At 33.8% G+C, this 107222-nt stretch overlaps 9 protein-coding genes across 19 annotated transcripts in view; 5 read left to right on the plus strand and 4 right to left on the minus strand.

The window, feature by feature from the left end:
• Positions 1–4338, plus strand: part of LOC108205284 (vacuolar protein sorting 38) — a 10170-nt gene extending 5832 nt beyond the window's left edge. Inside the window, exons 3-6 of one of the 3 annotated variants that reach the window (XM_017375179.2) lie at positions 919–1099; positions 2822–2970; positions 3457–3684; positions 4012–4338. In XM_017375179.2, coding sequence (XP_017230668.1) covers positions 919–1099; positions 2822–2970; positions 3457–3684; positions 4012–4128 — 675 coding nt within the window. In that variant the 3' untranslated portion in view covers positions 4129–4338. The remainder of the gene's footprint in view (positions 1–918; positions 1100–2821; positions 2971–3456; positions 3685–4011) is intronic. The other 2 variants (XM_017375180.2, XM_017375181.2) reach the window with 2 other exon arrangements.
• A 5011-nt stretch (positions 4339–9349) lies between these two features.
• LOC108204247 (PWWP domain-containing protein 1) lies at positions 9350–17811 on the plus strand. Of its 2 annotated transcripts, none has more exons than XM_017373595.2 (2): positions 9350–10364; positions 15129–17811. In XM_017373595.2, exons 1-2 carry the CDS (start codon positions 9509–9511, stop codon positions 17519–17521), a joined length of 3249 nt encoding a protein of 1082 aa, XP_017229084.1. In that variant the 5' UTR covers positions 9350–9508; the 3' UTR covers positions 17522–17811. The 2 variants fall into 2 exon arrangements, with proteins under 2 accessions (XP_017229084.1, XP_017229083.1); XM_017373594.2 differs by having other exon boundaries at positions 9351–10364; positions 15099–17811.
• Positions 17812–17846: 35 nt separating this feature from the next.
• On the minus strand, positions 17847–20790 carry LOC108204248 (formin-like protein 11). Of its 2 annotated transcripts, XM_017373597.2 has the most exons (5): positions 20675–20790; positions 19373–20577; positions 19097–19281; positions 18766–19001; positions 17847–18633 (listed from the first exon to the last, which is right to left on the minus strand). In XM_017373597.2, the coding sequence occupies exons 2-5, from the start codon at positions 20566–20568 to the stop codon at positions 17905–17907; spliced, it is 2346 nt and encodes a 781-aa protein (XP_017229086.1). In that variant the 5' UTR covers positions 20569–20577; positions 20675–20790; the 3' UTR covers positions 17847–17904. The 2 variants fall into 2 exon arrangements, with proteins under 2 accessions (XP_017229086.1, XP_017229085.1); XM_017373596.2 differs by lacking the exon at positions 20675–20790 and having other exon boundaries at positions 19373–20653.
• Positions 20791–25102: 4312 nt separating this feature from the next.
• Positions 25103–47928, plus strand: LOC108208475 (respiratory burst oxidase homolog protein B). 5 transcript variants are annotated; one of them, XM_064078965.1, is made up of 17 exons: positions 28500–28615; positions 29063–29162; positions 29323–29520; positions 36376–36497; positions 39862–39899; positions 43170–43661; positions 43812–43971; positions 44055–44103; positions 44198–44311; positions 44411–44839; positions 45100–45486; positions 45610–45705; positions 46200–46315; positions 46434–46536; positions 46736–46827; positions 46912–47420; positions 47693–47928. In XM_064078965.1, exons 4-17 carry the CDS (start codon positions 36457–36459, stop codon positions 47800–47802), a joined length of 2736 nt encoding a protein of 911 aa, XP_063935035.1. In that variant the 5' UTR covers positions 28500–28615; positions 29063–29162; positions 29323–29520; positions 36376–36456; the 3' UTR covers positions 47803–47928. The 5 variants fall into 5 exon arrangements, 2 of the variants coding, with proteins under 2 accessions (XP_063935035.1, XP_017234500.1); XM_017379011.2 differs by lacking the exons at positions 28500–28615; positions 29063–29162; positions 29323–29520 and adding an exon at positions 38501–38629 and having other exon boundaries at positions 36374–36497; XR_010284122.1 differs by lacking the exons at positions 39862–39899; positions 43170–43661; positions 43812–43971; ... (8 more) ...; positions 46912–47420; positions 47693–47928 and having other exon boundaries at positions 25103–28615; positions 36376–36502.
• A 1385-nt stretch (positions 47929–49313) lies between these two features.
• On the plus strand, positions 49314–62519 carry LOC108212192 (carbon catabolite repressor protein 4 homolog 1). 3 transcript variants are annotated; one of them, XM_064078971.1, is made up of 11 exons: positions 49314–49686; positions 53543–54164; positions 54274–54360; positions 57616–57699; positions 57895–57978; positions 58069–58149; positions 58239–58292; positions 58372–58460; positions 61142–61250; positions 61459–61600; positions 62045–62519. In XM_064078971.1, exons 1-11 carry the CDS (start codon positions 49529–49531, stop codon positions 62302–62304), a joined length of 1770 nt encoding a protein of 589 aa, XP_063935041.1. In that variant the 5' UTR covers positions 49314–49528; the 3' UTR covers positions 62305–62519. The 3 variants fall into 3 exon arrangements, with proteins under 3 accessions (XP_063935041.1, XP_063935042.1, XP_017239438.1); XM_064078972.1 differs by having other exon boundaries at positions 49315–49686; positions 58417–58460; positions 62042–62519; XM_017383949.2 differs by having other exon boundaries at positions 49317–49686; positions 62042–62519.
• A 2714-nt stretch (positions 62520–65233) lies between these two features.
• On the plus strand, positions 65234–67195 carry LOC108213277 (pentatricopeptide repeat-containing protein At1g09190). Its single transcript, XM_017385059.2, has one exon. The coding sequence runs from the start codon at positions 65315–65317 to the stop codon at positions 66749–66751; it is 1437 nt and encodes a 478-aa protein (XP_017240548.1). The 5' UTR covers positions 65234–65314; the 3' UTR covers positions 66752–67195.
• Positions 67196–68222: 1027 nt separating this feature from the next.
• LOC108196155 (amino acid permease 6) lies at positions 68223–70342 on the minus strand. The gene is made up of 6 exons (XM_017363310.2): positions 70167–70342; positions 69857–70084; positions 69680–69773; positions 69241–69437; positions 68989–69134; positions 68223–68888 (listed from the first exon to the last, which is right to left on the minus strand). The coding sequence occupies exons 1-6, from the start codon at positions 70240–70242 to the stop codon at positions 68244–68246; spliced, it is 1386 nt and encodes a 461-aa protein (XP_017218799.1). The 5' UTR covers positions 70243–70342; the 3' UTR covers positions 68223–68243.
• Positions 70343–75838: 5496 nt separating this feature from the next.
• On the minus strand, positions 75839–78938 carry LOC108195607 (amino acid permease 6). Its single transcript, XM_017362591.2, has 7 exons — positions 78714–78938; positions 78167–78394; positions 77444–77537; positions 77161–77357; positions 76790–76935; positions 76481–76708; positions 75839–76376 (listed from the first exon to the last, which is right to left on the minus strand). The coding sequence occupies exons 1-7, from the start codon at positions 78790–78792 to the stop codon at positions 75951–75953; spliced, it is 1398 nt and encodes a 465-aa protein (XP_017218080.1). The 5' UTR covers positions 78793–78938; the 3' UTR covers positions 75839–75950.
• A 12075-nt stretch (positions 78939–91013) lies between these two features.
• Positions 91014–101184, minus strand: LOC108220328 (ATP-dependent helicase rhp16). Its single transcript, XM_064085744.1, has 16 exons — positions 101142–101184; positions 100475–100678; positions 95946–96772; positions 95221–95343; positions 95055–95128; positions 94311–94371; positions 94057–94203; positions 93883–93968; positions 93207–93273; positions 92661–92780; positions 92189–92356; positions 91824–91928; positions 91582–91734; positions 91333–91421; positions 91168–91248; positions 91014–91086 (listed from the first exon to the last, which is right to left on the minus strand). Exons 1-16 carry the CDS (start codon positions 101182–101184, stop codon positions 91014–91016), a joined length of 2421 nt encoding a protein of 806 aa, XP_063941814.1.
• Between the last annotated feature and the right edge of the window lie 6038 nt (positions 101185–107222).

Genomic DNA, 107222 nt, shown 5'->3' on the forward strand with positions numbered 1-107222 from the left:
TGGGTAAAGTAGTGGGATCCAGTAATATATAATTGATAGATTGGGAAATGTGGATGAAATTAGTGGGTGAGATTGATATATATTATAAAAGTTTACTACTTTTAGAAAGTTCTAAAATTTTACGAGATGAGAGGGACATCCAAAAAAGGAAAATGTAAATAAATGGATGGAATGGAGGGAGTAGTTAACATACAAAAACACTCACTTACCTTCTAAATATTTAATATTAATGCAAGAAACCAAACACACCATCTTAATATTCTCCAAAACTTTTTATTCATGTCCAATGTTAAAATTAACAAAAGAAACCTTATAATAATTTATAACACGTTTGTAAAGTTAATTTTTTAGAAATCTACATAATTAATATAATGATAAATATTAAAAATAACCTGTGTGAGGGATGTTAGCTAGTTTATATATTTACATGTTTATGTAGAATAATTATATTTACTCTGATATCAAATGAGGTATTCTATGTAACTTTAATGAGTACTGTGATTTGAAATTTAACTGAATTTAAAAGCATCAAACTAAATTTCATGAAGACTTTCAGTTTCGTTTAGAAGTTTAATATCAAAATGAAATTAGAGGGCAGTGGGGTTAAGGTCAATGACTCAATTCTGTTAAATTAAATAAGTAAGATCAGCAAAAAGGGTGACCTATTATCAAGCCAACTGAAAGAGTAGATGCCGCCAGCTACTGAAGCACCTAACAAAAATCTAGCTGCATTAGCACTAGCAAGTAATCTTTGATAGAAGTTAAATATATTACAAAAATGTTTTTCGAGAATCTGATTATGTTCATCTGGTATGTTGAGAAACATGTTGCAATACATGATTTGGCACATCTTATCTTTGTCCAGTTGTCCATTAGTCTGCATATAATGATGGTAAAGCCTAATTATAGTTATTACAGGAGGCAAATGTGTCATTGGCTGGAGAAAGAGGTTGCATACGTCTCAAGAACTTGAAAAAGTTGCTAAGACTGAGGCAACAGTACATGGTATCACAAGTATCATTAATCTATCCCGTCAAAGTTATGGTGGGACATACACGTGATCAAGAACTTGAATCATTCACCTCCGGTAGTAAGTCTGGTAATACCGTCTTATAATGAATCATATTATTGTTGTGTGGAACCTTTTTTTTTCTTATTACATTTTATTTTTGTGGTTGATAATTCATGGAGGCGAGCCGATATTAAATGAAAAATAATAAATCAAACCAGCTTCGCAGTATGTCTCACTCGGAAACAGAAGTATGGTTCAGGAAGGGTGAGATGTAAGCAGACATCATGGTTACGTACGAAAAAAACTTGGAAAGTCTCGCAAGATGTAAATTATTTAGAACTTTAGAAAATTTGTGGAGTTTCGTGAGGCTGCAAATTTCATCGGAAGGCCAAAATTAAATGATAATGTGAATAGTAGGATATAATTCTGTGTGGCCATCAAGGTATGCAGTTAATGAACATGAAAGAGTGCAAGTGAGTACAAAAGAAGGTATGGATCTTTTAAGTAAATGCAGGGCCATGGAAAATAGCGATCATGATAAATCATTACCAGATGCGAATCATAAAAATTGGACCAAGTCCATCTAACCTTCAGAATTTACGAATTATTGCTGTGCATTTTCAGTTTAACATGCAAAACTATGAGTATCTTGTAACTTGCTCATGAGTAATTGTAAATTATGCATTGTCAACTACCACATGGATATTCCCACTTGCATTGTTGTTCCATTATGCAAGATAGGTACCAATTATTCATCTTGTAAAAGGAAGTTTCAACAGAATTTCTCTTTGCAGTGTGTTGTAGCTGCTTTTTCTGACTTCACTTGATTTACTTTAGTCATATATATTAATGTTCAAAATGTTGAAAAAGTAAAGATGGTCTAGCTGTTAGACACTCATTTATTTGGAGAGGAAAAATAGGATATAATATCGTGAATATATTAGGTTGAACTCTTCTTGTTCGCAACTTCTTTGTTGTTAAGTTCTTCTTGATTGCAAGTTCTTGCTGTTTTCTTGTTGTATCTGGCTATTTTCTAGTAAATTATTACATGTTTATAGGCACAGGCTCTTTTTTTCTTTCTGGCAATAGTTATTTTGTATCTAAATTTAAAGATAGACTGTTCAAAGTGACCCATTAGATGTTTAAGACTTGGACTTCCGAGAAAAAGATTGGACAACAAGTGTTTTCGACATTTTGCTTGCTTCAAAATTTGCGTTCCTTCATTTAATATTACGCAATGTGCACAGGCTAAATAGTTTGTTGTTGCAAAACCTCATTTCAAATTATTCATCTCAAGATGACATGTGCAATCAGTGGCGCCAGCATGTGCAAGTGGTGGTTCTTATTTATAATTTACTTATGTATGAATTGGTCTCGTGGTCTAGATATTCAATCTGTTTAGTACTTGAGTACTTTCAAAAGAGAAGCGTTTCATACTGATAAATCGAATTCGGAAATTTAATTTGTTATATATTTCTGAATGTAATGTTTTCTTGATCTAACCATCCCAAATAACGCATATTTGCACATTTACTTTTGTTCTTAGATACTTATAATTACTCTTGGTAGAGTCATTGTATTGCACTGTTGCTTAATGTTTTTTTAGCTGTTTTCATTGCTGCTAGGCTTTTTATGTGTTTTAATAACTGGTGCCACTTTCTTTTATAGTTGCCTTGTGGTACCGGTCAGCCTTGTTGGCCGATCTTATTTTTGCTTTAATACAGTTGACCCCCCCCCACCCCCACCCCCAAAGAAATAAAAAGAAGAAGAAAACGGCATTCTTTCTCTCATTTCCTTACTTTGAATCAGGGGATCCTTCTGGACTAAAGCCTCTCGACCAAGGATCATTAACTATTTCAGGTCTTCATCTCTCCTTGCTCCCTTTTACGAAGATGAGCTTTTTCACTAATAAGAAGGAGGTTCAAAGATCTGCAACAGCCCTGGGATATGTTGCACATGTATATTCTTTATCTCCTCTTGATAAGCATGAGATGTTTCATGATGTAAATTTGTTGAAGCGGATCTAGCAATACTCGGCTGGCATTTGTCTTTGTCCATGTTTGCATATCTGTTGAAACATTAACAGTTTATAAAATCCTTTAAATTCACAGAGAATTTCGTATTGGTTATTTCTCTAATATATGTTATCCCAACTCTCCATTTTTGTGCGTATACCCGTGTCCACCGGACATGATATGGGTGTGGGTATGGATCTGAGTCAAAATAACCCGCATATTTTTGAAACACATGCGCCCAGCCGCCAACTGTTGGTTTGTTTTGGTATCTTCTGAGTCTATAGTTAGTTTTTTTTTTGGTATCTTCTGGGAAAATAGTATGTAACCTTTTTCTTAGTTAGGCCACATGTTCTATTATGTGAGTATATTAACTTGTGTGTTTTTTGCTTAACAATTTGTTTTTTTACTTGGTTACTATTCCCGTTACAGGCTGTGTCGCTTTTAGCTTCCTATTTAGAAGTTCCCTTGCGCTACTCTTTACGTTTGGGAGGTTCTCGATCATATATACGTGACTATGCACCTTTCGTAGAGCCAACAACAGCTGAATTGGCATCAAGTTTACCATCTCCTATAAATGCGAAGCCTATTGAATTTCCTCTTTTTTTAGAAGGGCAAGACACAACCAGAGCAGCTTATGCTGTATTCCTTTTAAATAAGGTAATATTTGCTGCCCAAGTATTATAAACACACTTGTGGAGCTTGAGGGGAAGGAGGGGAAGGGTGTTTTTTTAAGGTGAAAAGGGTCTTATAAGAACTGTGATGCAATGAAGCAACTGGGTTGAATTTTTGGCTTATCGGTAATAATATGATTCATTTTTTGTTAAGAGTTTCTGCATGCCTAAGAGAAAACACCAATAGTTTTATATGTTACTAATTTTTTGTTTGTACTCTCCTTGTCTTAAAATCTAATTGAATTATACTTTTTTTTATACTATTGCCATAACTTTTGTAACCTGGAGACACTTTTCCTCTCATTCTTTACAGGATCTAGAGCAGCTGTTAAATTTTATTGGTGTTCAGAGTTTAGGGCCGCGCCATGTTCTCGCTAATTTGAGGGAACTCCTGAAGACCATCTTATCTCCAGAATATATTGACACATAACTAAAGGTTCAAACAATTTATTGTAAGTTTTTGTAAATTTACCTTTCTGTATTCTTACAAACAATGACAAGGGTGCTAAATTTTTTTAAGCACCTAGGCATAGTCTCTAGAGTTATGAACACCAGTTGATAAATACTTTGTGTACTCCAACCTTTGTAACTTGATCGACTACCTAATTAAAGCAAGTCATGTTGAGTCATGAATTGTTGATGTGCGATCAACCAGTTTTTATGTGAATATTTTCATGAGGATGTATTTATTTTGTTTATCTGTTACTACAAAACTAGCTTAAACAGCCCATGGGTCTCTGGTTTAAATCACATTCTATTTTTTTATTTTATTTAGACACTTTTAAATAGTTTTATTTTTATTTTTGAAATATACTTATCAATTCATCCATTTTTTTGACATTTTTAATTGGAAAAAGTAAATAAGAAATTGTTGACAAAATTTATAAATCGGTTGGAGATGATGTGCAATTTCAGAGACTGAAACTCTATTTAAGGTGACACACACACACTCTTTTGCTCTTTTTAGTGAAGTGTTGGACCATTTATTAATTATAACTTGAAATTGGATATTTGATTTTGATACGTTAATAGTCAAAAGAATAATCTCGCCTCTTTTAAGTAGGAGTGGGGATTTTAAAATTAAGTGAAAGGTTGTGTTTAGTGTTAATCACGAATGTTCATCTTTCATATTCATACATCTTTCTATATGATGTGATGCCCATGCAGTTTTCGAAGTTTGATATTTTTTGGATCAATGAACAACCCTCTCTATCAATACGGTGACCACGTCTTCTTTAGCCATTCGAAATGTATCTGTGATAGATCTTTCTGTCACTTAGATGATGGCATGTACTCGTCCCCGATTTTCAACTAATATCGAATGATTTATTTCAATCTCTTATGTTTGAAAGTTACATAAATTTTTTGTTAAATATGTTTAAAAAAAGAAAGAAAGATAATATTAGATTTCTATAAATTAACGTAGTTGTTCGTCAAAGAACTGGGTTTGACTCAGTTCATTATCAATTTTTAAACAATAAAAATTGTTCGATAAGGAACTCCAGTCGAGCAAAAAATTTACTATTTTAATGCGAACTCGACTCGTAATCAAATCAAGTTTGAGTCACTAAACTCGCACTCCAGTTTTTGATGTACTACGAAAGCATGGAAAAACAAGTGTTAGAGCATCCCAACGCAGCCGCTTTGTTGCGTGGGGACGCGCGAAATGAGAAGTGGTTGACTGAACAAAGAAGAAACTAGTCAGGCCTGCTGTCCTGGGCTCAACTTGATAAAAAAAAAGAATCTATCTGTTATTTTTTCAGCTTTTTCAGATTATATATTATAACGTTAGTATTACCGTTTGAATTAGAACTATTATATTAAATCTGAACTTTAAAATTATAACAGCTACTTTTATAATTATCTACAAATACTAACTCTTCATAATATGTCTCTCCCACTTCTATCAATATCTTTGAAATTATTTTGTTAAAAGCAAAAAAATAAGGAATTTTCTGGGATCTATAAGGAAAAAAAAACTTTTGGATTTTTAAATCAATTAAAGATTCTCATATGTTAAATCGTAATGTTTTTTATATAGGGATATGAAATCATAAAACATAATAAAAAAATTCTAATTAAAATAAAATATTTAAAAATAAATGCGTGATCATGTAGTTTTAAGCATGCTTAAGTAGTGTATCTAGTCTTCAATCTTTAACTAGTGTGATATTCTCTTATTTTGGCATGATCAATGGTTCTCATCGACATGCTCATGCAGTCACGAGAAAGCTTTTATTGCCCACTTCAAGACATTGAAAATTTCCTATAAAAAGAAGGAACGAGCCATGTTGGATTTATTCTAATCTCCTTTTCATAGTGGTATGCTAGCCAACCTGAATTTATGAGTTTATGCTTGGATGTAGGCATATAAGTGTGGGTATTGTTGAAGGATTTGATTTGGTATAAGTATGTAGTGATTTTGTGAAAGGCTTCATGGTTTTTTATAGCCATTCTGAAATTTGCAGCTGTCTTAAACAACATTCATAGCTCAGAAACAGGTCTTTTCAAGTCAACATCCTCATTGAAAACTAGAAGCTTTTTTCATCCTCACAGTTGACTTAGATACCATCCTTTCTTCATTAAAACCATCATATACATTAGATTTATCACTACTTTCATTCTTATTTTCATCCAAATAACCATTTTTATTGGCATTATGATCTTCTTCATTCACTGTTTTTGTCATCATTTTTTTGAAATACGAGGTCATCATCACTACTATCTTTATTTGATGCATCACTATGAGAATTTTCATCAATATTCATATTAATATAACTAATCATCTTTACTATCATAAGGATCAGAAAAGTCCTCTTATAAGCCCTCAAGATTCTTGAAATCTATTTTCAAATCAATCTTGTGTTGTGTTAAATCTAGAAATGATGAATTCTGCATATAAAATTCTTCTTGATAAGTAGCCCTTTCAACAGATGGTCGGAGGGATATGCACTTCTACAAGCTCAATCTTCAGGCTAATTAAATCACACATCAACAAACACTCATCATATGTATATAAATAAAAATAACCCTACATACATAATTGTACCCTATAGCATAACTTATAATATCCCCCTGTTGACCCATATGCAATCAATATTGTATTATTTTTTAATAGAGACATTTCATCAGAATCACAATAATTTACATATGTGAACTATCTATATAATTCCTGAAATTCTCTTCTACATTCCCATCATAAAACAACTTAATAGTAAATTGCGACTCTCTGGAACTGAAATTATGATATTAAAACACAAAAGAAACATATAAATAGATATATTAATAATACAATATAATGCTTAGAAAAAGTATAATAATCAACTAATTTAGCATAGTAATATAGCAACCAACAACTATCATAACATATATAATAGCTAACCTAGACTATTACACATAAATAAGTCATACTATAACTATATACACACGTAAAAGGTAGCAAATTTGGTATCTTTACACAAAATCTAGATATACACACCATAACATACGATTAAGTGAAAAGTCCCGAAATTCGAGAACTTTTTATTCACAAATACATAAAGACATCGAGCTGGGAAAAAGGCATAAAATACTTACATTGATATCCAGGAAACTCGTAGAATAATAAATGCTTGCATCTTTCTCTCATCTCAATCGTCATGCCATTTTCTCCGATTCACTCACAGTGCTTCAACAATGATCGGGGTTGAGGACAGAATTAGAGTTAGATTATGGAAAGAATTTGTTTGAGATCGACTACTTTCTAATTTAATATCTGTTTACATAGTTATCCTTTGATATTATATTAGCATTTCCAAAAAGTTAACGCCGCTAGCTTCAAATTAACGGAGTGCATTTAATTGCTAAAAAAATTTGTTCAGTCTTTCTTTTATCAAGACCTTCCAAATCCAAATGGGCAGCATTGTGTTAATTTTTATAATTAGGTCATCTTTCGATTAAAAGAATAGTTTAGGCCACCAAACTGCAATGAAGTCTATGATAGATCATGACGACAAAGTCAACACATAGCTCATAAATATAATTGTGATATAATCTCATCGTCATAAAATATATAAAAAACCTATGATAAAAACCATAGGCGGAAAATACTTTTTTGATGATGATATTAGAAGCTCTTTATGAAGTCTTCCATGTTGTTTAGATCCTGTAAATACCTTTGAAGCATGTATGTTAATTTTAAACTTTTTTTTGGGACAAAACCCTACAGCAAAGGTTTTTGTACAAGAAAAGACTTTGCTCCATGAAACTCTGAGATAGATAACATCATAAATAATTTGTGATGTGATCATAGTCATTAACATGACAGGCTCTGTAGCTAACATTCTAATTTGTATTATTAATTAAAACCGTTATTGATTATACTATTAATTAAATTAGGATACTTAACCATCAATTCATCAAGCAATACGCAAGTCATATATTTTACATATACCAATCAAATAATACGACTATCATCCAAATTTAAACACCAAAATTTATCATACATGTTATATCAATATTACTATTCTTAAATGATAATTAACACACATAAAATTAATTCATAGCTCATATTTATCTTAAATCCTTCGAGGCCCACGCTATTGTTTAATCCAATAATCCTCTCTTTTTTCCACAACCTCTTTAGTGATCACCACCAACACATTAACGCTCGTCAATGTATCCCTTTAAATAAGAATCTCTGAGTATTATTCTTAAAAATCTCTTAATGTTGTTCGTTCATATTTAGTTTGATCCTAAGTTTTGTTAGTTATGACAGATCATCGTTCTTCATCATAAGAGTATATTTCAATTTAAAATTACATGGACCAATTAATCTCGAGTGCCCTTCTACATAATGAGTCACCGTAACACCTATATCGTTAATCTTTCGATCTTTTCAAGAGAACAACGATATCACCTACATTATTCATTTGGTTGATCATGTTAGTGAAACAATTTTAGCGGCATCTTTAATTCTCTTTCATCCTGAGAAATAATCCTCATAAATATGAAGAATATCATGATTGATCTCCCATATAAGAGTCAAATCATAATTGATTTTCAATACAATACGAACTGCTAGTAACTGTTGCCGCGCTCTTTTTTAAGTTTTTTGCTAGCAAATTCTTCTTTATACCCTATGAAAATAATTAAATCTTAAATTTTCTTCACACAACATCCATCAAGAATTGTGACTTTCGTATCATTTAAAATATCTAAAATAAAACACGTGTAAAAAAATATAATAAAAATAACAACAATGCTTGTATGATAAATCAAAATATGAAGATATCGTCTAGTGATCATCTTTTCTAGGAATTCGAGATGAGAATGGATATCCTCCTATTTATTTTCTGATTACTCCCTCATTTTCTGATTACTCCCTCAGTTCATTTTTATTAGTCGCTTTTTGCACGTTTTTTGAGGTGTAAGAAAAATGTATTTCTATTCATTATTTTTCAAATTTTCTTTTTCTGAATAAAAATATAGATGCTAAATTTTTATTCAGAAAAAGAAAATTTGAAAAATAATACGTAAAAGTATGTTTTTTTTACACCTTAAATTATGTGCACAAAATCAAAGCGACTAACAAAAAAGAACGGAGGGAGTATTAAAAAAAGATAATTATAAGCCATTAATGAATAAAATACTTAAAAATCAGTGCAGCTGGTCTGCTGGATTGAAGTAAAATATATGTCGGTCTGAAAAGCCCGTGGGCCTGTGCAATCCCAAACGCAAAACTCAGAAATCTAGAGAGAGAGAAGGTGGTGTTGCAGCTTTTGAAATTCAAGTAGTGTAAGTGCTACTATGAGTGAACAGTGAAGTGAGTGATGAAGAATACACCGGATAATCATCACTTCAACAACAGCGCTGAAGAACAAGACGAAGATGTCAAATTATCATCTCTGCGCTCTAGGGTTCGGAAAGCTCAAGTCCAAGCGCTCAACTCTTCTCCGTCGTGGCCGGATAAACAACAACAATTAGTGCTTGATGGTGATGATGTTGACGAGGATGGTGATGAGTCAGCAGCATCCGATTCGGTTCGGTTTGAAATTGGGGATTTGGTTTGGGGGAAAATTAAGTCGCATCCGTGGTGGCCTGGTCAAATTTATAATCAGGCCTTTGCGAGCGTCGAGGTTCGGAACGGTGGAATTGAGGGACAGGTGTTAGTTGCGTTCTTCGGTGATGGTAGTTACGGCTGGTTTTATCCTGCGCAGCTTGTGCCTTTCGAATATCGTTTTTCGGAGAATTGTAGGCAGAGTGGTTCTAGGAATTTTGGTAGGGCTGTGGAGGAGGCTGTGGAGGAGGTCACTAGGAGGTCTGCGTTGCCTTTCGTGTGTCGGTGTAGGAATTGGGATGGATTTCGGCCTTCGGATGTTGAGGGATACTTTTGTGTTGGTGAGATTGGGAGTTTGTACTCTGGTGACCAGATTAGGAAGGGGAGGGATGGTTTTCAGCCGAGAGAGATGGTTGCCTTTTTGAATAAAATAGCGGCGGCACCTACTGGGGATGAGGATCGAGGGATAGGGTTTATGAAGACTAAGGCTGCGGTTATGGCTTATAGGAAGGCGGTTTATCAAGAGGTTGATGACACCTATGCGCGGGAATTTGGTCACATCCCGGATGTGCGTTCTTCTCTGAAAAAAGCCCTAGGCACGGGCCGCTCCCCAAAAGTGCCAATTAGAGGTATTAGATCTCTTTTCCGTATCTTATTTTTAAGGTTTAGTCTCTTTCTTACTAGTAATGTCATGTTTTTATCGATCCAAGTAGAATTGATTGAAAGTGATTAATTTAAGGATGGTTAAAGATCAAATGTGCAGCTATGTTTAATGAATGTTTACCTATGCATATACTTAAATCTTTCATTTAACTGTCAGATGTCGTTGTCTCCGGGAATGGTGTATGGTTGTGTTGATTAAACTACTGCTATAATTAATGCTGCTACCATCATCAGTGTTTAATGTTCAATATCTTATACATGGTTATTACGGCGCCAACTCGAGCCTCAATGCCGAGTACCTTTGAGAAGACTAGTTGAAAAGTCGCCCGACTAGTCGGCAGTAGTCGAGAAGTCTTTCATTTACATATATTTACTAGATTATATACGTAATTCAACTAAATGCACCGATTTCATAATGTAAACCTAAGCTGTAGAATAATAAGCTCAAATTAAGCATAGTTACCATGTTATAACATCCAAATCCCAAATATCACACATGGCAAAGCAAATAGAAATATTAGTGGTGATGAAAACCAAGCAAATTTATCCATCTCAATATCATGTTCATCTCCATTTCCTTCTTGGAGCGGGCAACGGGACACCATAAACATGGTTTTCACAGTGCCAAGTTGAGCTTCAAAGGCCTTGGCCCTGAGTAACTTCGAGACGACTAATCTTCTTCGTGATAACAATGAGTTTGATATTGAGAGGGGGCACTTCTGCATTGCTGTATGTTGTCTTCGCCTTTGACTGCAAGCTGATTAGTAGAATATACTGTCTAGGAACCGGTTAACGGTAAAACTGTTAAATTAGTGTTGTTTATATAGAAGTTGTAATCAATCAACCTGTCACTGCTATGCTTCTAATACATTCCCTACTCTGTTCTATTATTCTCAAATTCAATCAACACAATAAAGAGTGATTGATTATGGATGTGCATTACTTTTTCTCTCTGATGGATTTATTTTCTTCTTTGAAGTTGTTTGGTATTTAGCCCTCATGTTTATTAATCACCTATTTTGATGTCATATATCTTACTTGTAAAAGCAAGAAAAAACATAATTGTCAGTATATTTCTGTAAGTGATGTCTTTTACCTCTACTGCCTCTATTAAGTGTCCAATTAACATAATGCATCAATATTATGATCTCTTAGCTTACATAATAATAGCCTTTTAAGAAATATACCTATGAGAGTTTAACTTGCTAACAAATTTTTTATGGTTCTTTTGTACTTATTACTTAGGTTTCAATAGTCTTGTAAACTAATAAATTTATTAGAGAGATGTAAAAAGGAGAGTATGAGAGTGATGTAGGAGTGTAGAAAGGTAAAATGAAGGGTAAATCATTGATCTCCACACAGATTGAAAAATACAAAATCCGCATATGTTTTATTAACTATTCATCAATTAATGAAAGTCAACTCTGATTGATATGAAGATGAGAACCATTTCAATAGATGCCCTATAACTTGGTGTACAAGCAAGGAAACTAATCCTAATTGGTGACTATTACTAATATGTATCATATATTTTAATTAATAAAGGAAAGTTTTATCTAGTATATATAAAATACGCTACCTACAATCAATGTCTCTTATACATAAATTTAATATAATCAAAAGTTAATTCCTTCATTCCGAGCTCCGGGAGGCAAATGGAAGTCTGGTTTTTTTGGTGCTGCCTAGTTTTACTTGTGTCATGTTACTTAATGATAATGTAGTTGTATAAGTTTGAATTATAGTAAAGACACAACATTGTATAATTAGCGAACATATGAACATAAGCATAGTTGTTGCAAAGGCACGGTGGCAGCTAGCAGACAGAATGACAGGGTTGTAGTGTGGCTTTATTAGTATCCATTTGACAGAATGTGCATCTTATGCGTAGTTTTTTAAATGTTAAAGTTCAGTATGCAGTAGTTGAATCAGATTTTAGATCCTGTACTAATTTTGGTTGTAAGAATGAACATATGTCTAGATATTGGCTAAACATAGAGTTTAATGCTTAATGCTACTGGAGTAATTGCAGAAACATTAGTTAATAGTAATAACTATAAACTACTACTACGAGTAAAAATTATCTAATAGTGCTAAAAGTAATTAAATGCATTCACAGAGAACGTGTCCAAAATAAACACCATAAGCATAACATGGAATCAATATTGATTCTCCACCCACCTCTTTAAGTGAATGAGCAATATTGCCTTAATTCATCTGATGCGGAGTTCTATTTAGTGAGTTCTGTAATAAGCCAACTTCAACTTGATGGTCATATGAAAGATAGTTGAAAAGGTTTAACAATTAATAGATCATATCGTGATCTAGGCCTATATATATGTGTGTGTGTGACCTTTCACAATGATAAATACAATTATTGTTACTGAGGCTTTATAGTAATGTTGCCATATGGATAATATGGCCCTAGAAGAAATGGCTTCGACTTCAAATTTTGTTGCCAATATATATGATAAGATGTACTATTTTCTCATTGGATATATATTATTTGTTTCTTTGTATAATTATGTATTGTTTGAGCAATATATATATATATATATATAGGCTCATGATCAAATAGAAACCACTCTTAAAATAAAAACTAAAAACCAGTTTCCCTACCACTATTTATAACTACGGGTATCACTAATTTATACTGCACTAATCACTATTTTTATACAGTATGTAAACAGCGATTTTTATTATCAAAATTGAGAAAATCTACTTATCTAAACTATTGATAATCGATTATAGATGATCAATTTCATCCGTAGGAAGGTTCTTGACAGTAGGAAGCCGCAAGAGAAGTTGTATGATGATGGTAAGTAGTCGTTAGTTTTGTAAGTTATGATGGAAAGTGTATGTGACTATTGGTGATGATAGACAATGGTGGCAAGTCATGGAAACGTCTGGTAATGGTGGTAAGAGGTCCATTACGATTTGGGTGAAGATGATGGTCATATACGTTGCATATATGTGTGTATATATATTTATATCTGCGAGATATGCTATATATAAATTAGTGATATGTTATGTACAAATTAGTGATTTCTGTAGTTAAAAATAGTGATAAAAAACTGTCCAGAAACTGGTTTTTAGTTTTTAGGCTAATTTGGTTTCTATTGGAGTAGGACTCTATATATATATTTATATATATATATATATATATATATATATATTTTACGTAATTAGCTCTTATATTCGGTAATATTCCCTTGTTCCATCTTCTTTCTCGCTTTTACTTTAGTTACATTTACTATAATTCTTTTATTGTAATTTATTGTTTAATTCAATAATTTCATATAGTTTAAATATAAATATTTTTAACAAATATAACTACTTAAAATTTACACCTCAACATATGTCGAAAAGGTCAAAGTGAACATTAAAGTGGAACGAAGGGAACATATGTTTCATTAAAGTGGAATGAGCAATATTGCTTTCAGTTCACCTGATGCAGATTTATATTTAGTGAGTTCACTAAATAAGCTGATTTCATCTTGATGGCCATATGAAAGATAGTTGAAAAGGTTTAACTATAACAGAGCATATCATGATCTAGGTCTTTAGTCTCCGGATGTCTTTTAACTATATCTAATTGTCATGAATCCTCACGGTCACCTCATGTCTTCCTTATCCTATTTCCTGCCAAATAAGATATTATAATATGGTTACTGAGGCTTCATAGTAATGTTGCCATATGGATAATATGGCCTCAATGAGTGCACTAGAAGAAATGGTTTCGACTTTGTGATGTGTGGCCAATAAATACGATGAGATGTACTATTATCTGATCGGATATATATATTATACATTTTAGCAATATCTAAGTTTTTACTTAATTAGCTCTTATATTCGGTAATACTCCCTTTGTTCTCTTGTTTGTCGACTTTTGACGATATGTTTCGGGGTAAAAAAATTATAGTTACATCTACTATAATTCTTTAATTTAATTCAATATTCTCATTTCATTCAAATATAAATATTTGTAATTAAATATAACCACTTATATTTTACACCATAACATATGTCGAAAAAGTCTAAGTGAACATTATAGTGGAACAAAGAGTGTGTGTAATTATTGATTATCTACCACTATGAATGATATCTACACTTCACAATGAGTCATTGTCGCCGAAGAGATGACATGTTCAACATATTTTCAAGCCCAATATGTTCCTAGCTTTTAGATTATAAGCGGATCTCTAGGTGTTTCATGCCTTTTCCTGATTTCTTAATCACTAGGTGGTTTCTCCCATTTTTGGGTCCATTTTAATTAATGAGAATATTGAGGGGTAGTAGCCTAGGAGGTCCCAACTAGAATTTCCACTTTCCATGTAGTTGATTTGTTTATTTCAAATGAACTCTTATCTAAAAGTAGAAGCACGTTTATGGTGACTATAGAAAGCAACTAATTCTGATTCCCCTTGATGCAAGATCAAATGTCTCGGTATTAATGGCATAATGATCAATGATAAGTTGGCAGTAAATAAGATATACTGCACAAAGATTCCACCTAATTAAATCAAGCTGAATATTAGCTTTTATAACGAGAGTATAAAGTGAAGCCTGTTTTTGCAGCAGTAGTACTGGTTTCTACTATGACCGGTGGTTATTATTATATATTATTTACTTATTTTGCAAACTAAGTAGTTCTTTTTTTTTTTGCGCTTTTCTCAGTCATATTTTTTATTTTTATTTTTTAGCTCCACTGAGTGGCCCCCTGGTAATCGCAGAACCACTGGGTAAAGAAAAGGGTCTTGCTAAACTTAATAAGGGCAAGGTTCAAGCAAGGAAGGATCAATTCCTTTTCAAGCGGAGAGATGAAGCCAATGAAGTTAAATCTAGTGTCCTAACCAACCCAAGCCATATCACTTCCTCAGAACAGCCTGTTTACATAGATGGTTCATCTGCAAAAGTAAAAGATGATTATGTTTTACAAAAGAGATCTCCTTCAGTATCTACAGAGAACATGGTTCAAGAAAAACAGGAGTCGACTGAGATGAGGTCTGAGAATTATGTCTCTGATTTGAGTGAAGTACCAGTTGGTGAGGGTATCATCATGGAGGACAATTTTGCAGCTGTAAAAGCCGGGACCATTGATGTTCGAGTGGAATCAAGTAAAGCTGAGTCACCTTTTAAACCTGTGGTTGATCAAGATGCAGGTAAATTTAGTCATCCACTTGAAGCAAGGCCATCCTTCAATGAGGTGAAATATGGGGAGATGAAGAACATAGCAGGTTTAGTGTCAAATGTAGATGACAGCCTTGCTTCCCAGAGCTCTTCAAACATGCTTGGTGGGATGCCTCGAACTTTTGAGAGCAGTGGGGTAAATATTGATGTCAAATATGACCATCCAAGTTCAAGTGCCTCATCTTCTAGTCAATTAGCTACAAGTGAACTACGTGATGGTTTTAGTGTTGCACATGTGTCAGGGACAACTACTGCAGTGCTCCATGGTAAAGACAAAAATATTCATAAGCGCGCTGTTGGGGAACTGAACAGTATGAGTTCGACCGCATTGGAGAACCAAAAAAAGAAGCCGAAGAAAGAATCGATGAGCTCTCAAAACATGCAGATGCATCCATCTGATGCAAAGAATGGCTCATCAGTGACCAACATGGCTGGAAAATATGTCTGCACTCAAGTAGCTTCCAGAGATTCTCAGGTCGATCCAAAGAAAGAAGAGGATAATGTCCGCAATTCTTTCCCCCCTAATTCAGTTGCCACACTGAAGAACTCGAAAACAGAAAATAAAAAGTTAAAGCTTCCACAATTGCTTTATAATCTGAAATCTCTTGCCCTTGATCCTTTTCATCATTCAGACAGCAGTCTATCTGTTATCCAGCAGATAGTTCTTAGATTTAGATCTCTTGTTTTTCAAAAGAGCTTGGCTCCTTTGCCACCTGCCAGCTGGGAGTCAAAGGAAACCCGTCGTAGTAAACCTGCTGCCATTGCAACCAATAATATTCCTGCCGAGAATGTCAGGGAATTGAAACCCGTAAAAACGCAGAAAGTTGTGGTCAGGCCTGATGATCCTGCAAAAGGTGGGAGGAAGCACGTGCCATCTGACCGCCAAGAAGAAATAGCTGCAAAGAGGAGAAAAATCCTCGATGCCAAGCCTTTAATAGATCAGAGGACTGCTGAAAAATCTTCTCTGATGCAGCGTGGAGAGGTGAAAGAAACAAGTGCTTTAAAAATGAAGTCGGTTAAGCCAGAACTTGTTAAGAAAGTGCAGCCTCCTTCAAGGGAATCAGATCCAGCAATGCTGGTATTGAAGTTTCCGCTCCGTGGAACACTTCCGTCTATTAATGCGCTGAAGGCTCGTTTCATTCGTTTTGGGCAGCTAGATCACTCTGCTTGTCGTGTATTCTGGAAGTCCTCGACTTGCCTTGTTGTGTTCCGGCATAAAGTTGATGCACAGGCTGCATATAATTATGCTGCATCATCTACCAACATGTTTGGAGCTACAGGCATAAAATGCTACCTGCAGGAGATGGAAGTGGCAGCAAGTGAGCAGAAATCTGGAAAAGTCCTACAAGATGAAGTGTTAATGAGCACATCACAACTGAGAGATTCTACAGTTGAACGAAGATATGCGGCCCCTCCTGCATTCAACAGTGTGAAACAGTCAGGAGCTCAGGTCAAGCCCATCCTGAAAAGAGCAACTGGTGATGAGACCAGCAGTAGTGGAGGTATTACGGGACCTCCTAGGGTTAAGTTCATGTTGAATGGGGAAGAAAATAGTGAAGGGGCGGGACAATTGATGATTGGTAATAAGAACAGCACCAATACTATTTTTGCTGATGGTGGTACATCTACTTCTCATGCAATGCATTCTAAAAGTAAGAATTTTCAAAATATTACTTCGTTTCCGTTGCCACCTCTTCCTCCAACTCCGACTACTGGTACACATCAACTTCCTCAACCAAAAGAAAGTAATTTGCAATATACTAAAGAAGCACCAAAAACCAGTCATAACTCTAACATCCCCACAGCGGATCCAATGACCCCGAGTACCCCGAATGTAGATATTTCCGAACAGATGATAAACCTGCTGACAGAATGCAGTCAAGTTGTAAACAATGTGATTGCATTTCTAGGCTATGTCCCTTATCATCCACTTTGAAACATTGAAAGAGACAATTGATGAAGAACCAACGTATAGTAAAGTTGTGCCCAAACTCGTGAAGAAATGTAGAATAAAATTGTTACCCTAATAGAGAAAAGGATAGATGTGCATTTATCAAGTGGTGTTGTAAGTCAGATGTTAGATGTACCCTTTCTTTAAGACTCTGTATAATGCAGCTGACGCTTATGTTATGTTGTAATCCGGGATCTGTGGCACATTGTTAGACTAGTCAAGTGCTACGGTCTCGCACATAAGATTTAGACTCTGTTGTTTCTCATTTTACTTTCCTTTGTGTTGAAGGTGGGATTCACAAGTAAATACATTGAGAAAATTTTGAATTGCCTTTCTTAATTACAAGCAACCTAGTGCAGAAGTTCTATCTACTGGAATGGAGCTAGACGATTAGATGCAGGTGGAGCTTTCGAGTTCCTGATTTCCTTGCACACATGATCTAGCATACCCAGAAAATCTCGAACAACAACAAATATACGAAGAGGGTTTGATTCATCTGTGCTCACATTCCCATGAAAATACTCGGTCATCTCTCTCACAAGTACTAGAACTCGAACTTTATCTTCTTTCATTTCTTTTAACTTTTTCTCTGCGTAGCTTATAAAAGTTCTCATTGACAACACAAAACTTCCATTCATTTCTTCCTTCGACAAATCTGTCTGTACTAGATGCTGTAACTGAGCCAGACCATGAAATAAATTTGATAGTGAGCTTGCAATGGCATCAAAATCTATATTGGCTGTTTTCCTCACGTTGAAGAGCTCTGATGTCAAACCCGAAACAAGGTCTAGCCCCATCTCTCTGTAGGCTTCTTCTCTGTCTTCAAAAGTTTGGCTTCTGTTTTTTTGATTGATCTTCCCTATTATGCTATCAGATGCTTTGATTCCTTCTGTACGAATAATTTCTTTGACAACAAAGTGAAGCAGTGTGGTTTTGCCATCGGCTCCTTTTACATCAGCGAGTTTAAGGAGTGCATCAAGTTTGAATGCTCTGGCTCCTCCTCTTACTGTCCCTATATTCATCCTGTTTCCTGTTTTAAGCACTGCCTCGAGTAATTTTAGGAAGAGCCGACTTGATCGTAGTTCCTTGCAACCGTCCTAATGCCATTTAACATATATGCAGTCATTTTCATTCCGAATATAAAGTTGTTTAGGAAAGGTGTGCGTGGGCAATGGGGTCTAATACACCATAGAAATTGTCATGAGATGGTATGGTTTAAGATGTTTTACCTCTAACATTGAGAAGGAGTTCCTGAGAAGAGCTATCTCATCTTCAAAGGTTTCTCTGTAAATCATGGCTTCTATTCTCGGAAATGCAAAGGGTATATGCAGTATTGTCTTGAGAATCTTCTCCGCTGAACCTAAACCATCGATGTCTCCTTGGTAGCTTGTGAGCATGCCTTCCTCTTCCTTAGTGAGTTCCATCTTGATTAATGCCTCCAGTTGTTGTAAACCCAGCCCAGCTCCTTCTTGGCAAATAATCACAATGTATATAACACTGTGTAATTTAATGTGTCTTCTGTATCTTTATATTCGTAGTAAACAGATAGAGAAAGGTTACCTTGCCTCAGTGCCTCGCAGATGTGATCAGCACTCACGTTCAGAGCTTTCGAGAGTATGGTAATGTTTTGAAGTCTCTTTGGCTCAAGAATATGTTTTTTGGGGGAAGGGCTCTTAGCTTCATCGTACCTCGAAGAATATTTTATATCATACCCAAATAGTGATTCGATCATTTCCTCATCAAATCTGAGCCATTGTCATTGAAAACATACTTAGAAGACAATGAAGGAAAAGTAGGAGTGCCAAGTATGAGCAAGAATGAAGAAGGATTACTTACTCGAATGAGCTCGACCTGATTTTGTCCCATACCATTGAATGATCAGGTGCAGTTCTAACTTTGTCCCAGTGAAGCGGCTTCAGCTTTGGTAACTGGTTACCATCTTTGTCTAGTGAACTATATTTTTCGAGTGGAGATGGTGGCGGAGGTGGGCCTTGTGTAAATGTAGGAGGGAAGCGCTGTGGAATCTTGGACGGATCCTTCAAGTTGTTTTCAGACTTTTGGCTTGATTCAGAAAACTGATCTCCTTTGCTAGTTAACATTAAATTGGAAAATGCAGAGCTTAGAGCTGCGGATGTCAATGTTGTTGGACCTGGACGAGACGTGGAAGGAAACATGTGAATTCTATTGAGGGGAGGGGGAGGGGGTGGAGGAGGTGGCGGTGGCTGGAGAGATGATAACAATGATGAGGCCATTGGTGAACTAGGCTTAAATTGGAGTACAGTTTCTGAAGTGTCACTAAGAGGTTCTGCTGAAGCATTGGAAAATCGAGCATTTGCTGAATGTATATCATCCGGTGATTGGAAAGATTCATCATCTGCTAAACAAGCATCCCTCAGAGTTTTCTCATCACTGGTCTGAGAGCCACAACCGACAGACGATTTTTCAACACTATTACCAGTACCAATGTCTCCAACAGCAGGACAACCAACATTCTGAGCCTCCGATCTTGCCATCTCTTTATTCACCTTTTCTATAATACCAACACCCTTGGATCTTCTATAATTTTCAATATCACTGCTGTGTAATATTGCCATCTTACTTGTTTCTTTCCTTGTTTTTCTAAATTTCTTGCATCCCCAGATGAACACAATCCCCAGAAGCACAAACACGAGACTAGCAGACACAATAAACAACACTACAATGTTTCTGGTAACTATACCTTGATCACTCCTCTCCTTGTTGATCCTGCGACGCCTAGGTGCAGTAATACGCGCCCTGTGTGAATGACGATGATGAGAATGTGCATGATGATAGATAGGAGCTGGAGCCGGAGCCAGAGCCGGAGCCTCAACTGGGGAAGATTGTTGTTTCCTCCTGTAAAACCTCCCTAGTCCAAGTAAAGCACTAATTTTTTCGAAAACCAGGCCTTTATTTTCTTCCTCACCTGATACTCTGAGAACATGAAGGTCCCCATTGAACAGCATTGCAGCATTCATGAGTGGAGTAAGCATGAAAAAAATGAAGACAATCATGTGCAGAATCTGAGAAGCATGAACCATGATTCAAAGATCAAAAGGATGAAAAACTAGAAGTATAAATTAGTGTATAAAATAATTTACATTAACTATTTGTGCATACAATCTAGGTAGTCTATTCTCCGGATCCACATATTGAAGAAGAGAATCTTTAATGCTACTTCACATTACCCTTTATGCTTGCAAGTTGTAGCTACACAACACATACACTCCTTAAATTTGCACATGTTCATGTCCTTGCTATATCTACCGTCAAAACTACTGCTTCATTAGTGGCAGTACTTCAATGTTATTTAGCTTTGCACAAGTACATTTTTCTCGTATTTTACGTGTTGGGGGAACTTAAATCCGAGACCCTGTTCTAGCGAGCGGAGAGCCCATGTATTAAAAATTGGATTTTTTAATTTGAAAAAAATAAAAAAAAATCGGATTTTATGTTATTCAGCATTATGGAGTGATAATTACGTCATAGTAGTAGAAATCCTAGCAAAAATAAATTATTAAATACTTTGTGTTATGAGAAAGCAATGATAAAGACTTGTCCTGGATCTATGTTTGATCAGCCTGTACTCACAATAGACGAGTTATAAGAAATAGTAGAAATATGAAATTATCGATTTCTTTTTAGGTGAAAATAAAGTTGTATCGATTGCTGATTTACGATGTGAGCAGAATACTCCCTCCGTCCCAGTCATTTGTATACAAATGGTTGGGACATGGAGACCAAAAAATTTTGTAAGAAATAAGTAAAGTAGTGGGTGTAATAGTGTTTATATTATTATAGAATGGAGTTGGTGGAAGAATGTAGTTGATGTAATGATGTTTTATATTATAAAAGTTTACTATTTTTGAAATGTATACAATTGATGGGACGTCCCAAAAAGGAAATTGTATACAATTCATTGGGACGAAGGGAGTAACAGTCTAGGTAGATGTCTTCACGTTCAGGACTACTGTAAGGAGGTAGGTCCCAATGATTGGTTAGACTATATTATATAGGAGGATAGTGATGGTGTAAACTTTTTGCTGCCCCACACTACATGCCGGGGATTTGGAGAAATTGTTGCGCTTATAATGTGCATGACTGTCTTTTCAGAAAGAAAGTGGAATTTATTTGTTATGAAATTTATATGTATAAATCTTTTGAAAAAAAAAAGAGTTAATTAAATAATGAAGAATCATTAACATTCATAAAAAGGTCGAGTTGACCAAATATGAAAAAGTTCAAACTGCCCCGTCAAACAATCAAAAATATATTAAAAATGATATACCCCCTACGTGCCCTGAGTTATATACATCGGGAGACGGAAACGCGGCACGAACTTTAATGCTTGCGTAAAGTATAATTCTGTAACTTATTTTTAAGATTTTTTTTTCCGTATAAAAATTTGAATGTTATATTTTTATTCAGAAAAAGAAAATTTTAAAAATAAGTTATAGAACTATATTTTATAAGAGCATTGAAGTGTGTGTCGAGCAGTGAAAAAAAAACGTATAGAATTAAATGGGATAGAGGGAGTATCTTTTAAGATCCTACTCTAGTATAAATAATTAATGATTAGATGATTTTATTTTGGTATCTCGCATAAGTTTTTGTACTTGATTGCTTCTTTTTTTTTTTTCGCCCTCTTTATTTTACTTCTTTCCGCTGATCTTATATATTTTAGCTGACTGAATTTCTGCGGTTATTTTTGCATGACCTGTGATTAGTCGATCAACTTTTTTAAATGAAATTTCTTTTTTACTTTTCTTTCGAATGTTTTTTTCCGACACCAAGATTTTGTTATCTAAATTTTCATGGGATGTCCACTGGTTAGATGAAAGATTTTCATGTATAAAAAAAGCTTTCTCTTTCAGTATTATTTGTGTACAATTCATTGACGTGAAAGACTTATCACACAAAAAATAAATTATCAAATGACACTTATAAAGATGGTGTAAATTTTTTACAACTCCAACCTACTATCTCCTCAGCAGGCTATTGCGTGAGCTTGTGGGTTTACCCAGTGCGCACCCGAAGGGTAGCAGCTGCGGGTTCCTACGTTAAAAAAAAATAATAAATAAAAAATTATCAAATGACACTTATAAAGATGGTGTAAATTTTTTACAATTCCAACCTACTATCTCCTCAGCAAAAATATAAGGTGTTTGCCCCGTTATCACAATATCAATTATCAATGCCTAAAACGATCCGAACAAATGTCCCTAACTAACATTTATTAACGGTGCCTAGTGTAGTATTTTGGATATTTAGCGTTTGCTCGGGGTTAAAAGAACAGAACGTATTACATGCAACGTTGAGGTTAAAATAAAAACGGTACATGATAATTTATTCAGGTTATAAGATTACTACGATCTAGCGTTTTTTTTCCAAAATTAAAAACGCTAAATTATTCAGAGTTAATAACAAGTATTTGGGATCATGTGCGCACCCGAAGGGTAGCAGCTGCGGGTTCCTACGTTAAAAAAAAAAATAATAAATAAAAAATTATCAAATGACACTTATAAAGATGGTGTAAATTTTTTACAATTCCAACCTACTATCTCCTCAGCAAAAATATAAGGTGTTTGCCCCGTTATCACAATATCAATTATCAATGCCTAAAACGATCCGAACAAATGTCCCTAACTAACATTTATTAACGGTGCCTAGTGTAGTATTTTGGATATTTAGCGTTTGCTCGGGGTTAAAAGAACAGAACGTATTACATGCAACGTTGAGGTTAAAATAAAAACGGTACATGATAATTTATTCAGGTTATAAGATTACTACGATCTAGCGTTTTTTTTCCAAAATTAAAAACGCTAAATTATTCAGAGTTAATAACAAGTATTTGGGATCATGTGCGCACCCGAAGGGTAGCAGCTGCGGGTTCCTACGTTAAAAAAAAAAATAATAAATAAAAAATTATCAAATGACACTTATAAAGATGGTGTAAATTTTTTACAATTCCAACCTACTATCTCCTCAGCAAAAATATAAGGTGTTTGCCCCGTTATCACAATATCAATTATCAATGCCTAAAACGATCCGAACAAATGTCCCTAACTAACATTTATTAACGGTGCCTAGTGTAGTATTTTGGATATTTAGCGTTTGCTCGGGGTTAAAAGAACAGAACGTATTACATGCAACGTTGAGGTTAAAATAAAAACGGTACATGATAATTTATTCAGGTTATAAGATTACTACGATCTAGCGTTTTTTTTCCAAAATTAAAAACGCTAAATTATTCAGAGTTAATAACAAGTATTTGGGATCATGTGCGCACCCGAAGGGTAGCAGCTGCGGGTTCCTACGTTAAAAAAAAAAATAATAAATAAAAAATTATCAAATGACACTTATAAAGATGGTGTAAATTTTTTACAATTCCAACCTACTATCTCCTCAGCAAAAATATAAGGTGTTTGCCCCGTTATCACAATATCAATTATCAATGCCTAAAACGATCCGAACAAATGTCCCTAACTAACATTTATTAACGGTGCCTAGTGTAGTATTTTGGATATTTAGCGTTTGCTCGGGGTTAAAAGAACAGAACGTATTACATGCAACGTTGAGGTTAAAATAAAAACGGTACATGATAATTTATTCAGGTTATAAGATTACTACGATCTAGCGTTTTTTTTCCAAAATTAAAAACGCTAAATTATTCAGAGTTAATAACAAGTATTTGGGATCATGTGCCCCCGATTATGTTGTTTTGGGCATGACTTGCGTTTTTCGTGATATCTGTGTCCTTTTGTTAAAAGATATAGTTAATTATTGTAGACTATATTTATCGAACGAAGAATTTTATTGAAGAATTATATAATTAATTTAAACGATTAATATAGTCAACCATTATACATGTTATGCTCAAAGATCTCATAAATATCATTTTATTTTGATGGTTCATTTATATGCAAGAAACATTAAATTTAAAGTAATTAAGCCATCAAAAATGTCACCTAACTAAATTGAGTAATGTATACTATCTTGATAAGCAAATGTAAAGAAGTTGTGGGGTGGAGAAAGTAGAATTATTGAGCGGCAAAGACAAACAATAAATTGTCACCATGCATGCTGGCTATAAGCTTCTGTTTGTCTCTTAAGTCTTATCTCACTAGCTAACGCCAATAACACATCAAAGGCAGAGAAGGCCATCCACCGACTCCAGGATATAATGGAGGACCTGCTATGGGGGAACAGAGTATTAAAGTTTTTCCTGAATTTACAGAATAAATAATTTATTTTTATTTGTTACTACTGTATATGAAAAGTAGTACTAGCTAGTCCTCGTGCATTATTTAGCTTTACAAAAATTTATAGTCTAAATTTTAGTATGGCCTTACGAATTGATTGTTTTATTTTGTAAATATAATGTTTCATTATACCTTGTTCTCATTTCCTGTCGAGGCAGTTCTGACGGTCCGTGTTGAATTTAAGTGTAGATTTTAATTTTAAATATATTTCTGATTTTCCTAAATATAAGTTTTGAATTTATTATACAACAAATATTTTCAATCTTAAGATAAAAACTGGCTGAGAGAAGTGAAGTTAAAAAAGCCAACTATTTCTAAAAATGCATAGAGTTTAATCATCGCCCATCAGCCTCAGAGACGCTGCCATTAAATATTGATTTTATTTTTTCGTACCGATAAAATTCGGAATCTTGCCGGTGCATTTAAATAGTTAAGTTGGCGCTCAAACGGAGAAGACATGTAAAATGAAAGCAGGGGAGTGTCACAAACATGTATACACAAGCTTTACGCCATGCTCATAAAAAACTCTGCAGCAAGGCGTTAATTTCTGTACAACACGGCGATTATGAAAATGCCCTTGCCGCATTGTTTCAAACACCTGGTGTGCTACAAGAACACACTTACTTCAAGTATTCCTTTGCGACATATTATCAAACAGCAGGCGTGCAATCCACATTCATCTTCTTCTCTGCTCTATCACTCCTTGTCGTCCAGCAAAAGAGCCAAAAGATTGTACCCTTATCTGTTTTGCACTCTTATTCACCTCTTTCTCTCTTGTCGCCGCCTTTCGAGAGCTATTCAAGCCTTCGCAGCCATGAGAAGCCAGAATGTGGTTCCGGAACTAGCCTCCTGGAATCGGATTCTGCGTGAATTCAATCACGCTGGATTGGTGTCTCAGGTTTGGTATGTTTACTCTGAGATGATATCTTGTGGGGTTTTTCCGAATGTTGCGACTCGTAATATTGTTATTCATTCTTTATGTAAAATTGGTAGTATTAGTCTAGCCCTTGATATGGTCAGAGATGATTATAGTGAAAGTGATACTGTTAGTTATAATACAGTCATATGGGGTTTTTGTAAAATTGGAAATGGCAAGTTGGGTTTAGGATTGTGTTCCGAAATGGTTAAAAAGGGGATTCCTTTCGATTCTTTTACTTGTAATATACTTGTTAAGGGTTTTTGTGAGTTGGGTTTGCTGAGAGATGCAGAGTGGGTTGTGGATAGAATGAGAAGGGAAGGGGATGTTGTGTTTGATGTTGTTGGTTTTAATACGTTGATTTGTGGGTATTGTAGAGCTGGGGAGGTAAATTATGCTCTTGCTCTGATGAAGAGTGCGAGGAATGATGTATGTCCTGATATTGTTACATATAATACTTTGATAAATGGGCTGTGCAACATGGGCGACTTCGATGGTGCCAAGAGACTTATTATTGAGATGTTTAAGGATGAAGAAGAATTAAACACTAATGTTGATAATAAAGTAGAAGATTTTGTTGTTCGAAGGCTGGGCTTTGAACCCAATGTTGTAACATATACCACACTTATTGGTAGGTATATCGAACAAGAACGGCTTGATGAAGCACTTTCTGTACATGAAGACATGATATCGAGTGAAACTTTACCTGATGTTGTTACTTATAGTTCTGTAATGGATGGCCTTTATAAGAGCGGGAGAGTTGAGGACGCTGCTTTGCTTTTTGAGGAGATGAAAAGGATGGGTGTGGAGCCTAATTATGTAACTTACACTGTCCTTTTGGATTCATTGTTTAAGAAGGGGAACACACTGGCAGCTCTTAAACTTCAAAGTCAAATGTTAGTCCGTGGAATCCCCTTTGACGTTGTTTCACTGACCACTTTGATGGATGGGCTGTTTAAGGTTGAAAGGCCCAGTGACGCTGAAAACATGTTTAAGACTCTCCTAATGTTCAATTTAGCTCCAAGCTGTGCCACATATACAGCATTGATTGACGCACGGTGCAAGGTTGGAGACGTACAGGGTGCTGAGTCTGTGTTACAAGAAATGGAGCATAACAATATTTTTCCAAATGTCATTACATATACTTCTATGATCTGTGTCTATCTAAAGAAGGGAGCAGTTGATGTAGCACTTTATTACACAAGAAAAATGGACGACCAAAATATAAAGCCTAATGTTTTTACCTATGGTGCGCTGGTTGATTCCTGTTTAAAGCTTGGTAAACATGATATAGCTATTGAGATGTATGAAGAAATGAAACTAAAGGGCGTGAAGGAAAATAATCATATACTCAATGCTTTCATAAACAATCTGAAAAGAAATGGGCAAATGGACGAGGCTGATGCATTCTTTAGAAATACGACATCTGTGGGATTGATTCCAGATTGTGTAAGTTACACATCTCTAATTGATGGATATTTCAAGGCAGGAAAAGAGTCAGCTGCACTCGACATTGCTCAAGAGATGATGGAGAGAAATATAGAGTTTGATGTTGTTGCATACAATGTCCTGATTAATGGACTGCTTGGACTTGGAAAGTATGAAGTTCAGGTTGTGTATGCTGAAATGAGACAGCGTGGTCTCATACCAGATTGCGCTACATTTAACACCATGATTACTGCTTACTGCAGACAGGGTAAACTGGAAAGTGCTCTGAATCTTTTGAGCGAGATGAATGAATTTGGTGTGCCGTTTAATTATATTACCTGTAATACTCTTGTAAAAGGGCTTTGTGAAGCCTCTCAGGTTGATGAGGCAATGGAGGTGCTAAGCAAAATGCAAGGTATGGGTCTAAAGCCTTCTACCACTGCTCATAAGATCATGTTGGATGCTGCTTCAAAGAGTAAACGGGCCGAGAGAATCTTTTCAGTTCATGAGCAGCTTGTAGGTATGGGTCTAAAACTCAACCAGACTGTCTATAATACCCTTATATCCGTCTTTTGTAGGCTAGGGATGACAAGAATAGCAACTACAGTGTTAAATGACATGAGAGCAAAAGGCTTTGAAGCTGACATTATCACCTATAATGCCCTGATACGTGGGTATTGTGAAAGCACACAATTAAAATTGGCATTCACTATGTACTACCAGATTTTAGATGCAGGAGTTTTCCCGAATATCGCAACATACAATAATCTATTAGCGGGTCTTGCAGCTGCTGGTTTGATGAATAAGACTACTGAGTTACTAAATGATATGCAGGGAAAGGGTTTTTTACCTAATGCTAATACATATAATATTTTGGTTTGTGGCCATGGAAAGATTGGAAATAAGAAGGAATCCATTAAGCTTTACTGTGAAATGATAACAAAAGGTTTCACTCCTCAAACTAGTACATATAATGTGCTAATTAGTGATTTTGCTAAGACTGGGAAGATGAAACAAGCTGGGGAGCTTATAAATGAAATGCAATTAAGAGGTGTGCGACCTAGTTCTTCAACTTATGATATACTAATAAGCGGTTACTGCGAGCTATCTAATCGAGTGGATGTGGGCTGGGTGTCGAAGATATCATACAGGACTGAGGCCAAACGTTTGCTCGAGGAGATGATTGGAAAAGGTTTCACTCCATGCAAGACAACTCTTTCTCTAATTAGCCATGTTTTTGCCCAGGAAGGGAAGATGGTTGATGCCCAGGTGGTGTTGGATAACTTATACAAGAGACGTCTGGTAAATGAGCAAACGAAAAACTTTAAGGATAGGCGGAGATGAATGCTGGAGAGAAGCTAGCAGTGTCAAAAAGAATCAAAAGGTTATAGAGCAGATAATTCAAGATCTTATGGGACTCGGTGAACTCGTTGTTGAAGAAATCTTCATCTGATGGTAACTTCTTTTACTGCTGAAATTGTGGCATGTTTTAGATTGTTTTTTCTTATAATGTGTTGATTTATAATGTGTTGATTGCCTTTTAAAATGTCAATAACCTGTTTCATTTTATATGGAAGACGGATTTTCCTATTTATCCACTTGAAGATTGAAAATAAATATAAATTGATATTTAGACACAATCTTTCTGTGCTGCATAGCTCATTTTCTCAGACACAAAATTCTTGTATTTTAGACTAAGTGTGCAAGTTGTTAACAAACTATTATTTCCTTTGAGGTAAAAGTCAAGTCCAATAGAACCATTATTTTTGTGGCTGTAACCATTACCTCAATAACTTTTTTACTTGCAGGCATTTTTTAATTTAACTTTTGTTCCTTGAATAACTTATGTTGCCGCTCGATGATGTAACATCTATTTTTATAGTAACTGCATTCAAATATCAGGTCATTGACTTGTTTTCTCAAAGTGTTCTGACCCAAATTCCCTCTTGATGTGTCAACTTCAGAAGCATAGAATAGAGAAGAAGTCACTAACTGTATGCAGGTGCAAACAGTATGCCAGAACATATCTGTCAAGCTTTTTAGTTCATCCTTTAAAATCTTGCACTTGTGACCAAAATCAAATTTATTATTAAGAGTTTTGGTTCAAGGAATTCCACTTGTTTGAGTAGTCATACGTTGTCTACTTTATGTGCCATCCCCAGGTTTTGAAAGAATACATAACATGACAGCTGAAGCTTTTGCCTTCACTACGGAGTCAAGTGAAGAACTGCATAAACCATTTGAGTTTTGTTCGTTCAAGATTATAAAGTCCTGGGTTACTTATGTGATCAAATTGCATTATCCTGGCAAAAAGTCTTGTTCTGTGACAGCTGATGCCTCGTTCAAGCTTCTCGTGGAAGGTCAGATTTTCTTAAATAAGAGATTTTTCTGCTTGCTTCCTAATGATATTTCTTATAATTGCATGTTTTTTTCCCCATAAAATTACCTTGATGTGTTCAAGTAAAACCTTGGCCAATGTAGAGTTGCTTAAGAGCTAACAAAACAAATAGTGCTCAAATCAATACCTGCACTAGGAAATTAGGAATAGTGGAGAACTGTGCTACAGCAAAAAATGCCAAAAGATTATAATGTTTCAGATTTCTGCTTGCTCTTTGAAAGATCATATTCATGTATCTACCAGCTTAGATGAGGAACTTTATAACTACTTCTTATCTTCATAAATTAAATTCTCTTTTTAAACTAAATCAAAAGGTAAATTATTAATTACTATTGATTAATGGAAGACGGTGGAAAAAGGATAAATACCTACTCCTCCTGTCCCCCTAGGTAGTTTACCTTGGGGGACGAGAGTTTGGCACGCATTCTAATACTTCTTGAAAACATAGTTTCATAAAATATTTTTTAATCTTTTTTCTTTTGAATAAAAATTTGATGTTTGAATTTTATACACAAGAAGAAAATTTCAAAAATAAATTACGGAACAATGTTTTATAAGAGTCTTAAAATGCGTGCCGAGCAGTGAAAAAAACCCGTAAAGAAATGAGAGGGACGGAGGGAGTATCTCCGTATTGGCGGAGTCACATATTAACCCTCGGATCTATCAAACAAATATCAATACATATTACTTATTTATGTTTAATCATCAAAGATTATAAGAGTTTATATTGACGAGTCATTATTTGGAAGCCAAGTAATTTCCCAATTAAAAGAAACCTACATCCTTGTAAATATCTAGAATCATAATTAATTAATGGAAATTAATTATTGTATTATTCACATGCTATAATCTAGGATCTTCCTAATACGTATACTGACTTAGTATTACATAATACCTAATCAATTTTAATTAATTTCATATCTAAATAATAACAATATAAAAAAATTTACGAATTTATTTAATTAGTCCTTCTGCATCATTCTCCCTTCCTTTAGAAAAAACTTGACCGTGAGTTTTATAGTGAAGAAGAATCTACATTCCTTGAACAGGAAACCACACAGGTTAAACATGAACTTGGAAGCCATTGAGATATAACATTTACTTCTTTAACTTCGTAAAAAACCATTAAGGAATAATAAAATCAATGGTAGTTGTTTGAAAATTCTCTTTGACATCTTTAAGAAGTGACTGTGAATCATTAATATCCTCATATATGATCTTCGCATTACTAACTTTTACCCCAAGTACTTGAAGATTGCTATCAGAAGATATGGTTCTTAGATCTTAACAAACTACTGGACTGATTTGGAATTTTCTAAAAATTCAGAGGATGACACAAAGAAATGCAACACAGGTGTTTGACAGAGGTTTGAGTGAAGAGATGTAGACTACAGATGGTGAAGATGTTTGCTGCTGTGGCCGACTATGGCTGGGCAGAATGGATTTTAAGGCTGATTATGGGTGCTGGTGGCTGTTGAAGGCTGATTCAGCAGTGTTAAGTCGGAAATAATGACTCTTGAGAGCATACCCTATTTTGGTTCCCTAAAATATTGTAAAATAATGGTTACCTTATATATAGGTAACCAAAAAGTTGTTATACTCCTGTGGTATACCAATACCACTGTAATCATCGCTTATATTTGAAAAATAATAATTAATTAGTACTTTTACATAGGAGGAAGAGATTAAAAAAGGAGGTAGAGATAAAAAAAAAGGAAAATGAGAGGAGATGATGTGGAACATACGGGGATTGCTTTTATATCCCCTAAATAAGGGGTTCTTTTTTCTGTCACGTAAAACTTTCAGGCAAGGAGGGAATGGCTGGAATGGCTTTTTTGAGCTGAACCTGATTTTTGTTCACACGGGGAGGGAGATGCTCCTTGAAGTTGCTCTAAAATCAGTTGATGCACGACATAAGTGGGAAAAGGGTAGAACAAAGGTCAAATATCTATCTCCTCAGAGAATTGTTGGAATCACTAATAAATCCTTAGGGCTTAGATTAATCAAACAAATATCAATTATATTATTCATCTCCGTTTAATAATGAAAGATTACAAACAAATCATTACTTGGAAGATGATATGGGCCGAACATTACCATGGACATGTAATCATTACTTGAGAAATTTCGTAGTCCCCTGATGAGCTTAAGATAGTTATTCAACTGCCAGAGAGTTGTCAGAGATGATAACGTCCATCAATTCTCCCATCCCATTTGTCATGTGAGGAGTGGATATCTGAGGATCTTTCCCAATGGCGTCGGGACAGAGAAAGTACTTAATAGTAATTATAGACTACTTTAGCAAGTGTAGTAAAGCTAAAACTCTAGCCAAGATAACCACCATGGAAGTAACTTAGTTTGTGGGAGAACGTAATCTGCAGGTATAAAATCCCGATGATTTTTGTGACTGACAATGGAACTCAGTCTAACAATGAGGAGTTAGGTTCACTTCCGTTGCTCACCCCAAGTAAATGTGCAGGCTAAAGTGGTGAATCGAATCATCTTGGATGGACCTAAGAAGAGAGTTGAGTGCTTGAAAACGAATTGAGTTGACAACCCACCTTTCTCTGAGTAGAGACATTTGAGCCCAAGAGCAATGAGAAGGCATGAGGCTAGTACTGGAATTGATTGACGAAGTACGTTATGAGGCACACGTCATGATTGTTGAATATCAAAAACTAACTTCTTTCTGCTATAACCTAATGTGAAAGGAAGGATGTTCAAAGAAAGGGACTAGTTCTTAGGAAGATTGAGGCTTCCAGAGTAGGCAAAAGAGGAAAGTTAGTGCTAAATTTGAAAGGTCTGTACAAGGTCAAGGAACTAACAGGCCCGTGAGCTTATAAGTGAGGGCCAGGATTTGGCATGCTATATCCTTACTACTAGTAGAATACTATATCCTTAGTAGCTTGAATAAGGCTCTAGGAAGCGAGTTTTAAGGGTTATATAAGGAATGACTTTCCCCTCTTTATAAATGATGTTTTGATTCTTTTTTGATGAAATAGCTCCTTGGGATATGTTTAATGATATGCAAGACTTTCTTTCTCAACTGAACGTTTTTGTGTTTGAATGACATGATTATTTAACCGCAGTAAGTATTCGTACTAAATGTAAAAATAGTATTAGCGGACGAAAACACAAGGGCAAAATGACAGTCTAACATGTATAGTAGGAAAATATGAAATGCATACAAAGTAGGAAAATTCAAATGCATAGTCAGAAACACCTCACAGAGGACAACAAATAAAGTCATAATTGATGAAGTAAGATAAGTAATATAAAAGCCACAAGTGCCGATCAAAGCCTCCCTTTTCTCTATCCTGGACCACACATCACATCATTCTCCTTTGTTCCGAAGTGGGTAAAGATATTAACCTTGTCAATAACGGTGATAGTGTTGGGACCATCAGTAACCGATGATATAGTGTCGAGACTAGTCTATAGCAAGGAGCGAGCTCTCAGAAATGGATTTTTCCCGCTCAACGATTCCCCATTCAGGCATGAATGTTGTCTTCATGCGACCCCCCACAACTCGAAATCTTTTTCCCGGATTTTGACAGTGCTTCAGAAAGTTAGGGACCCTTGGCTCTATAGGGAGTTGGCCTCTTTAACCTGCTGTTTTAGCATCCTTCGAGTCACATTCTCCCCTTGCCTTGATCAATGTCGACTGTCTTCGTAGCTAAAATAAATAAAAGGTATATAGGTCAAAATAAGAACAAACATAGTTCTAGATTATAAAAAATATGGGAAACAATTATCTTCAATCCCGAGCCAAGGCCAACAACAGTAAGATCACGCTCGTTCATAATGCTTCTCTTGTGAGTAGTGTTGTCACTAAAGTTCAGCAACTTTTTCTGCTTCTCAGTACCAAGATAGCGATTAAAGTGTTTGGGATCAACAATCTTAGAGAAGTGATTCGAAAGTACTCACACTCTCCCTTCTTTCATCGGAGTTTAAAAAACTCGGTCTCCAATCATGAATTGAGTCAGGAAGGGACATATGATTGAAGATCTTACGAATATTAGGATGGTGGTGAATGATCAGCCGGCCTGGCCTAGTATCAGGATTGTTCTAATAATGAAGATAGTCCAAAATTCAAAAAACACTAATGGGAAAAATGTGGATTTTGGGAACAAGCTGACGAGGACTAACTTGAGCATGGACTAACAGTTGAATAATGAAATTATGAATGGGGATTTTAGCCAAGTTGAAGGCTCCCAAGAGCTCTTTAAGAGCCTACAAGAGCCAAACTAGGTTGCTGCTCATGCTTCTTACATCTAGAATTGAGAATCTAAACCTAGACTTTAGAAAATCAAATTTGGATTGAAATTCCACTCTTGGAGTAGGCTTAGGGTAACTTTAGCGCCTAAGAGTGCCTAGGGGAGCTCAAGGTAAACCTTGGGGCGTAAGAGAGCCAATGCCAACGATCAACCTTGTGCGAAGGGGCGCTCAGAGAAACCTTAGTGTCCGAAAACACCCAGGCCAAACCAATGATCAAGGATAAATTTTGAATTTATGAATTCAAACTTCAGCTACTTGCTTTAAAATCCACCTTGAACTTGTGAATACAAACTCTAGCTACTTGGTTCAAAAACCATCTCGGAGGAGTCTTAAGGACCAGTCCAAGGTCCGTTTTTCTCCCTCATATGAGCTGGTGATGCCGACTAGGCCACCTGGAAGGGTTCATTCGACCAACAAGTGCCTGGGGCCTCCAGTCAACCAGGGCCGGTTCCTGGGACGAAGAACCGAACCAGAAAAATCGCGGGATTTTTTTTAAAGGACGAAGTTAATTTTGCAAAAGACCAAGTATTTTAGGTTTAATTAATTGAAAAGAACGAGAAATACCTAAAGGTAATGGGAAACGTCAAAAATTCGTGAAGAAGCGGTTTGAAAAGCCCGAGAAATAGCGGATTATGAATATGAATTACGAACTTACGAATGATCAACATGACAATTAATGACTTCCACGTACCTCTATGAAGTTTTTTTGAAGATGGGGAGTAAATGATATGGGCTAGAAATTACCCTAGAAATGTATTTAATGAAATATCAAATACATGCTTGGTGGGCCTAGACAAAAGTTCCATTCATTGGGAGTTAAGGCCCTAACTACTTAGGAAATTTTTTAAGTCCACTAATGGGATCATTGAAAGGACCAACAACCTATACCCAGAAACTAGTAAGAGTGGTCTTCATGTCACCAAATCAATATAGGAAACTGACTACTGCAAGGAGAGTTATAGGACGAGGATTTAACATTAGTTTCAAAAACCTAATCCTAATCCAAGTCTTCAATTTTGACATCTCCTATGTATACATCTCGAATTCACAACCGAAAACTATGTTTTTAATTTTTAACACCCTTGAGACATGTAGGCAATCTGTGAGAGTAGATTTAGTTTAGGCATGCAGAGTAACAATATCTATGAAACGCATTTCGTTTCTTGTTTAACGATCAGCGATTAAGGTTTTCTTTTTCATTTTAATGAAAAAAAATTATTTTTTGGTCAAAATCTACCACCATAGTTAAATGTAAGGAAACAGATTCTTGTATTTTTCTGATACTATAATCTAGAATTTCCCTATAAAAATCCTTTATATAATATATAATATAATTAAGTTCTTGTATTATTCTAATACTATAATTTAGAATTTTCCTAATAAATATCCTTTATATAATATATAATACATCAATTATGATTTATTTTAAATCTGAATAATAATTTAAATTATGCTCGCCCTCGCGCACACACACACATATATGCATTTGCTCAAATAAGAACCATTCTTAAACTAGAAATTAGAATTGTATCACACCCCCTTGCAAAAAAAAAGAAAAGAATTGTATCACACCCATTAATTTTTGAAGTTTAGTTAAATACAGATGTCACCCGCCTCTTTACCCCCCAAGCAATACATATAAACTTGTATGTGTATATCTCCTCCCATGCAATGACTTTTTGATCATTGTTATCAAGTCGACGACGACTAGTCGACAAGTCGTTTTATAGAAAAATTCAAGCAACTACTTATTTAGTCTGGCCTGGCGACCTATTTTCAACATATCAATGTCTCCCTAATCTTTGTATCATTTCAACTTCACATTATTTTTTCCTTCATGCTATGTAATAATTGTATCATTTTCAACATATAAGTATATCCCTAATCTTTGTATCATTTCAACTTCACATTATTATTTATTTCCTATCACCACTTTCTGGCTTCTTTATATGTGAACTACAATCTGCTACGTCATATACATCTCACCGTTGCTTATTATCTTTTACTTTTGATTCAAACTATAAACCGATGTGTGTTCAACTATATTTTATATATTAAATCTAGTAAAAATATGTATAAGAATGACTTGTCGACTTTTTACGACTAGTCGGGCGACTTTTCGACTAGTCGATTCCAAGGTATCCGGGCGTCAAGGCTCGACTTGACGCCGTAATAAGCTTGTTTTTGATATCTTAGTCCCATCGATCTATTGCTTTTAGGTCATCAACTTGGCAATTTCGGGTTTTAGGTGAGTTAATAGACTCATGTTAGAAATTTGACCCAACCCAAGCCCGATCTGAAATTTTAGCATGTCAGAATACACAACATGAAATGTTAATGTATTTCTTACACAAAAATACAGCAGCGATAATATTTTAGCTTTTCGGCTTAACATAATGACATGAATATGTTCTCTTATATAGAGCAAACTTTTAATTATAAGGTCTCTGCGAAATAGTCCGTCAAAGATAAGCAATTAAGCTAGGCTTATAAATAGGCAATATTTAATTTTATTGTTAATTGTAATTTCGGATTTCAGGTCAACCATACATGGAGATTTGGAAAGGGATGGACATGGAATCCAGTGGGATGGTGAAAATAAACCAAAGAGAGAAGCAATATGCAAAAAGTCGGTGGATATGAGGAAGCTGTTGTATATAGGTAAATTGAAGCTAATTTAGAGCTGTTACATTCACCTTATTAAGCTACAAAAGCAACTTGTCAGCATACAAACCCCTAGTTACAGACATTATATCAGCCTAAAAGATATGACCACATATGTTAATATTACATATATATAAAACAAATACCATGCATTGATACTGTAACAACCTGCATAGTCTCATCCTCAATCTAACGGTCTTGACCATTAGTTTTCCAAAATTGAGGATCATGTCCTTCCTATATATGTAATTTTGAGAAACAATTAGCAAGTTGCTCCTTATAGGAGACAAGTAAAACGAAGCTCAACTATTTTAAGATTAAAGCTACAAATCGATGCAACTATGTTTGGCATGTTCATAAATGTTAGGTATTTTAGTTAACAGACATATCTCTACATCTTTTAATTGGTCAGTATTATTACTATGAATCTGTATAGTCATTGTAAGGAGCATGTAGCATAGTTTAGAATTGGCTCACAATGAAGACCTTAAATCTGCTCCCAAACACAATAGGAATACTTGGAAGCACTCCACTTTTGTGATACTGCGTCAAAGAAATATAAATCAAGAACTAGAACGCGAGACCTGGCTTTAGCATAGTGCTTCAATGACTACTGCTTGTAGCATTCTACTTGAATCTGTTGCATTTTAGTCAGGACAATGTCGCTTAGATTAATTTAAGATTTAATTATTTTAGTGAAGTAGATAACTGTGATTTGTGATACCGTATTTTTGGCAATGGATTAAACTGTGTTGGGTCTCATTGTCTGCCCTTGAGTTTAGTCGTAAAGATATTCTTTGCAAAGTTAATCATATAAAAGTATATAAAAAACACACTCCATCAGCTGGAGCTCTATTTGTTGATTAGCCCATATGTGTGTGTGTGTGTGTGTGTGTGTAATACGTTCATGTTTTTAATTTTGTTCGATGATTTCCATTTGACTGCTGCTATAAATGTAACACTTGCAAAAATTGATTCCATTATCTGCATTTTATTATCTGTCCTGATGCTTCTTTAACAGTTCTATTTTTTAAATTATCTTTAATGTATGCACAGCTGTCACAAAATCTGTTACGTTATAATTCTTAGTTCTCACTAGTCCAATTTTCAGAACTTCCTCCAAGGATGCTTATGCTCAAGCGCCTTAGAATGACCAAAATGATTTTAGTTCCTAAGAGCATCTCCAAGAGCCTCCTAGTTGGCTCTTATATATAATATAATATATATGGCTCTTAGGAAGTTAATACATATATAAGAGTGTCAACGCTAACAATATTCTTTGTACTTCTTTATTTTATATTTTATTAGTATAAACTTAAAAAGAGAGAAAAGTGATGGATGAATGGGAGAAAATGAATTTTTTGTTACCAAAAATAAATTAATAGCCATGTGGAGGCTCCTAAAAGAGAGGAGAGAGAATAAGCTCTTAACTTTACAAAGAGTATGTAAGAGTCTCTTGGAGCTCTATTTGGATCTATTAGAATCAAGGCTCTTTACTTTTCTACTTGGGAGCTCTCCAATAGAGAGTCTCTTGGAGATTCTCTAATTTCTAGTTTCCTATAAAGGTATACTTGATTTCCTTAAAAAAAATTTGATGTGAACTTTGTAGGCCTGATCTTGTTTTCTGTAATTTTTAGCAGATAAGTAGGTAAAAGCTAGCTATACATATAATGAAAACTTTCTGCAATTTATGATTTACCCTATCAATGTTGTTTGACATGACAAATTGACACATTATGTCTTCCGGTGGACCGCAGCTCTTCATTGTAGACACTTTTTACAATAAAATTTTGTTTCTTGCTTTACTGATCAGTAACACGATTAGAGTAATAATTAAGCTTGATGGCCTAATGTGAATAAAATTCTTTTGTATATCAATTTAATGATCTAATGGGTAGCAACCGGGATAGATCTTTTGCAACTTATTTCTGTTTCCGCAGCCTGTGCTGTTTAGTGATTCTTTCTGTGTGTTTATGACTGTTATCGCGTTTGACTTGTAGCGAAACACCTTCTTGTGCTAGTGAATCTTGAAGTTGGCTCTATGTTCCTGGTTTCAATAGATTTGATACGCTCTTTGGTCCTGTTTTTAGTCAGACAGGTGTGTGATTTTCAAGCTAGTGTGAAACCAGGTATTCCCCATCTATAACTAAACTCCCGCAAAAGAGCTCTAGACCACCTTTGCATTTAAAAAAGAAGAAGAATGAAAATGGTTAATAGGGATTAGGGAGGAACTTGAAGTTACTTCATTTTTGTGATAAGAGCTTGTCCATAGATATATTCCCTGAGAATATTTGTTAGTTGGTTAGGGTTTGGAGTAAGATTAAGTCGATTAATCTTAAATGCGGTTTGAGCTATGAAAGCCAACCAAAATTTATTCTTATATATGCACTACGATGAGAGAAAATTTTCTCCCACTTTTCAGGTATGAAGTACTTTTAGTATTTTACTGTAATTCATTGGATTCCATGAAATACCGACATGGTAAGAAGCAAATCAGCAGATTCTCAATAAGAAAATTAAATAATCTTCGTTGTTCTTGGATTTCTTTGGATATTTTCGACCTCTTAAATTCTTAGATACAATTAAATAAGTGATTCTTAAATAAAAATTATAGAGAACATACAATCATTCAGTCCTCTTGTCTTGTTTTAGAAATTTAGTCAAAATCTTCTATGTTTATTATATTTGTCAAACTTAATTAGAGGATCTCCAAACATGTTAGAACCTTTAATTAAAAATAATTAATACATATTATAAATAAAAATAAGTAAAAACAAATGATACAGTTAGAAAAAGAAAATATGTAAAACACGATTTCATGTATATACATCGATCTGTCTAATGTGTTCCAACCTATTTAAATTTCATAGATAATTACTCCTCAGTCCTAGTTGGTTGTTAACAAAGTATAATTTCATAACGTTTTTTTGATTTACTTAATTTTTGAATAAAAAATTAAATGTCAAATGTTTATTTACAAATATCTTTCAAAAATATTATTGAGATATATTTTATACGAATCTCAAAATTCATATTAAAATGTAAGCAAAGAACCTACTATGATAGAGAGAGTATATTTTATCGGTTAACTAGTGTCAAGCATCAGGCTGTTTTGAGTTTATTCCACATGTTCTCTGCGGATGATTGTATTTTATCGGTGAAAGGTGAAAAACTGAAAAATAGTTTAAATTTTATTTTCGACTTTTCAACGCATGTTCTAAGGAGGTTTACAATGTAACTAGAATTGTTCCCCTTTTTCGTTATAATTCTTATATTTATTAAATATTCCTGTCGAGAAAAAAAACTTAAAAATATATTTCTTAGAATCCTAGATGCTAACTTAAACTTTGTCACATTGCAGGTCAAAAAAAGTCGAAAACGAAGTCACGGAAACTCAGGGTGAAAATCTCAAGACATTTTTTACGACTAAATATATATATATATATCACCATTTCCCCCCGATAAATAACTACACACCAGTCTGTTTAGTCTGTCCAATCAACTTTTACGAGCACCGAATAATATGCAATTTGGAGTACTAGAATAGGGTGAAAATATTTAGGGACGGGGGAGTTTTAACTAGGGGGGAAATTTAGTCTGAGAGAGTAAAAATATTTGAGTCAAAAGTAAAGCTATTCGTAGGCGATGTCTGTTTCCTGACATGCATATTCTCTTCAACGCTACTCGAAGTCGATGAATGTATCTATAGGCTATGGCCATCAGCTTTTGAGAAATTAGTTCTTTAATTTTGATATTAAGCTACACATTATGAAAAACATGAAACATGTTAGTGTCTAACAAATCAATTTAGTGATGTTTACGAACGCGTGGCTGCAGATATGTTTCAGCATAACATATTCTTTGTATTATTAACTATTAATTGCTTGAAAATTAAAAGCAGATCTTTTAACCTAAAATATGTGTGTACAAATTTAGCCGGGGAAGATAATGTACATGAATTAATTGAAGCACTGACGTGAAGTAATTATTTAATATTAATTTAGCAATAATCTGTGTTGTAAATATCATTTAATTTATTATATTATAATTGTTATCGGAAATGATGTTAATTTCTTAAATATAGTGATATAATCAAAGGAAAATGCTTGGTGCGCATAATTGTGTACAAAAACATGTACATAATGATATGTGGCGGATTTTAATTGGATGGCCCCCCCTGCATTTACACCAACCACCCCAATTAAAACTCATCACATCACTTGCCACATTATTATGTACAAATTTTCTGTACACAATTATGTGCACTTAGCACTACTCTCATAATCAAATGTAACAATCATATATTATACATTATACATATTTATATTATGTTTGCTCATTACCAACATCGATGACGAGGAAATTTTGTTTAATTTATTATTTTATAATTATTAAATGATATACTTGATGCAGACATTGGCGGAGCCAAGACTAAATATATAAAAGGACATCATAACCCTAATCACATAATTCAGCTGGGGGCACATGTTAATAATACATGCGGGACTCACAAAAATGTAATTGTTTTTTTAAAAGTTGCAGGGGCACGTGCCCCAAGTGTCCTCATGTGGCACCGCCACTGGATGCGGATTATCAGATAGGTAGTCAACTCCAATTCTCGAAAACTTGATTAGTCAAGTTGACGTAGGTGAGGATAGAAACTAATATTATTGATTAATAACAAACAGACAATGACAAGAGTATGAAGATTGGAATACGAAACCAGTCAGTACTATTTCACAACGCGAGGAGCTATTCACTTAATTAACATTCTAATTCCACATCATCTCGAGAAGTGTGAAGATTTTAATTTTTTTTTATAAATATATGGCTCTTAACTGTATCAACAAATCATGATCTTTTGAGAGTCTAAATTTTTGAATTATCTAAATTCTTGTATGTGAAATAATATATTTCATTTAGATTCAAAATTCAGGAATTTATCTCCTTTGGAAATGAATCAAATTGACCCGAGTTGTAACATGAATTTAGTTGCACTAACACAGCCTACACGCAGATCACAAGTCAAAGATGTATGAGTTAGGAAGATCCATCTGTAGCTTGGAGGGGTTAAGCGAGCAGGAGATTTTGAGGAGAAGACATATAAATGCAATTTAGGGTGTACGCGGGCCGGGTTGGCCCGGTTTAGGTTTTTTATCGACCCAACCAATTAAATTCGGTTTGCTAATTTTCGAACCCAACCCATTAAAATTAATTTATAACCCAACCCAATTTGTCATACTTCGGGTTGGGTTGGTTTGGATCGGTTTGACGGGTAATTAAGTACTAAATTGTAGTTCTAAAATTGCTACACAACCTATAAATTATAGAGCATTAAAACAAGCTCGGACTTTTAAAGAATAGTAACTTCACTATAGAACTCTCAAAGGCAAGTAGACGAATGACAAATGTGCAGGGAAGATATTTTAAAGGAAACTCGCGGAAAGATACCAATGTTATAATTCAATTTTATCACACTAATGTTATAATTTCAATTGGATAACTATATTTTATATATATACAATTTTGTTAGATATATATATTATATATAATGTATTTAAAATACCCTCGGGTTGGGTTGGGTTGACCAAATAAAATCTAAAACCATGCCCAATCCATTAAAATCGGGTTGGAGCCGATTCAACCCAATTAAAAAACGGTTTAAAATTTTCGGTTTGGTTCGACCGAAAATAGGACCGATTTGGGTCGGTTTAAACGGTTTGAGTAACCCATATACACCCCTGAATGCAATCCGTGTGGAAACCTCTCGTTACAAAAGATTTCACTTAAGTTATTTATGGAGAAATGAGAAGGTTAGCAAGGAGTGTCGCTTAAAATCAAGAAAAGTTATCAAAATGGTTCAAAGAAGAGCATTGAGGTGAGAGACAAGAAGTTGATTACAAATATTAAACAAATGAAATGAAATAATTGACAAAATAAAAGAAAATACTTAACACTATCTTTTTGTTATTTTGTCTAACTATGTTATCATATTAAATTGTAATCATGTGTCAAATTTTTTACTTTTTTAAATGTATATGTAAAATTGATCATATTGATGGAACACATTAAATGAAATTCCATCTAATCTAATTTATTGATCATCATATATGAAAATTAATATGTTGACGAGATGGTTTCTGTCGTGAAAATGAAATGAATTCCGAAAATAAATATATGATGATGAGATGGTTTCTGTCGTGAAAATGAAATGAATTCCGAAAACAAAAAAAATACAAAGCTAAGAAGAAAAAAAGGGAATGATTATTTACACGTTTGGTTTACTAGTACTTACTAGTATAGCTGGGAGAGTTATGGGCGTCATATAATATAAAAAGAGTAGTGCTAGGTGCACATAATTGTGTACATAAAACTTGTATATAATGATGTGGCAATTGAGATGGAGGGTTTTAATTGGGGTGGTTGATGTGAATACAGGGGGGCCATTCCAATTAAAATCTTCCACATGTCATTATGTACACAATTCTGTATACAATTATGTGCACCAAACATTTTTCATATAAAAAATGTATGGGTGCGTGAAAAGAAGTGTACGTACGTAGCATGCGTAAATGGAAAATGTTGCATGCATGGGACAAAGAAAATAAACCAAAAGATCTTCATCACTTCATCCTTTTAAATACTTATATTGATTATTTTAAAGTGCAGTGCAAAACCGAGAAGCTCAAGAAATGAAGAATCAAGGCTCTCAACTGCAGGCTGATGAAGGCCTTGGGAGTTCTAGGCCAATAGCCTTCAAAAGTGCAAGATTCAAAGAAGAACCAAAGGGAAATGATCCCTACATAGAAATAACTGTAGATGTTGCAGATGATTCTGCCCTGGTGCAGAGCATAAAGGGCACTCCTGATCAAGAAGCAGCATTGTTAGCGAAACGCCCTTCGTTTTCTTCTCAGCTCTCCTCCAGGCTGAGAAGAGTTTCAAGGGAGTTGAAGAGTAGCTTTTCTAGTTCTCCGAGGAAAAGTACCTCTGATAACAAGGGGGTTAAGCACTGCCCCTCGGGGACTGCCCAAGCCCTTGTTGGGTTGAGATTTATGCACAATAATGTTGGAAACAATGATGGATGGTCCGGGGTGGAAGCACGATTTGATCAGCTCTCTGTTGATGGCACGTTGCCACGGTCTTGCTTCTGCAAGTGTATAGGTAACAAGTTTTTGCTTTGTAATTTAGTAAAAAAAAAAAGAGTTTTTGCTTTGTAAGATTATTTGTTGTTTCATTATTTTCCGTGATTGCAAATCCTGGATCCGCCACTGGTGATAATGATGTGTGGTGATCTATGTATATATTGATCAGGAATGACGGATTCAATTGAGTTTATGGGGGAGCTTTATGATGCTTTAGCGCGAAGAAGGGGGATAACTTCTTCAACAATTACTAAAGATGAGCTGCATGAATTCTGGAAACAGATCACAGACACAAGTTTTGATGCTAGGCTCCAAACTTTCTTCGACATGTGAGTAGTAGGAGTTCATTTTTACCCTGATTTTGAAAATTGATGGATTTAGTGAGGATCAATTCATAGCAAATGCTCTGCAGGGTTGACAAGGATGCTGATGGAAGACTTACTCAAGATGAAATTAAAGAGGTACTAGTATTTAGTATTTTGTTATATATTTTTTATTTCGTTGCTAGAGCAGGCTGGTGCATAGATTAAAAAAAGGCCTAAATTATTAATGCAGATCATCACATTAAGTGCTTCTGCAAATAAGCTAACAAAGATAGTGGAGAGTGCAGATGAGTATGCTGCCCTTATTATGGAGGAACTTGATCCTAGTAATCTTGGGTACGCCGAGGTTCGTTTGTTATAATTATGATCCACATGTATTTGTTTTTTGCACTAAATTGAGACTGGTTACATGAATCTGAAAGATATTCTTCATTATCTTGCACAGATGTATAATGTTGAAATGCTACTAGTGAGACTTCCAAATGATTCGGCCTTCTCTGCTACAGAAAGCAAGGACTTGAGAAGCCTGATAAGCGATAGGCTCCTCCTAACCAAAGATGGAAACTTAATGAGAAGAGGATACTCGAGGATCGGCTACTTCATACATGACAATTGGAGGAGGCTCTGGGTGCTTTGCCTGTGGCTTCTGATATGTGCAGGACTATTTTTATGGAAGTTCTTCGAGTACAAACATAAGGCCGTGTTTGATGTGATGGGCTATTGTGTTTGTATTGCCAAGGGTAGCGCAGAGACGTTGAAATACAACATGGCTCTCATCCTTCTTCCTGTTTGTAGAAACACTATTACTTGGCTCAGAAGCAGGACTCACTTGGGCCTTATTATTCCATTTGATGATAATGTCAATTTTCACAAGGTATATCTTTATTTTTATTTAATCTGCATTTTTTCCGTTTAATTGTTTGATATAGTCATTACTTAATTAGATATTTATGTATTTGATCATATAAATTAGCACCTTTGTTTGAGTACAATGTGGGGTTTGGCCAAGTAAGACATGGCCCTGTTTCATATATAATATACAAGCTTACCAGAAGAGGACGTCTCATTTTTCCTTGCAAGCAACTAGTAGAATATTATACATTTATTATGTATAATTGAGATGGGTTTTCTCAGGTAGTTGCTACTGGGATAGCAATTGGAGCAGGCCTACATGTCGGGGCACACTTATCATGTGATTTCCCTAGGCTACTCCATTCGACTGATAAGGAATACGATAGAATGGAGCATTATTACGGTCATCACAGGCCGAATGACTACTGGTGGTTTGTAAGTAGCACTGAGGGTTGGACTGGCATGACAATGTTGGTGCTTATGACAGTAGCCTTCATATTAGCCAATCCATGGTTCCGACAAAACAGATTTAACCTCCCCAGAATGATCAAGCGCCTCACGGGTTACAATGCATTCTGGTTTTCTCATCATCTGTTTGTTATAGTTTATGTCCTCCTCATCATTCATGGAACTTTCATTTACCTTTCCAAAGAATGGTATGCCAAAACAGTAAGTTCATTTAGCGACATTTGCATGCAAGTGCTTTGTTCAAGTAGCTGAGAAATTTCAGATAGACAGACTATTGTTGTCATAGTACTTGCAAATTGTTTTAACATGCATCTTCTGTTGCAGACATGGATGTATCTTGCTATTCCGATGGTCTTATATGGCATTGAACGCTTGATTAGAGCGTTTAGGTCCGGGTACAGAACTGTGAAAAGTTTGAAGGTATCTCAACTCAACTGTGGAGTAAAAATAAGTCTTCAAAAGACTTCTCCCTCATTTTTATAGAGTGTTTCCCCCTCTAAATTCCTTATTAATTAAGAATATCTTGACTTATCTTGAGCTTTTCCACTACTGGAGTTTGTCAAAAAAAGGTTAATGACACCTTTCCCCCTAACTTTTTCCCCTTTAAGAAATATTTTCTTTGCTTCAACCCCTTAAGTATTTATATGTGTACACATATACCCTTTCTCCAAATTTTCTTCTAAATAAAAATCAAAATTTACAGATTTTTATCTAGTGCTTCACATACATAGTTCTTATTCAATTTTTAACAGACTTGGAGATCTGAAGCTATGTTCTTCTTTTTAGTTTAATTGTATTCATTGGTAATATCTTAATTTCAACTGATTAACTAGCAGGCTAACATTGAACTTGTGAGTATTATGTTAGAAAACTATTGAGTGTCACGCCTGATTGGTCTGATGGATTCTCATCAGGTTGCTGTATACCCAGGAAACGTGATATCCTTGCAGTTCACTAAGCCTTGTCGGTTTAAGTACACTAGTGGGCAATATATTTTCGTGAATTGTTCCAAAGTATCACCATTTGAATGGTAAGCGTGTCTGTCAAATAGCTTGCAAAAACTATAATCATATAACTACTTTTAAACCAGTGATGAAATATCAGTACTTATAACCAGGGATGACATGACGATATATTATTATGTGTAGGCATCCATTTTCACTTACTTCGGCTCCTGGAGATGATCATTTAAGCCTCCATATCCGAGCAGCAGGGGACTGGACATCACAGCTGAAAGCACTCTTCTGTCGGGTACTTATTTCAGTACTTAATCACATCTCAACTACATTTTGTAGATTAATCTGCATGAGGGAGTTTTAAAATGCTACGAAGTTAATAACAAGATAGGGATCTGTAAGCACCTAGTTAAAATGTTTAATTACATGCTAAGCCACACACAAAGGGTTTACACAATTGTGAATTCTCAGTCGCGGTTCACATGTATACCTAGTTTGATCAGCCTGCAGCAGAAATTAATCATAGCGGCCTTCCAAGAGAAGATCTGTCACAGGATCTGTCACAGCAAAGCCATAACGTACATAGGTACAGATTCATTCACTCTTTCTCGACTCAACACTTATAATCCAAGGCAATTTCTGTCCATACATGACATGTACTTCTTATCAGGATGCCAAAGCTCTTAATTGACGGTCCCTATGGAGCTCCGGCTCAAGACTACACACAATATGACATCGTCCTACTCGTTGGTCTGGGAATTGGAGCAACCCCTTTAATCAGCATTATCAAAGACGTGCTTTACCACATCAAACAAAAAAAAGAAAATAATGCAGAAGGCACTGAAAGCCGCAAGAAACCTCACAATCTGTTCAACACTACAAGGGTATATTTCTATTGGGTGACTCGCGAAGAAGGCTCGTTTGAGTGGTTCAAAAACATGATGAATGAAGTCGCGGAAAATGATGCAGAGCAGGTGATTGAGGTGCACAATTACTGCACAAGTGTGTATGAAGAAGGAGATGCGAGGTCTGCTTTAATAACCATGCTGCAGACCTTCCAGCATGCTAAAAATGGCGTCGATGTTGTGTCTGGGACGCGGATCAGGACTCATTTCGCCAGGCCTAACTGGCGCAATGTTTTTGAGCATGTTGCAGTTAATCATCCTAGCAAGCGAGTTGGTAAGTACAGTAAAACTCTTAAAAATAATATACGTGATAACCTCTCTTTATCTCGGTCCCGTGATAGATATTGATATATAAATTTCTTTAACGTGATAACCTCTTTAAAATGATAATTTCATGCTGGTCTCTGTATCTCGGTCCCATAAATCTTTTTAATGTGATAACTGGTAACCTCTTTAAAATGATAATATATTTTGATGTCACGAGGTTTCTACTGTATACGTTTAATTTTAGTGTCTATAGGCCTAATTGATGTGTTTTGTTTACAGGAGTGTTCTATTCTGGTGCCCGCAGTTTGTTTCCGGAGCTGAGGCAGTTATCTCATGAATTCTCCCGGGAAACAGCCACAAAGTTTGATTTTCACAAGGAGAACTTTTGATTGTTATACATGATAAGTCTAGATCTACCTCTGTTTTGTTAGTACTTTAAGCAAGTATTCCTGTAATCCTCTTTCATGAAAATTTGAACTTATTCAACTAAAAATTAAAGAAAATTAATTTACATAGTCGACCAAGAAGATCTCGATGAAAAGAGTAATCTTTGCGGATAAAATTAGAAAATGCTAGATCCACAAAATTGGGTACAAAAACTTTCACATAATGGGTACCAATTAAAATTTCCCACCTCACTTGCCACCTCATTTTGTGCAAAATTCTGTAGCCAATTTTGTGCATGTAGCACTACTCGATAAAATTACTGATTCTTTTCGTACAAAATTGCTGTTGTACCCCTACAACCGTTAATTTAAACAGTCAACTTTACGGATATGGTCAAAAAGTGTGGATTGAAACTTTTTTTATAACTTGATAATTTAATTAATTATATGTTATAAAAAAATAGTATACTTGAAATTTTTTAGAAAAAGCAGTATATTGACAAATAAGATCTAAAAGTTAGTATACTTGTTTCACATATGTTAGGTAAGAGTTTTATGAGGTTTTATATCTACGTAGAGGAAAAATGGAAGCATCTCTCTCAAATAGTTATTCTATCTTTCTAACAGGGTGTTTGGTTCATAATTAATGAGCCCGGTTAACCGAAATATGAACCTTAATATAATGATAAGTGTTTGGATTAGTTATTTGGTGCTATAGAATGAGAACCCCAATCCTTTTAGATGGTTAAATCATTACCTTCCCACCCCTTAGGTTACCATATCATTCCGATTCCCATTAACTCCCATTCCCATTCCCAATCTTAATTCAAACGCCCCCCAATTTTTTAAAAATTTTGATTATAAATATCAAAAATAAAAAAAATACTAATTAACAAAAAATTTACTTTTTTAGTATCGAATACGAATATGTTGAAAAAAAATTACAAAACATTGTGATGGAAAGTTTCTAAATGATAAGAAAATTTTGAATATGTAAGAAATTGTTAAAAGAAAGTTTTGAATTGTGATTTTAATCTTATTAGAAGTAAGTTTCAAATCATAAAAATAAAATAAAAATGATGGCAAGTTTCTAAATGGTAAGAAAGATTATTGAAAGTAAAGTTTCAATTCGTAATAAAATAATATTAAAATATATTTTATTATGAAAAGTTTTCAAATGAGAGGAAAGACAATATGAAATTACTTTTATTTACTTTTGAATCTCTTATAAATTATTTTTGACTTAATGTCTTTTTAACCCTAATGTTTTGGGGTGTGTACTGATGCGGTCTTAATATTTTAATTCGGTCGATTTAACCGGTATCTGATATGTTCCAATTAATCCTCAAATTCAATACATTTTAATTTTTCACATAAAAAAGTATAACAACATTAAAAATTAAATATAATTTAAAAAATTAAATTATAATTATAATAAATTTTAAATTATATATTTGTCCGTATTTATCGGTAGCAAAAGTTGGGAAGTTAGGGTCAATCACCAAATAGCAGCATCCTACTATATAATATTAGCATTAGTATATTACTATGAAATTCTTCAAAGAAAATCCCGGAGAAGTAGAGGCTGTTGATGATAATGATTACAATGCTACGAGTCAACATATATTCCTATATATAATTCTCCACTATAATTTATCTGTTTAAAACCCGACCCATTATAAATAACTTCCCACAACTCTCCATCCCACTAGCTGAGGCCAAAATCGAGATGGGTGCAGGAGATTTTGTGGGCCCGGAAGTTGAAATTGAAGTTGTGATGAGTCTGAGATCAAAAACTCCGGTGGTCGGTTGTGAAATTAACCCTTCTGTTCGGGTTAGTGGACATGGGTCGGGTCAGCCTCCTCCACACACCCTCAACTTCACTTGGTTTGTACTTTTTTTTCCATCTTAACATCACCACTTGTTTGCTTTGGATTGCAGTTTTAACTATTTTTTCATGTACATATATATTATGTTTATGATGATTCTTGTTATATGCCACGTATTTATTGATCAAGAAAGCTCAGTCAACTAGTACAACCATGATTCTTGTTATATGCCTCGTATTTTTATTGATCAAGAAAGCTGAGTCAACTAGTACAACCTTAGGTTGCTTGTACCTTGTAGATTACAAAATCATTTAAATGTTAAAGTGAGATGTCGAGAATTATTGTCATCAGGTATAAATTAAGTTTTTTTCCGGGCGTGAAAACCTTGTAAGAACTTGAAGAATGAATTAGAGAAAGTCCAACAACTCATCTTTGGTTCAATGAAACCAGGGATGGTTCCATCCTTCATTGACACATCATCGACAACTATAAATGAAGGTTAAAAGTTACTCTCTCCGTCCTACCAGATTCTTTACATCGTAGAACGTAATCTCGACACGCATTTTAAGGCTCTCGTTAAGTATACTTACATAATTTATTTTTAAAATATTTTTTTTCTAAATTAAAATTTAAACATTGAATTTTTATTCAGAATTTTTTTTAGAAATAAATTATGCAACTATACTTGACGGAAGCTTTAAAATGCGTGTCGAGCCCTCCGTCCCCCAGCGTAAAGAACCTGGTGGAACGGAGGGAGCACACAATTATTGTATAGTACATCGCCAAATATCAAAAGCATATTAAATTTAGTGAAGTTAAAAAAGATCGCTAAATTTGAACTAGTGTGTGCAACAATTATTTTAACATCAATGCACAATTTTTGATGTTATATTATAACAATAACTATAGATATTTAGCATCTAGTTTTAGGATGCAATTTCCTTGTCTTACAAGCCTGAACCACTGTTATCACGGGTTGACTAGTTACAACTAGTGGGGTTCAAATGGTCGATCGGAGATGACGGACTTGCAAATTGTCAACTAGCCAGTCGACTTGGGCAAATAGGCGGTGGACTTGTCAACCAGTAGGTCGATTTGTCAACTAGTTAGTCAATTGGTTCACAATTTAGTTTTAAGTGGATAAAAAGAACAAAATGAATAAACATAATACTTCTACTATCTAAGAGCAAGTCCAAGAATTTTCCTATATGAGCTCTTAAGCTCAAATGTTGGGAATGTAACATAAAATATGGCTCCAACAGTGTCCTAGTGATTCCCTCAATCACTAGGACATTCTCAAAATTATTAGCCATGCCCTAGTTTTAGGTAACCACTAGCCATCCCTTATTTCTTTATTTTGGAATAAAGGGAAAATCAATTGACACTTTCATGAACTATTCCGGTTTTATTAGCTAGGTCTCTGAACAAAATATTCCGCATTCCAAGTCCTTTATCTTTTAAAATTGTTTTCATTAGAACCTTCCATTAAAAATGATTCTGACAGACGTCAGAATCTTGTTGGCATGGCAATTTTTTTCAAAACCTTATTAGCTGACTTGTAAATTGAAGAAGAAATGAAATTAAAAACAAAAATGAGACATACTAGATGATAGGCGTTAATAGAACCCATTACACATATACATACACATAACTATTTCTATTTGTTGGATTAAGCTTTATCACTGAATTTGGGGGGAAATATTTGACATATCAATGGCTTATTGTTGCCCCAATTGTTGGTATACGATATATATACTATCTTACTCTTTGATGTAAATTGTGGGGAGCTCAACTCGTCGGTGTTATTTAGTGTTTACAAAAAAGATAGTATGACTTTGCATATGTATTTATAGTAGTGTATATGCACATATGGGGTGGGTTTATACAGAGAGCAAGAAGATGAGAGAGCGCTGGTGACCACCACTGCGACGGTGGCTATGGCTGGTACTGGTGGGTTGTTGATGGATGAAAGTGAGGTGAGGGTGAGTATGTATGTCTGGGTCGAGAGGGATCGAGAGGGAGAGAGAGAGCGTCTTGTTAACCACCACTGCGACGGTGGCTATGGGTGGTGATGGTGGATTGTTGATGGATGAAAGTGAGGTGAAGGTGAGTATGTATGTCTAGGTGGGTGGGAGAATATGACATGTTCCACTATTTTTCAAGTCATTTATGTTCTTGTTTTCAATTCGTCCAAGTAATGCTTGACATGTAAAAAAAGCTAACACGTCTTCTAGATTCTAAAATCCGTTAGAATCTAACTAACGGAAGGACTTAAAATTAGATTTTTCAAAAGTTTAATTACCTAAAATACTTTTATTCAGGGACCTAGCCAATAAAACCGAAATAGTCCAGGGACGCGTCCATTGATTTTCCCTGGAACAAACAACTAAATTCCCTCCCTTTCTACACTATTGGTACCCATTATTTTATACTTCCTACATTTTTTGTCCCCACTATTTTTCCTTTACTAGTTGAAATATATTATTATAATAAAAATGAGGAGTGAATATAGGGATTGTTGTTGGAGTTGACATACAAATTGGTGATCCTAACTCACTAGGATCCTTTAGTTTTTTATATGCACTAGGACACTGTTGGATTTGCGCTAAAATGTACATGTTAATTTCAGTTTTTCTTTTACTTTCATTTTCAACCTGTTCTGTGTGAATGTATCGCTAGTTGTGTGTGTGTGTGTATGTATGTATATATATATATGTGTGTGTGTGTGTGTGTGGTAACACTAGAGAGAGTACCCTTTTACATGGAGTCACAAATGATGTAGACTCCACCACTTGGGTGAATCTTAGGCACTAAACTAGTAGTAACCTAGGCCATGGACCATCTTGATCGTCCATTGACCCCATCCACGTAAATACTCTCTTACATAGAGTCCTGTAGCATATCATTATAAATTGCACATATTATACATACATATATATAATTTATTTGTACTATTCTACATTAGAATTAAATTTAATGTGTTGTGAAAGATTAATTACCGATATTCTGTAATACAATCATAATTATGGGACAGAGCACAGAGGGATTAATTTAATAAGCTTTATAATCCTTTTACATAGAATGACTCTATACTTGGATCATACTTTTAGAAATTTAATAATTGCTCAGAAATATGAAATAAAATGAATTATAAATTTTAAGAGATTTGGAGTAAAGTAGTTTATAATCATATGTGGCTGATGAAATCAGAACCCTAAAAAATTTGTTTGTATACTTAAAAATAATAATATAGATATATGAGTCAATATATTTTGGACGAGATTCGAATCGTAGACCTCTGGAATTAGTTTAAATATTAAAGTGTGGATTTTTTTTTTTTTTTTTATGTTCTTTGGTTTTTAAATCTAACGATTCCCGTCTATTTATATTTTATTCTAAGATCCAACAATCATATTTATTTTGGTTAGCATGTAGGAATTACTAACCAACCAAATACACTTTATTCCAATTATAATAGTATAGCAGTGATATGTAATGAATAAAAAAAATTGCTTGTAATTGATATATCTATTTTATAATCAAATTAATCTGAGAATATTGCACTTCAGTTGTGAGAAACCAAATATTTAATATATATCATTTAATTTATTATTAGTTTTTTATTGATCAGTCAACAACTTATCGCCTAGTTGACAAGCTAGACATCCCTCAACTTACTCACGTGACAACTGACAATCACGGGTAGTACAATTTCATAGTTTATTCATAGTTAATTGGAGGATTTCGCAATGTCCTTTCTATGCATTGTTTTATGAGCTGGAAAGCAAGGAGGATTTGACCCTATTTTATGTCTATTCATGATTTTCCATTATTAAGTGCTGATGTTTCTTTATATCCTTGTGTTTGCGTCACCCATGGGGTCAAATCATCATTTCTAAGAACTCGTTTTACAGGTACCGTGAGAGGAGTACTGCTGCAACAGACGCCCAGGAAGTCTGCTCCTTGGAATCACATTTATCTGTTACTGATGCATCAGATATCAACCCCCTTCGTCCTATTGATGAGATGGCACAGAAAAACAATCCTGCAACCAATCCTTTGCATGCTGCTGGTAATGTATTGCCACTTGACTTAAGCTATCACAATGTGATTGATGTTAAAAGAGAAGGAATAACATGGATTAAGTTAGGATCTTCAAGATCTTATGTACCATCTTCAGATGATGTGGGTTTTGCTTTGAAATTAGAATGTGTCCCTATTGACCATTCAACTGGCGTGCATTTGTCCCAGGTGTTTGTCGTTTTAACTAATCCTGTCATAATATTTCCTGCTCCTAGCCCTCGTTCTATGATTTCAGTAGGATCTGCAAAGAAGTCTGAGTGTTCAAGTATTGAACCACAGTCTATTAGTGGTATAAACTTTTCTGTACTCTCGTATAATATCCTTGCCGATCTATATGCTAGTAGGAATGCCCACCAGAATACACCTGCTTGGGCGCTTACGTGGGAATACCGGAGTCAAAATTTACTTAACGAGCTTATTGGTTATCATGCAGATATCGTTTGCCTTCAGGAGGTGGACCTTTCAGCTTTCTTTATATATATAGTACCTATGTATGAATTTCTCGTGATTTATGGTATAGTGAGTTTCACTTGTTTTAATCGCTCTGGCATGGTTTATGCAGGTACAAAGTGATCATTTTGATACATTGTTTCAACCTGAGATGGAAAGACATGGCTATTCATCAGTTTATAAGAAAAAAACCAAAGAGGTATATTCTAAATATCTCTTTATGTTTGGTACTTATGCATGGATCATTACATTACAATTATTTTCCGTGGAGCAGTTATTTACTCATATAATGTGTTTTAACTGTTAGGTTTCACAATTTATGTTGTACAACCGTCCTTTTATAAATTTTACCAAGTTATTCACAAATCACACTATTCTGTGGGGTAGTATTTTTGAAGTCTTTGTTTTATTTTAATAGTATTAATTAAAGTAGGTTTCGGCACATATGTTGTAAGATTTAGCACTTTTTTAAAAATGTTATCCAAGAATAATATATCTATAACACTATCAACGACAGCCAGAAGCGCGTGACAATAGTTTAGCTTATTTTAAAGTACTGAAAGCAAAAATTAGAGACGCAGCTCACTAATTTTATAAAATAAGGTCTTGGGAACCAAAACTAAAGCTACTCTGCTCACACACCCCTTAAAATCACTCTTACATGAAACCTGGAAATATTAAAAGGATCAGCTGTGAAGTTGTTAACAATCTAACCCGAGCATCCTAGCTGGGCAAGTACTATTTAGACATGTATAAAACAATTAAGCCTTCGATACAATACGGTAACGATATGCATACAATCCACATAAGTTTTTAGCCCACAGATTAAACTTAGGTCACTACAGCCTGGTGATAACAGTCCAAAAGTTCTAAGTGTTTATAATGAACCCCTTGAAGCACAAAAACATTCAAAACCTTAGTTCCTCAGAGATTTGGTATCAGAGCTCAAATTTCTGATCAACTACCCCCTCAATCTTTTAATCTTACAGTGCAAGTCAGAACGAGTTAAGCAACGTTGGAAGTGAAGAAATTGTAGTTACATTCTGAGAGTTGTTGATTCCGCATGTATCTATTATTATTTGAAAGGGTTATAGCTGTGTTGTTGTATCTAGTCTCTACTTTCTGTTATCATTGAAGACGTGAAGTTCAAATTTGAGCTGGTTATTGCTTTTGTCAGTTGATTACAGTACTTGTCCTGTATTGCGTGAATTGGCGGTGGAACTGTTGTTATTGAGTTTGAATTGTTGAGGATTTGTTGTTTTGGGAAATAATTTTTGTCGTTTGAAAGTAAAACTTAGATAGGTCTGAAGTACTGGTATACAATGAGGATTCTTACAATGAACTGTTACAGGAAATGAAACAACAATTTTAGTCTTACAAGACAGTATTAGTGTTGAGTTGCAACTAATTAAACAACTGTTGGAAGTATTTGTGTGTAATAAGGCATATGAATCATAAAACTTAGTAGGAAAGTTTGTTAATCCCTTTGGATGGAGAAGATCTGAGAAACAAACTAAACCTATTACTCAGAAGAAGAATTCTGCTGGGATAATTGCTCACCTCAGATTGAGGTAAGGCAAGTAAATAGAAGGAGCCAGAGTTAGTAATTGGTTAGAAGACAGTACTACAAAATCTTTGGCTTAGGACTACAAGAAAGCTGCTATTGGCCAGGAGTGGTTCCAAGTTTATGCTGCAGGCAAAACTTGATTGGGACGGATTGAACTGTTGTTGTTCCAAGTTTATTGAGAAGTTTTGGTAGATGCCATTGAGGGTGCTACTTAAAACTAACAATCGATTCTGATTGGAAGTACTCCTAGCTTTATTTATTAAAAACTACAACTAGGTTTAAATGATTGAGAAATCTTCTGAGCAGTATAAACGAATGTCTAGAATATCAAGGGGAGATAGGGGATCAAGACTTTTGAACCAGAGTGTGGATTTTGCCTGCGGGTATGATTTAGTTTTGGGGGTGAACTGGCTAGGTTTACTATGGCAATTTCTTTTGACTTTAAGAATCAAGAGAATCAAGATGAAAGTTGTTACAACCGAATCTTCAGCAACTAATGGAAGAACATGATGACATAGGATAACCTCTGATGGTCTTACGTATTTTAATTTTCATATCTGGGTTAATATATATATATATATATATATATATATATATATATATATATATATAGGCTCATGATCAAATAGAAACCAATCTTAAAATAAAAACTAGAAACCAATACAAGTTAGTGATATTCTCAGTACAATTTAGTGATATTCTCTTTAGGATTTAGTGATCTGTGTTGCAGGAATTAGTGAAAACTTAATCTCCAGATATATTCTAGCTTTGAATCTCCAGATCTGTTCACGTTTTCGACTCAGATGGTGGTGGAGATGGTGGAGGTGAGGGTGGAGATTGAGGAAAGATGATTATAGCGGAGGTTTGGGTGGCTTGAAGTAGGAGGTTGGAGCGTTGTCGGAATAGTGGCGGCTCCGCGTTTGAAGTTGAGTCAAGGTGGAGAAAGAAGTATAAACGGGGTGAAGGAGGTTGAAACAACGATTAAGATGGGGCTGGTGAAGATGGAGGTGGAGGTTGTGTTGTTAGAGAAATAATGGAGGTGGAAGTGGAGATGGAGGTGGCGGGCGGCATAGAGGTGGTAGTGGTTATGAAGGAGGCAACGACGGAGGTGGTGCCAGTGGAGGTGGGATTGGTGAAGATGGAGGTGGGTTTGGTGAAGATGGAGGTGGAGATGGGGTTTTTTAAAAATTTAGTGGTATTTGTTTTAGGATTTAGTGATATTTCAGCTTGGTTTTTAGTTTCTAGGATAAGGAGGTTTCTATTGGAGTAAGACTCTATATATATATATAATCCCCAAATATTGTGTAATGATCATCTATTATCGAATTAAAAACCTTTAATAGTTTTTTCTTATTTTTTGTGGATTCAAGAATTCTTCCTTTTGAATTAATTTCAGGATTACCTTTTCTTCATTGTGGATTGATTCAAGGATTAGCTATTGGATTTAGTGTCTTAAATGATTTCTCGTCTAAGAGCCCTTTTAAGGATTAAAGTTATAAATTAATTCCAGAATATTAAAATTTAAAAGCTTACTGTACACTGGTTAAGATGTTGAAAACTGTTTTGAACTGAATCTCCCAATGCCTATAATAACTATGTTCTTATTAATCTACCAGAATTCTTGTTTAGCAAGAATTTTTATTCTGCTTTTAAGTTAATAAAGTAGGCAGAGGACGGGATTATCTTGAAAATAAATGGAAATACTCTCACTGTGATCGTTGTAAGGCTTATAAACTGCATTGTGTGCCTTTTGTCCTGCGTCTTCTTTTGCATGTATATTTAAGAGATATCCCTCTCTTACAGATTATCCTATTAACATTTTTAAAGAAGCAAATCCTTGCCATACTCTCATTAATGTCAGAGTAAGAATTTTTTGTTCTTGTCCAGGTGTATACTGCTAACCAGTATATAACCGATGGATGTGCGATATTTTTCCGCGATGACAAATTCAAGCTAATCATTAAATATGAGGTGAGAAAAGTTCTAATATGAGTTTCATACTAATGTCTTCAAATTCATAATATGCTGCAGAGAATCTCTTGCAGTTTGAGTATCCTTAATATGCTGCAGTGTATGTGTTGTAGCTTGATTTTAATAATCATCTTTTTCCTGTTTATGTTTGCAGCTTGAGTTTGATAACCACATTATCCTGTGTATGTCTTGCAGCTTGAATTTGATAATCACCTTTTTCCTGTAGTTGACATGTTGCCACCAAATCAGAGAAATGAAGTTTGCTTTCGCCTGATGAAGGTAATGCATGCTGTCAATACACTGACGTGGTTGCAATATCTTTAACTGGGCAGTGCATCATACTGATGTTTATTCTACTATATGTTGTAGGGTAACATTGCAGTTGTCTTAATATTAGAAGCAGTAGGAAATGACAGTATGCAGAATGGCCTGAAGCCCAGGATTGGTGTGGTAAATATATGTCTATGTGCTCTACTGATTTACTTAATTTGATGTCATGATGAGTAATTGAGTACTGATATGCATCAATTGGGACCTAGGCAAACACTCACATACATGCCGATACAAATTTCCAAGATGCTAAAATGTTTCAGGTGAGGTAGAATGTGAGTTATGGTTATTTATTTAAGTAGATTTCAGTAGTCCGACTTTCTTTCCGATTCTGGATATAAGGTGGTCAACTTCATTAAAGGACTAGAAGAAATTTCAAATTCACAGATTCCTCTTTTGATATGCGGGGACATGAACTCGCTTCCAAAAAGGTATGTTTTTTCTATACTTACTTTTACTAGAGAGTAAGGTTTGTTTTTTATTATTACTAGCAAAAAATGTTAGCAGAATTGTGGTTTTAATGCATTCTTATCATCTTATGATAACGCAAATATGCTTATTATACTGCAACTTTACATAATTCCTCTCCGTAATGTTACAGTGAGACAATTTATATACGACTACCAGTAAATTCACACAGTTTAGCTAAATCTGACACATTTGTCATTATTCACTCCTACTTCCATTTTTGCTATATTCTCTTCATACCACTCTTGACTCTCCCCACCCATGATTCTTTGAAAGCTGTTAGTTTTTTATCCCAAACAAGTATTAAAGGTTATGTTAGTATTAGTCTGCACCACATATATTTGTCAGGAGTGGAACAATAATTTGTTGTTGTAATTGTACTATAATCTGATTTTATAGAGTACAAGAGTAGTGACCTCATCACTGTAATGGAAATGAAGGAAGAGTGCTATTATTATTCATTCATATTAGAAAAATGTGATTCTTGCTGGAGGTTTTGAGGTGTGAATGATGTAACAAGTAGCTCCAGAGAACTTGATATATACATTCTACCAGTTATGAAATACACTTACTATGTGAATAAAGGTGGAGTGTGTTATGATGGTTAGGGTATAATTTTACATGGAAAATCAATTGAGACGTCCCTTAATTATTCGTACAGTCTGGTTCTTGAACTAAAGATTCCGTATTTTGGGTAATTAAACTTTTTAAAGAAATTTCTAGTTTAGGTCCTTCAGTCAAAAAGATTTTAACAGATTTCAGAATCTTGCTAATGTGGCAGATTTTTTAACAGGTCAAATCTGATTTGGCAAATAGTTATATAATTTAATCTTGTTTAGTTTGTTGCTGCATTACTATATGTATACATTTTTGTATCTCACACACACATACCCACATACACACCCAATCTTCTCCTTCTTCATCTATTTACTTGCCACCACCATGGCCGCCAACTGTCAGCCGAAATCGGGTGATGTTGTCAGCCACACTCTTTCCTTCATTTTCCGATCACAAACTTACCAAATTCCTTTAGTTTTCTCCCCAAAACAAATGCAAGCTCAAAATTTCTGAAAATGGAAAACAATACAACACATACACACACAATCGTTATCATCATTTATCGCCAGCTTGGAATTAGGATTCTTATCAATCTCTCTTCTCTCTCGTTGTCCCTCACTCTCGTCTGTCACATGACTTGGTTACTTTGACAGTAATATCTTCATCATACTATTTGGATTTTGAGAGGTCCAAATTGCGCATTCAAAACCACATGTGCAAATATATATTTACTCTTTCAAAGCCAGGGAGTTCATTGTGCTACCACTTTCAGTTGTATCATCACAAATTCACAATCGATCTGTCAAAATATTCCCCCAGTATGTATTATGAACCCTAACACAATATAGATATAGTTATGTGTGTGTGTGTGTTATTGGATATATTAAATCACATGTATAGCTTTTGCTGCTTATTTTCCGTCTAATCTATGTTTTTTCTTATTCTTCGTCCAAGTCATTGCTGACATGTAATAAAGACTGCCACATCAGCGAGATTTTGACATGAGTTTAAATTTATGGATGGAAGGACCTGAACTAAAAAATTCACAACTTTAATTACCCAAAATACGGAATCCGTTATTCAGGGACCTAAATAATAAAACCGGAGTTCAGGGACGTATCAATTGATTTTTTCGATTGTTACTACTTACATATACCTAGGCTTTTAAATTGTGGTAATAATAATTATATGTTTTAGGAATAGTGGAATACAGTAAAAACTTTATAAATTAATAATGTCGGGACCGGGGAAATTTATTAATTTAGAGAGTTATTAATTTATCGATAAATGAATAATTATTAATTTAAAGAGTTTTTAACCATCATACTGTACATACCAAATAAAAAGGCAAACTAGTCTATGTCTCTTATAATTACATTGCAGCGAAGCTTGGGACTCAACATAAATTAGTAACTACTGTGTTTTGAGTTTTGAAGCACTGTACGATAAATGTAAACGAGATGAATAAATGTATTCAATGTATTCTTAAACAAGTTTGGCATATACAAATTACAAGAATATGTTAGAGTATTCAAACCATATCTCACAAGATGGCTTCTCATCTAAAAAAGATCTTGCTAAATCTAAAAGAAAAAAAAGATAACTATTGAATCATATTTCAATAGAGTGTAATATATTTTTTTCAGTTTCTATTAATTATTAATTTATGATTATCCTAGGACCGAAAATTATAAAGGGATCTCCAAAAAAATTATTATCTTATTATTTTATCGAGTTTTTCAACTTTTTTACATTGGCCCAAGTTGGGACCGGACAAAATTATTATTTTAGAGAGTTTATTAATTTACCGAGTATTAATTTAAAGAGTTTCTACTGTACTAGGCAGCTGGGTAGGAATTTCATGATTTAAGAGTATTCTGTTGATATATATTTACTCTGACACTATTACTTTGATTATTAATTCGCATATTGGGCATTTACAAAACAATACTATCTAAAATTTCCCATATATGATTTGTTTGTGCTAGTTTCTAGCAGATACCCTCTAGCTTATTGTCCAATCTTTTTCATGTATGTGGTTTATGCAAGTATGCATATTGGAATGTTCCTGTTTATTATTTTGCAGTGATCCCTATAAATTTGTACGTGAGGGAAAAGTTAGACATGTTAGCAACAAACTCAGAGATCCATTGGGAATACAGAAACATATGGTGTTTAGTCACTCCATGCGCTTGGTAAATATATAATTTCATCACTTCACATGTTGCACCATTAATTCTGAATATCATACATACAAATCATGGACAAACTATGCATCTCAATCGGTCTCTCTTGACAGCTTTTGTGAATTATATACCTTCGTGCACAAAAGCAGTCCCTAATCTCTGTAATCTTATCATAGTTTAGTAATGAATATTTGATTGATCAGTTGTACATGTCCAGGCTAGTGCTTATACGTCACTGGGTCAATCTGTAAGTGTGGACGGAAAGCAGAAAGCAAAAATGAACAGTAAAACTGGAGAGCCGAAGTTTACAAACTTTGGTTCAGGACATCCACGGACTCTAGACTATATTTTCTACACAGGTATTGTATACAATACATAAAGAATGATAACAGTATGTAATGCGATGGTGCAGCTTTTAACTCAACAAAACTAATTCCTACGGTTTTAAGATGCCAGACTATCTGACTATGTCTACATCCTTCCGTTCATGCTCGTTTAATGTGTGCTACATTGTTTGAGGATATTGTTTTATTTTTATATCTGTATCTTTCTTCTGCTCTCAATATAATACCTTGTAATCTAAACACTTACAAAGTCACACTTATTCCTGTTGCTCGTTATTTTCAATCTTTAAAGAATTGTTTAATCGGGCAGCAAAATGCAATATCTTAAAACCAATTTACTGAGATGATATTGTCTAATGCTAAACTCTTCTTAAAATTTGTTAAATTCTTTTTTGGGAATGCCTTGATAACATCCCTGAATTCTCATTGTTGAACCATTTGACATCATTTAAACAGAAGATGATCTAAAGGTCGAAGAGCTATTGGAGCTTCTTGATAAGAGGAACATTGGAGGCCATGCTCTTCCATCACCTCTATGGTCTTCAGATCACATTGCACTCATGGCAAGTTTTAGCTATAAGCAAGGTTATATAAGCCAACAACTTTCAGTACCTCGGAACCCATGGGAAGGTAAAACCCCTGGATTAAAATTACTTCTTATGGAAGAATTTGGTGAAGGTAATGAGTACACTAGCAGGCACTGTAAACTTCTCTCTTAAAAGACCCTGACAACTTCTTGTTTTATACACCCTTACAGATGTAAATAGCAACAGTAATAAACTATATAGGGGTAGAATAACTATATAGAAGAATGACAATTTCATAGTGTCTATGAAATGTATTTAGTCTACTTTTACTTGTCCTTGTAAACACTAACCAATCTCGTATATAGATGGCCTTCAGAATCTTACTTTGCTATTGATGCAAGACTTGACACATTGCATGTTTACTTCGACATACATGGCTTTTATTAGTTAAAGAGTCTTCATTTAAGCTCAAATCTGGGTCTTTGTTCGGTGTCCCATTGATTCAATGTTTATATTATGTATGTATGTGTGATATTACTGGTTATGTTTCGGATGTATACCAGGAGTTTTAATTTGTGTAACCAGGAGTTTTATTTGTAATTTGAGTTGAGCTACTAGAGCAGCTATAGCTGAAACTCGTCTAGCATTGCCTCGACTTCAGATCGTGTTTGAGCCTAGCTCGAACAAAAATTTAAACTCTTTCAGTTGCATGAGCCTAGTATGTACCGAGCCCTATAGTTTGGCTAGAACTCCCTCGACTCGAGCTGTATACAAGTACAAACATATATTGCCAAATTTTATTTATTTATGAAAATATTTTATTTTGTTGTTAAACTCGTTGAAACTAATTCGTAAGAGCATCTCCAACCATGAAGACCCCTTAGCTAAAATCCTAGTTGTCATACCAAAATTAAAAATTATAGCTAATGGCTTCAAAAATTCATGCTCCAATCATCCCCACCTGTTATCCATAATTATAGCCAACCTCTTATGAATGACTATGGATGATTATATTTGTCGATCCGCTACAGGTGTGTAAGAAAATTTGTAGAAAGATTACACATCATTTATTACCATATTAAAGTGATATATTCTATTTATAACAATTCAAAATATTAATAACATACTATTTTTAAATTATAATCAACCAATATAATCGAAGCAAAATGTCTTGCAAGTTCAGCAAATTTTACATAATTTCTAATTTAGCCAACCATTATAGTTGATGCGTTGGAAATGCTACAAGAGGACTTTGCTAATCTCATTCAATTATGGTTGTTAATGAACTAATGTAGTTTATATAGTGCATTAAATACACTATGGGCTTGGCTAAGCTTCTCTTTTTCAGGGTTACGTTCCTCCGACGGCTGTAGGGGAGAGCACGGCGCGGATCGGTGCGATTTTAGGGTAAAATCGCAACCGGAACCGCAAGTGTTCGGTTTTTAAAATTGAAAACCGCAACCGCAACCGAACCGCCGAATCGGTTTCGGTTTCAGAAAACCTCAATTCGGTTTCAAACGGTTCAGTTTCGGTTTTAAAACCGCAATAAATAAAAATAAGAAACATACTTCCAAATTAAAATAGTCGATTACTTATGTTGATTTGATATATACTTCAAATTTAATAATGAACCACATTATTATATTATCGGATTTAAACACCATTAGATTACAAATGAAAGTTATATATTAAGTGGGGATTATGATGGAAGTAGATTAGCGACTCAATTGTAGTGATACTAAAAGAAAGTACTCGGGGGAAGAACTCGTTCGGATAAAACAAGTTTAACAAAACAACCTCACCACATTTTAATCCCAGTTCTTAGTAACTTCCCTCGTCTCCATTTTACTTTGTTCATTACATTTACATATTATATATAAATATTTATATAAATCATGTGTAATATACATATATATAAATATAAATAATATTTATTTTAATAATCGGTTTGGTTCGGATTTTTGCGGTTCGGTTTTGGCCTAAAACCGGAACCGCAACCGTTATAATCGGTTCGGTTTTTAAATTTTCGGTTTCAGATCAGTTCGGTTTTTATCGGTTTTCACCGGTTTCGGTTTCAATTCGGTTTCTTGCTCACCCCTAGACGGCTGTGTAAAGAATTAATAAATTAGCTTCTAATTTATAAGTTGAAATTTGAGATATTAAATGTCTTAGATTCTTTTAGAAATTTATTTTTATTTTTGAAATCTGATTTTACACAAATACATATACCCATTAAGAAATAATTTATAATATTTTATTATTATATGAATAACTTTTTTACTTATACGATAAGTAGGACATGCCAAAAAATTTATCCGCACACATAAATTGAAATTTGTTTTTTCATTTATAAATTATTTGTAACTTATAAATAATAAACATTTATTTTAAATTAATCCAAAGACTAATAGACCAAATATTAATAAAAATTATTATTCCGTATAGTGTAATTACTAATTTTATTCTAAATCAAATCATTTGAAATATGTTTATCAAAATCATTCTAATTACTAGTATAGAGCATTTCCAACCATGAGAAACCCTTAGCTAAAAGTCTAGTTGGCTTTCTAAAATTAAAAAATTTAGCCAATGTCCACAAAAAACACCACTCCAACCATAGCAATCCAGTATCTATAATTATAGCCATCCCCCTATGGATGGTTATATTTGTCGAACCACTACAGATCTGTAGTGAATTCCACGTCATCTCCCGCAATTTATTTTCCTCCTTCCCGCTGATTATATATAAATTATTACCATATTAAGCTGATATATACTATTTATAACAATCTGAATATTAATAACATATATAAATTATTACCATATTAAGCTGATATATACTATTTATAACAATCTGAATATTAATAACATACTATTTTTAAATTATAGCCAATCAATATAGCCACTACTATTGAAGCACAATGTTTTACAGGTTCAGTAAATTTTATATAATGTCTTACTGGTTCAATTTAGCCAACAATTATAATCAACGCCATTGGAGATGTTCTTAGTATATCATTATCATTCTTAAAATTATTAAAATTATTTATTTTTATTACCGACACATATTACATTTTACTTTCTAAAAATTGTTAAGACCAATCAGGAAGGTTATTTTATATACTGTACACATTTCTCATCTTTCCCGCCGTAGTGGTTTGAAAAATTAGTTACAAGCACTACTACAACCGGTAAATTTATAATGTCAATGGAGATTGAGCGTCGGATCCTCCGGCTGCTCCACGGCCACAAAACCCGATTCCGACTCCGTGAAATCCACGGCCACTTCCTCCGTCACCACCTCCACCGATCCAACCAATTACTCTCCCATTTCATCTCTGTTTGCGCCGCCTCTAACAAACTCTCTTACGCCTACACTCTCTTCCGCCACTCACCAAACCCCAATATTCTCCTCTTCAATTCAATCATCAAGGCCTTTTCTTGCCCCCAGTCTTTCCATTTCTTCTCTGTCATGAGAAACCGCGGAATTTGGCCCAACGAGTTCACGTTCTCGCCTTTGTTTAAGGCGTGTTCGAATATGTTGGATGTCAGGATGGGTCAAGGACTTCACGGTGAGGTCGTCGTTATGGGGTTTGAGTGTTTTAGTCAGATTAGGATTGCCCTTGTTGAGTTGTATTGTAAGTGTGGGAGAATGGAGGATGCACGCCAAGTGTTTGATGAAATGTTTCAGAGAGATGTGATTGTTTGGAACTTGATGGTTTCTGGGTTTTGTAGAACAGGGGATGTTGAGTCAGGTTTGCTGTTTTTTAGGGGGATGACGGAACGGACTGTTGTTTCTTGGAATTCGATGATATCTGGTTTGGCTCAATGTGGTCGGGATAGTGAAGCTATGAAGCTGTTCGAGGAAATGAGGAATTGTGGTTTTGTTCCGGATGAGACGACGGTGGTTATCATTTTACCAATTTGTGCGCGTTTAGGTGAGGATGGTGGTGTGGGGAAATGGATTCATTCTTATGCTAAATCAAGTGGACTTATTCTGGATTTTATCTCAGTAGGTAATTCACTAATTGATTATTATTGTAAACGAGGGGCTCTAGAAAGAGCGTTTAGTGTATTCAGGGATATGCCCCAGAAAAATGTTGTCACATGGAATGCAATGATCTCCGGCCAGGCTTTTAATGGAAATGGTGAACGCGGGCTTACTTTGTTTGAGGAAATGATAGACGAACATGGTGTGACCCCCAATGATGCAACTTTTGTAGGGGCTTTAACATGTTGCTCGCATGCCGGGTGGGTTAAAAGAGGTGGTGAATTGTTGACTTCTATGGTTTCAAATTATGGTATTCATCCAAAACTTGAGCATTATGGATGTATGGTTGATCTTCTTGGGCGGGGTGGATGTGTAAAAGAGGCTTATGACTTAATAAATGCTATGCCGATGAAACCAAATGCTGCAATATGGGGTTCCCTGCTGAATGCTTGTCGTCAGTTCGATGATATCGAGCTTGCTGTGCTTGCAGTAAAGGAACTTATTAAAGTCGAACCATGTAATTCTGGTAATTATGTATTGTTATCAAATCTTTATGCAGAAAAAGGACTTTGGGATGAAGTTGAGAATATTAGGTTGCTAATGAAGAAGAATAGCCTTCAGAAAGAACCAGGACAAAGCATTGTGTAACAGCCGTCATAAAGATGTTAGATTGATTAACAATGCTCCTTGGTACAGACCATTACTTGGAAATTTAATGGAATGCTCTACCGTCAAAACCAGTGACAGTGCAAGGCCAGTTGTGCAACTGGCGCCGAGCAAATTTTTTCAGCAGATCAGGAAAGACTTCTCTTACAGCAGGGTTCAAATTTTACAAGATTGACTGATTATTAGAGGTGATTATGCCCGGCTGTTTGCTCGAGAAAGATCTATGTTCCACTCGATTGTAAGTTAAAAAGAGCTCGAGCTCAGGAGTGGTGTATGAGGAAAAGGTTTTGGACTTGAAAAAGGTCTGACTTCTTCAACTTGATTAATATATATAAGCAATGCAACTGAGGAGCATAATCATGGAGTTCGAATTAGCGGCTGTACATGTATTATATGCGGTGACAAGAATACAAAATTATTAAATTAGATTTGAGTATTGAGATAACTCTTTTTATTTGATTTACCCTGAATATATTAGATTAAACATTTACATGTTTTATCTTATGGGTCCGGGTCATTGATATACGAATATCAGCTTATTCACGGAAAAAAATTGTCGGATGTTTAATCCTAAACTTTTTAAGCATATGCTGGGGAGATACACTGTAATCCAGCAGCAAAATGACTTCCAGTATTTCTCTTATCTGGTGCTTTATTTACACCGGATCTATGTTACTAAAATTCAATTATTATGGACTAGTTGCCTTTATCTTATATTGCTCGACTGATGTAAATTGCTATAGTCTGTAGATTACGGAAGGATATAAATGCCACTTTCTTCGGTTCTGAACATTCTAGAGTAGGTTCTCACCCTTTTAGACTAGCGACTCTTGGAGAGGATTCTTATCATCCTTTTTTTAATAATCCAAAATATAAGGTTCCAATTTTCGTAAGACTTTGCTTTTAATTTGTTTCTTCTTGGTAGGATTCTTGACTTTACTTATTGTTCCTTATTTCGATTCTTTTTGCTTTATAAGTAATCATATACAAATAAATTTATATTATATAGCACTTATATATAAATATTTTGAGGTTCCTTGACGAGATGGTGCCCTAGACACTTATCTTGATTCTCTTGCTTTGTACATGATCATATATAAATAAATCTATAAAAGATATAACTTTTTTGGTGTTTGTTAACGAAGTGGTGCTCTGTGAACTCCTCAAAGATGCCGAGAACAATAATTCTACTTTCGGTTGTTCTTAATGTTAAATAGTCAACCCAACTCATAACAAACTCACAAGTAAATTTTTTGATGTTGCTTGACAAAATGGTGCCTTTAAGAGAGTATCAAACTCATTTTTTGGTGTTCCTCGATGAAATGGTGCCCTAGATCTCTTACTCTGAGTATTGAACTCCACAAAGATGTTTGGGAGCGATTTTTTGTTTCGAGGAGTTTAATAACTAACAAGGTCGAGACACTTAAAAACAATAAGAAAACAATGGCAAGAATTCCGTTACAACCAATTTCATCTAAGACGTTGTATGAAAAGGCTCGAATTTCTTAACAGAGATGATAAGACCGTGAATGGATCCAGCAGCAGCTAACAGAGACACTATCAAGCAAAACAAACTTAACATCTGCAGTCTGTTCCAGGCTCCGGAAAATCTCGGAATTTTCTTCTGTGCAATATACATCTCTACCGGAAAATAAACCGTCATTGGCCAGAATATTATGGAGCCAAGAAGACCAACAAAGTCGTTAAAGAATGGGAAGATCATCGCCAATACAGTTGTCAGTATCACAAATGACGTCCTCCAAATTAAGCGGAATAAATTGAAGCATATTTTGCCATTCATGATCGAGTATTCTCTTGTAATGAAGTCACTTTTGGGCCATTTTCTGCTGCTCCAACTTTCGACGAACGCATAGATTGGCTGGGAGAATACCTGATACGCTCCAACAAGATGCACGATAATGCAGATATTAGCAAAATCCACAATCCAGAAAGGTTTGAACGAACTGAATCCGGTTAACAAGTTTCCTGGCGCGTCGTTTCCAAATGCAGCATAACCAATCAGGCCGCACATCATGTAGAAGAAAGTTGTTACAAAGATTGCAAGTGAGGTAGCTTTCTTCATGACTTTGTTCTCGGGTGGACTCGACTTTAGAGTGTCCTGAAGTTGAATTAGTCAGAACTCAGAAGAACAGATTCTTGAACTTTATACTGATAAAGTAAAAATTGGGCTAAACATTTGGGAGGACTTGATCACTCACTTGGATATTAGTGAGAAGCGGAGAGAAAGCAAATGCAAAAGCAATGTCCCCCATGCCTGATAGAATTCGCCATACTTTGTCTTCACTTCGCAGGCCTCTCCACCCGACAGGGATGCCTGTTAGACTTCTTACAATGTGTCCATCTCCTGCAGATATATTCAATTTTGTCGACATGGATGAATCAAAGCATGATCATAATAATGTTTATTGCGCGCACACATAGTTGTACAGAAACATAAAACACTTGATTACCCTGATTTATTTTGGTCAGGGAAAGGGCAATGCCGATAAAAGAGTATGCAAAAGACATGGCAGCAGCAATTAGGGAGAGAGATGTTAGGTTGTGAAAGTTTGGTATTTGACTGAGAACAATCTGAATGATCCCATATATAACCATGAACCAATTTTCCGATGTATGGCAGACCTCCTTAGAGCCGCACTTAATCGCCCTGTCATGTGTAAAAAAATAAAAATCACTTACAGTTAACAAATCATTTGAAATTTAAAATTGAATGTAGTCGGTGGACCTTGATGAGTTGATAAAACCAGAGAAATTTTCAAAAATACCCATTTTTTAAAAAATACGGTGAAGTTGCATATGAGGTTGCAGCGCTGGTTAAAAACAGTTGTTTTTCAAGTTGCAACAGTTGCAATTGAGGCACTGGAAGCGGATTTTATAAAGCAAGCTTACGCGATGCTGGTAGCCGTTATGATAGTATAACCAATGGTTATGCCAAACAGAAGGCCGTACTGAGCTATCCCACTAAGCTGGATTTGAAGCCCACCTGCAATACCCATACCGGACTATAAAAATTGGCACGAGTCATAAGCTAGTATTCAGTTAATGCACGGAAACTAACTAACTTACCGAGATTAGAGTTGACAACATCCATGTAAGAATAATTTCTCTTGCCAGTGACCGGATTTCGGTAGCAGTCCGAAAGAAGATGGGAAGTGAACAGAGTAACGAGGGAGAATATGACGAGACAGACGGTGGCAGCAAGCCAGCCAAGCTGTGCCACTGCCCATGCCAGTGAGAGAACTCCTGATCCTATGACTGATGTAATTATATGTGCTGCTGCTGTCACCATTGTCCCTGCGCATGCATAAACATGATTAAGTTCGTATTCTCGGAAAATTTTCTTTTTCTGAATAAAGGGAAGTCCGAGCAAACTTACCACTTCTTTTTTGGCGTCCATCATCATCGAATTTTGGATTAGCACCTCCTGCACTTTCTACACAAAAACTACTCATCTTAATTTCTTTGCTTGCCAAAATGTTGGAAACAAGTGCTACAAGTGACAAGACACAAGTGATGTAAGTGCATCATATATAGACAGGGGGAAGTTGCAAACAAACTGCTACCCTATTCACGTACGTATTCCATAAATTTTTGTAATGTTCCTCTTTATTTGTAGTTTTTTTAATGTATCAAATTTGATTCAATTAAATATAGAAAATATATTTAAGAATCAAATACCTATGAATTAAAATATAAAGACTCGACTTATCAAAACCAGCTATGACACATGACTGAGAGGAGAATATATCAGTATTATTGTTAGAATATAATATGGTTGTGATAAACCCTCCTCCCAACATCAAAATCTTAATGTTTCGGGAGAATTCGTCACTTAACAATTTAAACCATGGACTTCAAAATTATCTCGAATATCAAAATTATCGCTGAGTATCGTCGAATCGAATTCATATACTTCATGGTTGAATCAGAATATTTCAGTTTAACTCGTTTACTCAGTAACTGATTAGGATTAATAAGTTCTTTCATGTATTGATCTTTAAAAATATTTAATATCTTTTATTAAACTGATTAAAATATTTTTATAGCATCTTTAGAGCTTGAAAAACTCTTAGTAATAATATGTAGAAAATGGACACTCTTTTACTTGGTAAATAATATAGCCAATATTTTCATATTATCTATATTTGGTCAACCTCTACATATCTCTATCAAGATTTCACATAATCTATCACCATAAAATATTATATTTTATTATAACAATTTTAAATAATAACCTATCATCTTAAAATATAGTCAATCTCATTAAAGTATGAGAAGGGTAAATAAATCATTTAAACATCTTCTAATTTTTATTTGGATCTTTTCAATTTCGGAAACAAATAGGGACAATGTTGCTACGCAGGGTGAGCGACAACATAAAGTCTCGAAAATATGAGACTTCTAAATTTATAAATTCATGTGTATATATATACACACATTTATGAAGATGCTCAAATACAAATTAATATTAGTCTAAAAATCTAAAAACTAGTTTTAAAATGATCAAAAATCTTCTTATATATACATTTTAAAACTTACAATATGCACCTCTTAGTTGACATATCAATATTCTAAAGTTTACACTTTCTACCCCAATGTCACGTCAACAATGGGGCTCACTCAGTCGTCACGCCACCCCGTCACATCAACTGCCACGTTAGCATGGCGGGGCCAACCAGACCGCCACGTCAGCAGTGCGGAGCATCCAGACTGCCACGTCATCATTGGGCCGCCCAGACTGCAACGTTAGTAAGTGATGACGTGGCACCTGCCATATCAGCAGCCTGCCACGTCAACACTAGGCGTACTACCACATCAGCAGTTAGTAATTATGGAGTGGGTATAGTAAAATTGGGATTGTATTTAATGGCTTTTAGTTTGTAGGGTAATTTTGTTTGTATTGGAGTAAAACCCCACACACACACACATATATTGAAAATTTATAAAATAGTTAATTATGCCTTTTTAGAAATATTGTTGATGATTATTTTACAAAATAATAAAATTTTGAGTATGCACCTCGTTAATAATATGTTCATAATATTCATTTAATTTGGAAGATTTCATTTAAATTTATATCAAAATAAACACAAAAACCCTCCTGCACAAGATCTCAATAATATTGCCCGCTCCTAGAAACAAATATCTGTTTTAAAAATTGGAACTAAGTTCTCTTCCGTTTTTCTCTTTTTCTTCACCTTCAAAGAACTCTTCGAAGAAAATGTTAATTTTTTTTTATAAGAATCTCTTTTTCGCTCTCCCATTTTACACTCAGCAACATATATCAGTGTACTAATTACGTTACTCATGTATCAGTTATTAAATATATAGACGGTAACAAATAGGGTTGATTGTGGTGTCGTTTTTCATTATAACTGCAAACCAACCGCACGGGCAGTTTGGTTGAATATTTAAACCACAATGGCACTGTGTTAGCATAAAAATCATGTAATCCACATCAAAAAATGCGGTGCGGTACGAACGGTTTGTGCGACTTATACGTTTGAGAATAAATATTTTTAGTTTAAGTTAGAATAAAATTTAGATATGTTATTTTTAAAATATTTTATGATAAATTTATACGATATTTATCATTTTACAGCTACAACTACAAAATAAATATAAGCAAAAGTGTATATATATTAATGAGTATTAAGAGACGTATTATAATAATATAATCTTATTATAAAAAGTTGGTATAATTATAACGCTAGATTTATAAAATAAGAATTAACTATTATTTGAAAAGGTTTAACAAGTATATACATAACATAAATTATAAATAATATACATATAATATATTTTTATGTAACAGTTACTAATATATCTATATATATATATTATATTACGGTGCGGTGTGGTTTGAACTGCACTAGTGATATGTCAAATTGCAATCCGCATCCGCACTGCATGGTTTGGTAAATTCAACCCGGAATTACACTGAAAAAAATTTTAAAAACGGTGTTTTGTGGTTTGGTTTTGTGAGGGCGGTTAATGCGGTTTGAATAATTTCGCGATCACCCCTGGTAAAAAAAATATTAGATATTTTAGATTGGTACGTGGTTTACAAAACTCTATTATTTTTCCTCAGAAAAAAAACTCTATTATTTGAATTTAATTATCACATAATCTGATTTCGGTTATTTTCACCGGACTACCTTGATGTTAATTTTTCTTTTCTTATTGTTAATAAATTTATATTTAAAGTAAAAGTTAGAATGCAAATCATAGTAAAGTATTCGATGATGATATTAATAGTATCAAATTATGCGGTGTGCATTGCAAATAAATTATTTTTAGTGTTAGAAGCACTAAAACGTCAAACGTGTGCGGTATCCGCAAGAGCGGCTCTTTACTCTGTCCAAAACGCAACACAAAGCAGAGGACAAAAGGAACTTTCTTTTCTCGATATTCCATGCATAGACCTTCTTTCTAGTCTTTACTTTTCCAATTCCTTCTCTTTTCTCTCTATTCTATCATCCTCCTTCCGTGCCTAAATACTTCTCTCTTTTGATATATGAAAAGATATATGGTGACTATTCATAACATAAAATAAATTATTAATTTATGTCTAATCTATAAAACTAAATATAGTCATGAGTGATCATATTGAATTCGTATTTATGAGTACTTTAATATGGTGAAGGTTTTATATTTGATATTAATACGAAATTAACAATATTAACGATCAAAAGTGTGCGTTGTGATAAAGATAAACATGAAAAGTATTATGAGACAGAGGGAGTATATATTATAAAAAGTAGAGTAAATTACATAATTGTGGTTGAATTTAATCCGCTTTTACATTTTGGTGGCCAAAATTTCAATTTGTAAAATAGTGGCCGGACATTACTTTTATATTTCAAAAAGGTGGCCCTTAGCTACTTTTTTGAAGAGTTAAACCAATATTTGGCCACCATATTGCAAATTTGAAATTTCGGCCTGTAAATACAAGTAAAGTTCAACCATCACTTTGTAATTTACTCTATAAAGTATAATTTATGATTTATTTTTAATAACATTCATCTTTTATATAAAAATTTTGAATAATAAATATTTATTTAGAACAAAAAATTAAAATAATTTATAAACTATATTTTATATGAGTTTTAAAATACGTGATCTATTTTCAGTATAAAGAATGAAGGAAAATAGAGGGAGTATAACTTTATTCTTCTTTATTGGTTTTAAAGTCAACAAAAGTCTTACTCCCTTGATACAGCACGGCCAAAACCTCTTAGGACTGCACACACAAAAAATCAGGTGCAACTTTGATAGGAACAAAACCTATTGGAGATTTGACTTCCCTTTCTAGTCTTGATCTTTCAAAAAATCATTTAAATCATTCAATTCCAACTGAGATGGGCAATCTCACAAAACTTAAATTTAATCACCTCATTATAAGCTCAAATGAATTAAAAGGCTGTTTGCCAGAAGCATTTTGCCAATTGTCAAAGTCAGAAACGTTGTACGCTGATAAGAACCAGCTGAGTGAAAGAATTCCTAGATGCATGGAAGAATTATCAAATCTGAAAGAGTTGGATCTTTTTTCTAATTCATGGGAAGGTTCTGTATCTGAGCATCAATTTGTTAACCTCACGATGCTGACTTATGTTTATATTTCTTCGAAGTCATACTTGGCGTTTAATTTTAGTTTTGAATGGGTTCTACCCTTTCAGCTCCAATATTTGTACATGAAATCCTTAAAAGTTGGTCCCAGATTTCCCAACTGACTCCTGACAGAGCGAGAGATTAGGTATTTTAGGATGTCAAATACGAGCATTCTGATTGGTTTGTTGGTCTCCTATCTCGGACATTCATTGTTGATTTATCTGACAATGAAATTAAAGGAACACAACTATCATATATTTCATCAGCTCCAGATGGTCTGGCTATATTAGCCCTCTTAAACAGCCATTTGTCAGGTGAGTCTTCTGCATTTTTATGCAATGTTACGTCCTAAAAGTCTGTCATATATCGTAATATGTTATTCATTTCCAATTTTATTAACCTTTTTGTGCAGAGTATGGAATGTGTGGGGAGATATCTGCAGAGGGAGACGTGTATAGCTATGGAATTCTTCTACTAGAATTATTTGGAAGCGGCCTACAGACAGCAGCATATTAATGGACAATGACAATAATCTTCATGACTTTGTGAGGAAGGCAATCTCGCAAAGATTGATGGACATTGCTGATCCACGGATCATACTAGATCAAGAACATGGCATGACTGGAAATTTATCATACAACAGGGCTTCCATGGAGTTATGTCGAGCATCTATATTTGAAGTGAGGATATTATGTTCAGAAGAGACGCTTAAAAAACGCATTGACATCAGTGTTGCTATTAAGCAATTACATGCGGCAAGAGTGACACTTTTACAGAGGAGACACTAAAAAAAACATCGTCTCTTTTGCCGCATGTAATTGCTTAATAGCAACACTAATGTCAAGCCTATGAATTAAATAGGAATGTTCTATTTTTATTTTTCTTAAACTATAGTCTATCATCTTCTGAAAATCAGTAATCAGAACTAATCGGTTGACATATCAGTTCAGAATTTATCGAGATTTATGAAATATGTTTTGGATAAATCAGGGATTATTAATATTGGAATATAATTGATAAAGCGGTGAATCTTTTTTAAAAAATTAATCAAAATTTTTTAGTAAATCGAGTATTTTTTTAGAATACTAACAATGATTGATATCAAAATAAAATTTTAAGATTCTATAATTGTTGTGAATATTATCACATCACAAACAAAAACGGTACGAGAAAAATTATTCAAAATCAATGAATATTTTTACTTGTTTTGAATCTATATATAAATAATAGGACATAAATTTGTGTATAATTTTAATTTTGGTTGCAATTTAACTATTCAAAAAGAAAATTATAGATTTATAAAATTTATAGTTCTGGTAGAACTCGTCGATATTAAAAAAATTAAACTGATAAATACATTAGTAATATAAAAATAAACATCTACAAACTAATTTTTAAAGTGATTCAAATAAATTTTGAAAATCAAAACAAGAATAAGTCAAAAGATAATTTATAACTTTCTTACACACTTACACAAACAAGTTAATTCTACTTCACTAAATCATGCAGAAAGAAAGATGGAAGAAGACCAAGAAATCACCATATTACATTAGGATACATTTTGGAAGGGCCTATATTTCTGAACGGACATGACAAGGCCATGAACAGAACTAACAGCAGCTAGAAGAGATACTATCAAACAAAAGAAACTCAATATTTGCAGGCCATTCCATGCTCCGGAAAATCTTTTGATTTTTCTCTGTGCAACATACATCTCAATTGGAAAATAAACCGTCATAGGCCAGAAGGTTATGGCACCAAGAAGGCCAACAAATTGGTTGAAAAATGGTAATACCATCGCCACAACAGTTGCAACTATCACAAACACTGTCCTCCAGACTAACCGGAAGGAATTGATGCTTAAGTTTCCCATTCCTAAGAAGTTGATAGAGTATTCCCTTGTAATAAATTCATTTTGAGGCCACTTGTTAATGCACCAACCTTCCACAAATGCGTATATCGGCTGACATATTACCTGCTTAATATTTAATCATGCGATGGATAGAAGAGTTTAATGAGAAATTAGCTAAAGGTTGCACAAGTTGACGAATCTTTTCAGAGTGGAAATAATAATATTACCTGATAAGCTCCAACAAGGTGGATAATAATGGAGATATTAGCAATATCCACGATCCAAAAAGGCTTGAAGGAACTAAAGCCGGTTAACAAATTTCCTGGTGCTCCACTTCCAAATGCAGCATATCCAATCAAGCCGCATGACAAGTAGAATACAGTAGTTACTAGAATTGCAAGTGAAGTAGCTTTTTTCATTACTTTTTTCTCAGGTGGACTCGATTTGAGTGTGTCCTGAATTTTGTGAAGAAAACAGATCCATTAATTTAAGATTGGCTGACTAGGTAAATTGAAAAAAGGGAGATTGTAGCTTGCCTGAATATTAGTAAGAATTGAGGAGAAAGCATAAGCAAAAGCAATGTCTCCCAAGGCCGAAAAAACATTCCATAATTTATCTTCTTTGGTTTGACCCTTCCATCCAACAGGTACTCCTACTAGACTTTTCTCGAAATGTCCATTTCCTTCATATGTACCCCAAAAATCAAAAGCAAAAAGAAAATCGACTCAGATTTAGAGATACATGTATGAGTACAATTTTAAATATAACTTTGTAAGTCTTAGCAAAAGTTTATGATGCTCTGAGACCCCCCCACCCCCCACCCCCCACCCCACACGAAAGAGAGAGAGAGAGAGAGAGAGAGGGAGGGAGAGAGAAGAAAAAAGTGTATCGTATTGGACTGAATTACCTTGAATTATTTTCGTCAGGGAAAGGGCAATGCCTATAAAAGAGTATGCAAAAGACATAGTAGCAGCAACTATGGAGAGATATGCAAGCTTGTGGAAGTTCGGTATTTGGCTTAAAACAATTTGCACCACCCCATAGATCAAAATGAACAGATTGTTTGATGCACGGCACTCCTTATCATTTCCACACTTAATCAACCTAATAAAAATCAATGCATATCAAAAATACTCTGTAATGAACTATGATAACAGACACATTTATACGAACTTTTGTATAATGCTTACTGGATGCTAGTAGATGTTACAATAGTATAGCCAATTGTTAGTCCAAAGAGAAGACTATACTGAGCAATTCCACAAAGCTGGATTTGAAGTCCGCCTGCGTCCGTACAGATCCACAAAAAAAATGACTTGATTAACTCCTCAAATGAAGCTACTACCCCTTTGATTTCAACATTATCAATGAGAATTTTGATTAAAAAAGAACTTGTAAAGGATCCCCTAACAAGATTGGTTAAGTATCTAATATATGACAATCTTCAGGATCATTTCAGTTTAGCATGTTGATAAATTAATATATAAAACAAATGTTGATCTAGAATACTCCTATTACATTTGCGAAACATATAATATTGTTCCTAAAATTAAAAGATTTGTGCTTTAGATTAATTTAGACCTCTGACCACACAGTGCCTGCCCTAAGAGCAAGCAATACAAGCCCACGAGGCATCCATCAATCAAGGCAAATTGCAGCTAAACTGGGGACTAATCCTAATTTTTTGTGAAAAACGCACCAAAAAGTGATCAACAGTTTGATGAATGCATCAATTGCTTTTAGAATAATGTTAACCAGACTTCTGCAGAAAGGAGTTCTGAAATTGAAATTGATCAAATCGTACCTCCGTTCTAGTATGTCACAAATAGGTTTTATGTTATCAATCAAGAAGAAAATGCTAGCAAATTCTAATTTTGAAGGCTTGTCTAACCTGAAGTAGAGAAATGAGTTACCTAGATTAGAGTTGACAACATCCATGTAAGAGTAGTTTCGCTTGCCAGTTTGCGAAGAACGATAACAATCAGCAAGAAGATGAGAAGTAAACAAAGTGATGATCGAGAAGAGAATGAGAGAAACAGAGCCAGCAATCCAGCCCAGCTGAGCTACGGCCCACGCCAATGACAAAACTCCTGATCCTATCACCGAGGTTATTATATGAGCTGCTGCCGTCACCATTGTCCCTGTCCATGTAACACATTGCTAATTAAACAATTTGTGTCCGAGTAATATCCTAGATACTCGATACTCGACACTCTGATTATAGTTATGGACACTTCGACACTTATTTTAAGTCAAAAATATATAAAATATATAAAATTTTCAAATTATCGTTGAGTCCGACACTCCGACACATATTCATTCGTTAACCCATATTGATGTCAGACATTTTTGACCGAGTCCGAGTAATATAGGCTGTGACAAAGGCCGGATTCTATAAGACAGTGTTAATTTGTAGAATATATAAATTAAATATATATAGATGTGTGTGTTGAGTTGTACCAGTTCTTCTTGGAAGGCCGTCATCATCCAACGGCGGATGATCATCTGCTGCAGCTGCTGCTTCGTCGACCAAACTCATTTGTTTTTAATCTCTGCAAGTGTGATATTTTCAACAGAAGTACTGTAATTTACGAAATGTGGGAACTGTGAAGCATATCGCTACCAGTATTTAGGGGTGATGATGAAGAGACGTGAGGGGTTAATTCTTCTCAAATTATCACTTTCCCTACCTATATTGTTACTACTACTTACTTTTAACACTTGCCGTTAATGCCATATACCTCCCGTATATATTTAGGACTTATGACCGAATTTGCACAAGGAAAAAAATACTTAGATATTTTAAAATAATATTAGTTGAGAAACCGCGCGTTGCGGCGACCTATAAAAAATTATATTAATGATTCAAAATTAATGTTTATAAGATAAAATAAATGTGTGGCAGTCTATAAAAATTATATTAATGATTCAAAATTAATATTGATAGAATAAAATAATTAATATTATTAACATCTTGATGCAATACCAATATTAATATATAAAATTACAAAATTGGACTATAAATCATGAGTAAAAATATGAAAATAAATTTCTACATATAATTATTGATTTAAAACATGATGAATCTTAATTTTAGTTGTGGTTTTTTAAAGTAATCATGTTTTTCACTAACATTGTCATTAATTTCCAAACACTACTTCTTAGACATATGCATTATGTCCTGCATGTAAAAAGCATACAACTCTTTTACAAAACTGATTGATTATATATAGCCATATACATTGGGGGTGTTGTTTGGAGGAAGTAGAAGCCGCTTCTGGTTTTTGCTTTTCTTGACCCATTTGTGTAAAGAAGTAGAAACACTTTTAAAAAACTGAAAATGCTAACTTCTCTCTCAGAGCTTCTACTTCTTTTCCAAACACTTTATTAACTTCTTTACTTTTCACTTCTAATCCACTTCTTTACTTTAAGCAAAGAATCACTTTTTTGAGGATTGCCCAAACGGCCCCATTGATTGACCAATAAAACAGACACTAAACTTGCAAGAACATAAGTGCGTAAAAAGTCAAAAAGATATTGAGATGCAACTCCGAAATCTTCCCCAATTTTAATAGGAATAAATATTATGTTCTACTTATACGAACATTAATCATGTCGAGACGTATGAATTCCAATCCATGCATGTGTATATTAGTGACTCCAGTTGTCCGCAAAAACATCAATTTAAATTCATAAGATAGCAGTCTACTCTCACATCCGACAAACTCTTACTTTTTGTAATCAATCATCTCTATCGACATTCAAAACATCTATCATAGTGTAACTCATTATTGTATTAGATGTAGATGGTGAAAATAGTGGCGCCTCGTAGGTTTGTGGTATTGTGAGAGAGAATGTTGTGTTTAAATGATCCAAAACCCTACAACCTATAAGGGTATTTATAGGTGCAGAGAGAATTGTGTGCTACTCTTTTCCATAATTAAATAATCTGAAATAGAATCAGATTAAAAAATTTTGCAAACTACTATATTCCATAAATAATCTGAAACAAAATCAGATTAATTTATGCCAAGATATACACCATATCAATTAATCTAAAAAAAGGTAGTTTTTATCAAATTTGAAACAGAATCAGATTAAAAAAACTTGCAAACTATTATATTCCATAAATAATCTGAAACAAAATTAGATTAATCTTATGCCAAAATATATACCATATCAATTAATATAAAAAAGGTAGTTTTTATTTTTGATATATTTCATTCAAAAATTTCAGAAAATTAGAAAAATAGAACGGAGCTATCTGAGAGGCGCCACCTACACGCCTCTCAAAATCTGAGAAGCCGCGCGTTGCGGCGGCCTATAAAAATTATATTAATAATTCAATATTAATATTTGTAGAATAACATAATTTTGTGGTTGTCTATAACAAGTATATTAATATTTCAAAATTAATATTTGTTTGATACAATAAATTTTATATTATAAAAATCTTGATATAATACCAATACTAATATATAGACTATAATTTATGATGAAAAAATGAAAATAAATTTATACACGTAATTAGTAATTTAAAGCATGGCGAATTTTAATCTTATTTGTGTTTTTCTTTTGAAAAGTAATCATGTTCTTACATTGTCACCTTCCTCCAATTTTTTTGGATTGGTTGTGCAGAAAAACATTTAACTTAAATCTGTGAGATAGCGGTATATAACTACCCTTGCTTAACAACCTTTAGTTTTTAATTAATACTGTATAAACAGCCTTCACTTAAAAGTTGGTTGAACGGAAAAGCAGATAATGCATGAATAATTTTTTCCTATATACAAAGTAAATCATATAAAACTTAACAACAACAAACATGTCCGGTGAACAAAATAAATATTATAAAAGAATAACCAACAAACATAAATCAGTAATAGTTAATTTATTGATATCATCCATCAATATCATGTCAAGACTATATTTTTCTCCCGTGTTTGGATTTGTGGACTAAACAAAGCGGTTTATAATTACATTTGCTTGCAACAACAATTATTTTTTTAATAGTGTATAAAGAGCCTTCACTTATCGTTCTATCGTTGCAGAAGAATGGCACCACCGAGTTAGAAATCGAGCAAGAGAACTATAACCAAAGAGAGGTAGGATTGTAGTATTGAGAGAGAGGAGCTTGTGTTTAGATGATCCAAAACTCTACAATCTATTGGAGTATTCATAGGTGCAGTGTGCTACTCTTTCCCATAATTAAATAATCTGAAACAAAATCAGATTAAAACTTTCAGTTTACTATATTCCATAAATAATTTGAAACAATTAAAACTTTCAAGCTACTATATTCCATTAAAAATTTGATACAAAATCAGATTTTGAAACTTGCTTCTAATATACCCGAAACTAAAAAAGGTAGTTCTAATTTTTGATATTTTTCATCCAAAAATTCCAAAAAATTAGAAAAATAGAGCGGAGCGATGTGAGAGGTGCCACAGACACGCCTCCCGCTTCCCCTTTATATAAGTATATTGATTGATTTTCGTATAATTTCTAAAATCTAATTAGTAATATATAAATATAAATATATATAAATAATTCAACTCATACAATAATGTAATTCCGGTATGCCTATTAATCAACAAATTAAAATTAATCATATATCTGACATGTTATTTCGAAAAAAAAATTGAGATATGTAACAGTATTCATTCCAGCTAGCCTCAATGAATTATATGAGAACAGATTTGAGTAAACTCAGATTATTGGCTTATAATTCAAAATAGTTTAAAGTGATAATTAAGTGTTAAATATATGATTTATTAAATATATATATAATAATAAGAATGAATGTGATAATTTATTAATTTAAGGGTGATGTAGATGTTTACCATATAAAATTAAACAAATAACATTAAATGTTTTGAAAGTATATGTTACTAATTTCTGATTTTAGATCGTTTTCAAGATTAAGATGGTTTGCTAAAATGATGTAAAATATTGATTATGTGAATTTGCTCACCCTTCAAGATTTTCTACTCCGACATTAAAGTATTGATAATTTACATGAAAATGTAGCTATTGACAATAAAGTGTTAAAGTGTATATGTTGGCAAAAGAATACAAGAGTGTAATTAATAATATACGTATTTGTAGGCATATATAATGTTCAAAAGTGTAACTAAAAAATAGTGTTTCATATATAACTAACTCAATGTAACAATAGTAATAAATAGGTGTAGGCATAGATTTACAACAACACTGTAACTGGTGTGACTATATAGAAACTGGTGTTGGCATATGTCTATAACAAAATAAAAAACTGTGTAGCCACATATTTCACGGTGTTAGTATAGAGGGTTTTCACCTACACTTTTTGGGGTGTGGATATAAACAATTAAAGATGTTACCTCAGACCCTTACGGTAGTGGTGATTTTTGAAATTTGACAGACATAACATGTTTTTTTTGCTTTTAGCAACAGTTTTTGGGCTTTTAAACACATTTTTTCAGATTTTGCTGAAAACTATATATGGTGTAGCGTCCTCTGTCCTGATGTAACGACTATTTTAATTTAGTGGAGTAATGTGCGGAATTCAGCAATTGACGTTGACGGTAAGATTATTAATTTTTGTTAAAAAAAAGCTGAGTATATTGCCGGCCGCATGATTAAAATTTGATTAAATGATGATTAAGTTGGTCTTTAAAAACTTAAACAAAATTGTACTTTAAAGAATTTGACAATGTTTTACCACTACAATTATAATTATAATATATAGAATACATAATGTAGAATATAATAAACTTTTGACTTTTTATATTAAAACGTGCCATATGATAGTTCTAAAAATTTCACAACAATAAATTTAAGTCACAACAATCAATGTGATTCCAAGGACTATAATCGACATTCAAGATTCTTGAATAGATGGAGAAAAGATCATAGATTACCCTGGATACATGAAAGTCATGTTTATTTGAATAATTTATCATTTTCGGATAATTATATTATTATCTATAAACTTTTTCAATTATAATTTTATGATATTCCGTTACAATCACTTTTTTATTTATAAATGTCTTAATAATTCTTTTTATAGATATTAAAAAGAAGGTAATAAAGAAGAAAAATAACTTTAATAATAGAGTTTTGTGAAAATGGTATAATGAAGTTGGATTCAGTTAATGTATTTTTATTTAAATCCTTATTATATTGAAATTTCATTATTAACATATTTTGCTTGTTTGGCAAATAAATTAAGGATTTATTATAGACTTGTTTTCTTTTAAAAATGTATATTTTTATAATTTTTTAGATATAGATGTTGAGAACGTGTTTCATATTATAATGTGACAAAAATAAGGACTTATTTGAGGGGAAAAAGTAGAAAAATAGAGTTTTATGTATTTTTCTCCGAATATAAACACTTATCTATGAAAAATAAGTTTAGTGAGACGGGTACATTATAATCAAGTTCATCATTATATTAAAATTTCATTATTAATATATATCAAGTCATGTGCTAATATGTATTTTATTTGAATTTTTATTAAAATGCAATCTTACTATTAAGATATAACTAAGGATTTGCTGTTATGATTTAGATAGCAATAAGAGCTTATTAACGAAAATTATGTTAAGGACGGGTTGATAAATTCAACGGCAACTTTTAAGAACAAACTCTTTTTAAAAAAAGCTGATTTCCTGCTTTTTTTTGTGTCAGCTTTTGCCGACATATTTCATCATCAACCTCGTACATATATTATACTTTTAAATCATATCACAATATATGCAAATATAAAAAAAAACACCAAACATTTATTACTCCCTCTGTTTCAAATTAGATGTACACTTTAAAAAAATCACACAGCTTAAGTAAAGTAGATGTTCACCAATTAATTGCATTAAATGATCAAAATATGTGGAGTGAGATTGATCTGGCAAATATAAATAAGAGATACGTGGAGTAGAATTAACTTTGGAAATATGATTTTGCATTGAAAGTTGAAGTGGACAAATAATTTAAAACAATTTTTTTTTTCTGAAAATGGGCATGTAAATTGAAACGGAAGCGGTAATTTCTAAAAAAACACTTTTAAGGAGAGCACTTCAAAACGACGGCCTCAAACAGACTGTCGGTTTGCCATAATATGTCATTACTCAACATGCCCTACTCAATACGAGGCCATAGAATATTGCAAAAATCAACATACACAGACCATGTGAATCCCACATACACAGAGCATATGAATCACACGAATCAGCATTTCATATCTCAAGTTACATATATATATATATATATATGCCAATGATCAAATAGAAACCTTTTTTAAAATAAAAACTAGAAACCAATCTTGTCCATCTATTTAATATAAGATAGTTTCAATCACAGCCGTTAAAACAATAAAATTAAAAAATATATAAAAAAGCAAAGATAATGTTTTATTAGTTACCATAATTGCTTTTGGTTTCTCTCTCCTCCCTTCATAATTTCAGCACCTCTATGGAGGACTTTCTCTCTCTAAAACATCACTTACGCCATGCTCTGTGTTTATACTCGATTTCTCTCTGAATATACTCGATTTCCCTTTATTCCTCTGTATCTTTCTCTCGATTTCTCTTCGCCGTAATCCGTGTTTAGTTCGACGCTGTGCTTTCTTCGAACAATTTAGATTAAAAGTTAATTCAGCTCGAGGAAGTGTTATTGAAGCTCAAGGACGCTATGTTGAAGATGATAATATCCGATTTAACGAAGATTAGTAATAATCAAGGTAAAAATTTAGATTTTCCTAGGTTCGTTTTTGTTGTTGATATAATTTGATGATTATATCAGATTACAATTATGTTATGCTCATATTATTTTTGTAGATTAGGTATTTTTGTTGTTAATTGTATAATGTTGATGATTTGTGTGATTTATGTTATTTTTTTGATATTTATTGTTCTTATAGTTGTATATTATTGTATTGGTGCTGTAATTAGTAGTTCATAAATCATAAGTTTGTTATGATTCAATTTATGATTTAATGTATGATTGATTTTATGCATAAATGAGTAGAGTTTTTGTTTTTGTTAGAGTTTAGATCCACGCCTTGTGCGATACTTGTAAAGATCTGGAGGAGCTGCGATGATGTTAATAGTACATCTTGAAACAAGGAGAAAACTTGTGGATATGTTTGGAGTTTAGCAGTAGCTGACAGGCTAATAATATTAGCTGTTGGGTGATGATGTTGTTTGTTTAGGCTAATTGTAAGTGTCATCAAAGCCATTTACCAATATAAACTCAGTTTATATTAGTGATACTTTCAATATATATTAGTGATGTCTACAGTATATTATAGTAGCATATGTTAGTTATTATGGTTTTTAATCTGTTTTATGTTTGTTCAGGTATAATATGATTTTTACACCTTTCACTGGTGTTGAAAAACATCTATGATAGATGTGTTACATTTGTTACTTGTTTGTTATCGAAAGAAAATGTTGCTCATTATAACTAGGCTTTTAAACATTTTGTCAAGGACATGAGACGCGATCCAGTTGTCTTTATAACTGATCAGTGCCCTGCAATGAAGGTATCTGTGCCAGCTTCATTTTGTGGTGAGAATGATTTGGTTGCTAGCAAGCATCGCCTTTGTATGTGGCATATCATGCAGAAATTCCAGATGCTGTTGATTTTACTAAAAAGGTTCATATGGCAGCTATGGTAGGTGAACAGCCGGTTGAAGAGGTCACCATTCTTGCACCAAATGTTTCCAGGAACAAGGGAAATTATTTCAAGCGGCTTGTCAGTGATAGACATAAATCAATGGCAAAAACAAATAAAAGAGTTCGAAGATGTAAATAATGCTCGGCAACCACTCATGACTCGAGAACTTGTCCAAAGAAAAAGAAGGAAGGAGAAACTATAGTTTCGAATATCTTGTATATATGATTTTAATTTTCATTTTCAAAAGACCATGTGTAGTTGTCTTTATAAAATGTTTAGTACATTTCAATTTTATATTTTCTGAGGTGTAGATCAAAGCATATTAGAACTGATACATTGTGAGTGACTGCTATTTGTGTTTTTATATTGAATATGTAAACAGGATTTTTTAAATTTAGCACAAAAAATTAGTTGATTTTTAGTGATATAGCTAGTATAACTTAGTGGTGTTAGAAGTGTAATTTAGTAGTATACATTGCAGCTTTTAGTGATATGTGTGGTTTTAGTGATATTCTACTTTACTGTGTTATGAAAACAATGAAAAATGATAAAAGTTAAATGAATCAATTATAAAACATAAGTAACCAAGCCAAATATTAATATTGCATTTGGAATATCATCATTTTTAATTGCTCAAAATACTTGTCCAAAATAAGCATATCCATACTAAAATAATGCAGTAAATCACTTTCTAGTGTATCATAACAATGCTGCCATCTAATATACTTTGTAGGCTATTAAATCACTTTCTAGTGTAATACAATCCATACTCTATGTAGCATAGTAAAGTAGTTCATGACAAATAGTTCATTGCTCATTTGGTTGATTATTTTTTGATGGTCCTTCTTGAGAATTGGCTCTTAATACTTCAAGGAATGAACTTATGAGGTTCACTGCAAATCTCACCTACTTTCCAGATTTTTTTTTGTCACGTTTCAAAAACTTCTCTGCAGCTTTTCCAGATAGGACGATGTTGATTATATTGTGATTTTCAGCTGTATTGTACAAAGCTGTAGCTTCTGCGATGATAGCTCTCTGAATTCGTTTAGTTGTGAAGAGAGAATTGTTGTGTTGTATTTGAACCTGAGCCTACTAATTTGTTTATCCTGTGTTGCCTGCATAATATGTTAAATTAGTTGGATAGAAAATATAAGTATACATAATAGATGGGGAAGTATTATAATATAGTAATAACAAGAATGTATCTAAATGCTTAATATGTATCAGTGAGATGGTAATATAAGTATGCATGATATGATTAGTGAAACTAGTCTCACCCCTTCTCCTACTAACTCAGTATTCCAATTTTTGGTATCTCCTTTGAAAGTTTTCATATGGCGCATGAGGAAAATACCACAATCAGTAGAATATTTAGTAGTTTGCCATGGCATACTCAAATAACTAGGCTTCAATCTCCGCACTCTCTTTGCCAAACCTGGATTTCCTTTGTCACTTATATAATGGCAAAAGTGAGAATGCTGTAAAAAAAATGCAATTTATTAGTATAGTGGAATGAAAATAGTGCTTGATTAATTATATTTAAAATGAATGACAAAATTACATATTACCAAGACATCCGGTACCCTGCCATAGTATAAAAATTTTATAATGGCAAAATTTTTATATTTCTTCCAACAGTAGATTTGGTTTTGTTATTTGGACGTAGATAGACTTTTACAAGTGGACTTTTCTCTGGTATGCTATTGGTAGTCATGTTTTCTTCAGCATTGAACTATGTAACCTGCAAAATCATGAAACTAGCAAATCCATGTAAAATATACTATTTAACAAGAAGTATAGTCACAATTCTATACCATAGCAGTTGTATTTATAAAACTTTAATAGGTGATATAGCTAATATACTTTAGTGATACACCTTGTATATTCTAGTGATAGGGGAAACATATTTTAGTGATATTGAAGAACAGGACTACTATCTTGACTACTTCTAGAGATATATTAATATAGTACATTCATATTAAGAAACATATTAAGTTTTATCTCAACAATCACTAATTAAGAAACATATTAAATTAAACAATATCACTAATTAGCTATATATCTTGGAAAAGATGTTGTTATGATCAACTAATAGTTTGATGCATAAATTACACTATTCATGTGAAATTTTTCCTAGTGCCTCCTTTTTGGGAAGCTACTCTGTTTTCACTCTCACTACAACGTTTTGTACGGACAATTCACTAGCAACATTACTAGTTATTTTATATAGTACATGAAGGTTGCAGATTATCCTATTTCTAGCTTTAACTTGTTTAGGTATGAACAGTTCACTCATTCAATTAGTTCACTACGTCACTCATTTAAACCAAGAGAAATCACCTATCCTATCAACTAGAGAGTATCTATAGAGCACATCTATTCATCTGTAGGCGTATCAACATTTGGCTCATAAACCTTAAATTGCATCTCAAATTCAACTATGCTATCAACATTTATATCATACACTAGATATTTATCGTCAATATGCATATTAAACAATATCACTAACTAAACAGCAATATGACTACTCTCAACATACATCCAGAACATCTCAAAAACTTAAAAATAACCAAACTATATTCATAGAACTACTGATATCAACAATCAAACAAATCATCAACATTTTATTCCACAAAATCAACATATGAACACAACTAAAAACTATAAATCAAAAATCATTAAAAAAATAATGATAAAACCCTTATTTAACATACCTCCTCTAATTCTAGCCAGATTTAGGTAATTTTGACAGTGAATAAAGGTAATTAATAGCTGCTACGGAAGAACATTAGTAGTTCAATGTCAGTTTTCACAATATTATATATACAATCAAACCCTTGAAATTCAAAAAAATGAACATACACTACAAAAACGAGATGATTAACATGATTCACTAACTAGAAATACTACTAAACTACATTAAAGTACCTATTAAACGAATTTCCGAGTGACTTAGCTCTATGCTTGAAGTTGCGCTTACGAGATGCGATTTTCGCCTCTAACTTCTTCCGAAAAGCTGTAAAATCGTTGATTAGTGCCGTAATGTTAGTTAAAATCTGAAGAAACTGCCATTGAAGACGTACCTGGAGCTCGGCAAAGTGGTGGAGAGGAACAGTAAAATGGTGGGGAGAGACGTTACTGGCTTCGTGTGTATCGTGTGTATATTTTTAATTTTTGAAAACCCGTGTTATTGTTGTATTATTCTGGGCTGGGCTTCTAAATTACTGTACCGGATGGGCTGGGCTCTTAGTTTCTAGTTTTTATTTTAATTTGGTTTCTATTAGAGTACTACTCTATATATATGTTGGGCTCAATGGAGACCAAAAACTTTGGATTCCTTAGAGACTACAAAATCTACCGTTAAAATAATCTGACAATTAATGGACATGATTAAATATTCTTTGTCCTGCATTTCTTGTCCTGCATTTCTAGTAATGTGATATTAATAATTTACACTATTCTGGTCCTGCATTTCTAGTAATGTATTATTAATATTCTTGTCCTGCATTTCTTGTTTTAGTTTTAATTCAAAATTATCTTTATAATTTACACTATTCTTGTCTTGCATTTCTAGTGATGTAATATTAATAATTTGTCTCGCATATTTGTGATATATCTAAGTGTTATTTTGTCTTGCAACAAATTCAATTCGTTGCGGAACAATGATATTGAGTTCAGTGCCAATCATAGCAATGTCCAACTACATCTTTGTTTTGTATGCAATTATTATTTTTATTTGTTAAGATTTCGGTGATTGAACACCAATATTATGGAATTATTATTTTATGTTATGCGGGATTTAGAAGTACTGCTTGTTGTTCACCGATTTAGAAGTGCAGGACATGATAAGGAGAGAAAACGAATGTGCAGGACAAATAACATGAGCCCTTGGATGTGTAAGAAATGAATGGCTGTGATTAAGTCTCTCCATCCTCCACAAAATTCAGTCTCCATAGAACTTTTCTCTATATATGTATATCTATATATCTATATATATATATATATATATATATATATATATTGGCATTTGAAATTAGATTCGTGCAGACAGCGCTAATAGTATCTAAGCAGGATGATTATGAAGGGTATGAGTTTTAATTTCCATCGTAAATAGGCCAGTTTGTTGTAGTGTGATTCAATCGAACCGCTCGGGGTATCTTGAACATGCAGCAGATGCATTGTACATTATGATCACTAAAGATTATTTGAAATGCATATGATAGCTGAGATAAAAAAGATAATTGGGAGAGATAAAGTGCTTGCAATAACCAACTGAATAAAACAGCAACACATACAGCCGTTTGCCAAGTTTAAAATTGTGACTTATGACCTAACATGTCTAGGTAAAGTCAAAAACAGTTTTAAGCCACTAGCTTTCACCGTTGCCAAACAAGCGCATAATCCGAGGACCACAGCCAACCCTCTTTGTCCATCTGCTACAACCAGAACAATGAGCAGGATACCCTATGATTCTAGACTCTTCTATACACTGAACATGTGCAATACCAATGCAGGACTCTAGCTACCAAGTTTGCTAACAACATGCATGATGCATGACCGGAGTTAATTCATAACAATAAAGATAGCAGTGACATTAGTTTTCTTCATCAAGCACAAACACGACAGATTTGACGAGGAGAGCCTGATGGAAAGCCATTACAAGTAGCTTTTCGGGGGTGTTATAAAGAGAAGTAACCAAATCACAGCCATTTCGGGAAACAACTACATGATCCGATGTCGTGCTGGGAATTCATTACTAACATGTGCATAAATACACAATCAGAAGGACACGATCGAGGCACCTGTAATAATAATTTGAGACTAAAATGTAAATCTTAATATGTTGTAGATATGATCACAGAAAATTTGGAAATAATAAGGGATAGAATATATATGTTTTAAGAAAAATCCAAAAACAAAGTAACAAATTTCTCTCTCTTATATTCTGAGAACCTAGCTCCCACATTTCTAGTGTGCCTGGGTATCAACCGAAAAGAAAAAGTTAACTCTTAGAAAACTGGAATTCTCATATAGATATCTATTCCTGCGGCCACACCCGGGCGATGTGCAAGAAGCCTTCTATGTAATTGCAGACAGCATTATGTTGAAAACAGGAATTTCAAGTCTCTCTCTGATAACTTTCCCAGTGCATCGGCCGACCCACTAACAGTCCTGTAAAATGGCAGGATATAGATCAGACGATTTAGATTGAGCAATGAATATTTAACATTGGAGCATTAGATGAATAGATACCCTTCAAATACTAATTTCTTCTTCTCTTGCAACTTTAAGATTCTTTCTTCAACTGAACCTTCTATTACGAACCTCACAACCCTACAAATTTCACAAGAGATTTAGAAGAAGGGTTGCACAATAGTACTCGAAGACTGCAAGTAACTATATAGCCAAGGCACTTGCCTCACAGGTTTACACTGCCCAATTCTATGTACTCTATCTTGAGCCTGTTGCTCAACTGCAGGATTCCACCACACGTCCATCAAGAATACCTGCATGGGTCAAACAGCAAAAATACACTAAGTCTTTTTTTTAAAACATCAAAATAAATGTCGGCCTTCCTTTCAAATAGGAAGAAAGCAATAAAGAAAACAAACAAAGCCTATTGATATATGGTTACGCTTCAGATATAGCAAAAGAGTATTCGCTTACATGTGATGCCACTGTGAGATTAAGTGCAGTCCCTCCCGCTTTCAAGCTCATCAGAAATAATTTACAATCTGGGTCCTCGTTAAACCTTTTGATGGCAGTATTTCTTGCCTTCATATTAGTAGATCCATCCAACTGAACACACTGAACTCCTGACTGCAAAACATTTCAACGTCAATGAAATATTAGTCTACTTGATGAAGAAGCAGATATTAAAAACAAGATCTTGTAAAATTATCACCCACCTTCTGCAGCGAATAGTGAATCAAATCCAAGAATGATGGGAATTGGCTAAAAACGATTCCTTTTGCAGTACCATCCCTCTGAACCATAAATCTAATTTCTTCCCTCTGTATAATTAAATCAATTTCATTTTAGTCAAAGCACTAACAATTTGAGAAACAGGCTCTAAGTTGGAAATCTGGACTTCAAACTGATATCAAGGGTGTGTTAAAGAATCGGTTTAGGAAATATCAATTTAGTAAATATGACTAGTTTAGCAGCTTCCTATCATATCGTCAAGAAGGCCATTGAGAACCAAAAACTATCAATAAAGAAAAACATTACAGACAGCAATGGAAAAGTTCTAAAATGATAATCAACAATTTACCAAAGCCTCTAGTTTTGTACTAGTCTTGAAGTCATGAAGCCGAATTCTGTTGAGAATACTTGAGCTCTTAAAACCTGTAATGAAGCATGTAGGGCATGAGCCTTGTCCCGCACTAGCTGAGAAGTTGATCATACAAAATTGACAGAAGGTATGTCCACATGCATTAACCTGGAATAATTAGTAGTAAGTTTTAAAATAAGCGGAAGAGTATTATTAAGAAAAACAAAAAAGGAGAAATCATAGTTATATTTATATCAAAATATTCCAGAGATAATTCATTTTACTAAACCTGTTTACTAAAAAAGGAGGCAAATTATGAGAAATGTTCTTATATTCTTTTTACTAAAAAGACACACATTATAGCATTTCACTTCAGATATAATCTCTTATTAAGTTATTATGTGGCTTGGGAGAAATGAGAATTAACACATTATTAAAGAGAATAATACTCGAAAATAAATCATGCACTCACCACAGGATCTTCTACAGATTCATGACACAGCCCGCATTTTACTTCACCATCATCATTCGCCACACTTGATTGGCTCAGGGCATTTTTAGAGTATACCACTAGGTACGGATGATTCAAAGCCTTTTATACAATCAGAAATTATGGTTAGAGTTGAAAGAAGGTAACAATATCTCATAATCAATTGAGCAGAGCATTGTAAAAGATATTCACAAAATGTCACAGTTAAAAGTGACTAGCACCCCCTGAAAGGAATAATAGCAGGCAATATCATTCAACCCCCACCCACCCGGAAAAAAACAAATAAAAACAGGTGTTCATACATACTACATCTCGACAATGGTAATCATCAATTGAGTATTTCAAGTAACCCAATACATAATTAATATTTATAAGCTAAATTAAATACTTTCCTTCCTCTTGATATTTGATACATATACTGATAAAATGCTATTTTAGAAAGTACCCAAAACACAGAAAAGGTAATTGCAATATATTAAGAAGATTGTATAATTAAAGACGCTTATCAATAGAAAGTAAATCATCCACCTGCCGAACACGCATGAGGCGATCATAGATGTTGGCGTAGTTATTCACAACAGTTCCTTCTGCATATCTGCACGTGAGAAAATATTCAGACATACTGGAGAAGAACTTTAAGACCCAGCTTAAAAACATGTTAGATGGAAAATACCTCACAGAACATAAAGGTTGTCGTTTCTATATGTTTATATTTTGTCAGTGAGACAATTCTTTCCCACTCCTTTTGAGTTATTTCATAATATTTATTCCAGAAAGTGAGCTACTGGAACTAAAACGTACAAAAGTAATTTTCGGCCCTATCTGACTTCAGTTATTCTACTTTCAAAGTATTTTACAAAAGAAAACTTAAGTAAGTGACCAGCTTAAATGATACAAAATATCAAAGTTTGAGCAATCTTATCATTCCAAATGTACCATTCCAGATGTGTAATCACTAATGTTTAAATGGTAAAAACCTAAAAAATGATCACAATGCATTGTCCAAAGGTCATCTATAAATCAGGCATATAAAAACCAATAAAACTAGCTAGAACCATCAACAAAATAAAATTAAAATCACAGAGGAGCTAGATCTAGGAATAATGTACAACGAATATTTACATTGAATTTGGAAGAAGGTCCACCAATTAATGATCCCTGAATAAATATTTTAAACAAAATTGATAATAATTAGTTGACTCACGTGTTAAATTGGGCCTGAGTATCGTTGTACAATGATCTGAGGTAATCCTCTTCCTTGATATCCAGCGAGTCCCGTCGTAAAAAGATCTGGAAAAGAATGATATATATCGCATGACATACTGAATTAAATATGCAAATCTTGGTGCCTTACAGCATAAGAAATTATTGAAGTTACCATTTTCGGAGGAAGTGCAAGATCAGCAGATCTACCCACTTTAGTACGCCTAAGGAGTATACTTTTCAAAATCTTATGCTTCAGCAAAAGCATTGCATCTCTGCCACGCCCAGTATGTCCTCCCAATTTTATTGGTCGGGTAATATACTTCAGAGTCACAATGTCACATGAAGTTAGCATTTTAGTTAAAAATGTTCTCCATACATCCTCAAATTAATAGACACAATACACAAACTTAGAATTTTGCGACTCACTTTGTCCCACCAGCAAAAGTGTCTGTAAGTTTTATGATTGCAAATTGAACATTCAATTACACTGCAAGGTAATTACATAAAAGATATTAGATAACAAACAGTTTATTATATCAAAAATTATACAAGAGCAAGAAGACTCTAATTATATTGATGCAAATTTTGAAAGTATCAATGGAGAAGACGATAAATTTATCTTAAAGAATGTACAGACTTTAGTCGCTAGTTAATATCCTTTGTAATTGTGAGCACAAGTTCGAAATCGACTCTTGTGACTTTGTTTTATAATTTTGGTGTCACTATATTTATTTTCAATCTTACCATGTTTTAGCATCAACGCATGTATATATAGAGTATTTATGTAGCATGTGCTTCGCTTCTTTGAATCGCTTCGCACAAACGCATTGCGCTTATGCTCCGGGACCACTATTGCACTTTGATTGGTGTGTTTTGCGCCTTTAATAACTATGAGGGCATACATGATCATATATAGCAACATATATTACCAGATGCAACACTGAGAGCTGAACTGGATATTTGAAGAAATGCAGGACTAGATTCTGGCATATCAAATTATATTTTGCTATTTCCGGAACTAGCAGATTTGTCAGGAGATGATCAATGATTGACTTTGTTGAGCTATGAACTCAGAGGCAAATTGATAAATTAACAAAAGAAAATGGACTGGTCGAGTACAAGCACAGTTAACATTTATTTCAGGAAAGATAGTTTAAACCTGAACAATACCTGCAATTAGGTGATCTGCAATCACAATCCTCGCAAAAGTAATAAGAATATGGAAAAATCTGGAGGAAGCGGATCTGTGCCAAAAATCAGAAAAGTAATTACATATAAACCATGATAAATTAAATTGTATTATCACATCAAGCTAACTCATGTACATAAATCTTACAAGTGAGTAAAGTTCTCCAACACGATTTTGAAGGGGAGTGCCACTTAGAGCCCATTTGTAGGTAGAGTTTAAGGAAAGAACAGCATGCGAAGTGCTACTTAGATTATCTTTAATATGGTGAGCCTGTAACAAAAATAGAACACAGATTTACAACACTTGTACAGTAGATTTACAACTCTAACTTAATTAATCCATCATCTCCAAACAGTAAGCATCCGATTTTCAAAATAAATGATTAGATGTGAACAAGTACTATATGCTTTTAAAGTGCTGATTAAAATATTAATAATTAATATGAAACCCAATTTAATTAACAACAAATAAAACTATTAATTTTCTCATGAAGATGCTATATATCTCGCAGTGCAAATCATCAAAACAAGTTTTTAATATTTGATGGCATAGTCAAACATGCTAATCTCTAAGTTTTTCCATAGATCATGCTGTTCAATGACTTGAAATATGCACATAAGCACATAAACATATATTCAGGAGCTGCATAGATATGTTTTTAATTTTTGCATAAATGAATGTGGGTAGCTCATAATTCATCTATAAATATCTGGATTCAATGCTGCGCAAAGAACTTCAATGCTGCCTGAAAACCTATAACGAGGAGGTATAATAATTAAATATATCAGCGTGCCCACACACACAAAAGACACATCAACTAAAGCAGCCAAGTTTGAGACACTTTTTAACAGTACTAGTCATTAAAAACGTACCTCATCCAAGATTATTCGGTTCCAGTCCACGGAGGACAAATGTGGGCCTTTATCAGCTCCTTCCGAATCATTAGTTGAAGAACCAGCTCCAGAGGCCTTGTCCTTACTCAACCTCTTCCCTTTCTTTAGAGGTTCCTTATTCTTTAGACACTTTATCAACGGCTTGTTCTTCCCCAAAACATATTCTGGATAACACACACAATTATCTTGGTGAAGAGCAAAAAACTCTTCGTGAAACAACTCTCCACACCAAGGGCATTCTTGTTTCTCCGGCAAGAAAAACTTCCTGTATTCAGCTTGGACGACAGAATACGTGGTAATCACGAAATCATGATCCAAGAATTCATGAAGGGACTTGCCCCTCTTGGATCCATGATAGACCATCACCTTTTGGCTACCTGTCACCGTGACACGGCTAATCTCGTTGACCCATTGCGTCACCGCAATGAGAGGACATATGACAAGGGTCGCCTTCGCTTTTGGCAACCCAAGAGATGAACTTTGTTGGGGGAAATCTCCATCCCCAGCTCCTTGAAGTTCCTTCTTAGCCAGGACCAGTGCGATGGCCTGGACAGTCTTGCCCATCCCCATCTCATCGGCAAGTATGCCTCCCCGGGCTGCAGATTCCTCCTGCTGCAGCGCCCACGCTAACCACTCTTTCTGATACCTCAGCAGAGGCATAATCACACTGCTCGGCGGTTCTGCAGTCTCGGCAAGAACATCATTGACATTCGCCAAATCTATGTCTGCATCGGCATCGTTGAGAGAGCGTAACCATCTCCAATGGTCTTCTTCCCAGGCTTTCCACATCAAACCAGAATGATCACCTGCTCAACATTATATGAATAATTTAATCAGTAACAAAAGAAAATCCCGAATAAATATAAGGAATTGAATAAAACACCCCAAAACGGTAAAGAAATGGTTGGGACAGAGGGAGTATATAATAACGGAGTCGTTATATCAAACTATTATCATACAAAAAAAAAACATGTATGAATTCAACAAATCTTTCAACACATTTATAAAATCCCCTAATAATTAAACTCGATTTAAATCCCATTTAACTAGAGATATATCATGCAAGTACTCAAGTAGAGATCTTTACATAGCGATCTAGTGCTTAAACAATCTTGATCAAGATACACACATATCAGTGAGTTGGAGAAATGATGATAAAACAAATAATTTACAAGGCGATTTAAATAATAAAATTCAGTAGCTAGTAAAAATATGTTCTACCCATGATTGGAGATAGAGAGTTGAAATCTGGGTGGGGCTCCATCGGTGCGTGAGAAGAGTAGTTGTAGGTGAGCGGGAAAGAGTTTATTTGGATTTTTGCTTTGTGTACCGGTGTTTTGGAGTACGGTAATGGTGAATGGTGATGAAGTTTCGAGGGGTATTTATAGTTATATTCGGTGATATTTACGATGAAACTGATTTTGACAGAGGATTTTGTAAAATTAATGATACTTTTTGTAAAAATGTGAAAGATGGGAGGTGCATTCATTTCATATATGATTAAGAGAATTATGGATTTGGTTTAAATTAATGATATTATTTGTAAAATAGTTGGAAGATGAAGGAGGGATATTCAATTCAGATATAATTAATAGCGGTTGATGAATTTTAATTAATTATAGGAGATTCTCATTATATATAGGGTAGAGTAGTTGTGATAAAATATTGGGGCGTTAATATGAATCCATGAACAATCATTTAAAATCTTGTAGATCATGTAGAGATTTTTAAGAATACAAAATACATACCTATAAATCTATTAATTTTAAGAATATTAATCTTCAATATTCTCTTCACCCAGTTACTTGTCCATTTTGATTTTTCATGAGTCAAATTAACAAATTTTTGATTAAATATTACTAGCTCTGTGTCATTCATTTGTATACAGTTTTCTTTTTGCAACGTCCCACCAATTATATACATTTCAAAATAGTAAATTTTTATAATCTATATTATCTATACTATACTATAAGAAGCCAACATGAGTATAATTTGTAGTCCAAGGTTTTAGTTATATTTTTTGGTTTGGTACTCTCCTTTTGGTACTACAAGTCTACAAATGTAGAATCTATTAGTATTATAAACAGTTTCAAATAATAAAAACACTCATAAAATACATTATCATATAATATTTCATTAAAAAAATTATAATGATGTTATAAATAAAGTTATAATATACAATTTTGAATATCTTTTTTTAACAAGAACCCTCATATAACTCTTTTTAACTTTAACGTGTTCTATTTCAATATAACCATTACATAACCCTTTCTAACTCTAATCTTAAAAGTTATTGTTGTCAAAAAAACCAAGATTACAAAATTACGTTGGAATTCGATTGATTAGATTACTGAATCTTTCAAAGGTATTACACGATCGGCTATGTTTAGAAAAAATTAGAATTTTCTGATTTTTTATTTTTAAATCTACGTGTACTAAATTCGGATTAAATGTACTAAAATCCTAATATATATATATATATATATATATATTAAGATATATAATCTATATTTAAGTAATCGGGAGAAAATATAGTCAGTTGAATAATATAATATAATTAAAATTCAATCCATTAGTGCTAAAATACTAATAAATGATGTTAAAATTTGAATTATTAATAATAAATTACGAAGTATATACCCGCCCGTGCTTCGCACGGGTTAAAGGCTAGTATAAAATAATATTACACCAATTACTTTTTTCTACTATCTCCATGACTCCATTCTATAATAATATAAACAGTATTACACCCACTACTTTCCTCCACTTTCCTCCACTATCTCAAATCTATTATTAAATATAAATAGGTCCCACCACTATACACACTCTTTATATAATTTTACTCATTTTTTACACTTTTTATTGGTATCCCCCCCAACCAAATGTATACAAATGGTTGGGACGGCGGGAGTATAAATTGTCTATTTAATATTTTTAAAATTTGAAAGTTGCATATTAAAATAGATTAAATATACTTTCTAATGATATACACCCTCCGCTTCAAATTAGATGTCCGCCTTCAAACAATCACATAGTTTAAGAAAAGTGAAAGTTTACAAACTAATTACATCAAATGATCATAATATGTGGTATGAAATTGATCTAGGAAATATAAATAAGAGATATGTGAAGTAGATTGAGTTTGAAAATATAATTTTACATTATAAGTTGAAGTAATTGAAACAAACTTTTTTTTAAAGTGGACATGTAAATTGAAACGGAGGGAATATTATTTTTTTCCCAATTATATGGTACGTACGTATAAATTTCAATCAAAGTACGATCACTAATCAAAAGTTAACATGAACAAATATTTAGATACGAAGGGGGTAATATCTTTCGTAAGAAGTTGAAAGAGGAAAGGTATTCATTTCTGATATGATTAATAATGAGGTCGTTTGGGTTAACTTAAAAGAAGTGACCTCTTGCTTATAGTAAAGAAATGAAGTAGAAATGAGAAGTAAATACTCCCTAGTCCCATTTTAAATGTCCCTTTTAAAAGCTATTGTTCTTGCTTCTTCCATTGATTTTCTTAATAAATCTCCTTCTTCAAGAGGGAAAGTTTCTTAGATCTATATCACCGGAACTTTTGATTTTCATTCTTATTCGCTTCCAGAGGGCTTTTTGGATTTGTGGGTAGATCGATTATCTCTTACGTGTCGTGGTGTAGATCTAATTGCTTTAGTTTTTCGTTGGATTTTCTCTAGTTTATTTTGATTATAGTTTGATTTCTCTCCCTAGTGAGAGTGTGTGATTTTCTCTCCTCTTTTGTGAGAGTTGGTTTGGATTCATCGATAAAAGCTTTCGGGAATTGCATTTGTGGTTGATAGCTCAAACGGAGTTTTTGAAAAAGATGGTGAACACAGAGCAAGGATCTATATATGTACCATCGTCAATTTCAACATCGCTTATTTGTCTCATCTTGGCTATGAAGACAGGCATGTTAATTTTTTCTATGTTTGTTCGATTCGATCATTCTTGTAGATGCCGTATGGCTATTATTTAATGAATTATTTTCTTTTCTTCAAAAAAAAAAAGCAGAAGCCAACCACTTTTTGCAAACAAACACCACCAATAATTACAAATATTGCTGATATTAACCTCTTGCTTATAGTAAAGAAATGAAGTAGAAATGAGAAGTAAATACTCCCTAGTCCCATTTTAAATGTCCCTTTTAAAAGCAGAAGCCAACCACTTTTTGCAAACAAACACCACCAATAATTACAAATTTGCTGATATTAATGCTATTGTTAGTAAAAGGTTGAAAGATGAAGATATTCATTTCATATATGAATTTTTTTCAGATATGATTAATAACAATTAATGAATTTTAATAAATTATAATAGATTTTGATTTTACATGGATCGAGTAGTTGAGATAAAATTTTGTAGAGTTAACAGGGATTTAATGTGAATCCAAAACAATTCTTTAAGATCTAATAGATTATGTAGAGATTTCGAAAAAATACTCCGCGATCCCATTTTACATGTCCCTTTTAAAAAATTACACATCTTAAAAAATGTTAGTTGTATGTTTTCTAACCATCTGGCATTTTCATCTTCCCAAGCTTTCCACATCAAGATTGGGCTTTCCTTTCTCCCTTGAGTGTCGTTTCCAACAATCAATTCTTTTCTATCACCTAATTCACAATCCGAAATGTCCATAGTGACACTACCTTCATCCCAGCTTGCTTCTTGCTGATAATCATCTCCTGCTCAACATTTCATATATAAATAATCTAATCACTAACAGAAAAAAGACCGAATATACAAAAAACATGTATGAATTCAACAATCTTTCAACACAATTATAAATCCCCTAATGTTGATAATCAATCCATCTAAAACCTTAAGGGTGTAAGAAGACCCCAAATTGATTTTATGCTATATTTCAACACTCCCCTCGTGAGAGTCTGATATCATGTCGAGAACCAATCCATCTCAAACTTAAAGTGTTAGAAGAAGGCCCCAGATGGATTTTATGTTATATTTTAACACGAAACTCGATATAAATCCCAATTAAGTAGACAATCAGCATGCATAAAGATCACGATTATCAACTTATCATGCAAGTACAGATATCTACATAGCGATCTAGTGATTAAACAATCTTGATGAGTAAGTTGAAGAAATGATCATAAAACCAAATAATAAAGAGTTGAGGAGATGTTATACCCTTGATCGGAAGTAGAGAATTGGGATCGGCGTTGGGATTCATCGTGAACGGAATTGATCGGAGAGAATTAGGGGTTTTCGGTGCAGCTAGCAGTGAGAGAAGATAAGAGTGAGTGAGAACAGCAGTGTTGTAATGACTTGTGCGACGTGGCTTCTTTATAGCTGAGCGGGAAAAAGTTTATTTGGATTTTTCCACTTGGGCTGTGCCACACACGCGACCTCATCTCATTTCCTTTGTGCATCGGGTGATGTTTACGATGAAACTGATGCTTATCGGTTTTGCTGATTTGGATTTTGATGCAATTAATCATATTTTTCATAAAAAAAATTTACGACAACGGGGTGATAAATTCAGTTATGATTTTATTTTATTTTAGCCAAAATTTATAGCGGATTTCATTAATATTTGATAGAGACTCAATCAGGACAAACCTCGACTAATCATGCAACGAGTTTGAAAAACAAATAGACGAACTAAATAATTAGCCGCTTTGTTTTCGGATTGCTAACTAACTTAATTCAAATTAAAAATGAAGATGATGGTTTCTTGAACAATCCAACATGCATCTCCCCTGAAAATAGTAGTTTCACAATTGACCCTCACAGTAATTTCATGGATAGTTCAATGTTTAGAGGATTCAGTTGCAAAAACTGAGTTTAAAGATCTCATGTTATGAACAGATATATTTTGCGAGAGTGAGCACATGCGACTTTTACTACCGTTCCAAACGCACCCCGGCCATCTACCTGTCGGACACCAGCTATAGATCTGTCGAAAGTGTTGTTGATGGGAGATATCCAGATCTCTCAATATACCGTAAAATTCATTTTCAACATAAACACATCGCGCAAAGCGAGACAATCAAACACACAAATAATAACTCAGACTGAAGACAACTAAAACACCCAAATGGTTTTCCTGAATATTCTGGAACAAGAATCGATTTTTTTGAAGAAGAAACAAACAAAGAGGATTATTGATAGATAATTAAAAAGGAGAGAAGAAGTGTTGTTTAAATGGAGAAGGGGCATCTTGAGAATTGAGATAAGATGAAAGGAGATAGGGATAGAGATTGATAGAAAAGGTGGAGACGGCTAGGGTTAGCGGGAGATGGAGCGGCCGACTCTCATGAGAGGGGGGATAAATTCAGATATGATTAATTACAGTTGATTTTAATTTCAGGTTGAAAATATTCTTCTGTCCCACAATACAAGTCTCTTTTGAAAAATTTACGCATATTAAGAAAATAATAATTAAATAATATTTTCTCACTTATATCCCTTAAGTAATGTAGTAATCGGCTAGTGTGAGTCCATATGCACATATTAAGTGCTAAATTTGATATATTTAACTTGTTTTGATTGGTGAAGTTTTTGTATATATAGGCTCCATCATTATTGATAAGTATTAGCCAATGAAGATGTGTTAAATACATGAAATTTGGGGATTAGCATTTGCCCATGCGCACACCAAAGAATAATCGATAAATGTATGAATATAGACTCTTATTCAACTCTCATTAATTGTTATACAACTTTCAAGAAGGGTATTTTTTATAATAATTACAATATATTTGCATTGAAAACTAAAAGTAGACAAGTGCTATGACAAAAAAATTTCAAAACAGACTACTATTATGGGACTGGGAAAGTAGTTAAAATGAAATCTTGTAGGGTGAGTTAAACGTGGATTCAGGAACAATCTTTAAAAATCTGATACTCTCTCGGTCATATGCGATTGTTTACTTAACAATTTGCACATATTTTGAGTTTGTTATAAAGTATAGTTTCATACCGCTTATCTACTTCTAATCTTCTATATATTAAAGGGGACTAGGGGTAAAAAGAGCAAGAAAAATGCTTGTGAAATTACATATATACCTTCAGTTTACACATAATTTCAATAATACCCTAGGTCCATATAACATCTTGATCGCGTGTTTCAACGGACACTCTTCGTTTTCTCTCTCTGACAGTTGCTCTGTATACATGTCGTCCCTGTGATGTTTGGTTTAGCTTAAATATTCTTTCATTACCTGTGAGTTGTGTTTTATATTGTGTTGCCTCTCCTAGATCAGATTTTAGTGAAGAGGGGTTTAATGTTGCTTCAATCTTTATGTGTGTATCAATTGGGTTTATGCAGCTAGCTCACCCTTCTTCTTAATGGACGGTTCCCAGCTGTCACTGACTAAGTAACTGACTAAAGAGGTTGTGTTGGAGCCCAAGATGCTGAAGTGACTGGGAATGCTGCCCGTCAGAACCCAGGTATGGTTATTGCCTACATGTTAGCGGAACGCAAGTTCTATTGTGATGCGACACAAGTTGACATCACTTCTGCAATTGGTCTTAATTAGTGTTAGAGTTCTAATATGATAGAGTTTGTGTGCGGTTTGTGTTATCATTTTAACAACCATTGTTAATGAAAGTGATGCATTTGTAAAATTGGCAAGTTATTAAATTTAAATGTGTGTTTTGTAGTTTTGTATTATATTATAAATTGAATCCAATTGTTGATGGAGATAGTCAAGAAGACAGTTGGGGTGAAATTGGATTGTACTTCAACTCTTGTCATAGCTGATCAGATTGTTCGAGATTAGAAGTGTACCAGATCTGTTTAGTTTTAGTTTGCAGGGGACGATTTAGGACCCTGTTGCTATTATTTTCCTGAGGTGGTTGATACATCTGATTTGTGTAAAATATATTAATAATAAGTGATATCATATTCTATGAAGCAGTCAACATAGTTGCCTAATTATATATTGTGTGCTTTACATCGTGTGCTAGCTATTAATACTTATTTAATTCTCTAAATGTTAAATTGCTCTTGTTTTTTCGCCGAAGGATTATAAAAAAAATGGGTTATTCAAAAATAATTTTTTTCAAAAAAATAATTTCAAAAATAGCTAGAATTCTGATTGTATGCGTGTGGCAAGTATTATATATACTTTTTTGCAAAAAAAAACACTAGTACAAAATAGTCTTTTAGCTACGGTCAAATTAGGCTTTTAGCGTCGGTGTTTCAGCGTAGTATATGAACCCGACGCTATAGGGTAGTCTCTACTGAGTCGGTTAAAAAAACCGACGCTTAAAGTGTTCTTGCCACGGTTAAACGGCGACGCAGTAGACCATTTGACCGACGCTTAAAGTTTGTTTTATGCGTCGGGTATGCAGAATGCCGTTGCTTAAACTACAGTTTTATGCGTCGCTGGTCAAAAAGCCGACGCTAGAAGTCATTCTTTTAGCGTCGGTTGGTCAATATGCCGTTGCCTAAAGTTATGATTTTTTGGTAAGTCATGAGCGTCGTTAGTCAAACGACCGACGCTAAAGATTAATCTTTAAGCGTCGGCTGTCAAACTGCCGTGGCTTAAAGTATTTTTTTTTAAAATTTTTTTTGCCAGCTGCTGTGCCATATTTATATTATACATATTAATCCCTGCGCATCATTCATTCATGTAAATAAAATCCAACCAACAAATACCCAAAGTCAATAGCACTTATTAAACTCAAATTACAAAAACTTAAATGTGGGTATTAATCAATGTACACTAAAATTAAAATGTATTACAACCCATTATTCTTCTTGTGAAATTACATGTCAAACACTAAAAACTATGAAATCAGTGCAGTACTAAGCCAGCTGCCTCGAAGTCTTCACTCTCGTCATTAGCACTAAAAAAGCTTGTAGTGGCCATTACAGTTTGTCAACTAGCTATATATATAAACAAAACAAATCAATAAAGAGTTCAATGATTACAAACGAATACATATAATTTGTTGTACCTGATTATATAGTGGAGTGAAAAAAATAATTTAATTAATGGAAGAAATTGTTTTCGAACCTGATTATAGACATTCGATTGTATAAAACTCAGCCCACAGTTCCCGAACCTCATTGAGTTCCTTCTTTAAATACCTTCTTGAACCAGGGCCTAGGGCCTTGCAAATGCAAATGATGATAACATATTGAGACAAAATAATGAGTTTAATATTCCCAAAAGAATCATTAAATATATATTTTGTTCTTACCTCTTTCCAATTGGTATTAGGATTTTTTTGAGAAAGTAGGAATATTTCATAACAAATAAACCGCACTCCGTATTACATTTTGTAACATCATAGTAGATTTGACGTGCACATGAGAACATAGAATCAAAAATGAAAGCAGAATCTGCCTGCCATCAAAAGAGTCACATGCACAAACAGCTTATAGATATTTATTAATTTAACATCATCTAATAGTATGGAAGATATAATCATATCATGAAACAAGGTATAGAATGGACGTTATGGCAGAACTTTCCCCATTATTTCCATCTTGGTCAAAGTTATAAGCAGGCAACAACAAAATCAGTTTAAAACTGAAATAATATAAATGATAGGACCTGAAGAAGAGCCTTGTTTAGATGTCCTGCAATAGCCAACAGATTACTTCTATTATTACAATTTTTAACAAACAAAAATGTAGGAAGAGTGAGGGGGGTTGGGGGGTTTCACATGTCATCTACAGTGCTTGCCATCTAGTACTAACATTTTACAAAAGATTAAAATACAGAAAAAAGATTTATTTTGTACCTCAGGCTGCCTAGATTGTTATATACCAGTGGTATTACAAAGAACAACCAATGTTCAGCCTATAGACTTGAAACCAGTGCACCACACGAATGCAGCAGTTACCCTATGCAGATTTCACTTTTTTCTCTTTCATTTTAGAGCTCAGTGACAATACAGATAATCGATGTGTAGCAGGAATAGAAAAGGGAAATTAGTACAGGTAAAAACTGAAGTTTGGTTGTTGTCCAAAAAATGATTTGTCAACAAATCAATTCCAGATAAGTATGTATACTGTTTTTGGAATGTATTCAAGTAAAAATTTAAATCTTTGAAATTTTCAAGTTCAGTACATCTAATAAAAAGCTCATAAACTAGAACACTCTAATCCTACACTTTTAATTTCATCCATAAATGTAATGCCTATAGTCACAAATAATAACTACATGATGTCAATCAAACAAATAATCTGTATTAGAATAAGATCAACCTCTTGCAACCAAAAGCAAGTAATATCTGAAACCTTTTTCAGTATATTTATGAATATATTTAAAAAAGCAAGTAATTATAACCACGATGAATTTCCTTTCACATCTCATTCTTTGTGTCTTTACTGTATAATTTTTAATGTGTGTTTTTGGTGTTCCTTTAACTTTTTAATTTAAACATATTAAAAGAAGGTTACCAGTTTGACAATTTGGGGTGCATATCTTTCTCTATACCATAAGCGAAGTAAAGCAGATATCTTGTATTCTTGTTTAAGCATGATTAGTTTAGTACTATTCTCTATACCATATGCAAGCCATCAATTACATTTTCATTTTTTAAATGAGCATTATATAAATTAGCTGCTACATCTATCACAACATAGATGTGTACCTCTGGTTTAGTATCGCAGAATCTGGGAGCTCAGTTGCATAATTTTCCCAGTAACATAAATGAACTCTTCAATCTTTCGCACATACTACTACTGCCAGTGGAATACTATCTTGCGTATAAATCACTTGTTTGATCAATTACAGGGCTATAAGAAATGGATTACCGGTATGTCCAGGGAAACATTGCACCTACAGTCCCCATGTTGTCCTATATGTATACTTAAAGAAAACTAGAGCAAAGATGAATTCATTGATCTGCTGTAGCAGTCTTAAAATATATATAAAAAAAATAGTCCATATGAGCAGGAGTCTTCGTATAACTCAAAAGCAAAAGGAGAGGACAATCCATCTTTACAATTCGGAGGGGATTAACTAAATATTGAAGACGAGCTACCAACCACTAAAGCTATAAAGATGAGAATTCTGAGAAGAAAAGTAAAACAGATAAAAATACTTGTCTACATAACAAATTGCAATCATAATTATAATTATCAGAGTTAATTAAATGAAATGACAAGTGATGTGAAATACTATACAGATGTATATATGTTTTTATCATTTTTCTAATCAATGGCTAGTAGACTCAAATCTTAACAGGCAATTGATGCCTAACAGAGTTAATGCAATGGAATGTATTCCTTAATTTTCTTTATCC

The sequence above is a fragment of the Daucus carota genome, chromosome 1, assembly GCF_001625215.2.
Source record: "Daucus carota subsp. sativus chromosome 1, DH1 v3.0, whole genome shotgun sequence".
Taxonomy (NCBI): Eukaryota; Viridiplantae; Streptophyta; class Magnoliopsida; order Apiales; family Apiaceae; genus Daucus; species Daucus carota.

Coding starts and splice junctions, on each gene's coding strand:
- LOC108204247 (XM_017373594.2), top strand. CDS start 9,509: ATGAAGAATACACCGGATAATCATCACTTCAACAACAGCGCTGAAGAA. Junction 10,365..15,098: donor CCCAAAAGTGCCAATTAGAG/GTATTAGATCTC, acceptor TTTATTTTTTAG/CTCCACTGAGTGGCCCCCTG.
- LOC108204248 (XM_017373596.2), bottom strand. CDS start 20,595: ATGGTTCATGCTTCTCAGATTCTGCACATGATTGTCTTCATTTTTTTC. Junction 19,002..19,096: donor CTGCGAGGCACTGAGGCAAG/GTAACCTTTCTC, acceptor TTTGCCAAGAAG/GAGCTGGGCTGGGTTTACAA. Junction 18,634..18,765: donor ACTCCTTCTCAATGTTAGAG/GTAAAACATCTT, acceptor AAATGGCATTAG/GACGGTTGCAAGGAACTACG.
- LOC108208475 (XM_064078965.1), top strand. CDS start 36,457: ATGCAAAAAGTCGGTGGATATGAGGAAGCTGTTGTATATAG. Junction 36,498..39,861: donor GAGGAAGCTGTTGTATATAG/GTAAATTGAAGC, acceptor GTCACATTGCAG/GTCAAAAAAAGTCGAAAACG. Junction 43,972..44,054: donor CTCCAAACTTTCTTCGACAT/GTGAGTAGTAGG, acceptor AATGCTCTGCAG/GGTTGACAAGGATGCTGATG.
- LOC108212192 (XM_017383949.2), top strand. CDS start 49,529: ATGGGTGCAGGAGATTTTGTGGGCCCGGAAGTTGAAATTGAAGTTGTG. Junction 54,165..54,273: donor ATATCGTTTGCCTTCAGGAG/GTGGACCTTTCA, acceptor TGGTTTATGCAG/GTACAAAGTGATCATTTTGA. Junction 58,293..58,371: donor AAGATGCTAAAATGTTTCAG/GTGAGGTAGAAT, acceptor TCTGGATATAAG/GTGGTCAACTTCATTAAAGG.
- LOC108213277 (XM_017385059.2), top strand. CDS start 65,315: ATGTCAATGGAGATTGAGCGTCGGATCCTCCGGCTGCTCCACGGCCAC.
- LOC108196155 (XM_017363310.2), bottom strand. CDS start 70,242: ATGAGTAGTTTTTGTGTAGAAAGTGCAGGAGGTGCTAATCCAAAATTC. Junction 69,774..69,856: donor TGTTGTCAACTCTAATCTCG/GTAAGTTAGTTA, acceptor TGGGTATTGCAG/GTGGGCTTCAAATCCAGCTT. Junction 69,135..69,240: donor CCTGACCAAAATAAATCAGG/GTAATCAAGTGT, acceptor ATATATCTGCAG/GAGATGGACACATTGTAAGA.
- LOC108195607 (XM_017362591.2), bottom strand. CDS start 78,792: ATGAGTTTGGTCGACGAAGCAGCAGCTGCAGCAGATGATCATCCGCCG. Junction 76,709..76,789: donor CAATTCTTACTAATATTCAG/GCAAGCTACAAT, acceptor CACAAAATTCAG/GACACACTCAAATCGAGTCC. Junction 76,377..76,480: donor ACCTTGTTGGAGCTTATCAG/GTAATATTATTA, acceptor AATATTAAGCAG/GTAATATGTCAGCCGATATA.
- LOC108220328 (XM_064085744.1), bottom strand. CDS start 101,184: ATGAATCCCAACGCCGATCCCAATTCTCTACTTCCGATCAAGG. Junction 95,129..95,220: donor TTGGAGAACTTTACTCACTT/GTAAGATTTATG, acceptor TTTTTGGCACAG/ATCCGCTTCCTCCAGATTTT. Junction 94,372..95,054: donor TGCAGATCACCTAATTGCAG/GTATTGTTCAGG, acceptor ATTACCTTGCAG/TGTAATTGAATGTTCAATTT.